Source organism: Macrotis lagotis, chromosome 1 (assembly GCF_037893015.1).
Source record: "Macrotis lagotis isolate mMagLag1 chromosome 1, bilby.v1.9.chrom.fasta, whole genome shotgun sequence".
Lineage (NCBI taxonomy): Eukaryota > Metazoa > Chordata > Mammalia > Peramelemorphia > Peramelidae > Macrotis > Macrotis lagotis.
In genome coordinates, this window is record NC_133658.1 from 341,836,973 (window position 1) to 341,944,921 (window position 107,949).

At 37.9% G+C, this 107,949-nt stretch overlaps 2 protein-coding genes across 5 annotated transcripts; one reads left to right on the forward strand and one right to left on the reverse strand.

The window, feature by feature from the left end:
- Positions 1 to 51,945: 51,945 nt before the first annotated feature.
- LOC141505698 (protein SET-like) lies at positions 51,946 to 52,944 on the reverse strand. Its single transcript, XM_074211770.1, has one exon. It carries the CDS (start codon positions 52,830 to 52,832, stop codon positions 52,011 to 52,013), a length of 822 nt encoding a protein of 273 aa, XP_074067871.1. The 5' UTR covers positions 52,833 to 52,944; the 3' UTR covers positions 51,946 to 52,010.
- Positions 52,945 to 53,750: 806 nt separating this feature from the next.
- Positions 53,751 to 100,890, forward strand: LOC141505701 (tyrosine-protein phosphatase non-receptor type substrate 1-like). Of its 4 annotated transcripts, none has more exons than XM_074211776.1 (6): positions 53,751 to 54,956; positions 55,121 to 55,264; positions 74,423 to 74,530; positions 78,317 to 78,586; positions 94,861 to 95,172; positions 100,501 to 100,890. In XM_074211776.1, the coding sequence occupies exons 3-6, from the start codon at positions 74,449 to 74,451 to the stop codon at positions 100,647 to 100,649; spliced, it is 813 nt and encodes a 270-aa protein (XP_074067877.1). In that variant the 5' UTR covers positions 53,751 to 54,956; positions 55,121 to 55,264; positions 74,423 to 74,448; the 3' UTR covers positions 100,650 to 100,890. The 4 variants fall into 4 exon arrangements, with proteins under 4 accessions (XP_074067877.1, XP_074067875.1, XP_074067878.1 ...); XM_074211777.1 differs by lacking the exon at positions 53,751 to 54,956 and adding an exon at positions 58,400 to 58,514 and having other exon boundaries at positions 54,978 to 55,264; XM_074211774.1 differs by lacking the exon at positions 55,121 to 55,264.
- Positions 100,891 to 107,949: the final 7,059 nt, after the last annotated feature.

Below are 107,949 nucleotides of genomic sequence, written 5' to 3' on the forward strand. Positions count from 1 at the left end.
TCAATTGATCTTTCTACCAGCAGGTCCTTTTATCTAGAATCTAGAGTTCACCTTTTATTCAGTTACCCAATGTTCCTAACATCTAGGTCTAACAGTTCCCTGCTCCATTCCCACCTCAAAACTCATTAAAAAAAATCTTCCCATTGTCACCAGGATCAAAAGCAATCTCTATAACCTGGTATTTCAGATCTTTGGGGGGGCGGGGTGTGGAATGAGTTGTATATGTAATATCTACTAAGTCCCACACACTTACAAAATATTATTTCATTTGATCCTTACAAATAGCATGAGTGATAGGTGCTGTTATTTTTCTTATTTGACAATTCAAAAAACTGAGGCAAATAGAGGTTAAGTGATCTGCCCAGGGCATACAGATAGTAAGTGGCTGAATCTAAAGTTGAACTTGGGTCTTGATTTTAAGCCTAGTGCTCTACTCACTGTGCCACCTAGCTTCCAGTAGCAAAATTCCAATTTATCTTTGAAGTCTTTCTTATTACTCCCTTTCATTCTTTTGAAAGACTCAACTTGAACTGGTAACTATTCCCTGAACTCAACATTATATTTTCCTCTTCCATTAATATAGCCTGTCCCTCTTACATGGAAAGAACTCTCCCCCATTAACTCAGTCTCACCTCTAACTCTTCATCCTACATTCCCTGAATCTAGTTATGATTGCTTTCTCCTTCCTCAAATGGGCTTGGAGTTCTTTGTTTCTAATAGCACAAGGATCACCCTCAGTGTGATTGTCATATCCATGTCTGCAGAACTTCTTGAATAGCCATCTATTCAAATTCAACAAGAGCCTCCACCCCTAATCCTGCTACTCCCATTTATACCAAATCAGATGCTACATTAAATCAAAATGAATAGAATTTAGTTATATAGTAATAGTCCACTCAAAAGCAAGGAAAAATTATATAAAAGGTATAATTTCCTACATATTCTCATGAAGCCAGTCAAAAAAAGATTGTGTTCTATTGGCAACATGATGTATCCTATGCTGCAAGTCATGTTTTAACACTAACATTTTATGTTTTAACTGCAGTGGGGAATGATAATTGTTTCTCCCTTATGCATAGGTGTACCCAGAGTGTGATTGGTTTCCCCCTTTATCCCTGAAGCTTCAAGCAAGGGCCCAAATCCTTTAATAACACCATCCAATTGTCTCAGTGGAAATCCAGGTAGATACAGATTCATTTGGAGAGAGAGTGGGTAAATTTCTCCATTTCCTTAGCCTTCAGGAATCAACAGTGAGGGCAGCAGATACAGTGACAAGACACTGAGGAATAACATACATCAAATACACTATCATGAAATTGAGTTACCACGAAATGATGGTCCATCTGCATTCCTAGTAGCCTCCTCTGCATAAAGTCAGGGATTGGTAGAACCTCAAACCGAAGCACAGACTTTAGAAACAAATCTGGGTTTTAAGATATAAATACAAATATCCTCAGTTAAGGGAGCTGATCTTCAGATAGATCATCATCTTTAGGAGTAAAAGGAGAAATATGGGGAGGGGAAAATAAAGAGTTGGAAATCACTGGAAAGAGGAATCTACTACAGGGGTGAGAAGAGCTGGAGTGCCAAAGGAATTTGTGCTGAGAGGAGTCATGGATGTGACCATAGAATAAGAGGTTGCATGAGAAAGTACACTGGCAAGGCCTTCTCCCTCCCATTTGGAAGCAAGAAGATCAATAAAGATGCTATGCCAATAGCCCTAGTGAGGTGAGATGTAGACATGATGTAGAGTTAAGGTCATGCAAATGGAGAAAAAGGGGACAAGTAGCAAGAAATATCTCAGAGAGAAATTTGAGAAGATTTGAAAAGTGATTGGATTGAGTGTTGGTAAATTGAGTGATTGGTAAATATGAAAGGAGAACTTGTCATTTAGAACTTGGGGGACTAAAAATTTAAGTTTTTAGTGACCTCAACAGAACAAAAAGGCAGTATTTGAAGTAATGGTCAGGTTTAGGAAGGAGAAATGATATGTTCTCCTTTGACATGTTTGAATGTGAGTTTCTAACTACACAATTACATGAAGCTGACCAACAATCAATTAATAACAAGGAATTGAGTTTAAGAGAAATATTAGAAGGGGTGTGCAACAAATGTTTAAAAATCAGAAGAGAAGAAAGGGACTGATTTGGATTAGTATGGGGCTCCAATGAATAGAAATGACTAAGATAATGAAAGAGGATAGATGACAGATAATGCTATCATTTTTTTGAGTAAGGGCTAAAGTTTACTAGGAAGCAAGGCAACATAATGGAAAGAACCCTGGACCTGAAGTCAAAAAGTCTCATTTTCTTGAGTTCAAATCTGGCCTCAGACACTTCCTAACAGTGTAATTTTGGGCAAAGTCACTTAACTCTTTTTGCCTCAGTTCCCCCTTCTCTAAAATGAGCTGTAGAAGGAAATGGCAAACCATTGCAGTATCTTTTCCAAGAAAACTCAAGTAGGACAAAATTGAAAATGATCACATCACTGGCATTAACACATGAAAGATTCTAAAACTATAGTTAGAGAACATTATAATATCAACATAGAGGGTCATGGTGAATGCCAATGCTATTCGAGTTATAACAATTCCTTGCCTTCTTTCCCTTGGAACACCTCTTCCCAAGATCATCTTCTCTGATCAGAATCAAATTTCACAGTTCTGGAATTATAGGAAAAAAGGTAGAATGAGAGGTTGCACTGCAATATTAGGAGTTTCACTGAGTGCCTTTGGATTCATAGGGTTTGACTCCAATCATTGCTCTGCTATTTATTAACTATTTTATTTTGAACCTGCCAATTTAACCATTCTGAGCTTCAGCTTTCTCCATTGAAGTAGTTGGATTCTTCTGACTTCTGAGGTCCCTTATATTATTAATATATTTTATCCTTCCAACTTCCAGAAAGAGGGAGAAGAATGGGGTTGATTCAGTCAATGTAATTTCAATTTATTCACTCTAGGCTACTATTGTTATTCATCTTTCATTTTCAAAGATCAGTGACTTTATGGTTCGATATCTTGATTTGCTTGTGAATTAGATTTTAAACAAGCCATAGTTGCACAGAATCATCAGTCTCATACTCTCTTCTAGAGTTATGGAAGTTTAGTGGCAAAAGAAAAGTCAGGATGATTGGCAATAGTTTGAGATTCAATGGATGACTTTGGTGTCTTCCATGTGTGAAGTTCTAAACATTCCCCAGCACCTGCTTCAGATATTTTCCTGGTTGTAAGAACAAATGTTTCTGATCCACCTATTCCAACAGGGGGAAGTCTTCACATGCTTCACAATGCTAGACATTCCCATAACTCAGTAATAGGTTTGAGACCTGTTGGTTACCCTCAACCTAGTTTAACCCATTTACTGAGATGAATTTACTGGGGTGTAACTGCTGCATATGCCATAAAATCCTTGAAGCCTCAGGTGAGGGGTACACGGGATGTTCAGGGAGTATCAACACATCTGGGGTTATTATTTGCTAAGCTCTTTTCCTGGCTGCTCATGAACCAAAGGTGTTCACCTTTCACCCAACTTTTATCTGTAGCTACTATAAGAAACAAGTACTATACCAAGAACTCAGAACCATCATTAGTGGATCAAAGGGAATCCTTTTATTAAAACATTCTTAACAATGGATGTCCATAATAGAAATGGCACATGTGGCATATGAAATCAGGGCCTTTTATCTCCTCTAGAAGCACAAGTACCTGCCCCTTGTCCCCAATTGGCTGGGTATTGCCAAGGTCAAAGGTCTATACAAAGGACCCAATTCTCTCTCCATATGGGTTCAATTCCTTATCAAAACTCCCCTTCCCCACAATCGTGTAAAGGGATAACACAGATGTGTGGATCTGATAGCTAGTGCCACTTCATTCACTAGTTCACCCAACCTACTCATTCTATGGTCCCTTGTTTTACTGTGCCAGTCCATCCCCTTCTTCTTTATAGGGAGAGAAATTCCCCTAGTTCTTAAGAAGATGCAAATTAGCTTGATTTTCATCTCTAAGTCAACATTACTCAGATTCTATCACTATAACTTCTTTCCTCATCTTCCCTAGCTGTTTCTCTGTAAGATATAAACTACTTTCCTCAGTTTACCACAACTAATGTAAAAATGAAATCTAATCATTTATCACAATCCCTCCTCTTATTTTCATACAAAATTTCATTTCTATAACTTTAATTTCTCAAATTTAGGTAACAATTTTATACTTTCTTTCTCATACATGTCTATTTCCTTGCTCTGTATTTTATCAAGTAAGCAAAGTTTTTCTGCTCTTATACTTCTGGTAATGGGTAAGTCATAAACATGAAGTCTATCTATAGGGAGGGAGGGGGACACACAGAATCAAGGGTAAGGTTACAAAGATTAAAAGGGGGAAGTCCCCAGTAATAACCCATACTATTAAACACCAGATTTAGTAAAATATAACATCAATTTATGACCCAATTTTCTTTCTTCTAGAGACTTTTGATGTCCTTCTGTATCTTCAGAGTCTGTTCCCAAAAGTCCTCTTCATTTCGGGAAACTTGTTGAGACCTTCTTTTCTGTTAAAGGAACTTCTTAAGATAACATTTTAATCAGATGACCATTCATCTTTTCATCACTGGACACTAAAATTCAGGAACTTTGTAGATCATGACAATTTACATTTTGACTTATCCACTATCAAGCTGATATACACAGAAAATTTAGTTACAAAAAGGAATTAACCTAGCTTTGCTTTATCCTATTCCTTTTAATCATCCATTTGGAGGATGCAACTTCATTCTAACATAATAAACTTATATAATGGTTTCACTAGGCAAGCCAGATTAACCTGAGTTTGTAACATATACATTTGTCAAACATCTTAACACAAAAAGAATATTCAAGAAATAACTTACAATCCTAACTTTTTGCTATTATTACAAATATCCTTAACTAAAATAAATTTTTCTCCCCTATTTCTAAATATACCATAGATCATCCTTCTCCTAATATACCCAGTTGACTCACAATGCCCAATCATACTTCAGAATTCCCCCCACATACACACACCAGCCAAAAGCATCCAAAATCAGGACATATTTTCCAGTTTCCTGTTCACTAAACCTTTCTGTCTGCAATTACCATGAAGGACGAAATCCACAATTTTGACTTCTTTAAAACATATGATCACTAACTTACATTAAACATAAGATACCTGTGTTAACATCTGATTCCCTTAGAACAAAATCAAACAATTAAAAAGGTTTCCTTAGCTTAAGGAAAACCTTATACCATATTTCCCCATGTATAAGATGTACCCTTTTTCAAAAAATTGGGGGTCTAAAAACTGGGAGTGTGTTTTTTGATTTTTTATACAGTGGCCTTAGGTTTTTTACTTGTATTTCTGGCTTTTTCATGTTTGTTGTCATTGCACTCATTGATTTGCATTTTTTACCAATATATTAGGTTGCGTTTTACCATGTTCTGCCCAGAAATGGCTCAGAAAAGATTTTTGTACAGTGCTAAATTCAAGTTAAAAGCAATCCAGCTTGCAAAAGTGAATGGACTAAGAAAACAATCTGAGACTGACTCCAGAAAGAAGAAATTTTTTTTCAAATTTTAAATTTTTTCAAATTAAGGTGTATCTTATACAAGGAGAAATATGGCAACTGGATATACCAACATCTTTTCCATATTTCTTTTCAAGTTTCTTTACAAAAATCATCCAAGATTTCAATCTCATAATATGATAATTTTTAAATCCCAATTAACTTTTATTTAGGCCATGGATGGCAGGCAATGTTACATTTACATCTAACAAAATTTTCAAATTGATATATTTTCTTATTTTATTTTATTTAGGTTTTTGCAAGGCAATGGGGCTAAGTGTCTTGCCCAAGGCCACACAGCTAGGTAATTATTAAGTGTCTGAGGTCGGATTTGAACTCAGGTCCTCCTGACTCCAGGGCTGGTGCTTTATCCACTGTGCCACCTAGCTGCCCCGCATTTTCTTATTTTAAAATAACAGATATTAAGTAGATTTACTTTTAGTCATATATACATATTCCTTTCCATAAACATATGATGAGAGACAAGGTTATTACAAACTTTCTTCTTTCACAAAAAACTTTCTGGAATTGTTGACAATGTATTACCAATATTAGTTTAACATTAAAACAAATTATCTCACAGATGAGAATTTAATAAGCCCACTACATAAATGCCTTTTACACAACTTTTCTCTTCTGTCAGTGCTTTTCTTTCCCAAAAGAAATCAGCAAATATTCCTAATAACATAGTTATTATTCAATATCTTACCTAGATTCCCAAGTTTCTTCATATCCAATAAATCCCCATTTCCACAGAGCTCCTGAGTATCATTTCCCTTGAACTCAAGGTGGGTCAGTTGGTTCCAGACAGGGAAACCTTTCAATCTCAGGGGTTTTTTTTTTCCTTACTAAATTGCTCTCCAATTTACATGTTTCCTTTTAAACACAAGAGAGAGATTTTTCCTTTCAAACAGTCTCCTATCTTCATCCAGGTGCTTCTATAAGATGCATGCAGTGGTCTTTCCTATAGAAATGCACAAATGAGTTCCAGATCAACTCAAGGAAACTAGACAGCTTTGAACTCCAGTCAACCAAGACTGATATGTGAATCATCCCCTAGGGTCAGATACAGCGTTTTTGATCAACACCACAATTTAAATCCCTAAGTATTTAGTTTATTTGAGAACCTATTCTTTATTACTAATTCTAGCTGTATTGTTTGTTAATATTGCATAATATTATAACATTATCAAAATTATGCATTTATGAAGTTGAAACCTTCTCAAGTTAACATTTTTCATATTACACAGAGGATCAGGCTCATATAGAGTCACCCAAACTAAGAAATAATTAAAAGTTCAATTGTTTTCATACCAAACACCTCACAGTCATATGACCTAAAAACGTACCGCTTTTCTTTCTCCTTACAGAATAATAAACCGATTTTTACCTTTCTTTGTGAAATTTATGAATTTCCCTAATCCCAAATCTCAAATATTAGGTATCCCTAATAGGATAAACTATAATACCATTTCCTTCTACATAATTGCCTTTCCTTATCAAAGTTCCTGCCCCATCCCCCCCAAACCCCTAGATGAGAAAATTGCCTTATCCACAAGAGAAACTTTCAGCTCAATCTCTGCTGTTTCACTTCACTCCTGATCTAAATAGTATCCTTAACTCCTCTTAAATATAATCCTCCCTTCTTCACAAGAAGAGTTTAAAAATCCCTCCTAGTTACCAAACAGTTTACCAACTTTCATTAGTATTATTCCCATTAGTTGATTACAGACTGATTAAAACAAAGTTTTTTCCCACTTTATCATATATTTCTAGTGCTCATTGTTTCCCAGACAATTCATTACTAGAAAATTAATTTTACTTTAATTCAGTTCAAGTTTGGATTTCTTAATCCCAGAAAGATTATATAGTTTAACTTTTTCTTGTATAATTTTTCTCACATACACATACCTTCCTCACATACCCAAGATTATCCCTCTTTCACCCAAATATACCTTTCTTGGGGCTCAGAGAAACCCCAAACTTTTCACATTTTCCATTCCCTTTTCTTCTCAAATTCCTTAAAATTCATTCTACAAATTTCTCATTTATATTTTTATTATAATATACTGCTTAGTTATATTTCAGAGTTCATTGACTGACTTTAGTACATATTGTTCTCTGACCAGATCCAATAATCTATAAAACCCATACCCTCTGTTAATCATAATTTTCCTTTGGCTAAAATGAAACAACAAAGTTAGTTTTATAAATGAAGTTGAATTCTCTAGGATCTTACCAAAACCCATTGGTGGATGGCATCCTTACAAACACCAACATTGACCCAACATTTTGGGGAATTTTTATACAGTTTGAACAAAGAATAATAAAAGTTTGGGAGGCCCACCAATGAGATTTCACATAGATGACATAGTTTTACAATACAATTCTCTCAAATCTTATATTTAATAAAAATCCCTGTTGATAAGAATTCCACTTATGCTAAAGAGTAAAAATTTATAAACAACAATAAGATTTTCTCCCCGCTCATCCAGGATGTCTCTTATTTTAAAGTTTGTTGATCAGGTACTAATATTGAGGTAACCAGATGTATTGACATATTAAAGGTTATGAGACTAATTTCTGATCAGTAATATATAGATCAAGAAATATTAATTCCATCTTAAAGAATATTATATTATATATTCCCCATTTTGATCTTATGACAAAGTCATTCATATATCATATAAAAACTTGAGAAAATAATGAGTATATTGGGAAATCATATATAAGTGGGATTTTAGATTTTCTGAGAACCATGGGCAAGTAAAATCTATAACAGGAATAAGTAATACAATCACAAATAATTTTTAAAATTACACAGATTCAAAAGTGGATGATCTTTATTAGATAGATAGATAGAGAGAGAGAGAGAGAGAGAGAGAGAGAGAGAGAGAGAGAGATGATAGATAGATGATAGATAGATAGATAGATAGATAGATAGATAGATAGATAGATAGATAGATAGATAGATAGATAGATAGATAAAAGCACACATCAGCAAGGAAAGATTCAAGTCCGTTTCTTCTGAAGTCACTTTATGAAGTTCTATGGTTTAGGCTGTAGCCTCAGAGATTTCTTCAATGCAGGTTGCTTGTAGAGATGTTCCTTGTTCTGTTGAAACTTCTTAATATTTTAAAAAGTTAATTACTATTATCATTTTACAGTTATACCAAACCACACATTAATCTAGCTGACTATTTTAAATTTAGATAAATGTAGGTCAAAATTACTTAAAATTTCTACACCAATTTTAATATTGATTGTCTGACATGATCATAACAATTTACCATAAAAATCAGAGACATACAGAAAGGGGGGGACAGAGCCAAGATGGCTACAAGAAAGGATCCTGTCTTAGGCGCTCTTTCATAAAACTCATAAGTTAAGGACTCTAATTAAATTTTCAAGAGACAGAACTCACAGAGGGACCCAATGAGGCAGTCCTCCTACTCAAGGTAACCTGGAAAAGAGCACAAAGGCTCTGCTCCCCGGGGTTGGAGGGGTGGCCCGCCAGAGCGCCAGAGCGAAAGAACTTCAGCCTCCCGGAGGCAGCCCCAGGGCCCTGGGAGCCACAGCTCACAGCAGCAGGGGAGTCTCCTGAGCTCCACCTCCAGGGAGCACCAGGCACAAATTGGGGGGGAACATAGGGGGACCTCTGCCAGAGTGAGCACGTGGAGCCCAGCCCTCAGGGCACACAGAGAGCAGAGTAGTCTCTGCAGCCCAGATCCAGGAACAGGAGCAGGTGGAGCCCATAAGTAGGAGCCCCCAGGGAAGCAGGAGCCCCCAGGGCATGAACCCATTGAACCTAGGGAGGGGAGTGAAGAGAGAGAGAGAGACTGCCATAGCTCTGTCCTCTGCCCCTGGAACAGGACTCTGGGGCTCTGAACACATTCAGATCCTGATTGTAGTCTAGGCCCCCCAATAGAACAGCAGGGCCCCCCACCTCAGCCCCATGGCAGAGGGGGGCGCATATGGTCATTCACAGACCAGAAGGGAGGACAGAGCCTCACACACTGAGACCCTTGTGGGAGTGTCCCAAAAGCTCAGGAAGCACCCCAAAAACAGGCTCAGGCTGGGAAAATGAGGAAGCAGAGAAATAAGAGGAACACCATTGAGAAATATTTTGCAAATGATCCCAAGAAGGATCAAAATACTTAGTCTGAATATGAAGAAGCACAAGCTCCTGCATCTAAAGACTCCAAGAAAAACAGAAATGAGCTCAGGCTATGACAGATCTCAGAAAAGACTTTGAAAATCAAATGAGGGAGTTAGAAGAAAAACTGGGAAAAGAAATGAGAGAGATGCAGGAAAAACATGAAAATAAAGTCAGCAGCCTAGTGAAGGAAATCCAAAAAAATGCTGAAGAAAATAGCATGCTAAAAACCAGCTTAGGGCAAATGGATAAAACAGTTCAAAGAGTTATTGAGGAGAAGAATTCTTTAAAAAGCAAAATTGGCCAGATGGAAAAAGAGATAAGAAAAACTCTCTGAGGAGAACAAATCCTTCAGACAAAGAATAGAGTTCAGGGAGATTGATGAATTTACCAGAAATCAGGAATCAATACTTCAAAACCAAAAAAAAATGAAAAATTAGAAGAAAATGTGAAATATCTCATTGAAAAAACAACTGATATGGAAAACAGACTTAGGAAAGATAATTTCAAAATTATTGGAATATCTGAAAGTCATGATCAGGAAAAGAGCCTTGACATCATTTTCAAAGAATTACTACAGGAAAATTGCCCTGATATTCTAGAAGCAGAGGGCAAAATAGAAATGGAAAGAATCCACCGATCCCCCCAAGAAAGAGATCCCAAAAAACCAACTCCTAGGAATATTATAGCCAAATTCCAGAACTCCCAATTCAAAGAGAAAATATTACAAACAGCCAGAAGGACACAGTTCAAATATTGTGGAGCTGCAGTCAGGATCTCACAGGACTTAGCAGCAACTACACTGGAATATAATATACCAGAAGGCAAAAGAGCTTAAAATGCAACCGAGAATCAACTACCCAACAAGGCTGAATGTCCTCTTCCAGGGAAAAAGATGGACTTTCAATGAACCTGGAGAATTTCAAATGTTCCTGCTGGAATGGCCAGAGCTGAACAGAAGGTTTGATCTTCAGATACAGGACTCGGGTGAAGCATAGAGATTGGAGGAGAAGGGGAAAATATGAGGGACTTGATGAACTGCATGTATTCCTGCATAGAAAAATGACACTGATAATACTCATATGAACCTTCTCAGTTAATAGAGCAGGTAGAGGGAGCTATTATAGTTGAAGCACAGGAGAAAGCTGAATTCGAAGATAAAATATGGCATAAAAATGGAGTCAATAGAAAAAAAGGGAAATGTAATGGGAGAAAGAAAAAGGAGAGGGGAATAGGCCAAGATATTTCATATATTAAGATTTTTCTTTATTACAATGAGCTATTGCAATGATATGGAAGGGGAGAGGCAAGGGGGAATGAGGGAACCTTTGTTCTCATCAAAGGTGGCTAAGAGAGGAAACAGCATATATACTCAATGGGGTATAGGCATCTGGAGTAAGAAGGGGAGGACAGAGGGAAGGGGGGGATGTGAGTGATGGAGGAGAGGATGGACCATGGGGGGGAGAGCGGTCAGATATAACACATTTTCTTTTTTCCTTCTTACAAGGGGCTGGGATTGGATGGCCTGTCTGGGACCATAGGGCCAGGTGGATTCTGGGCCTAAGGGGTGGTATGGGGGCTCAGGGCCTCTTGACCCCAGAGCCAGGGATCTGTGTGCTGCGCCACTCAGCTATCCTACAGCAGAGTCAGAGTGAAAGAAGAGAGAAATCATAGTACATGGTAGTGGAAAAATATGAAAGGAGGGAGTTGCGATCAGCAATGGCAACATTGGAAAAATATGGAAGTAACTTTTGCAATGGACTTATCATAAAGAATGTGATCCACCCATGACAGAGTTGTTGGTGTTGGAACAAAGACTCAAGCACATTTTTTATTATCATTATTATTATTTTGGGGGGGTGCGGGACAAATGGGGCTGGGTGGCATGTCTGGGACTGCATAGCAGGGTAATCGTTACGTGTCTGAGGCCAGATTTGGACCCAGGTGCTCCTGGCTCAAGGGCCAATGCTCTGTCCACCACCCAGTCACCCCTACTATTATTATTATTTTAGTTTATTTTGGGTCTTTTTTTCTTTTGGGGGGTTTTTGCAGGGCAGTGGGGTTCAGGTGGCTTGCATGTCACATGGCTGAGTGATTGTTGGGTGTATGGGGCTGGATGTGGGCTCGGGTGCTCATGGCTCCAGGGCTGGTGCTCCATCCCTTGCACCACCTGACCATACCTCCAATTATTACTATTATTTTTTTAATTTTAATTTTTTTTTCTCTCCCCTTTACTTTATCGCTCAAGCAAGTCTTTATTTATGGGGGGATGGGTATTTCATTTACTCTTAAACAAGAATATTTTATTAATGTAAAAAAATATCTGTACAAAATGAGAATAAATATTAAATTTAAAAAAAAAAGAAAAAGAAAGGACAACAGTCCCTTATGTATTTTAGATGTGTTTTCCAGGTGGAAGTCATAGGTAGCCAAGTACCACAAGCCAGAATCTTAATCTAACAGGTGCGAGATATTTTTTTCCCAAATGTCACATTTGTGGGAAACTGAGTCAGGAAGAAGTCCAGTCTCAGATCATCCTGAAAAACCACCTCTTCCAATCTCTTACCCCAAACAAATCTTTTTCACCTGTAAATTTCAAGAAATTCATCTTAGATTTCTTTTCTTCTTCTGATTTCTATGGACTATGACACACCAATCTTTTCCTTTGATATATGAATTTCAGACCTAAGAGGAAACCAATTTCAGTCCCATGACATTTTTATAGCAATTTTCTATAATTAGACAGATTTGTGTATAAGCTAAAGGATCAAAAATAATAGCATATTTTGATTATGCTGGCATGGTAGTAACAATGAATATTACAGAAAAAAATCACAAAAATGTTAATCATGTTGCACAGGTGATTTTACAACAAAAACATATAACACATAGAAACAAAAATTTACTTTAAAATTTTCCATTAATATGTTTCAACACATGCATATATAAAAACACAGATGTTCTGAATTAACAATGTAACAATCAATATACATTGGAGGAAATTGGAGAAAGAAGAAAGATGAATAGCTAAAAAAAATTTTAGATATAATAACCCAACTGACAACTATATATATAATTTGAGAACATTATTCATAATATGTTTTATTATTACAGAATATCTGCTACCATATTTTACTAAATCTTATATCACTATCACTTCACTCCCTGTTTTAGTCAAAGGGGCACATAATGCTACCTGCAGACCAAAAGAGAGAAAAAGGATCTTTTCACCTTTACATTTCCTCAGAGAATATGAGATGAAGCTCTTTTAAACATCCCTCATGTGACCATGGAGCATCTATCCCTTCCATCTCATGTGATATGCCTACAGATGTCATTATCTTATTCACCAAGTAGTCTCAGGAACTTAATCTCATACATGCTAATTTCAAAACATAAAAAGAACTTATCTATTTGCAAACTTTAAATGCTTTTAATAGTAACTCAACAACTAATTGTTTCACAAATAGTAAACTTAAAAATGTATATAGAAACATTTCTATGATGGCTTATAAACAAATGTTATCAAATTATTTGTGGTAAATTAAATTACAGATTTGAAAATTTATTATACTTATACAAAATATATATTAAAAATCTTTTATAAAGTCTTTCTCTGAGTCCTCTCTATTAAAAAAACAGCAATAAGCATTCTTGATGATAAAAATGACAATATATTAATTATGAACTTGTAAAGTGATGGACATCTCTCTCATTCAATCTTGAAATAAAAAAATTTGTGATTGGAATTTATGAAACCTAAATTAATATAAAAAATTATTTTAGGTATTATAGATTAATCCCACAAATTCTTCACAGGGAATAAATCCCAATTACCACAGGACTTCTAAATACCACCTTCCTTGAATTTGAGGGTGTATATAAACGGAAAGGTCTGTTGGTTTAAGACATGGAGAAATATACATAATTAAATTACTCTTACAAACAACCTTAAGTCAAATTCCTTCCAAACATTGGCTTTAAAAAACAAGATCACATAATTAATCCATTCATTGACAATTAAGATAATTAAAATTACTTAAATCAGGTGGCTTAAATTGTTAAATGCCCATCAGACTTCCTTACAGAAAAATTCTTTTTTTTTTTTAGGCTTTTTTTTTGCAAGGCAAATGGGATTAAGTGGCTTTCCCAAGGCCACATAGCTAGGTAATTATGAAGTGTCTGAGACTGGACTTGAATTCAGGTCCTCCTGACTCCAGGGCAGGTGCTTTATCCACTGCACCACCTAGCCACCCCCAGGAAAATTCTTGATAAAGATTTATGACTTGATGGTTCTAAAAATTCTTTTTCTTTGTGATTACAAGATTTTCTTTATACTCAGCACTCTCTTGAAATCTATCAGTCAAATGTCAAAACTATAGTTACAATAAGCAACAATAATACATAAGAAATTTAGTTTTCCTTCATTTTGATTGTTAATAGTACAATTTTAAACTCCCAATTATTGAGCAATATTTCTTAATATTAGAACATTTATGAATATCACAATATCATGATTCAAATTATGTATTTTCCAACTTAAAATACTCAAGTTAAACAATATATAAACTTAATAATGTGCAAAAAAATCAATCCATGTATGATTATCTCATTAAAAAGGTATCATATAACTTAAATGCATTTCTTAATTTATATAGTCCAGCTAACTTTTCCTTCTGAATTAAATTTTGGATTAAATCAACCCAAAATCTGAACTTCTAGGACCTTAACATATACATATAAGTTACGGATATTCCTCTCTTCTATTATTAATTTTTTAAAACAAAGCAAAAGCTTTTCTTTCTGCAGTTTCCAACTAAGAAACAGTATTAGAACAAGATTTTCAGCTTCCATTCTTTATTCTGAAATCAACACTTATCTATTTTATGAGAAATCACCAAACCAGTGCTGTTTAGAGATCAAAGATTATATGCTGGCATTCTGTGTTGTGAGATATTAGGGTCTCTGGCCTAACCTTTCCAAATCCCCAAAAAGGTCCAGTGACCCCTTCTTAGATCTCTGGGCCAGAGGAAACAAAAGAAGAGCTGCTGGGGGAGCAATACAGAAAGACCTTTCATCTAAATTATTATTATTATTAGTTTTTTGACATGCTAATAAAGACCAGTCAAAAATTAATTTTAGGGGCAATTTCAATTTCATTAAGTCCCCTGGATATGCATAATTTGCCAAAGCAACAGATTAAACTCTACTAGTCAATCAGACCAGAAAAAAAAATAGAAAGTAATAGAATCCCCTTCTCCCCACAAAACAACATGATTTTCAGGAAAATTTGTCCTATGGTGCCAAACTATGAATTTTTGGAAAGGAAAAAAGATCTACTTTTGAAAAGGAAGAATGGAGAGGAAGATTGGCCAATCAGAACACAAAGACATGCCAGCAGACCTGACCATTCCCTCTGCCTGTAATTTAAAACAAACACATTTAAAACACATAAAGAGCATTTTGAACCAGGGAACCCCACCCCCAAATTCCAGGGAAAACCATCCCTTGCTCTCCCACTAGAGGGTCCCCTAAACACTACACAAAGACAAGGGGGTTCCAGGCAACTCTTTTATGCTTATCTAAGGATAAGTCTTTAGCACCCTCCCCAGCAAGCAAGAACAAATACAATCAAAGGTGACAAATCTCCAACAAACCAGAGGTAAAAATCCAGAGAACATTTCATTTCCAAACAATTGAGCTGAGACTCATTACATTCCAAAAAAATTTTTTAAACTAAGTCTATCCATGCAGATTGCTGAGTTTCCCATTTGAAAGCAAAAAAATGTATTTACTGCTGGAGGAACAGGAATGGAAAAATAGCCATTGCATAGGTCAGCCACAGTGAATGTTGCAGCAAAGGGAGGATTGGACACCACCAGAGAGGGAGGCAAGATAGTAGCTGAGCATGGTTCTGTCCAGGAAGAGCAGAAAAAGGAGTGTTAAAAACTTGGAAAGACTGTGGGGAAGGACTTCTTAATTTCTGGTTTTTACTATTTTCTAAATCTCTGAGAAGAGATCTACACTATTGCACTAATTAGGCTTTTTCCTATTATGACAAACCCTGGTTGCCCGATCCTTGGACTGCCTCCTCACTACAGGGGGTCTTGCGGGCTGTCAGCTGATTGAACTACAGAGTCAGAATCTTATCCTGCTTTGCTCTTAATTCTCTCTTTTCTTGAAGATCTTTTTTCTTTTTGCTTTATCTAATTCTGAGTCAGTTTCTGAGACAATTCAGCAATGTATAGAGGATGTTTATCTTTCCAGCTCAGCTCACTTAATATTTCTAGGCAGAATAGGTTGCAGATTGTTAACAAAATAAGAGAGAAACCAAGTCTGTCCTCCTCCTTCCTTATCATACTTCAAATCTCAGTTTGTATTGAAGGCTCATCGATCAAAAAATTCTGAACAATAGATTTAATTTTTGAAAAGCCCACTGGTTGGGAAAATGCCAGGGGAATTGCATCATATAGTGCATCCCCTATTACTCAAGCTTCTACATAATGCCTTTCCTGATCTGTACATACTACTTGATCTGTGCTTTGGAGCTCTTTCAAAAGTATTTTTGATATCTGCCTTTTTAAACCAAGTCTTTGCTTCCCCTTTTCCTACTAGGGTCACAGTCAACTGACAAATATCTGAGATTCCAGGGTGATAAGATTGCAAAGGAACCTTAAATTGATCACTAAACCCAATAGGATCTTTACATGGATCAGGAAAATCTTTCTTTAGTACTTGTCCCATGGTTCAAAATTATAGTGTGGAAAAGTATAGAGATTTACATGGGCTCTGTCCTCCCTCCTTTGGTTGAAGAGCCTGGGGACATGGTGTGTTTATTACCTTGAAAGGATGGATGCCCACTAAGTCAGGCTTCAGATCTTTATCTGGAGAAGGGGAAATAATATTGGGAACAGGATCTTTTGGGGCAGGCAAAGAAGGAGTAGCAGAGACATAGAAAGAATCTGAGGAGGGAGCTATGGAATATATTGGAAAATAGGGAGAGAGGCTAAAAATGAGAAGGAAATGAGGTAGAAGGATAAGAAGAGTGGGTGGGCTGAAACTGAATAGAAGAATAAACAGGGCCATAAGAGGGAAAGGGGATAGGAGTACAGGAAAAAAACATTAGGGAACAAGAAGAAGAAGCAGAAGTTATTGTAGAAGAGTTTGGATCATAAGGGGAGAAGTTATAGGAGAGTTAGGAAAATATGGAACAGAAGGAGGAGCTGAAACAGGTTGTGAAGAGGAAGAAATTCCAAAGGAAGAGGTTACAGTGGAAGAAGAAATTGGAGGACAAGGGGAAGGTTTTGAATAGGGAACAGGCAAGGAAGAGGGAGAGAAATGAGAAGAAATAGGAGGCAGATAACAAACCTAGAGAATGAGGTAATGCTCACTGCCAGCTCTCCTGGCTCAGGAGGGAGATGGGGAGACCTTGGCAGGAGAAGACTCAGGTAAAAGGCTTTGTGCCTCTTCTGTCTGATTGGGGAGAAGTATTTTGAAAAAGTCATTTTCTCTCTAGATTGAAATGAAGTCTTCTCAGACTTTCTTTCTCTTTCTAACATTTTGTCTACCCAGATATAGAAGTATCACTATTCTTTTTTAGAAGTTTTACTAGTTTTTAATTTTGGCTTAAAATAATTAACTTTAGTACTGTCAAATGATCCCCACCTAAGCCTGCTCAGCTGAGGGTTGCCACTAGTTAATTTTTGACACTTTTGGCAAAATATGTGATCATTGGAACTGTAGTTTTTGGTCATATAAAAAGCAAGAGTTCTCTCTACTCTATCTCTGATTTTAGAATTGGGTTGTCCCATAATTTCAACAGTTGGTTAGCAATAAATATATATTTAAAACCACACACCAAAAAGACACTAAACAAGTAATATACAACATACACTCGACACAAGATGGCAGGCAAATATTCCTTTACATTTTTATTAAACAAAAAAAAAAACACCAGAGATCTAATTACTGAGCTGTCTTACCAACCAAGATATTTCCCTTAGATCTAGAAATAAATGAAGTTGAATTCTCTAGGATCTTACCAAAATCCATGGATGAATAGCATACTTACAAACACCAACATTGACCCAATATTTGGGGGAATTTTTATACAGTTTGAACAAAGAATAATAAAATTTTAGGTGGTCAATCAATGAGATTTCACATAGATGATATGGTTTTACAATATAATTCTTTCAAATCTTATAATATTTACTGAAAATTCCTATTGACAAGAATTCTATTTATGCTGGAGTAAATGTTTACAAACAATAGGATTTTCTCTCTATTTATCTAGGAAGTCTCTTATCTTAAAGTTTGTTGATCAAGATACTAACATTGAGATGACCAGATAGTATTGACACAAGGTATAGTCCTCAACATTGTAGGAAATAGGCCTTACATAGCAGATTGCATTTTATAACCCTTAGTTAAAGGTTAAGAGATTAACTTCTAATCAGTAATATATAGATCAAGGAATATTAATTCCATTTTAAAGAATATCATATTATATACTTCACAATTATATCAACTCATCTCTCTTAGTTTGTCACAATTAAAATAATCCCCTTTAAAAATGTAAACATCCACCAATAAATATTTCTTTTTAACCTCTTAGACTAACACCCCAGAAAGCAAACATTTTCAAAGGACTTTATCAAGTTTTATAGCAAGAATTTCACTCTTCTCGACCCATCCCCCCCCCCCCCCAAAAAAAAGGCATTTTAACTTTAAGGAGCTGATATAGAGAATTATGAAGCTTTAATGCTGTTAAATATTGTTAATTGGGTGGAGGTTACTCCTCTTGAGATGCAAATTGACTCCCATTGTTTCATTGTTTAATGTAAAATTTGTTTCCTGATTTCCTCAGTCTTTAACCCTCTACCTAATTCCTGTCAGAGGGGAAGGGAATTCCCCTTTAAAACCTGAGTTGGGCCTCTCTCTCTCTCTCTCTCTCTCTCTCTCTCTCTCTCAATGTTACTTGACTGTTCTCTTATCTTTGTCTCTCTCCTCTTCCTCCCTCTATCTCTGCCTCATTGTCTGTCTGCTAAGTCTTTATTATTCATTCTGTCTTAAGTGCTTCTGACCCTTTCAGAAGAGGTTTTTTTAACCTATTTACTTTGTTATATTCTATAATAAAAATCCTAAGTAGTTTTAATATCCCAGGGAGCTGCAAATTCCTTTGCCTTAATTCTTCTGCCTTCAATCTCTAAATCTTCAATAACGGACAACCAAAGGGACTCTGGGACCTACTCCATAGTATCCTAGTTTGATCTAAGCAAGATTCATATTTCTTAGCCATCTTCCCTGTGCAACAACATAAAGGCAAAACATTTCATCATCCTTCTCTTCTCCCTAGTTGCCACTGCTCTTCTTCTGTAGTCTTTCATTCTCTGTTTTTTTAATCTTCCCCAGTTACTAAATCTACACATTTCAAGGTGGCCATATTTCATTTCTCCAGTTATTCAAATTAGAAAAAAAATGAAGCATTCATATCTCAATTTTCTGCAAGTTTCTAAGTTCCAAGAGAGCAGGAATTATGCCATATCACAATAAGTATTTAGAAAATATTTGTTGAAAGAATTAATGGATGAATAATAATTCCCATTATAGCACATTCTTTTTTACAAAGGTTTTCCTGGCACAACATTCCTATGAAGTAGATAACCATAATAATCTCATTTAAAAGATGTGGAACCTGAGGCCAAAAGAAAAAACTTTATTAGCCTATGGTCCCACAGCTTAAATTGGAATCCAGATCATTTGGCTCAAAATCCAGTATTTTTTTTATCCAACTAGCTTCCTCTAATGTAGCATTACATTTACATCAGTTGGGGTCAATATGATCATTAGATCCTCTTTCATTTCCCCTTTTTAATCTCCTCCCTTCCCCGAGACAATAGCAAAGAGGAAAGGACACAGTGGGCACAGACCCCCTATCTGTCCCTGCAGACAATGCTCTGAGACTGTCTAAAAGGAATGGAGCAGATGTATTTTTCTCTTCATATTAAGGCATGAGTCAGGGCTTGTTCATAAACAATCAGACTCTGATCATGACAGTGTCTGTTATTGAGACAAAGGAAATGAATGTGTTCAAAGTTTTGTGGTTATTTACATTTGGGGATTATCTTTAACCATAGTTTGGGAAATGGTACAACTAAGAACTTCAAACTACCCATGTCCCTAGGTTCTACTTCAGGTTCATAAAAAAGTGCTTGGGGGGTGGGGGGAAGCCAAGATGGCAACAAGAAAGTATCAAGTATTAGGCGCTCTCTGATAAAACTTCTAAACTAAGGACTCTAACTAAACTTTCAAGAGACAGAACCCACAAAGGGACCCAGAGAGGCAGTTCTCCTACTCAAGGTAACCTGGAAAAGAGCAGAAAGGCTCTGCTCCCCAGGGTCGGAGGGGCGGCCCACAAGAGGGGTGGCCGACCAGAGCAAAAGAACTTCAGCCTCCCGGAGGCAGCCCCAGGACACTGGGAGCCGTGGCTCTCAGCAGCAGGGGAATCCCCTGAGCTACACCCCGGAGAGCACCGGGCACAAAGTGGGGGAACATAGGGGGACCTCTGCCAGAGCAAGCACATGGAGCCCAGCCCTCAGGGCACACAGTCAGCAGCATGGTCTTTCAGCAGCCCAGATCCGGAAACAGAAGCAGGCGGAGCTGGTAAGCAGGAGCCCCCCAGGGCATGAGCCCATTGAGCTGAGGGAGGGGAGTGAAGAGAGACTGCAGAGCTCTGTCCTCTGCCTCTGGAACAGGACTCTGGGGCTCTAACCACATTCAGATCCTGATCACAGTCTAGGCCCCCCAATAGAACAGCAGGGCCCCCCACCTCAGCCCCGTGGCAGAGGGGGACACATATGATCATTCACAGACCAGGAAGGAGGACAGAGCCTCACACACTGAGACCCTTGTGGGAGTGTCCCAAAAGCTTAGGAAGCACCCCAAAAACAGGCCCAGGCTGGGAAAATGAGGAAGCAGAGAAATAAGAGGAACACCATTGAGAAACATTTTGCAAATGAACCCAAGAAGGATCAAAATACTCAGTCTGAAGATGAGGAAGCACAAACTCCTGCATCTAAAGACTCCAAGAAAAACAGAAATGGGCTCAGGCTATGACAGAGCTCAAAAAAGACTTTGAAAATCAAATGAGGGAGTTAGAAGAAAAACTGGGAAAAGAAATGAAAGAGATGCAGGAAAAACATGAAAATGAAGTCAGCAGCCTAGTGAAGGAAATCTAAAAAAATGCTGAAGAAAATAGCATGCTAAAACCAGCTTAGGGCAAATGGATAAAACAGTTCAAAAAGTTATTGAGGAGAAGAATGCTTTAAAAAGCAAAATTGGCCAGATGGAAAAAGAGATAAGAAAACTCTCTGAGGAGAACAAATCCTTCAGACAAAGAATAGAATTCAAGAAGATTGATGAATTTACCAGAAATCAGGAATCAATACTTCAAAACCAAAAAAATGAAAAATTAGAAGAAAATGTGAAATATCTCATTGAAAAAACAACTGATATGGAAAACAGACTTAGGAAAGATAATTTCAAAATTATTGGAATACCTGAAAGTCATGATCAGGAAAAGAGCCTTGACATCATTTTCAAAGAATTGCTACAGGACAATTGCCCTGATATTCTAGAAGCAGAGGGCAAAATAGAAATGGAGAGAATCCACCGATCCCCCCGAGAAAGAGATCCCAAAAAACCAACCCCTAGGAATATTATAGCCAAGTTCCAGAACTCCCAAGCCAAAGAGAAAATATTACAAGCAGCCAGAAGGGCACAGTTCAAATATCGTGGAGCTGCAGTCAGGATCACACAGGACTTAGCAGTAACTACATTGGAAGCTCATAAGGCTTGGAATATAATATACCAGAAGGCAAAAGAGCTTAGAATGCAGCCAAGAATGAACTACCCAGCAAGGCTGAATGTCCTCTTCCAGGGAAAAAGATGGACTTTCAATGAACCAGGGGAATTTCAAATGTTCCTTTTGGAATGGCCAGAGCTGAACAGGTTTGATCTTCAGATACAGGACTCAGGTGAAGCATGGAGATTGGAGGAGAGGGGGGAAAATATGAGGGACTTAATGATGATGAACTGCATGTATTCCTGCATAGAAAAATGACACTGATAATACTCATATGAACCTTCTCAGTTAATAGAGCAGGTAGAAGGAGCTTTTATAGTTGAAACACAGAAGAAAGTTGAATTTGAAGATAAAATATGGCATAAAAATGGAGTCAATAGAAAAAAAAGGGAAATGTAACAGGAGAAAGAAAAAGGAGAGGGGGGAATAGGCCAAGATATTTCATATAATAAGATTTTTCTTTATTACAATGAGCTATTGCAATGATATGGAAGGGGAGAGGCAAGGGGGAATGAGGGAACCTTTGTTCTCATCAGAGGTGGCTAGGAGAGGAAACAGCATATATACTCAATGGGGTATAGACATCTGGAGTAAGAAGGAGGGGGGAGCAGGGAGAAGGGGTGGGGATGTGAATAAAGGAGGAGAGGATGGACCATGAGGGGAGAGTGGTCAGATATAACACATTTTCTTTTTTACTTCTTACAAGGGGCTGGGATTGGATGGCCTGTCCGGCACCATAGGGTCAGGTGGATGCTGGGCCTAAGGGGTGGTATGGGGGCTCAGGGCCTCTTGGCCCCAGGGTCAGGGATCTGTCTTCTGCACCACTCAGCTACCCTACAGCAGAGTCAGAGTGAAAGGAGAGAGGAAATATAGTACATGGTAGTGGAGAAATAAGAAAGGAGGGAGTTGCGATCAGCAATGGCAACATTGGAAAAATATGGAAGTAACTTTTGCGATGGACTTAACATAAAGAATGTGATCCACCCATGACAGAGTTGTTGGTGTTGGAACAAAGACTGAAGCATTTATTATTATTATTATTATTATTATTATTATTATTATTATTATTATTATTATTATTATTTGGGGGAGGGTGCAGGGCAAATGGGGCTGGGTGGCCTATCTGGGGCCACATAGCAGAGTGATCTTTGTGTGTCTGAGGCCGGATTTGGACCCGGGTGCTCTTGGCTCAAGGGCCAATGCTCTGTCTGCCACCCAGCCACCCCTACTATTATTACTATTTTATTTTATTTTGGGTCTTTTTTTTTTCTTCTTTTTGGTTTTTGCAGGGCAGTGGGGATCAGGTGGCTTGCATGTCACACGGCTGGGTGATTGTTGGGTCTACAGGGCTGGATGTGGGCTCAGGTGCTCATGGCTCCAGGGCTGGTGCTTCGTCCATTGCGCCACCTGACCATACCTACAATTATTACTATTTTTTTTAAATTTTAATTTTTTTTCTCTCCCCTTTACTTTATCGCTCAAGCAAGTCTATATTCATGGGGGAGGGGTATTTCATTTACTCTTAAACAAGAATATTTTATTAATGTAAAAAAAATTTGTACAAAATGAGAAAAAATAAAAATAAAAAGACTAAGTACTAAAAAAAATAATAAAGTAAAAAGTGCTTGAGGCTTGAGGGGAGAGGTAATGGCCTGTCAATCTTTTTGTTCTCAGAGCCCAGGAGATCTAATCTTATACTGATTGCCAATATCTTCTGGGTAAAGTTAGCCCATCCTGGGAGAAGGGTAAATTGACTCCAGCAAGTAGAAGGATGTCAACTCCATTGCCAGTCCAAGCATCTCCTCAAAAAATCCAATCTCCTTTATTCTGTCCTGAAAATAGGGGACCCAGAGGCACCTAACAGAAATAGAATCTTTATCTTCAGGAATAAAATCCCCAAGGTGCCCAAGCTGCCCACAGAAGGCAATAAACAAGAAGAAAACATCAGCTAAAGTAAGTGCAGATGGAGGATGGTGAAAGGATTGATGAATAGGGATATTCACAGATGTCCTTGAAACCTCCACTTTCCTCAAGTTCTTTACTTGAATCTAGCCCAGCTATATTCTTACTGCCTCTGTCACTTGTAGGAACCAATCCTCTTTGGAATATTCTTATCCCTGGGACTAGGACTGAAGAGTCACTAGTAGCAGTATTTCTCCCAAAGTGGGTCCTAAGTAATGCTGAGCTAGACTTTGGTCTTTGAGGGAAACAAAACCAAATGTTGCCAATGGGATTGGGGGGGGTCACCAGATAAGCATAGGAATTTGGGGGTCACTGGAAAGCAAAAGAATTTGCATACTCTCTGGCATGTTAAAACTGCTCAAGATTTCATTATGGCAAATTATTATAAATATACAGGTTAAAACTCCTAGAAAAGCAGTAACTACTTTAAGAATAGGCTAGGTGAAGTTTGAGTGAAAATGAGGTGGTGGGGCAGGCGGCCTGGAGGCTTGGCTTAGTCTGGCCACATGGCATGAGGTAGGCCCATGGTGCTCCATATGGCTTAAGAAAGAACCATGGAAAGAAAAGAAGGAAGAAAGCTGTGGTGCTTCCTCTTAAACACTCTTCTGTGGTAGGCTGAGCAATGAGTGACATTTGGGGAGTGGTCTTGCACCTTCAACCAGATATCTTCTAATGACAAGCCACATACAAGTCCTTACTGTCCCAAGGTACTCAACCCCCAAGAAAGTCAAATATTTACTATGTGCCAAAGACTAAGGATATTAAGAAAAGAGGAAAAAAATAAACCCTTACCCTCAAGAAACATGTATTAGTGGGGAAGGAAATATATAGATATAGAGAAATCATAGGGAGAGTAAAGGGAAGGTAACCTTAGACAGAAGTCTCAAGTGGTTTGGAAGATTGAGAAATGCATCCTTTAGAAGGTGGAATTTGAGCTCTATCTTGAAGAATGTCAAAGAGGTGGAAAGGAGGAGAGAGAATCTTCCAGGTCTGAGGGACAGCTAATATGAAGACAAAAGGACCAAAGATGTTACATAAGAAATATCAAGAACTTTCCTAAAGGAAATAGCCATTAGAATTCACTGAATGCATGTGACATGGGCAGATCCATGTTTTGGAAGAATCATTTTGATAGATGTATGTGGTAGGGGATAGACTGGAGCAGGACTGGAGACTTAAGGCAGGATGACCAGTCAGAAAGTTACAGTTACTTAGGTGGAAGTAATGAGAGCCCACACCAAGTAGAGGCTATGTGAGCAGAGAGGAGGAGACCTATCTGAGAGATGTTTTGAAAGCAAAAATAAGATTTTGCAACTTATTGCCAAATTGGTTGTGAGCTAAGAGCGAGAAAGAGAGGTTGAAGTTGAAGTTGAAGATTTGAACCTGAGAGACTAAAAGAAGGGTGTTGAATTTAACCTCAATAGGGAAGTTCAAAAGAGGGCAGGGATTGTCTTTGGCCCTCTTTTCTATCCCCAGGACTTAGCACAGGGCTGGTACAGTAAATACTTGATACATGCTTACTGACTCCCTTTGTTCACTAAGACTTAAGCCTCACCAGTGGCTAGATCTGCAGATAGAGGACTGACCACAGAGTTAAGAAATGTTTAACTCTTACCTTAGTCACTTTAGCTGTGTGACCCTGAGTAAGTCACTTGACATCTTTCAGCCCCAGGTTAATCCTTTGTAAAACGGGGAGAAGAATGGGTAGTATGGTAAATAGAAAGCTGAACCTAGAATCAGAAAAACCTGAGTTTAAATCTAGCCTCAGACACTTACTATGTGACTAAGGGCAAGTTATTTAATCTCCATCTGACTCAAGTTTCTCATCTGTGTAACCCATGATTCAAAACCCATTTAAGCTCTCTCCTCTTTTGTGGAGATTGATTATTTAATGTCTCATGCCAGTGTGAAGGGCAGAGTTGGTGAGAGTTTGAGAAAAGGGAGATCATGGTCTTTAGGTTCCTAAAAGGAGGAAATGGCTCCAGGAAAAAATTTACATGTAGAGAAACTAGCACTTCAGTCATGTTTGTGCCCCCAATTAGACCAACACTAGAGGATTTAGGGAATTTTCTCTTGGATGAAATCTGGGACTCTTGGTTGAGCTGTGATATCTTGTTGTCTGTGAGAGACCTTATTCTGTGTTTTATCTAAGTATAAATTCTCATAGTTATACTTTTTCTGATTTCAGTTTACTATCAGTTTGGATAGATACTGTTATTTGCTAATTGTTATGTGTATTCATATACAAAAAAATAGTTATGGCAGCTCTTTTCATAGTGACAAAAAATTGGAAACTGAGAAGATGCCCATCAATTTAAGAATGAATGTGATGGAACATTATTGTTCTTTAAGAAATCATGAGGGAAGAGGATTTCAGAATAGCCTGTGAAAACTTGCATGAACTAATGTTGAATGAAGTGACCAGAACCAGAAGAACATTATTCACACTAATGGCAACATTGAGTGATAAGCAACTGTGATGGGTCTGTTCATTTCAGCAGGACAATAATCAAAGACAATTCTAAAAGCTTTGTGCTAGAAAATATCCATATCCAGAAAAGGAACTGTGGAGTTTAAATATAGACCAAGGCTTACTATCTATCTTCAGTTTTTAAAATTTGTCATACATTGTATTTTTTCTCTCTGTTTTTTTTTCCTCATTTGAATTTGATGTTCCTGGAACAACATGATTAATATGGATCTATGTATGGCATGGTTATACATGTATAGCCTATATTTGATTGCTTTCTGTCAGGGGAGGGGGGAGAGAAGGGAGGGAGGAAGAAAATGTTAAACTCAAAATCCTGCAAAAATGATTGCTGAAAATGGAGTTGGAAAAATAAATTTAAATATTTTTAAAATAAAATAAAATAAAAATGCAGAAGAGGAAAAAATTGTCATGTGTGTAAACTGTGTGGTAAGCAAGTCAAATCTTGAATATATAGCTTAAAACACTCACTTCCTACTAAGAGACAATATGATCAGAAGTTTAGCTTGTAGCTAAAATTTATTTCTCCTTGGTTAACAATATTTAAAGTGGTTGGATAGATGCAGTTATAGTCAGCTACCACTTCTCTTTGGGGAAAGTGGAGTGATAAACCTCTGATCCCAAACTTTTTGCTTCCCTTCCTGATAGGAATCAAAGCCTTCCTTAGAGAAGGGTAAAGGAAAGAGATTATAGCATTGTCTATCCATATATCCCTGTGGGCCACATCTACAGACCCATGTGAACATACATGACCCACATGAGCAAAACATAGCACATACATCTCTTCCATCTGTAAAATGAACATCACAATATTCCCAAAATTGTTGTAAAGATAACATGAGATGTGTATAAAACTCCTGACAAACCTTAAAGCACTGTAGAAATGTTAGGTAATAATATTACAGTAGCCTTACTCCAAAGAGTTGTAAGAATAAAATGAGATGATATACAGCAAGTGTTGGTAAATCTTAAAGGTATATTGATACAGATACATAAACATATATGTGGTGGTGTATTATATATATATATATATATGTGTGTGTGTGTGTATGTGTATATATATATGTGTGTGTGTGTGTGTGCATATGTGTATATGGAGAAAGAATGAAAGGGGAGGGGGAAAGAGGGAGAGAAAGAGAGAGACAGAAAAGAAAAGAGAGAAAGAGGAGAGACAGAGAAAGGAAAAAGAGAGAGTCTGAAAGAGAGATAGGGAGAGAGAAAGGATAGAAAGAGAGAGATAGAGAAGAGAAAGAGAAAGAGAGTAGAGACAGAGATAAGAGAGACAGATAGACAGTGAGACAGAGACAGAAAGACAGAAAGAGGAGAGAAACAGAGAGAGGGGAGAGAGAGAGAGAGAGAGAGAGAGAGAGAGAGAAGACAGAGGAGAAAAGCAGAGAGACAGAACACATTGTCTGCCTTCTGCCCAGAAAGGCTGCCCAGGAGTAAACTTTCCAGGGAATCATTCCTGTCCTTCTTGTGAAAGCAGATAATTCTCATCCCAGACAAGTATCTACTCTCCAGCCAGATGATCACTATGCTATTTGGAATATTCTTGCTGAGGAAATGAATTGTCATCACATTTATGGGAGCAGAACATTTAGAAACAGTTGCCCCAGAGGGAACCAAAACAAGATGAAGAGATGCTACTCTTGTCATTTCCTTAGTAGATTTTTCCACTAGTCCCCAACACTTTGCTTGTCTGTGTTTCTTGTCTGCCCTCTGGCGTTGTCAGAAAATACTGCAGGGGAGGAAGGAAATCCACTTTCCTTAGATACCAAATCACTATCCTGGGCTTCCTGAGCCTGGAGACATATTGATGAATTAGTTATTAGAGAAAATTATATCAATAACATCCCCAGAGAGTGAATCCAGTCTTATTGTCAAGGAGGGAAAGGGGTTTAGAAACCCAAGTTAATACTAGGATAACATAAGGATTATAGTATTAACCAAGCCTTATCTGAGGATCAGTGCCTCCTCTGCAAAGATCATTTATCTGCTCTCAGAGTCCTGCTCTCATAAACATTCTCACTCGCCAGGGTGCCAATCCTAGTTATTCCAGAGTTAATTCACTTTGAGCTTCTCTCCATAGTCTCCTAAAAATTTTTCAGGGATTTTATAACCTGGGTTTGCTGCCCTGGCTCAGACCACATGGAGGATAGATTCTGTCTTTAATCCTGCCTGGGCCTTTACTCTTGGTCATTGTATCCTGATTGGGCTGTCCAGGAATCTGACACAGGGCTTCTTCTGAGGTATTAGGGAGTCTGGCAACAGGTCTCTAACATCTGGATCAAATTCATGATCTGGGCTTACATATGGATAAGTCCATACCCCTGGAGAAGCTCCATCCATCCCCAGAAAGAGCAAGCATGGCTTCAGATCTCATTAACTAGCTTCCTTCACTAGGATACCACCCACCCACCATTCTCCTCTTTAGTCACTTGTTCAAAAATTTGCACCAAAAGACCTGGGTTTCAGGACTGACCGATACTTATTACCTCTCTGGCTTTGGGAAGATTATTTTTTCTGTATCTTTTCATCTTCAAAATGAGAAGAATGAGCCAATTTCTATTTCTAGCACTCTGTATTTCAGGAAGAAGAGGAAGTGTTTTGTATAGTTCATCACCTCTTCGGACAACTCTTTACCTGGCTTGACCTCCCCAATTCTGACCCTGCATTAGAGATCAATCTCAAGAACTGAAAGGGTACTCTCAAGAACAGTTGTTCTGAACAGTTGTTCTGAAGTCCCAGGCTGAGTGTGGGAGACAGCTCTGGGTGTGTCACCAAGGTGAGGCCCAGGCTTCATAAGCCACAAAGGAGCTGAGAAATAAGCTCTGACAGGTCACATATGGCTTCACATAGATAAAGTGGGGTCCCATGATCTTTAATCAATCTGTGCTCTCTCCTTTAATTTTTGAATTCTTCTATTCACTGATTTAGTAGGATATGTAAGCATCTATATAATCTTCCTGTTCTTTACTATCTCCCAAAAAATTAATATATGGTTTAAGATCACTCTTTCAAACATCTATATCCATAGGAAAGGGAAGTTGTATCAATTAAGACAAGTTTTCTATCCTCATTACAACAGAATTAGGCTGGGAGCATGAAAGGGAGATCTTTAAACTTCTGTCACAATTACATAGAAGTTTCAGATCTAGACTTCCTGAATAACAGAAGCCTAGGGCCAGAAAAGAGAAGAAGTGGGTACTTCCATTTCCCAGTCCCCAAAGAACACAGGCTCTGATATTTTCTTGAATTCCTAGGAGTCTCCTACAATTTTCTGAGAGGCAGCTACCTCCCAGACAGAGAAGTTCTTCCCTGAAAGAAGAAAACAGGGTGGCCAGGTTGGCAATGATGGGAGAGGAAAAAATGCTTCTGAAAGTATTGATATGACCACCTTGATCACTCTATTAGTTTCCCCTAGAATATGAGAAAAAGCATGACTCATCCCAGGTCCTATAGCCCTCTGATCACCCTGACTTCTTCCTTCCAAAATGACCCAAGATTGATACAGGTACTGGTACCTGACTATTTGGGAAAGAGAGGTTGGTCATTGAGTCAGAAATATAAGCCCAGAATCTAAGAATTCTAGAATGTCAAGGAAGAAAGGGATCTTAAAACACACACACAAATGTATAACCTATATTGAATTGCATTCCATCTTAGGGAGGGAAGGAGGAATAGAATTTGGAACTCAAAACTTTTTTAAAAATGTTAAAATTATTTTAATGTGTAATGAGAGAAATATAAAATATCCAAAGCATGGTCACAAATTAATTTTAGAGCTAAATATTTTTTTAAATATGAAACAGATGTTAGAACTAAAAGGAACCTCAGAGTTTATTTAATTCTAGATGATGATTGTCCTTCATTCTCAAAGAAGCTCATAACAATATCACCATGATATAGTTGTTATGTTGTGTCCGACTGAAGCTGATCAGACCAATATGAGTTCAAAATACTCCACCACAGGTGAGGCACAATTAATCCATGTGAACTTCAGGGGTGGCCTTTGAGCTACTTCAGTTATGCCTTGTTCACAGAGTACAATACCATCTCTGATGTGACTATGCCATGCTGGGCAGTCCTGTGCCAGTGTCTCCCATGTGATACAATCAATTCCAAAGCCCTTAAGAAAGACTTTCAGGTGTCCCTCTATCGCTTCTTCTCATCCCCACCCCCACCCCGACCTGTGAGTTCTCCATAAAATAGTCTTTTTGGCAAGCATACATTTGGTATTTGAACAATATGGCTAGCCATAAGAGTTTTGCTCTCTGTAGTAATGTTTGAATGCCTGGCAGTTTAGTTCAAGAAAGGAACTCAGTGGCTAGTATTATCATACTATCATACTATCCTTCAAGGTAACCTTCCAAATCTTCCTAAGAAAATTTAAATGGAAGTAGTTTCCTAGCATAGTGTCCAGATTTCACAGGGATACAAACAATGATGTCAGCACAATGGCTCTGTAGACCATCACTTTGGTGGTCTTATCTCTCATACCTTCTTTCAGAGCCTCCCACATTCTGAGCTAGCTCTGACAATGCAAACAATGTTCTAGTTAAAAAAGGAAGTGACTTGCCCAAAGTCAACAGTAAATGAGTGGCAGAGCTGGGACTAGAATCCAGATGCTTTGATTATAGCTGTTATCTCATTTGATCCTCCCAACAATCCTGTGAGATAGAAGCTAGTCATCCTCATTTTACTAATGAGAAAAAACTGATATTCAATTAACTAGATGACTTAACCAAGGTCTCACTAGTTTTTGAGGCATAATTTTAACTCTCCTGATTCCCCAGATCTATGTTCTGCTACACTACCCAGATGTCTTTGTCTTGCCAATATCACCATAGTGACTACCACAAAATAAATATTTAATAATTGCTTTGTTGATAGAAGGAATGAATGATTGAATGAAATAATAGGGCAAAACCGAGATTCAGAAATTTTAAGGAGAAATCACTTCCAAATGGAGAATTTGAAAAGAATCTATGTAGTAAATGACAGCCAAATTCAGCCCATAGGTGGAGCTGAAATGCTGCAGGTGAAACTCTATGTAGCAAATGGAAGAGAGAAGGAAGAGAAGAATTTCAAAAGGCAAAGAAGAGATATACATGAAGGACAAACTGTACAGATTGTGAAAGTAGAATATGGCAGAATAAAATCAGGAAGTATCTAGTAATATAGAAAATATAAAATAGAATAATGTAAAATTATCCTGACAAAACAGAGCTGGATCATAAAGTGCTTTGAAAACTCAATTCAGAAAAATATACGGAAGAGATGAGACATATTTTAATCTAGAACCAAATGAGAAACACAATGGAGTTTTTATCAGAGCAGTATTATCAATATTCATATCATATCTCTATTCAGTAATATTTACTTCTCAACATCTGTGTGTCATCTTGGGTAATATATTTCATCTTTCTGGGCTCTGGCTTTCTCATCTGTAAAAGGAGCTTGGGATAAAATGATCTTCCAGGTCTTTTTGGTTTAAAATCCTATGATAGAGACAGCAACAAGATGTACACTGGGTACCCACTGGCAATTAGCACCATTCATTTCCTCCCTCAACTCCCTTCACTGTGCCTTGGGAAGGTTTATTAAATCCATCTGAACAGGCTGGTCTGATGTGGAACTGACTGCAGGACTCCTTGGTAAATTTGATTGGACCACTCCAGGTTAGTAGAGGAATGGCAAGCCCAGAGTATTTGCCAACCCCAGGAGAAATGGAGTCTTATGGAGAACAGGTTGGCAGAGACTTGGAAAGCTTACCCAGTTACACCGGCTTCCAGAGAAGATTTTCAACACTGATGAGAATAGCTTTTGTGATGATGCCTTGTGGACTATGAATAATGAAGAGAGCTAGCTCAATCTGGTGAGCCCTAGCAAAAGAAATTGAAATCACATGGGAATAAACAGAATGAGTTGCTCATTTTTTCCTATTATCTTGCTACCAGAACTGTAATAAGAATGTTTTCAGTGACAAAACAGAAGATGGACCTGCCTTTGGAATACTTTTATCCAATTACAAAAAAAAAACAGCCATTTTATTCACCTGTGCAATAGTTCAAAGAATATCATGTATAAAATAATAAAAGCAGAATAGTGATTTGTCCTGGTCTGTAGCTAGCTGAACTCCATCAAAAAGATCAGAAAAACTTTCAGATAATAACAACAATAACAAACACATATAGCATTCTAAGGTTTGTGTATTTCTTTATAGATATTATTTCATGGAATTCTGTTAACTATAAAGTAGATCCTAATAACCTAACATTATAAGCCTGATTTTTGACTTGCCCAAGGTCACACAGTAAGATCATTATTTAAGTGTCTGAGGTCAGATTTGTGCTCAGGACCTCACGCAAAGGTCGATGCTCTATCTACTCTGCCACCTAGCTGCCCCTGAATTGATATTCTTAACTGCCTTGTCCTACTCTCTGTCCACTAAGTCATTCAACTCTTTTTTTCCAGAAAACTTGTACATTTCATTTCTTCTATGGGGCAAGACTTGAGTATTATAATTATAATTACATCAAGGTTTTTGTTCTTTCTATTTACACTTTTGCCCAGGATTTATACTCAGGGTAGGGGATAGCCGCTAGATGGATAGGGTGCCAGGCCAGGAGATAGAAAAATCTAAGTTCAAATATAGTCTCAATCACTTACTAGCTCTGTGACTGGAGGCAAGTCACTTAACCTCATGTGCCTAGTTTCTTTATATGTTAAAAATGAGCTAGAGAAGGAAAAGACAAATCACCCTAATATCTTAGCCAAGAAAATCACAAATGGGGTCAAAAAGAGTCAAAACAAATTTGAATGACTGAACAACAACACAGGATTTACAATGTCTTTCTGGTTCTACTTATCTTACTCTGCATCCATTCATCTGAGTTTTTCACATTTATCATTTGTCTCATCCCAGTAATATTTCATCAGATTATTGTAGTACAGTTGATGAGTGCCCACATTTACTTCTTCCCCGGTCAACTATTCCACTCCCATTTCTACATCTAAAATCTTATGTCTCTTTCTTACCTGACTCAGATATGACTTGCCCACTGGGGAGGAGGGGAGCTAATTAAAGTATGTGGCAAATGTTAGCTCAAGGCAGAACCTACAACTGTCTCCACCTCTATCCAGGTATGGTGCTTGGTCTGTTCCAGAGTTTGAGAAGAGAAAAGACAAAAACCTATTAAACCCATGGCTCATGCCTGTATATAGAAGTTATATCATCTCATAGGCAGTCAAACCTAGGTGACTAGAGAGACACATTCACAATATTGAGGAATAAGAAATCTTGGGGATCAAATATTCTAATGCTCTCATTTTACAGCCAAGCAAACTCAAATACTGAGAGGGGGAAAGTGATCCCACTTTCAATAGACCTGGGACTTGAATCCAGAACCTCTGACTTCAAATCTCATTTTTTTTCCATCTTATCACATAACAACTTAAATATCACGAGGATGAAACAAATGATGAATATGAAAAATTCAGAGAAGCACAGTTATAGCCCATTGAATAGAGGAGCTGAGAGTAGAAAAGATTTTCTTCAGGGGTCAGAGCAGGCTTCTTAAAAGTGGGTAAAATTTATGCTGGCTCTTAAAGAATTGGAGAAGAATTTGTAAAGGAAAAGAAAACGAAAGGTCATTCTAGAATTCCCCTGTCCCTCTTAAGGGGAAGAAAGAACCATGGAGATTTTCTGATTCTGGTTGACATGTGTAGAAAGTGGAAACAGAGAAAAATAGCACCTGACTGTCTAAGAAAAGAGTCCTAAGTTACTCTCAGAACCAAAAATTTTGGTTTCACCACCAGTAACAACCTCACCTCTAATCCATACTGCACAAGTGACCAGTCATCTTCATAGTCATCTGGCCACATCACTATTATATGCATAACACTTCAATGACTATCATCTTCATAAGATAAAGCCAAATGGAGTCCAAAATTGAAACCCTCCACAGTCTAGTTCAACCTCTTTACCTAGTTTTATTTCCCATAATTTCCCCTCATATACCCTTGTACTCAGGCTGACCCTCATCCTTTTACTTTTTTGCCTCCAAGTTTTGCTCAAGTTCTCCTTTACACTAGAAATGTCCTCTAAGTCCCATATTTACTTATCAAGAACAAGAGGCCTCAGTGAAATTTCAAACTGTTAAAACTTAACATTGTCCTAAGACTTTGGGACCAAACTACATTTATCCTGGTCTAGATGTCACATGAAAATTATTATATTTCAATGCTGGAAAGGAACCCAGCACCGTGACTAAAAAATAACCTTCTCCTACAACGTACCAGAAATTTGTATAAAGATCTGCAATGGGTGGAACCCTTAGCACCCAAAGCAGCCCACTCTGCCTTTGAGTCACTCCAGGTGTTAAAAAGTTTCTCTGCCAATTGCCTAAATTTGTCTCTGTGGCTTCTGCCCATTGCTCCTAATTCTGCCCTCCATGGACCATCAGAATAACTATGTTAATGTCTGTTGCTCACACTGCTCCCCCAACACATCCCCTCAGATTGAAACCATCCCTTTAACCTCTAACTTCTCTGATCTTTTTTCAAAGCACCTGTCACCTTTTAATTTGTTTTACATACTTTAGTACCCTTTATAGTCTTCTCTACAGGACTGAAAATTTATTAATGAATGAATAATTCCTTTTTCTTGCTTATTTTTTCTTACATATAGTAGTAGATGCATAATAAATGTTTCATGGATTAGTGCCCATGAGAAATTAGGCTGTCATCCCTTCCCCAGATCATCCCTAGCTTGACATGACACTGAGAGAGATCCCAGCTATGGTGAGAACTCCCATAGTAGCAACTGCAGCTGTCAGTTCAGCCTCCCAGTCTTAATCCCTCAGACAGAGGTAGGCTTTGGACCCTGGGGCACACAGTATGACCTTTAAGGCATCTTCACCCAGACTTGGGTCCAGGACCTCAGCAGAGAAAGTCTAGAGAACCACCTGGAAAGGAATGGGTCATAGCTGGCAGTATAAGCAGAGGGGAGTGAGGCCCAGAGTGGAGGGTACTTCCAAAGTGTGAATTCAAGGGCTGGAAGGATCATCAGGATGAAGAGATGGGTCTAGTAGAGAAAGTTCAGAGTACTGCTTGGAGAGTAATAAGAATTCTTCTTGGCATGGAGTCTATCAGTGAATCACATATTCCAGAAAGTTCTACCATCCTGATAAAGATCTGAGTGTGGTCCAATAAGTTAATACTAGCTTTCCAAGGACCAGTCTAGCTGAGCATTGAAATGCTCATCATTAGACATTTTTGCTTTTCCTAGAGTGACTTGAGTAGAGAGCTCCTCCAGGCTCAAGGTATGAGATTCCCTTCCCTTCCATGACCACTTAGAACTCCCAAGCTCACTACTGAACTTTTCTAAAGCTCTAGAAACATTGGTTTGTAATCTTCAACTTCCTCCAACCTTGGTCTCCCCTTTCTTGAACTCATATGGTCTTCTCTGATTCAAGTTGTGAGGGCAAAGGAAAATATTTAAATCCTCCCAGATGTTTCTGGTGACCCTGAATCTCTCTTCCTTTCTCTCAGGACTTCACCACCATGACCCTGGGCCTTCTCACCTAGAACAACTTTCCACCAAGCTCCACTTTGGAAGGGCCCATGCTAAACATGCTTCATTCTCCTTCTAGACTTTGTCACTATGCCCTCTCCCTGATCTTTTTTATTATTTTTCTTTTAGAATGTACTTTTCTATTAGAATGTAAGCTTCAGGGGGCAGTTAGGTGGCACAGTGGATAAAGCACTGGTCCTGGAGTCAGGAGGACATGAGTTCAAATTCAGCCTTAGATATTTGATACTTAGTAGCTATGTTACCTTGGTCAAGTCACTTAACCCCATTGCCCCACAAAAACAAATTCTCAAAGTTGTTGTAAGGATTAGGCAAGATATTTGTAAACTACTAGGCACAGTACCTGATATATAGGAGGAGCTTAATAATGTTTTCTTCCTCTCCATGTCAAATTCCTGCCCACAAGATCCTCCCCTGTTCAAAGGTAGGTCCCAACCAGTGGGAGAGGGAACAGAAACATACCAATAAATACAAGGTTTTCTGTTCTCAGTTTTTTTCTCCTCATCATATCAAAGGGCTGGAGTATCACTTTGATTAACATTTCCTATTATTTTTAGTTAGATGCAAAGAGAGAGAGAGACCATTTCCCTCTAACTTGATGAAAAAAAGATTTTTTGTTAATTTGTCTTTTAAAGTGATTATCATTAAAAATAAGCCACATCTGTATTAACTGAGCTGTTTTTGAAAGAGAGAGCTCCATCACATATCCACATAATGGCACCTCCCTTTACTGCTAGGTTTTTCCCTGATATTTCCTCCAGGAAAGAATTGTGATCTATAATTCCCTTTCAGTTTCCTCAGTCTGTCCAGGTCATGTGTAATATACTATGATGATAACATCATTTCTCTTTTGGCCTCTGTCAACTTTTTAAATTTTTTGTTTAAGGCAATGGGGTTAAGTGACTTGCCCAAGGCCACACAGCTAGGCAACTGTTAAGTGTCTGAGGCTGTATTTGAACTCAGGTCCTCCTGCCTCCAGGGCCGGCGCTCTATCCACTGTGCCACTTAGCTGTGCTCCCCCTCCCCCCACTGGTGACTTTTCAAACAATCTCCACTGTATCACTTCCTCTGGTTTTTGGATTTTTGTATAAATTATTAGCAAAGAATAAGAAAATGCGGTGAGGAGAAAAGTGAATACTATTGTAGATTGTACTAGTAGAGTCAAAGCAAACAGAGAGAGAGTCCTACTGCTTAAGGAGCCAATGGAACAAAAGAAACCCACTTGGGCCTGGGTGATAGAAGAAGGGATGGTAGACTCCTTAAAAAGATGGGCTTAGATAAAGGAGATAGATTCTGTTGACTGGATAAAGACCACAGATCTGTGAGACATTTCCTAATCAGGTCAAGCTGAACATTGTTACTAGGCTGATAGGAGGATATGTTGCTGTGGTAACCTGAGAAAAGAAAAAAGGATGCCATGGAAAAGAGTTGAAAATAGCAAGTGGGAAGGGAGGCAAGGAGTCCCTCATTAGGGATCCTTGGCATTTCATCACACATATGATATTCCCTAACATCACCTCCCTTCCCTCCCTCCCTCCTTCTTTCTGTTTCTGTGTCTGTGTGTCTCTGTCTCTATGTTCTGTCTCTGTCTCTCCCTCCCCATCTCCCCCTTCCCCTCCTCCCACCTCCCTCCTCCCTGCTCCCTCTCCCTTCCTCACCTTCCTTCCTGATCCCTCCTTCCTCTCTCTCACCTTCTCCCTTAATTCTCCCTCTCCCTCTTCTTGGTTTAAGAACAGAAATGCATTCTCTGCACCTCCACCTCCCTGTTAGAGATAGTATCACTTACTTCACCAGTGTATTCCTAAGTGCAAAGGATATCCTCTCCCAAGTCACCTGTGAGGTGATGTACAACACATCACAGAACCCTTCCCCCAGGTATGGATACAGTCCTAGCCCTTCATCCTGGAGCTAATGAGAACAATTTAGGCTGACTATGTATACATAAGCCTCTGAGTTTTTTTTTTTAGCACCCACTGAAAATACCAATTTCCTTTCTTGTTGCTGTCCAGCTTGAGGTGGGTGTGGGAGGAGCAGAACCAACTCAGACATTGGTCCATCCTAGGGAAGGTCTATTTGTACTTTTTTTCATTGATAACATGCCCTTTTCCCCATTTTGATTCTATAAAATAGGGCTAGGCTGGGCTAGAGGATCCTAAAGCATCTCTTTTAACCCTTGCATTCTTTATTCTAAGATTGTATCTAGGTCTGATATTCTGTGTTCTAAGGACTCTATTGCTGTTGTTGATGACTGATACTAATAGGCTCTCTTAAAGATCTTTCCTAGCTACAAAAGCTATGCTCCTATAATTGATTGTGCCATACAGGAACTCAAATTTATTGAAACAATTACAAATCTTGGAAAACTGGAGAAACAATTGCATAATGGTGGCCCGGGGGCTACCTCCCACAAGAAACTTCTGCTCTGGATTTCACACAGAGCCCTGGATTCTTCTTCCAAAGAGAGGGAATCACACTGCTCTCAAGCTCTGACTTCTTATGTCTCCATTTTGAAGCAGAATCCTAAGGTAAATCGTAAAAATAAATGTTAAAGCAAGACTCAAGTCTACAGCTTTTCCAAAAGGAAGTAATCTCCTTAATTTGCAAAATAATTATCAGGTTCTATTTCAGGTTTATTTCCTCCACTACCAAGGAAATACTTGAAACATAAAATTATGCTCATAAGCATATATTTAAAAACACTTGATATTTGCAGAGAAACAGAGTAAAGATAGTGGAGTAAAGGCAAGGAATAGCCTGAATTCTTCCCCCAAACCTCTTCAAATATCTTTCAATAATGACTCAACAAATTATAATGGCAGAATCCCCAAAAAGATGGAGTAAAACAATTTTTTAGTCCAAGACAACTTAGAAGATCAAAAGGAAAGGTCTGTTGCATCTGGCTTGAGAGGGGAACAGTTCAGTAGAGGCTACACCAACACAAACTGGCCCCAGCAAGCTGCAAACTGGCCTTGGGAGTCCTGAATCAACAGTGGCAACAGTTGCTTTCTAGAGCTCTCAGTTAGTTAGAGGACCAAATAACTGGTCAGGAGATTGCAGGGGTCTCTGTTAGACTGAGGCAGAACTCTATTGTTGTGTCCATATTCAGATCTGTATCATAGTCCTGGGTGGCAGTTTCGGGGTGAGATGCACTAGTGCCCCGGAGCTTGAAGCTGCAGGGGAGCAGGGACCTCCTCACAGTTCCAGGGCAGAAAAAAAGTCCTTGCGATCACTCCCAGAGCAGAGCACAAGCCAGGAGAGTAGCAAATACACCTCACCTTACATCATATACCATACCTATAGGGCCCTAGAAACAACTAACAAAGTCCCTGAATTTGGGACAGTATGCCCTCCACCCTGAACAGAGTCCCACTTTAACAAGGAGATAAAATTAAATAATAGGGCGGGGAAATGAGAAAACAGAAAAAACTTTGACCATAGATAGTTATTGGTACCAAGGTTGTACTACCATAGGGACAGGGGGAGGGAAAGTACTTAGAGGATCTGAACATGAATAGATCATGAAGTGATTTTGCTTTACTTGATACTTTAGCTACAATTAGAGGGAGTGTATTAGAGGGGGATCATGCATCATGAAGTGATTTCACTTTACATAAAACTTTAGTTCATGAGGATTGTATTTCTATAGAGGGCAATTGGAAGGAGGGTGTGGCATGAATTGATTATAATCTGATAATATTTGTGTCTCTTGAGAGCATATTTCTAATTGGACACTTAAGGGGAGTGTTCTTGGACAGAGGCTATGAGAATGAAGTGACTATAAGGTAATGTTGCTTGTAAATCAATCAATCAACTCTTGAGAATTGTACTTCAATCAGGACAGATAAAAGTATGTTTTGACAGAGAGAGATGGGTACAAGACAGGGTTAAAACAGTCAAAACATAAAAAACGGATTATAAGGCTAGACATTAGAGGATAAATAACACCACATGAAGAGACACAGATATTTACTGTAGTAGAGGGAAAGAAGGAAGGGTGGGAGCATTGAGTAAATCTTAGAGTCAATGGATTTGGCCCAAAGAAGGAATAACTGACATTTCCAATTGAGTTTAAAAATTTATCCTGCTCTACAGGGAAATAGGAGGAAGGGGGGAAAAAGAGGGAAAAGGGACTGATTAATGGGAGGGGGAAAGTAAAAGCAAAGTTAAAGTTAAAAAGAAAAGTTAGGAATGGGAGGAGAGGAAAAGGGCTGAGTAAGAGGCAACAGTCAGAAGTAAAACATTGGTGAGAAGGGAAAGGGGAAAGGAAAAAGAAAAAAGCATAAATGAGTGAATATAGAGGGAGGCAAACACAGAGCTAGTAATCACAACTGTAAAGGTAAATGGGATGAAGTCTTCCACAAAATGGAAGCAGATAGCAAAGTAGATTAAAAACCAGACTCCTATAAAATGATGTTTATAAGAAATGCAATTGAAGCAGAGAGATACACACAGGGTAAAGTTAAAGGTTGGAGCAGAATATATTATGTTTCAGTGGAAGTTTAAAAAAAAGCAAGGGAAATAATCCTGATCTCAGACAAAACAAAAGCTAAAATAGAACTCATTAAAAGGGATAAGGAAGGAAACTACATCTTCTTAAAAGGCCATGAAGCAATATCATTATTAAACAAATATGCACCAATAAGTATTGCATCCAAATGCTTAGAGGAGAATATAAATGAATTAGAGGGAGACATAGACAGCAAAACTAAAATGATGAGGACCTCAACTTTCTTCTCTCAGAATTAAATCTAACCACAAAATAAATAGAAAAGTTAAAAAGATGAATAGATTAGAAAACTTAAGATATATTTGTCTGAAGAAAACTGAATGAAGATAGAATATTCCTTTTTCTCTGCAGTACATGGCCCCTACACAAAAACTGATCATGCACTAGGGCATAGAAACCTCACAATCAAATGCAGAAAGGCAAAAAATATTAAATGTATCCTTTTCAGATCCTGATGCAATAAAAATTATATATATGTAATATAGGGCCAAGGAAAAATAAAATAAAAATCAATTGGAAACTAAATAACCTAATTTGGATCAAATAACAAACCATAGAAATAGTCAACAATTTCATCCAAGACAATGAGACTGAATTCTAAAGAGACATGATACTAAAACTTGTGGGATGCAGCCAAAGCAGTTTTAGGGGAAATTTTATATTTCTAAATGCTTATAAATGAATACAGAATAAAATACAGAAAGAAGAAATCAATGAATTGGGCATGCAACTAAAAAAGCTAGAATAAAAATTAAAAATCCCCAATTAAACACCAAATTAGAAGTTCTGAAAAACAAAGGAGAAATTAATAAAAATTGAAAGTAATAAAAGTCTTGAACTGTTAAATAATGCTAAGAATTGGTTTTATGGAAAAAATGATAAAATAGATAAACCTTCAATTAATTTGATTTAAAAAAAGAAGAAAACCAAGCTGCCAGTATCAAAAATGAAAAGGATGAATTCACCACCAATGAGGAGGAAATCAAAATAATAATCCCGAACTATTTTGCCCAGCTGTATGCCAACAAATTTGTTAATCTAGGTGAAAGGAATGAACATATACAAAAATGTAACCCAGATTAACAGAAGAGAAAATAAAAAACTTAAATAACCCCATTTCAAGAAAAGAAATGGAAGAAATCATCAATAAACTACCTAAGAAAAAATTTCCAGAATCAGATAGACCTATAAGTGAATTTTACTAAACATTTAAGGAACAATTGGGGTGGCTAGGTGGTGCAGTGGATAAAGCACCAGCCCTGGAGTCAGGAGTACCTGGGTTCAAATCTGATCTCAGACACTTAATTAGCTAGCTGTGTGGCCTTGGGCAAGCCACTTAACCCCATTTGGCTTGCAAAAAAAAATAGGAGAAAGAATTTTGCCAAATTCTTTCTAGGACACCAATATGGTGCTGATACCTAAACCAAGGTTATCAAGAAGAGCCAAAATAGACAAACTATAGAACAATCTCCCTAATGAATATTGATGCAAATATTTTAAATAAAATTTTATCAAAGAGGCATTATATCAAGGTATTATTAGGATAATATATCATTATCAGATAGAATTTATACTGGGCAGCAGTGATGGTTCAATATTAGGAAGACAATCAACATATTATTGATTATTATCAATAACAAAAATAACAGAAATCATATGATTATCTCAATAGATGCTGAAAAGTCTTTAACAAAATACAGCACCCATTCCTAATTAAAAACACTATAGGAATAAGTAGTTTTCTTTAAAATTATAAACCATATATCTATCCAGTCATTCACAAGCATTATGGGTAGTCAGGATAAACTACCGGCATTTCCAATAACATCAGACATGAAACAAGGAAGCTCATTATCACCACTACTATTCAATATTGTGTTAGAAATGCTAGTTTTGGCAATTAGAGAAGAAAGAAATTGAAGGAATTAAAACAGGCAATCAGGAAACAAAACTTTTATTCTTTGCAAATGAAGGACAGTATACTTAGAGAACCCTAGAAAACCAACTAAAAAACTACTTGAAGCAATTAACTTTAGTAAAGGAACAGGATATAAAACAAACCCACATAAATCATCAGCATTTTGACATATAACCAAATTAACCTATGAGCAAGCAATAAAAAGAAAAATTTCATTTAAAGTAACTGTACAAAACATAAAATACTTGGGAATCTACCTCCCAAGACTAACCCAGAAGCTATATGTACACAGTTACAAAATACTTATCACATAAATAAAGTCAGATCTAAACAAATGGGAAAATGTCAATTGCTCATGATTAGGATGAGCCAATATAATCAAAATGACAAATCTCTCCAAATTTAATTACTTATTCAGTGCCATATCAAACTACCAAAAAAACTATTTTACAAAGCTAGGAAAAAATAGTAACAAAATTCATCTGGAGCAGCAAAAGGTCAAGAATATCAAGGGAATTGATGAAAAATGCAAAGGAAAGCTGTACCAGATCTAAAACTACAATATAAAATGGAAATCAACAAAACTGTCTGGTACTGACTAAGGAATAAGAGTAATGGATCAGTGGATTAGATTAGGCCCCCCCCCCCAAAAAAGTAGCAAATAACCACTGTAATCTACTGTTTGATAAATCCAAAGACACTAGTTTCTGGGATAAGTACTCACTATTAAAAACTGCTGAGAAAACTGGAAAACAGCATGGCAAAAACTAGGCATAGGGGGCAGCTAGGTGGTGAAATGGATAGAGTATTGGCCCTAGAGTCAAGAGGTCCTGAGTTCAAATCCAGCCTCAGACACTTACTAATTACCTGGCTGTGTACAGACCTTGGGCAAGTCACTTAACCCCACTGCCTTGCAGAAAAAAAAACAAAGCATAGGCCAACATCTTATACCCTATTCCAAAAGCAGGTCAAAACTGTGATACCATAAACTAATTGAGAGAATAAGAAATACTCCTATCAGTTGGATCTATGGAGAAGGGAGAGGTTTATGACCAAATAAGAAATAGAAAATATTATCAATTGCAAAATGGATGATTTTGACTATATTAAATTCAAAAGGGTTTGTACAAATAAAAACCATTGTAGTCAAGATTTGAAAGAATGCAGAGGGGCAGCTAGGTGGTGCAGTGAATAGAGCATAGGCCCTGGAGTCAGGAGGTCCTGAGTTCAAATCCAGCCTCAGACACTTACTAATTACCTAGCCCTGTAATCTTGGGCAAGTCACTTAACCCCATTGCCTTGCAATAAAAAGCTAAAAAAAAAAAAAAAAAAGAATGCAGAAGCTAGGGAACAATTTTTACAGGTAGTGTGTTTCTGATAAAGGACTCATTTCTAAAATATATAAACAACTGAATCAAATTTCCTCAACTGACAAATGGTCAAAGTATATGAAAAGGCAGTTTTAAGATGAAGAAACAAAAGCTATTTGCAGTCTTATGAAAAAATGCTCAAAATCATTATTGGCAAGAGAATTTCAAATTAAAATAACTCTGAGGTCCCATCTCATACCGATTTGATTTGCCAATAGGACAGAAAAAGAAAATGGCAAATGTTGGAGTGGAGCTGGGGAAAATGAGACATCAATGCACTGTTGGTGTAGAGCTGTGAACTGATCCAGCCATTCTGGAGAGCAATTTGAAATTGTGCCTTAAGGGCAATAAAATGTGCATACCCTTTGATCCAAAAACATCACTACTAGGTCTAAATACCAAAGAGATAGCAAAACAAAAAAAAAAAAACAGAAAAAGACTCATATGTTCTAAAATATTCATAGCAGCTCTTTTTGTGGTGGCAAAGAATTGGAAATTGAGGGGATGGTCATCAATCAGGGAATGACTGAACAAGCTATAGCATAGGAATGTTATAGAGCATTATTGTTCTGTAAGAAATCATGAGTGGCCAGACTTCAGAGAGGTATGAAAAGACCTGCATGAGCTGGAGCTGAGTGAAGAGAGCTGAAAAAACTATGGATTCTGAATGAAGAGCAAAGCATGCTATGCTCACTTTTTTAAACTTATTTCATGCTTTTTTCCTTTCTTTCTTTCTTATAGTTTTTTCCCTTTAGTTCTAATTCTTCTATCCCAACATGACTAATACGGAATTGTACATGTACAATTTTTTGATTGTACCATTATGGGAAGGGGAGATGGAAGGGAAGATGATGGAAATATGTAGAACTCATAAACTTACAAATGGATAAATGTTGAAAACTATTTCTGCATGTAATTGGAAAAATTAAATAAAATTTCAAGAAAAAAAGAATAAAAAGAAAATTAAGAGAGGTAGAAGAAAAATTGGGAAAAGAAATGAGAGTGATACAAGAAAATTATGAAAAATGAGTCAACAGCTTCAAAAAAAAGACAAAAAACACTGAAGAAAAGAACTTAAAAACTAAACTAAGTCAAATGTAAAAAAGGTTTTTAAAAAAAGTCAATGAGATAAAGAATGCCTTAAAAAAGCAGAATTAGCCTAATGGAAAAAGCACAAAAACTCACTAAAGAAAATAATTCCTTAAAAATTAGAATTGAGCAAATGGAAACTAATGACTTTATGAGAAATCAAGAAACAATAAAACAATAAAACAAACCAAAAGAATGAAAAAAATAGGAAAAACATTGGACTACTTGAAAGAAATGATCAAAAAAGAACCTAGATTATTATCTTTCAAGAAATTATCAAGGAAAATTGCCCTGATATTCTAAAACCAGAGAGCAAAATAGAAATTGAAAGAATCTACCGATTACTTCCTGAAAGCGATCCCAAAGTAAAAACTCTCAAGAATATTATAGCCATATTCGAGAGCTCCCAGGTTAAGGAGAAAATATTGCAAGTAGCCAGAGAGAAACAACTGAACTGGAGCTACAGTCAGAATAACACAAGATTTAGCAGCTTCTACATTAAAAGATCAGAGGGTTTGGAATATGATATTCCAGAAGGCAAAAGACCTTGTATTACAACCAATTATCACCTACCCTACAAAAATGAGCATACTCTTTCCATGGAAGAGATGGTTATTCAATGAAATAGGAAATTCTCAAACTTCCTAATGAAAAGATTAGAGCTGAACATAAAATTTGAACTTCAAAAATGAGATTCAAGTGAAGTTTAAACAGGCAAACAGGAAATAGAAATCATAAAGGACCTAATGATGTTGAACTGTTTATATTCATACAAGAGAAGATAACAGTGAAGACTCATATAAACTTTCTCAGTATCAGGGCAGTTATGCATATGCATAAATAAAGGGCACAGGTGAGTTCAATATGAAGGGATGATAATCTAAAAAATAAAAATAAAGGGTGAAAGAGGAATATACTGAGATAAAGGAAAAGAGATAAAATGGGAAAGCAGGGGGAGTAAATTAAACTTACTCTTATCAAAATTGACTCAAAGAGGGAATAACATACACAACTGGCTACAGAAATCTATCTCACTCTACAGGAAAGTAGGAGGGAGAAGGGATAAGAGAAGGGAGGGTGGGGGTAATAGAAGGGCAAGTTGGGGGAGGGGTAGTCAGAAGTAAAACACTTTGGAAAGGGAACAAGGTAAAAAATGAGAAAAGAATAAATAGGGAAAAATAGGATAGAAGGAAATATAGTTGTTAATACTGTGGGGAAGAAATATGGAGAGCTAAATCAAACTTGTAAAAATATGAGCCAATTGATAAATGATCAAATGATATGAAGTTTTCACTTGGAAGTAATCAAAACTATTCCATAGCCATATAAAAAAATGCTCTAATTTACTATGGATTAGAGAAGTGTAAATTGAAACAACACAGGTACTTCTCATACCCATTAGATTTGTTAATAAGACAGAAAAGGGGAGCTGGGGAAAATGAGACATTAATGCATTGTTGGCAAAGTTGTGAACTAATTCAACCATTCTATTGAGTATCCCCAAAGGTCTATAAAACCATGAATGCCTTTTGACTAGCAATATCACTATTAGGTATACAACCCAAAAGAGATAAAAAGGAATAAGATCCATATGTCCAAAAATATTTATAGCAGCTCTTTTCTGGTGGCAATAGTTGAACAAATCATGACATATGATTACAATGGAATACTATTCTCCTAGAAGAAATGAGTAGGATGCTCTCAGAAAAACTTGAAAAGACTTACATGAGCTGGTACAAAATGAAATGTGCCATGTACATATATAATGTAACAACATTATAATAAAATGATCAGCTGTGAATGACTTAACTATTCTTAGGAATATAATGATCCAAGACAATTTTGAAGGACTTCTGATGCAAAATGCTATTCATCCCCAGAGAAAGAACTGATAATGCCTGAATACTGATTGAAACATATTTTTTACCCCTTTTTATTTTTTCTTGAGGGATTTTGGGGAGGTCATATTTTCCTTCACAACAAGAAATGGAAATGTTTACATGACTACACATGTATAATCTATGTTGAATTACTTGCCTTCTCAAGAAGGGGGGAGGGTGAGGAGGAAGGAAAAGAAAGAATTTTGAACTCATAATTTTGAAGACGATTGTTAAAAACTGTTTTTGCAAAAATAAAATAGTAAAAAAAAATATTTGTAGTATCAAATTCATGTGAAAACTAACTTTGTAAATTATTAAACATTATGTAAATATAAATTCAGTACAAAATTATAAAAGTAAATAGAAAAGAAATTTGCAACAGGACAGAAAGGAAGATGGCAGGATGAATGCATAATATTTATTAAGAAATGCCTAACACCAGCAATACTAGAGACAGAACTAAAAAAATGAAATTTAAAAATATTTAAGGCAAAGAAATTATGTTTAGCATCTGGATTATATTTTCATGAGTGGTAAATATAACTATGGGATTGATCTTTTATATTAGCCTTAGATTCATACTTTCTGAGTCACTTAAAAAGTCCAGATCTTCTGGCTGGTGATGCATTGCTTTTTAGTTGCCTTCCAATTTGGGATAAATATGTTGGTGATTATCTCCTCCAAGAAGTGACATGGTTGTAGGAATCAACTGAAAAACACCAGGAAATTCTCAAACTCATGAGGGAGCCACCAAAGCTGCAAATACCCATCCCTCAGGATCACTGTTCAGTGACCTGCGCTTAAGGAAAGAAATAATTCAAAAGAAGAAATTAGGAACTTGAGATTCTGTCCCAGCCTTACCCAGGTAAGCACAAACTCTGGCTTCCATGTACTTGTGATAACCATTACAAAAGGTCTCCTTTCCACTTCCACATTCCAGTCTAGAAGTTCAAGAAACTGCTGATGCTGGACATGTCCCCCAAAAAGGAAAAGATTTTCCATATCTTGGCTGACTCTTGTGGGTTATGTCCTTTTATCTTATGATTGAGGAAATATCTCTCAGTTTCTCCTCAAACTCAAACATTTCCCTAAACCTCTATCATCAATGTAAACAGCCACTTTAAGGATTAAAGACTGACAGTGCAATTGAAGGGGAGAAGGATGCAAAGGGAAGGGAATTAACAAATATTTTTCCTGCTAGTTGACTTTTAACTTACAGTTTAATTCATTTTAATATTTAAATATTTAACTATGTAGATTTTAACCATAAATTAGCTATTAATAATAAACCTAGATGATATTGGAAATGAAAAAAAAAAAGGCCTAGAGTGTATGTACCACAGAGGGTGATGTCAAAAATTATAGAGGTCAAGAAGGGTGATTGAGAAAAAAAAACAACAGATTAAAACAATTAAGAGGTCACTGGTCAATTTGGAGAATACCATTTCAGTTAATGAGATCAGACTTCAGAAGACTGAAGAGAGAATGTGAGAAAAGGAAGTGGAAAAACTTATCGTAGAGGATTTTCTCAAGAGACTTAGAAAAGGAAAGAGAATGATGGCTATCAGAAGTGGATGGATTTAGTGAGGTTTTAAGAATAGGCAAGATATAAGTATTTTTGCAAGCAAGAAATATGTCCATGAATTAAAATGATAGGAGCAGCCTTCAATGAAGAAGGCTGTAAGGAATGACTGTCCACAGGGATTGAGATTCAGGTTTTCTTTAAACTGAACAGGTAGAAGGAATAATACAAAGTTTAAAGATGTAAAAGTATTTCATGGTAAAAAGCTGATGTTCCAAGTGACTTAGTGGGCTAATCAATATTTGAACTAGACTGAAGGCAGCTCTTGGTAGTTTCTAGGACAGGAGGGACTAGGCTTTATAGACTGAAGAGCAAGCGAAGGAACTAGGCTGAGTACATGTTGTCTCAATGAAAAAGTAAAGGTAAGTCTGTCTTACATACCCCTACCCCTTCACTCTCTATGTGTTCTCACTTTGATAACTCTTCCTATCTAGGTGGTTCTGGACTCTCACAAGTTACATGGTACTTCATAGTGAGTCTTTTGGGGATGAAGGTTCTGTTCCTGCTCAGTCTTTCAATAATCTTCCTTCTCAGGAAGCATCAGAGTGAAAGGTAAACTGGGGTTTCTTCCCTGGAATTCACAGGTTCAAGACTTGAAAAGACAGGTCCCAAGGCTCAATCATTTAAGTATGTCTCTCAAATGCCAGACTACTCCCCACTCCAACTTCCTAATTTCCATCCTGAGTTTCTAGGTTGGGTTGAAAAGTCATGGTGCCAATCAATGCCTTTCAGTAAGTCAGAACTACTGACCCTGCCTCAAGGGACCCCCAGAGAGCTGATATAGGCAGCAAAGTGGATGTTCCATCACTCCCCTGGGAAACGTCTATCAGGAAGTGCTCCTTTGTCAGGATCTAATCATGCAGTTTGTTGGTGAAACCTCTGGAGTTTTACACATAGTCTTACCCAACCGGAACGTAATGTCTTTGAAGGCAGTCTTTTTTTTTGCAACTTGCCTTTATTTATATTCACAATGGCTAACTAAGCAAAGAGCTTAAAAATTCATTTGCCTATCTGATAGAATAAGCAAAGTTTAAGGAGAATTCCACGCTCCTCATTTGGGTAATCTTCTGTACAGAGTCTGAATCCCAAGGAAAACTTGTAAACTGAACTTTTATGGAAGGACTGGAAATGGAAAGCTGGAAAAGGGCCACAATCAGAGTGGTGGTGGTATATCAGGGTGGAGGACCTTTCACTTCATTTCTCTTTGCTTCCTCCCACAGCTGAAGTACCCAGCTACCTGTCCCCTCAGAGCTTGTCAGTCTTGAAACACAGGTCTAACTCAGAATCTGCACTCAGGGTCTGCACTGAGTCTCAAATTTCTCAACCTGTATTTCTGGGTGTTTCCCCTTTCTCTTCTTTGATGTCCAGTGGCTACTAACCCTTTTTCTCTTCAGAGCACCCCCTCCTCCCCTTCTTCGGAGCCCAAGCCCCTGACCTAGAAAGTGGAAATGGTCCCAGAACTCAGATATTCAGAGATACCACAACTGGTTCCCCTCCTTCCAGAAGCAGAAAGTAGGCAGTCCTAACCATTTGACAAAGATCATCTTAAGGAAACCCAAAGGAAAAAAAAAAATACCTACCTGGGTCTGTAGAAGCTTCAGCCCTGGAAATATCCCCTATTAAAAACCAATAAGATTTGTCTTAGATCTGGTTCCTGTTTGGATAATTCCCCACTATCCAAGAGTTTTTTGAGGAGGTTGGGAAATGCAGAGGGGAATTGATAGATTAATGGAATTAGGGGGATGGCTCTTTTTTTTTTCCTCTTGGAAAAGTTATAATAGCTAGGGTGGGAAGGCTATCAGAACCTGAGCTTAGGGATAAGGATAACAAATGAGGTTCTGCTATTTAGGCAAATTCCTACAAAGTAGTATTAATCCCTTCCCCACTCTCAATCTCTCACTACCCACCTCTACACACAGACATACACACATCAACACATTCACATTGCTGGAGGGCTTCATTAACCCTATGACCATTCATAGATTATCAAACATTTACCAAACTTTCATGGTGAGAACACTGTCCTAGATGTACAGCCCCTGGCCACACAACTCTTAAAAGTTTAATAGGAGAGTAGGGGATCTAGATGGTGCAGTGGATAAAGGACCAGGCCTAGAAATTGGTATTCAAACTCTCAGGACCCTTTGGGACTCTGGGTGAGTCACTTTACCCTATCTGCCTCAGTTTCCACATCTGTAAAATGAACTGGAGAAGGGAAAATGGCAAACCATTACAGTATCTTCACCAAGAATACCTGAATGATTAAACTAAAAGGACAAAAATAGATAACCAGTCATCCCTCTCATACCTATAGTACAGAGCCACAGTGATCACTGCCATCTCATTTCTCTGCTAGTTTCTGATCTCTTAAAGTCTCACAGGGTACCGTTCTCTTAGACTGAAAAATCTCTAAGAGACACTACTTGCTTCTGGTCTCTACTGAAATCTTTCATTATCTCTTCTTTAAGGAAAAGTGGGTGCTGCCGGTCTTTTTTTGTTTAAAAGTTCACAGGCTTCTTCAGAAAGCTCTTTTAGGGAAAAAAAACAAGAGATCCTTGCCTGGGAACCAATTATTTCAGGTTTTCCTGTCTTGTTCCCACCACAATCTTGGTTACTGAGGCCTCTCATTTCCCCAGCAGGAAATTCTCAGCCTCAGATCCAAACTTTGTAGAACCAAAAAACCTTCCTGAAGGGGATAATATTCAAAAGTAAGTTTTTAGTTTTGGAAGGGACTTTAGAAGCCATCTTGGCCAACTCATCCCCAAACAAACTCCCTTATAACATTCCTACTTTGAAGACCTCTAAAGGGGAGTAAATTTACCATAATCTCCCAAGGCAGCTCCCATCATTTGAATAGCTCTAATTAAGATATTTTCTTCTATCAAGCCTAAATCTCATTGAAATCTAATTCTTCTTTTACTTGACAGCCCTCAAATATTTGAAGATACCTGCCTCTCCCCTGCAGGATAGTTGTTCTTAAAAATGGCACGACATATGATTCTTCAACACCTTATTTGCTCGCATCAAAACATCCATCATCTTCTCAAGGTCCTTATTAAAAGGTAGTGGTGCCCAAAATACTCCCTGTGTGGTATGATTCAAGTGTGACTCTACTGCCTTGTTTTGGACATTATGCTTCTTTTTTGCAGCCTAAGACAATAATAGCCTTGTTGGCTGCCGAGTGTTAATTTTGACTCCTATTAACATCGAAACCCTTTAAATAAGCTTTTTCACTGTCTAGCCACAAATCCTTCATCTTGAAGTAGCCGTTGGGCAGATTTTTTCAGACCAAAGAACAGAATTTTATAGTTCCATAGTTGTATTTGTTTTAGGTTTCTTAATCAAGATGCGTACTTACCAAACATCTCAAACCCACCCTGGTGACCTTCCGTGGATTTTTAAAGGTTATTTAATTTTATTCCATTAAGAGGGCAGACAGGCAAGGTTGGTAAATACTAACTTTCCATAATCACACAGAGACTAATCTCTGAGCCCAGTATATAAGAAAGAGAGAGGAGGAGTGAGAAACAACAATCCTTACATACAGGGGAGGCTCGTGCCCATCAACTCCTTGCTGTGAGCAGAGAAGTTTCCCCTCACCCCAGCCCGCCTGTGTGATTCTGGAAAGGTCCCAGACTCTAGAAACAATGTTCAATTTCAGCCTGTCTGTGTACCCTTGGGCAAGTCGGCAACCATCACCGAGCCTCCGTTTCCCCCATATGCACTGTGGAATTAAACTAGAAAGGTCCCTTCTGCATTTAAATCTATGAACATTCTGTGGAATCCCCGTATTGGGGTGAGGTGTAGGGAAATGACAATTCCTCACTGTATTCCCTGGCCCCAAAAAAAAAAAACCCACAAACGAGAAGTCGTGAACTACGAGATGAGGAAAGAAAGAACCCTCCAAGAGAATAAGGTGTTGGAGCCCAAAATGAAAATAAAAAGACTGAAACTTTCAGGGGCCGAAGAAATTTTTGAAGCTAAAAGGAGTTTTTGGAAGCCATCCACGTTCCGGGAGTCAGTTTTCTCCAGTTTTCTCCCCTCCTTCTTCTCCCTCATGGTCACCTTCCCCGTTATCTTCCTCTTCTTCACTCTCTTCTTCCTCCCCGTCCCCCTCCTCCAGGGTGTCTAACTCTTCCACATCCCCATCGCCTTCTTGGCTGTCGAGATCGGACAGCAGGTAGTACTGCAGGGGGTTCAGCCAGATGTCGTCTTTGATGACCTCCCCTAGCTCGTCGGCCGCAGCATCCGTGTGGTCGGAGAACCAAGTGAAGAAGCTGTCGGACTCTTCTCGAAACCTCTTGCGGGCCCCTTTGTTGGTCTGGGGCTGGCTGGGGGGCTTGGTCAAGTCCTTCCCAGGCTTCCAATCGATCTCACACGACTTGGAGGTCAGGTCCCCGCTTTCGTCCAGGTAATACTCTTTGGAGATGACTTTATTGTCAAAGAAAGGGTTCTCATCAAAATAAAACTCTATTCTGTAACCCGATTTCGCGTCTTGGAATTCCGTCACTTGGATCCTGGCCAGATGCCGCAGGGCCTCCTCGTCCTCCTCCCCAAACAGCAGGGAGAGCTGCGGGTGGCTGAAAAGGGCGGTCACCCAGAAGCCCGGGATCTTGGCGATCCACTCGGCCCTCTTCTGGAGGAAGGGGCGGCGCAGCGCGCTGTAGCTGCGCTCCACTCTCAGGATCTCCGCGCTGGCCTGCTCGTTCAGCCGGTCGATCTCGTTCTGCACTTCGTCGATCTGCTCGATTGCTTCCCCTTGTTCTTTGCAGATCTCCAGGGCTTCGGCCTGGCCGCTGGCGGGATCCTTCTTGCTGACTTTGGCCGCCGGCGCGGACATGGTGCTCTCCTCTCCGCGCGCTCCCGGGCTCCTAAGCGACCGCGCGGCGGGGGCGGCTGCTTTTTCACCTCACCCGCCACGCCCCGCCCTCGCGGAGGGGTCCCCGGCTCGGCCTTCGCCCTCTCCGCGGCTGCGCAGGCGCGGGTGCCCCCCCCCCCCCCCGCCCCGGCCCGGATCGGCGCCTCCGCCTCTCGGCCCCGGGCCCGGGCCCCGCTTCGGAAACGCGATCTCCGGCCCGAGAGGGAGGCGGAGGAGGAGCCCGCGGCGGCCCCGGCCGGGGTCCGGGCACCGGCTCACGCTGTCCCTGCTCCCTCCCTCGTGGGCGCCGCCTCTGCCTCCTCCCCTTCCTGCCCCTCCTCTTCCTTTCTCCTCACCTTCCTCCTCATTCCTTTTCTCCTTTTCTCCCCCCTCCAGCCTCCTCCTTAGTCCCCTGCTTTCTCCTTCCCGGCCTCTGCCCCTCCTCTTTATTTTCTCTCCTTCCCTCCCCTTCCCCTGCTCATTTCCTTTTTCTTCCTCTCTTCCCCCTCTTCATTCTTTCTTTCCTTCCCTCCCCTTCCCCTTCTCATTTCCTTTTTCTTCCTCTCACCATTCTTTCTCTCCTTCCCTCCTTTCCTCCTTTCCCCTTCTCATTTCCTTTTTCTTCCTCTTTTCATTCTTTCCTTCCCTCCCCTTCCCCTTCTCATTTCCTTTTTCTTCCTCTCACCATTCTTTCTCTCCTTCCCTCCCCTTCTCATTTCCTTTTTCTTCCTCTCTTCCTCTCTTCATTCTTTCTCTCCTTCCCTCCCCTTCCTCTTTCCTTTTTCTTCCTCTCTTCCCCTCTTCATTCTTTCTCTCCTTCCTTCCCCTTCTCATTTCCTTTTTCTTCCTCTCTTCATTCTTTCTCTCCTTCCCTCTCCTTCTTCCTCTCTTCCCCTCTTCATTCTTTCTCGCCTTCCCTCCCCTTTCCCCTTCTCATTTCCTTTCTCTTCCTCTCTTCCCCTCTTCATTCTTTCTCTCCTTCCTTCCCCTTCCCCTTCTCATTTCCTTTTTCTTCCTCTCTTCCCCTCTTCATTCTTTCTCGCCTTCCCTCCCCTTTCCCCTTCTCATTTCCTTTCTCTTCCTCTCTTCCCCTCTTCATTCTTTCTCTCCTTCCTTCCCCTTCCCCTTCTCATTTCCTTTTTCTTCCTCTCTTCATTCTTTCTCTCCTTCCTTCCCCCCCTTCCCCTTCCCCTTCTCATTTCCTTTTTCTCCCTCTCTTCCCCCTCTTCATTCTTTCTCTCCTTTCCTCCCCTTCCCCTTCTCATTTCCTTTTTCTTCCTCTCTTCATTCTTTCTCTCCTTCCTTCCCCTTCCCCTTCCCCTTCTCATTTCCTTTTTCTTCCTCTCTTCCCCTCCTCTTCATTCTTTCTCTCCTTCCCTCCCTTCTCTCCTTTCTCCCCTTCTTCCAGCTTTTCCCCATCTTCTCCCTCCTCCTTTGTCATTCTCATATCCTTTTCCTCCTTCGCCCTTGTCCTCTTCCTTTTTGACTCTTTCTTTGAGCATATGAACCTGAGTGATTGCAAAGCTGGTAGTTCCTTCAATAGAAACAGGGATGTTTGAAATGATTCATGCCTAGCTTGAAAGGAAATCAGTTCAATTTAGATTGTAAAATAGATTTGGAGATGGAAAGCATGTTGCCTATGGAGGGAATTAATGATAAAGAACTGGAGATGAAGGATCAGAAACTGGGACTGGATATGTACATTTTGGACACTCAGACCCATCAAAACTGAAAAGATTTCAGGAGGAAAGGAGAGACACAAAGACTCAGAGAAAGGGAAAGAGGGAGGAGAGAAGGAAGGAAGAATAGAGAACCCAAGAAGGAACCCTGGGAATCAACTGTAGTTAGGTAGCAGGGGATGTATTATGACCTAGCAAAAGTCACTAAGGCAGGTCACAAAGGTGAGAAGAGAATCAGGAGAGAGCTATGTTCAGGAGGAAAGAGTGGTCACTGGTATAAAAAACTGCAGAGAGGAAGGACCAAGTCTGAGAAAAGGCTATTGGATGAAGCACTCAACAAATTATTAGTAACCCTGGAGACAGCAGTACCAATTGTGGTGAGGTCAGAAGCCAGATCACAATGTATCACTGAGAAAGAGGTTGGATGGTAAGGAAATAGAATAGAAGCTCCTAAGTATGTGTATGTGGGGGGGTTGACCATGAACTTCTTTTGTCTTTTAATATTCTGATAATTATATTTCAATATAATTGGTTTCCTTTATATTCCTATACATTGTATTTTTATGCATTTAATAACATTATTTTGAGAAGGGGCCCCAGAGGCTTCACCAGAATGCCAAAGCGGGCCGTGACACAAAAAAAGGATTAAGAATTCTTGGCTAAACTCTAGACGGCAGATGATTCTAGGAACTGGTAAAACAGAAGTGAGATATGGGCCAACAGCTTGAAGAGATGGTGAGTCAAGTAGTGGTTTTTAAAGACTGCATGAAATTTAGCTTCTTTTTAAGTAGTGATGAAAAAGAGGAGTAAATAGGGAAATACGAGAGATGATAGATAGAAAGGCAATGGGCAGTAGACTAAGTTCCTGAAGGAGTAAGGAGGAAATAGGTTCAAGGTTTAGTTGTAAGACCGACAAGGAAAAGGTTCAGTTTCCTCAAATGAGAGCAAAAAAAGTTAGAGAAAGGATCAGAATGAATAAATAGGGGCCAGAGAGTAAACAATGGGCTAGGGTGGGAAATAATCTGAGGAGGTATAAATTACCATATTTACTTCATCTTGAAGCATGATAAATTCTGGGAAAGATAAAGTCCAGAAAAATATCTAGGAGGGAAATGAAAATTACCCTGAGTGTCATCTTTAAATGGAGGAGGATTAGGGAGGAGCAACTAGAAATCTACCTCCTCTCTCCAACAGGAGAGAGGGGTGAGGAATGTTGAGGAGTTAACTGATTTTACCTTTTTGTTTTTAATTTTTTATTTATTTAAGGCAATGGGATTAAGTGACTTGCCCAAGGTCACACAGGTAGGTATTAAGTGTCTGAGATCACATTCAAACTCAGGTCCTCCTTGACTCTAAAACCAGAGATCTATCCACTGTGCCACCTAGCTACCCCTAGCTAATTTCATCTTACAAAATGTTGAGTTTCTGGAGATTGAGTTTGTTTGAATCCAGGAAAGTAACTGCTTAAGAAATGAGGGAAATGGTGAGACAATTAAAATTAATTAGATGGAGAATACCATCTGTATCCAGAGCAAGAATTGTGGAGTTTGAACAAAGACCAAAGACTATTACCTTCATTTTATTATGTAATTTTGCTATCTCTTAAAATTAATTAGCGGAAGATTTAAAAAGAGCTCTCCATTGTCCATTTTCCACTCTCTTCAATCAAGGTAATAAGGGTAGGAGAGAAAGGAATGATAAGAAAAACTCCCTAAGTACTCAATCTTTAAGGGAGGAACTGAAAAGATCTCTCCATCTTTTACCCTCTCCATTCAGAGGGAAGGGCTACTAGAATAAGGATTAAAAGGGTACTCTGTGCAAACAGCCTCCTCTGTAGGCAGAGAAAAATGTGAGAACATCTGTTGAGAAATAAAAGAGTCAATGGGGGTTTGAGGCAAAAAAGATTTGAACAGCTAAGGAAACTAAGTTGATTAAGGAAAAATAAAATAACAGTTATCCTATTGAATGAGGACACATTTGAGAAAACAGAACATGAATTTGTAGTGGAGCTAGTTATCATGGTTGGAGACTAGAGAGGTATAAATGGTAATAGGACCAAGAGGCAAAGGAAATGTGGGATCAAAACAGTAAAGATGGGAAAGATGCCTCTACAGGAAGGAGGAAGGGTGGTTGGTGGTTACAAAGAGGACAAAGAATAATGTAGGAGGCAGAGGAAGAGACAGACAATTTCATAATCAGAAAGGGGGATGTCAATCTAATCATTTATGGGTGATAGTGAAACATTAACTTATCCACAACAGTGTGGGTAGCCAAGTAGAGTGAAGCTCCAAGCCATGACAGTTTAAGAAGTTGTTTTATTTTCAGTTTTAAAGTCTGGAGTGTTTAGGAGTCAGGGAGGGTATAATGACTAGAAAGCTGTCTTACCTCGGGGCCCTCTAGATCACAGGAACAGGGCTCTGGATAGATGGGTATAGTTGAATGATTTGAACCTTAGGAGAAGTTATTGAGTAATGATGACAAGAGGATCTGGAAGTAGTGGGGAGGGCAACAAGTATGTCAATTATTACTACCTGTGGTTTAATCAAAGTATGTGAAAAAAGCAATAGCTGGCATTAGAAGTAGATGATCAGTGTCTTCAGAAACAACTGAAAAGAACCAGGTTTCCATAAGTATGTGATGATGAAAATATGAAAAGAAATCTATGGTTAAGGAAAATCTGTTAATATATCAATGGTAGTTCTAGAGGTTTGTGATGGAAAGGAAGGGCCAAGGAGGAAAGTGATTGTACAGCAGAGAATTTGAAAGCTTGGGACATGATATTGAAAGTCACTAAATGTCACAAAAATTTAATTTAATAGAGAAGAAACAATTGGTTATTAAAGTGAGGCATATCTCTGAATCAGCAGTTAGAACATCAACTAGTTAAATTCAAAAGTAAACTTATGACAAATTACAAGACATGAGAAGGAACACTGGTTAATTAAAACAGCTTCAGCCTGAATTCTAAAAAAGCTATTGAATTTGAAAGATAGGAAATGAATGTAGGAAAGACTTTGACTGATCATCTCTTTTTCTATAAAGCAATAGCTACAATGTGGAAGCTATACAAGCCCAGAAATAGCCAGCAAACACATTATCTCCCTGTAAAATAGACATGACAGGCAAAGGTAACATTGGTTTAAGCTATAAGCTCATTTTCAAAACATTAATAGGATGTCAAAAGATAAAGAGTGATATTTTCTTTAAAAAATATATATTGGAGGGGTGGCGTAGTGGCGTAGTGGATAAAGCACAGGCCCAGGAGTCAGTAGTACCTGGGTTCAAATCTGGTCTCAGACACTTAATAATTACCTAGCTGTGTGGCCTTGGGCAAGCCACTTAACCCCATTTGCCTTGCAAAAACCTAAAAAAAATAGATAGATAGATAGATAGATAGATAGATAGATAGATAGATAGATAGATAGATAGATAGATATTGGAAAGCAGTAGAAACAGTCTTTAGAAAACTTGGCATGCTACACATCTAAACCAGGCAACTCCAAAAACAATGCTAAAGAAAATTGGATAGACAGATTTTCCAGTGATCTATAGTTCTCTAAATTAATCATCTATGATAGTAGAGAACCACATTTTGACTCAATACTTCAGTGCCTAATTATATGAAGGAAGAGAAATGGCACTTCAGAAAATGGTATCAGAAAGAGCAACTTCTGAATCAAATAGAAGCAGAGAAAGTCCCCAGTGGGGACAATGCCATTTTCAAAACAACTTTGGGACTGATTTTGAAAATAAAAAGGCTAAGATGCCAAATAATTGGGAGAAATTACTTTGAATTATTAGCATAAACAGGGAGCTGAGAGGATATCATCAAGTTCCAACCCTTATGCCATTTTTCTTGTCTCTTCAAAGGCAAAAGATTGGTCTTAGATTCAAGGCCTGTCTCTTCTCCATACTCACTGTGTGAACATGAGCAGACATCTAATAATCTATAATTGCTGATCTAATAGTAGAGGGAGTCACCTCAGTAAGTTTTCTATGTTTATTATAGGTCTTGACTTTAAAAAAATCCATTTTCTAACTCTTAAATCTTTTATTCTCTGTTCCAAGTTTCCTTCCATCTCTTAACATTCTAAGATTCAGATGTGTGTGTTAGAAAGACAATTTTGGTTGTATGCACAATGAGGGCCTAGGCTAAGAGTGTTTCAGAGTCAGTGAAAGGAGATTGCAACTAAAATCTCTCTCATGTTTTATCTGAGTTGCTGATCCCATAGGTCACAAACACCATAACTAACTCCTCACAAACACGATAACTTACACATCCATATATCAACCCCAGCTCACCTAGCCTTCCTTTGCTTACCCTAATTTCCTTCATCTGGTACACCCTCTTCAGTCCTCTCCAAATCTACTCATCTTTCAGGGTTTAAACCCACATCCTCCAGGAAGCCTTCTTTGACTACTACAATTAAGACATATTTTTGCTTCTCTGAATTCTATCTATACCACTCCTTTTGACATATGAGTTGTTCCAAAAATCTCTAATGTCAACCAATTAGGAGAAATCACTTTGCATTATTAGCAAAAACAGGGAACTGAGAGGAATCAGCAACTACCAACCCCCATACCATTTTCTTATCTTTCTAAAGGCAGTGAGGTATAAAAGCTTTGTCTAGGATTCAAGAAGACCTGTTTTTCAAGTCCTGCTTTTAAGTTTTAGTAGCTTAAAACTGCATTAAAGACTTTTGGTATACCCTATATAATTACATTCTTCATCCTTCCTTTGAGTCTTTTCTCTGTACTAAAACTATTTAGCTTCATAATGAGATAAATCCTGTCTTTTACATAGGGTTCACTCTGCTCCATTTAGGTACTTAATAAACATTTATTGAAATACACTAATAATTGGGGTGGCTACATGGTGCACACCGGCCCTAGAGTCAGGAGTACCTGGGTTCAAATCTGGTCTCAGACACTTAATAATTACCTAGCTGTGTGGCCTTTGGCAAGCCACTTAACCCCATTTGCCTTGCAAAAACCTTAAAAAAAAAAAAGAAATACACTAATAATGACTTCCATCATGCCAACATTGTTTCCATTTATGTCCATCTCCTCTGTCCATATTCACCTGGCAGGAGAAGATAGCAGACTCTGAGGTCCTTTCTCGAACTAAACTGTCTAGCATTCCAACATTACTACAGAGAGTGCAACCATGATGAGCTGGACACATTGCTAGAATGTCAGACCTATGCTTGCCAAAAAAACTATTTTATGTAGAACTCACATAGAACAAGTGCTCACAAGGGGGTCAGAAGAAGCAATGCCAAGACACCCTGAAGGTCTCATTGAAGAAGTACAGAAGGATTGTATAGCATGGGAGACACTGGCACAGGACCGCCTCATCAGTGAGGGAGGCAGAATGGAAGCAGTTCAAAAAAAACATGGCATCCATAAGTTTAGAGTACCTACCCCAGGTGTTTACATGGACTATTAGTGCCCAACTTGTGATAGAGCATTCTGAGCTCTTATTGGTCTGATCAGCCATAGTCAGACACACTGTAATTTGTCTCAAACATAGTGATGTCATTTTGGTCTTCTTTGTAACAAAGGTCAAGAACCAACCATATTTCTTATGGCCAGAGCTATATTAGTGACAAGAATCATGGGATCATAATTTTCAAGCTGGAAGAGTAATTTGAAGCTATTTTAAGTCCACTTTATGAATGAGGACACTGAGACCCATAGAGATTGAGTTGCTCAAGGTCAGAAAGTGTTAAAAGTTGAATTTGAAACCAAGTATCTCTGATTCCAAATCTTCTTTCCCCTGTACCATACTAATGATAACAAGAGTTGAGATGAATTAGCTTGATGGGTTCTCAGATGCTCCACAACCCCAATATGGAAGCCATTCTCACAAACAGATTATTCTCATGAGAAACCAAGAATGCAAGCATAACCAGTGGGCCAGACATCTGCCTTGGATCAGAAATCAGGTGTGGGGTTAGATATGTGTATGGACATGATACCTCTGCCAGATTGTAATAATAGCCATGCTTCTTTTTTCTCTAGACTATTCCCTTTTCTCTTGCCTCAAAGATCTAACCTAGTTAGGACTCAGAAGGTCACACCACTCTGAATACCCCCCCCCCCAAGCAGGTTGAATCGATCCAGGGATGAAGAATGAGACTCTTCTGTAGACCTCTATCCCCTCCTATCCATAGAGTATGGTCTATTTCAGAATACACACATACACACACACACACACACACACACACACACACACACACGGTACAGCAGCTTATGTCTCAGCATAGAAGGGATCTCCAAAACAAAGAGAAACAACAGTAGCACTATCTCAAAGCAGTGGGCAGCTAGAAGACCTTATGACTCATGTTCACAAGATTTAAAGCTGAAAGAATCCTGGAGTTCATCTACTCCAACCTCTTCCACTTATAGAAAAGGAAATTGAAGAGGCCTATAGCAAGGAAATAACCTTCCCAAAGCCCCACAAGTAGTAAATAGCAAGGCTGGGATTTGAATCAAATGCTTCAACTTCAAATTCAGAGCTCTTTGTTACATACTATGCTACACCTGAAGCCATTCCAGGCCACCAAAAGGTAGTCAGTACAAAGAGATAAGAGGAGAAGGGAGATCACTGAGGGATCCAGGTAGGCTTCCTAGAGGAGATGAGATTTGAACTACATCCTAAAGGATGGAGAGGCAGAAATGTGGAGAGAAGGCATTCCAGTATATTCTTGCTTTTTTTAAGAGGGGAAAGGACCATAGAGGCTTCCTAATGGACATAAGAGACAGACAATGCTTGTATTTTTTTTTTAGGTTTGTTTTATTTTGCAGGGCAAATGGGGTTAAGTGGCTTTCCCAAGACCACACAGCTAGGTAATTACTAAGTATCTGAGGTCGGATTTGAACTCAGGTACTCCTGACTCCAGGGCCAGTGCTCTATCCACTGCGCCACCTAGCCACCCCAATGCTTGTACTTCTAAAGGAAAAAAAGACATCCCAAAAGGTGTCCCAACTGCCAGTCTTTACCTCATTGATCTTACCACCTATCTTCAATCAGAGGCAGTGAGGTATCATAATGGATAGAGGGCTGAGCCCAGAATCTGAAAGATCTGATTTCAATCAGGTCAGAAAGACTTGAGTTCAAATCCATCCTCAGACACTAGCTATGTGACTTTGGCAGATCACTTAGCCTTTGCCCCACTTTCTTCAACTGTTACATGAATAAAATAGGATCTACCTTGTAGGATTGTTATGAAGCTCAAGTGAGTTATTGTAAACATGTTTAGTGGTGTTTTTCACATAGTAGATAACTAAAAGAGGCTTATTTCTTTCATCTGACTATCCTATCTAAATTATTTTCCTAATCCAGGCCTAAGCTGCCATTCACTATTTGCCTCAAAAACCTTTAGTACCTCTCTAGTGCCTGTAAGATCAAGTATAAACCTTGCAACCTAGTATTTAAGATCCTTCACAATCTAGTCCCAAAATATCTTTCTCTCCTTTTGAACCAGTTCCTCATTGTGTATATGCTAATTGCTAAACAAAAGTCTGTTCATCATCTTTTATATTTATCTACTCAGCCAAGCCCTCCCAAATTACCCTCCAAACAATTCTAAAATAATGCCTCAAGTTGAATTCTGGAGGGACAAAACCAACAAAAAACGATTGATTGAAACAATTTTCCCATCCAATATAATTATGGAGGTTGGCAAGAAAGGTCTTTCTCAGGAGGTGGTGGTGGTGGACCCCAGGAGCACAGCACAGGCAAAGACTGTCCAGTTAGCACAGGTCATGCCTTGGAAGCAGCCGCCACAGCTTTAGGAGCTCTCGGCCCACAGGTGGTATGGGTGTGGATGAGACTGAATAACTTGATTGAAGGATTTTGTAGGGGACACCTGCTGGTGTTGGGATCAGGATCCTATAGCATGGCCATATACCATTCCAAGTCACAATCCAGAGTCAAAAAGAGAACTATCACTTGAGGCTGTAAAGGTACAAGGAAGACCTGATCATAGTCCCAGTGCCAACAGAATGCTAGTGCTGGTGTCTCCAAAGGAATAGGGTCCCTTCCTGTGTAAAGACAAGAGTACAGAATGGTAGAGCAGTGACCACACCTCTCCTTAGATCATTCCATCATGGAAGCACAGAAAATCTACAGACCCCCAGAGCTAGCCAAGCTTTAACATGAAGTTAAAAGTTGAAAAATAGGCTGGGGAAATGAGCCAACTACAAAGAACTTGTTACTATGGGGACAGGAAAGATCAAGAAGCTATAAGCAGAGCCTCAAAAAAAGTGAATTATCTACAAACTCAACAAGAATTTTTCAAAGAGGGGCAGCTAGGTGGTGTAGTGGATAAAGCACCGGCCTTGGAGTCAGGAGTACCTGGGTTCAAATCCAGTCTCAGACACTTAATAATTACCTAGCTGTGTGGCCTTGGGCAAGCCACTTAACCCAATTTGCCTTGCAAAAACATAAAAAAAAAAAAAGAATTTCTCAAAGAACTCAAAAAGTTTAAAAAATCAAATATGAGAGGTAGAAGAAAAATTGGAGAAAGGAGTGAGAGTGATACAAGAAAATTATGAAAAGAGAGTCAAACAGTTTGGTAAAAGAGGCACAAAAATACTGAAGAAAATAACATGTTAAAAAGCAGAATGAGTCAAAAAAAAAGATACAAAAACTCACTAAAGAAAATAATTCCTTAAAAATTAGAATTGTGTAAGTGAGAACTTTTGAGACCATGAAACACCAAATCAGAAGAATGAAAAACATGGAAAAGTGTAAAATTATCTCATTGGGAAAAAATTCATTTGGAAAACAGAATGAGGGGAGATCAGTTGAGAATTATTGGACTACCTGAAAGCCATGATCAAAAAAAAAAGGTTAAATATCATATTGCAGGAAATAATCAATATTATATCATAGAATTCATATCATAGAACCAGAAGGTAAAATAGAATTGAGAGAATCCATCATCACCTCCAAAAGAGATACCAAAATAAAAATTCCTAGGAATATTGGAGCCAAATGCCAGAGCTGCTGGATCAAGGAGAAAATATTGCAAGCAGCCAGAAGGAATTAATTCAAATATCTTACTGCCACAGTCAGGATCATACAAAATTTAGCAGTTTCCATATTAAAGGATCAGAGGACTTAGAATATGATATTCCAGAAGGCAAAGGAGCTAGAATTACAACCTATTTAGCAAAACTGAGTATAATCCTTCAAGAGGAAATGGACATTCAATGAAACAGAGGACTTTCCTGATAAAGCATTATCCTGATAAGCATTTTCTGGTTAACAAAAGACCAGTTATGAATAGAAAATTTGATTTTCAAACACAAGACTCAAGAGATATATAAAAAAGTAAACATAAAAGAGAAACCATAAGGGAATCAATAAACTTAAACTGTTTATATTCCTATAAAGAAAATGATCATTGTAACTCGTATGAATTTTTTCATTATTAGGGCAGATCAATGGAGTGGAGTACACATAAACACAGGACAAGGGTGTGAGATGACTTTGATGGGAAAGAGATGAAAAAGTGGGGAAAAAGAGGAAAAGAGAATTGACAGAGGGAATAATATTTTCTCATTTGGATATAGATTTCTACCAACCTATGGGGGAGAAAGGAAGTAAAAGGACAGGGGAACTGATAGAAGAGAAGGTAGATTAAGGAAAGTAGTGGTCGGAAGCAAAACAAGATTTTTGAGGAGGAAGAGAGTAAAAAGAGGAGGATAAACAAATGGAATGTAGGGAAATGCAAAGTAATCATAACTGAATTTGAGTAGAACAAACTCATCCATTAAACAGAAGTGAATAACAGAATGGATTAAAAACCAGATTCCAACAATATATTTACAAGAAATACACTTGAAACAGCAATAGGCACAGAGTAAAAATAAGAGACTATAGCAGAATCTGGTGTGCTTCAGATGAGGTTTAAAAAAAAAGTAGGAATAGCAATCATATCAAAGAAAGCAAAAGCAAAAATAGGACTTAATGAAGATATAGGCATTTTGCTAAAAGGTGGGGGTAGACAATGAAGTAATATCAACACTAAACATTTATACACCAAATGGCACGGCATCTAAATTCTTTTTTTGAGGGAAGGTGTTTGTAAGGCGATGGAGTTAAGTGACTTGACCCAGGGTCACATTGCTAAGTAATTACTGTCTAAGGCTGAATTTGAACTCAGGTCCTCCTGATGCCAGGGTCACTACTCTATCCACTGCACCACCTAACTGCCCCAATAGCATCCAAATTCTTAAAGGAAAAGTTAAAATGAACTACAGAAGGCAATATACAGCAAAACTACATTAGTAGAAGATCTCAACTTTCCACTCTAAGAATCAAATCTAGGCATAAAATAAATTAAAATGAAGTAAAAGAGGTGAAGAGAATCTTAGGAAAGTTAGCTATGATAGCATTCTAGAGAAAATTTGGATGGAATAAAGGAGTATACCTTGTCAGCTGTACATTGGCACCTGTGCAAAAACTGACCCTTTTTTAAGGGTCTAAACATATTACCATTGCAGGGCTGATAGGTGACACAGTGGATGGAGCACCAGCCCTGGAGTCAGGAGGATCCAAGTTCAAATCAAGTCTCAGATACTTAATAATTGCCTAGCTGTGTGACCTTGTTCAAGTCACTTAACTCCATTGCCTTAAATACATTTTTAAAAAAAATTAATATTATCATTGCACAAAAGCAGAAATATTAAAATGCATCCTTTTCAAACATGATATAATAAAAATTACATTTAATAAAAAAAAGCTATGGAAACATAGATTAAAAGCTAATTAGAAACTAAATCATCTAATTCTAAAGAATGAAGGTCGAAGAACAATCATTGAAAGAATAATTTCATTAAATAGAATGACATTAGACCATTGAGACAACTTTCCAAAATTGGCACATGCAGCCAAAGCAGTACTTAAGGGGAAATTTATATTTCTAAATACATTATTTAAAAATGCATTTATCAATAAAAGAAAGGGCAGATTAATGAATTGTGCATGCAACTAGGAAAAAACAAATTAAAAATCCTTAATTAAACATCAAGCTGGAAATTCTGAGAATCAAAAGGAGATAAAATTGAAAGTAAGAAAATTATTGAACTTATAAACAAAACTCAGCTGGTTTTATGAAAATAAACAAAATAGATAAAACATTAATAAATTAATTAGAAAAGATTAAATTACTAATATCAAAAGTGAAAAATAAATATGAAATTAAAGCAATTATTAGGAATTATTTTGTCTAATTATACATATCAGTAAAACTGAAATCCAAGTGAAATGGATGAATATTTACAAAAATATAAACTGTCCAGATTAACAGAAGAGGAAATAGAATACTAAAATAACTCTAACTTAGAAAAAGAAATTAAACAAGCCATTAATGAGTTTCCTAAGAAAAATCTCTCTGGGACCCGATGGATTCACAAGTGAATTCTGCCAAATATTTAAGGAACAATTAATCCCAATACTATATCAACTATTTTAGAATAAAAAGGGAGCCCTGCCAAATTCCTCTTATTGATTCAAATATGATTTTAATACCTAAACCAGGGAAAGCAAATAAGGAGAAAGAAAACTTTAGATCAATTAGTGAATATTGATGCAAAAAAAAATTTTAGGAATCAATTATGTGGCATTGTTTTATTGAACAAAGGATTTATTCCATGTGCATTTTGTGGGTAGGTTTCTTCCAATTGTAACACCATGACATCAACAGAAAGAAAGAAGGAGGGAGGGTGGGAGGGTGGGAGGGAAGGAAGGAAGAGAGGAGTGGAGGGGAGGAAGGAAGGAAGGAAGGAAGGAAGGAAGGAAGGAAGGAAGGAAGGAAGGAAGGAAGGAAGGAAAGAGAAAGAAAGAAAAAGAAAGAAAGAAAGAAAGAAAGAAAGAAAGAAAGAGAAGGAAAGAGAAAGAAAGAAAGAAAGAAAGAAAGAAAGAAAGAAAGAAAGAAAGAAAGAAAGAAAGAGGAGGGAAGAAAGAAAGAAAGAAAGGAAGGAAGGAAGGAAGGAAGGAAGGAAGGAAGGAAGGAAGGAAGGAAGGAAAGAAAGAAAGAAAAAAAGAAAGGAAGGAAGGAAGGAAGGAAGGAAGGAAGGAAAGGAGGGAGGGAGGGAAGGAAGGAAGAGAGAAGGGGAATAAGGGAGGAAGGAAGGAAGAGAGGAGGGAAGGAAGAAAGAAAAAGGAAGGAAGAAAGAAAAAAGAAAGAAAGAAAGAAAGAAAGAAAGAAAGAAAGAAAGAAAGAAAAGGGAGGGAAGAAGGGAAGGAAGAAAAGGAAGGAAGGAAGAGAGAAAGGGAGGAGGGAAGAAGGAAAGAAGGAAGGAAGGGAAGAAGGGAAGAAAGAAAAAAGGAAGGAAGAAAAAAGAAAACAAAGAAAGAGAAAGAAAGAAGAAAGAAAGAAAGAAAGAAAGAAAGAAAAGAAAGAAAGAAAGAAAGAAAGAAAGAAGGGAAGAAGGGAAGAAAGAAAAGGAAGGATGAAAAAGGAAGGAAGAGAGAAAGAAAGGGAGGAGGGAAGAAGGAAAGAATGAAGGAAGGAAGGGAAGAGAGAAGAAAGAAAAAAGGAAGGAAGAAAGAGAAAGAAAGAAAGAAAGAAAGAAAGAAAGAAAGAAAGAAAGAAAGAAAAGGGAGGGAAGAAGGGAAGAAAGAAAAGGGAGGGAAGAAGGGAAGAAAGAAAAGGAAGGAAGGAAGAGAGAAAGGGAGGAGGGAAGAAGGAAAGAAGGAAGGAAGGGAAGAGGGAAGAAAGAAAAAAGGAAGGAAGAAAAAAAAGAAAGAAAGAAAGAAAGAAAGAAAGAAAGAAAGAAAGAAAGAAAGAAAAAGAAAGAAAGGAGGGAAGAAGGGAAGAGAGAAGAAAGAAAAAAGGAAGAAAGAAAGAAAGAAAGAAAGAAAGAAAGAAAGAAAGAAAGAAAGAAAGAAAGAGAAAGAAAGAAAAGGGAGGGAAGAAGGGAAGAAAGAAAAGAAAGGAAGGAAGGATGAAAAAGGAAGGAAGGAAGAGAAAGAGGGAGGAGGGAAGAAGGAAAGAAGGAAGGAAGGAAGGGAAGAAGGGAAGAGGGAAGAAAGAAAAAAGGAAGAAAAAAGAAAGAAAGAAAAAGAAAGAAAGAGAGGGAGGAAAGGAGGGAGAGAGGAAGAAAGAAAGGGAGGGAGGGAGGATGAAAAAAGAAAAGATGAAATAGAATTTTATCTTGGCAATATAGCAATATATGTTGGGAAAAGATTGTGGTGTAGTAATATTTAGCTCTTTTTGGTTTTTTTGTTTGTTTTTTAAAAGAAAGATTTTATTTATTTTGAGTTTTACAGTTTTCCCCCATTCTTGCTTCCCTCCCCCCATCCCCCACAGAAGGTATTCTGTTAGTGTTTACATTGGTTCCATGTTATACATTGATCTCAGTTAAATGTGATGACAGAGAAATCATATTTTTAAGGAATAAATACAAAGTATGAGATAGTAAAATTACATTATAATATAATGCTTTTTTTTTCTAATTTGAAGGTAATAGTCTTTGTTCAAAGTCCATATTTCTTTCTCTGGATACACATGGTATTCTCCATTGCAGATAGCTCAAAATTGTCCCTAGTTGTTGCACTGAAGGGATGAGCAAGTCCATCAGGGTTGATCATCACCCCCATGTTGCTGTTAGAGTGTACAATGTTTTTCTGGTTCTGCTCATCTCACTCAGAATCAGTTCATGCAGATCTCTTCAGGCTTCCCTGAATTCCCATCTCTCCTGGTTTCTAATAGAACAATAGTGTTCCATGGCATACATATACCACAGTGTGTTAAGCCATTCCCCAATTGAAGGACAATCAATTAATTTACAATTTTTTGCTACCACAAACAGGGCTGCTATAAATATTTTTGTACAAGTGATGTTTTTACCCTTTTTTATAATCTATTCAGGGTATAGACCCAGTAGTGGTATTGCTGGGTCAAAGGGTATACACATTTTTGTTGCCCTTTGGGCATAATCACAAATTGCTCTCCAGAAAAATTGGATGAGTTCACAACTCCACCAACAAGGTATTAGTGTCCCAGATTTCCCGCATCCCTTCCAACATTGATCATTGTCCTTTCTGGTCATATTGGCCAGTCTGAGAGGTGTGAGGTGGTATCTCAGAGATGCTTTAATTTGCCTTTCTCTAATAAGTAATGATTTGGAGCAATTTTTCATATGACTATGGATTGCTTTGATTTCCTCAGCTGTAAATTGATGCAAAAATTTTTAAAAAATACAAATAATATATCCCAAAGATTATACATTATGAACATTATCCAGGGCTGGCTCAATATTAGGAAAACTATCAGCATAATAGTCCATGTGAATAACAAAACCAACAAAAATCATATGACCATCTCAATAAATGGAGAAAAAGCTTTTGACAAAATACAACACTCATTCCTATGAAAAACACTAGAAAACAGGAATAAATGGAGCTTTCCTTAAAATGATAAGTAGTATCTAATACTGTTAGCAAGCATTTTCTCTAATGGGGATAATAAGCCAGAAACCTTTACAATAAGATCAGGGGTAAAACAAGGATGTCCATTATCACCCCATTATTGAATATTATCCTAGAAATGCTTGTTATAACAACAAAATAGAAATTAGAATAATGAAACAAAATGATCACTCTTTACAGACAATATGATGGAATACTTAGTGAATCCTGGAGAATCAGCTGAAAACTAGCTGAAACAACAACTTTAGCAAGGTTGTAGGGTATAAGAGAAAGCTACATAAATCAGCATTACCAACAAAATCAGCTGGAAGAGATATAAAGAAAAATTCCATTTAAGATAACTGCAAACAATATAAAATACTTGGGAGCCTACTTATCAAAAAAATCCAGAACTCATATAAACACCCGTACAAAAATGTTTTCACAATAAAGTCAGATCTAAACAATTGGAGAAATATTATTTATGAGTAGGCTGAGCCAATATAATAAAAATGACAGTTCTACTAAATTAATTTACTTATTCAGTACCATACCAATCATATATCAGTACAGAAATAGATACTCTTTTCCAGCCCAGTCACAGCCCTACCTAGAGCTCAGGGAGATGCCAGGGCTTCAAGTATAGGATTTCAGACTGTTAAGATCAGTTGCATAAGACCATGTTCCCTAGTAATAAGGAAAACTAAGTTTTTCCCAAACAACTAGAAAGCGAAGTCTTCTCAGTTCCTTGTCTTAGTACTCAGGCAGAGGTATGGAATACCTAGAGGCCAGCCTGAGGAATTAGGCTGCAATGAACCTCTCTTGGGTTTTTGAACTGGCTTTCTGCCCCCTCCTGTGGGTGGTCCTTAGGATCTCACTTGAGTACAGAGTTCATAGAATCATAGGATATATGTGTTGGAAGGGACCTTAGAACTCAAAATATTCCTTAGAGATTATCTAGTTCACCTGTCATTTTGGAGGAAGGGATTAGACTAATGAATGACAGAGCTGGGAGTATAGCAAGCATCACAGGAACATAATCCCCAGGCTTTTGACTCTAGGCCCAAAGCTCTAGCTGCTATTCCCTCCTGAGCCATGAGGCAAATTGAAGCAAACAGCTAGTAAGTATCTGAGTTCATATTTGAACTCAGGTCTGAGCCAAAGGGGAAGTGGGGGGGTAGGGGAAAGGGGCAGCTAGCTGGCACAGTAGATAGAGCTCTGGTCTAGGAGTAGGGGAGTTCTGGCCTCAGACACTTGACTATTACTAGCTGTGTGACCTTGGACAAGTAACTTAATCCTGACTGCAAAGGCCATCTCCAGTTGTCCTGATCCATATCTGGCCACTAGACCCTGATGGCTCTGGAAGAGAAAGTGAGGCTGGTGACTTAGCACAGCCCCCCCTCACTCAAATCTAATTCATGTTCTTGTGACATAACCTACATTATGTTATGGTCTTCTTCAAAAAATGAAGGACAAAACATTACTGAGCCCTGATAGAGGACTGCACAGACAGAAGGAAGGCCAGGCTACAAGCTGATGATGGGCATCTCTGCTTGATTCTGCTCCCCTCTTGAGCCCATCCCCACCTTGACTGGGACTCAGAGTCTAGTTAAATATTCTTGTGACTATTAAAGCCTCCCCTTGAGTTGTTAACCCATATGGAACAAGAAAATGTTTCCTTGAGATGCCCATTGAGCAATTATTCTGTAGTCCATTGGATCCAGGTGCTGTTGTAGAGGCCCTTTTCTTGCTTTGAGCATTGAAAACCTTATAGTCCACTTCTAACCCTCTTTTATGATCCAAGAATGCCCCTTCTCTATCTCCCCAACCCTATTCTATCTGCCACTTTCCTGTTTTCCCTTTACTTTTCCCTTACTTTTTCTAAGTAATGATGGGGAAAAAATGCATCTAAGGTATTTGAAAGGGCTTCTATTAGCCTAAAAGGTATCCTCCTCCATCCTGTAGTTGTGGGTACAGAGCATCCTAAATTCTTAGTTAATACTTAGTTAATTAAAGAATTAATTAATGTATTCATAAGCATACAATCTTCTTTGTCTTTTTTTTTTTGGCAGACCTGAAGTGATAAATGACAGTCTAGAACTCAAGAAAGGATTAAGGCTAGATCTGTAGCTTTGGGAATCATTTGCATAGAGATATGCATGGATTTGGGGGGAGCTGATAAGATCACATCAGAGAGGCTGTATAGAGAGAAAAGAGAAGAGGACTTAGGCCAGCACCCCAAGGGATGATTTTTGTGGTCTAGTCGTTCAATTAGTTCCAAATCCCAGTGAATATACACATCATATTCCAACCTATATCTCTCCATTTTGACCATGAGGACTTGATGAAAGCAACATTATCAATATGGCAGGTCATGTGGCCAGTCTCCCCTGTACAAGTCTCCCTGTTAACTCCCTGAAAGTCTAATTGAAGTTCAAATTCATTATCTTCTTTGGAAACTCTTCCAACTTAGTTCCAGACATTAAAAGTCATTCATATTGTAGTAAATGCAAAATATTTTACTTAGATAAGACCATAGGATGCTCATAACTTTTAGTTCAGGAAGAAAATCAAGGGGTCATCTAATCCAATCCCCTTGTTTTATAGAAGAACTGATTAGAAACCAAAAACTTAGAGCCAAAATGCAGCCATGACCTCCCCAGATTCCAGATTTTTCCTAATCCAACTCAAGCATTCTGATGACAGGGGTGCTAAGAGTCTGGTGTCTTCTAGTCAAACCTTAAAACAGTTCTCAATCTGGAGAAAGAGGGTAGGATTAACTGGCAAATGCCAATTACCAGTTCTCCTTCTCAACTTGGTCATGGATTTTTTGTACCAATTTCCATAGAGGGCTTTTATCTACTGTGTTCCCTTATAGGGATATTGAGCACTGCACAGAAGCGCACCTAGATAGGATGGGAAGACAGTGGCTCCAGATGTAACAGGAAAGATTCCTATTCTACTCCATTGTCACAGGAAGGGGATATGTACACCTTGTTTGCAGCTGTCTCTGTCTCTGTGTCTGTCTCTGTCTCTGTCTTCCTCCCTCCCTCCCTCCCCCCCCTCTCTCCCTCTCCCATATCTCTCCCCTCCCCATCTCTCTCTGTCTCTGTCTCTCTCCCCCCCCATATCTGTCACTCCTCTCTCTCTCTCTCTCTCTCTCTCTCTCTCTCTCTCTCTCTCTCTCTCTCTCTCTCTCCAATTCTCTCCATCTTTATATCTATTCTTCTCAGCATGTTTCAGGACTTTGGTTTTATATTTATCCAATCAGAGTCCATTCTGGATTAGCATCAACTTTGTGATTCCTCTTACTATCATTTACATAGGTAGCCTAAGTCTATTGATTTCTCCAGATGATTCTGCCAACCCTATTAAAAAGGAAATGAGGTCAGTCAGATCTGACATTTCTGGGAGGAAGCTAGTTTTGCGCCTTTGGATCACCACCTCTTTTCCCTGGTGCTCACTGTCAGTCACTTTATTACCACATTATTAGAAAATGCCAAGTCATCCCCCACATCAGAGCCACTCTCATTATCCTGACTGATGTCTTCCCACTGGATTTCCATGTCTCTGAAAGACAGTGAGGCTGAGGCTCAGCTCTACCCTCCTTAAATCTAATTCATTTGCAAATCAAGACATTACCCTATGATATCACTGATCCTCCTAGAAAATGGAGGACCAACAAAAGCAAGATTCTAGAGTTTTGTCAATAATCCAAATCCTTTGTTGACCTGTCAATTACAGACTTTACTGTCTTCCCTTTTGTGAAGATTGGGGTATTTTTCACCTCTTCCCAGTCCCACTGGGCCTCTGACATTCTCCACAATCTTTTTGGTTTGAATGATCTTGGAGACCAGAACAGATGATTCTTAGAGATTGTGCAGTTCATGAGGATAAAGACCTTATTATCTCTGTGAGCCCCTTCCAGAGTGGGAGAGCCTCCTATCAAGACTGAAATATTCTTTGTCCTTTGTGCTCCATGCACATCTCTAAGCCAAGGACTCTAGAGAGCCTCTTGACTTAGAATTCTGGGATTGTTAAACTCTTCTAGAAATGAAGCAGGCAGGCACTATCTAGCCTAGAGGCTGTTAACTATTTTGTGACATGAATTTATGTGGCAGTTTGGTAAAGCCTATGGAGCCCTCAGAATTATGCTTTTAAACACATAAACTGCATTACAGGGAGGGCAGCTAGGAGGCACAGTGGATAGAGCACCAACCCTGGAGTCAGGAGGACCTGAATTCAAATTCAACCTGACACTTAATAATTACTTAGCTGTGTGAACTTGGGCAGGACACTTAACCCCATGACCTTGCAAAAAATAATGCATTTTAAAGGAAAGCCTAGCTGCATCAGATTTCAAATTGTATTATAAAGTAGCAATCATCAAAGCAATCTGGTACTTGCTAAAAAATAGAGCAGTGGACCATTGGAATAGAACAGGTACACGATACATTGTAGTAAATAACCATAGTAATTTAGTGTTTGATAAATCCAAAAATCCAAGCTCTTGGGGGGAAAAACTCATTATTTGATTTTAAAAAACTGGAAAATAGTATAACAGAAACCAGATATAAAACAAGATAAGGACATAAGGCGTGCATGATTTAGATATAAAGGGTGATTATTCCTAGCATGGGAAGACTTCTTCCAGCAAAATGGGTGGAGGAGAACAATTTATTCCAACAGTCCCAGCTGAAGCAGGTTCTCTGGAACACTTAGAGCTTGGTCAGACATCAAAAACACCAAGGTCTACTGAATCTCCAGCCATCACCAGTCATCTTGGCTTTTGTTTTGCCACCAGGAAAACTCTCTCAGGAAGAGAGAGTGAGGTTGATAATGTTGAGCATCTCTGTCTCACTAAAAACCATTTCATGAGCAAGTCAAGACAGCATAGCATGATGCCATTGTTCCTCTTCAAAAATGAAAGATAAACAGCAAGTATCTACCATGTGCAGGGCAAGATGATACATAAAATGTCTTCAATAAAGGAGTTTTTATTCTACAGGGGAATGGAGATAAAACATTTACAGGTTATCAGTGTCAGCTGATAAAAGCTCAAGAGAGTCTAATGTTAAATTTTTAATGTGAGCATTTACTCCACAAAAATTGAAAAATGCTACAAAGTAGGGCTTGATTTATTCTAACAATCACTTCTAAAGGCAAATATTTAGAATCATAGAGCTGGAAAGGACCTTAGAACATGCATTGTGGAATACTAAGCAGAAGAGACCTCAGAGGTCATAGTCAATCCCTCCTTTTTTTATAGAAGAAACTGTAACCAATAGAAAGATGTGACTTACCCAAGTTCACAGTTAGTTGGCTGCCCTTCTGGAAAGAAGAGGAAGATGACCTTCTAAGTTATCCCCATCTCTGTCTCAACCTTTCTGAAATTAGGAAACAAAGTATTAATTTTTAGCTCGCTCTTCAACATAGCCTACTTCCCTATTTTGTTTCAACAGAAAATCCACCCTTGGAGTTCAAGGAAATGCCGGGGCCACCAAATATGTGCCATCTGAGATTCGGGGTTTGGATTCTGTTGATCACACTTAGTGGTTCAGCTTGCATGGGTGAGTCCTGAGATGGCTTGGATAAGGCAAAGGATAGTAGCCAGTTTGAAACTCAGAGGAATAAAGGAAGAATGGGAAACTGGCAGACTGGGACCTTTATTCTTTCCAGTTATATGAGGGGCTCCCTAGAGACTAATACTCTAGGCTCCTTGGATATAGGGAATGGGCATATTCTAGAGACTCTAAGTAAGAAAGGGGTTTATAAAGGGAAGTGTGGGAAACTGAACTAAAATCACCTTACTAATGTGACCAGCTCTAAATCCAAGGGTAGGTTGCCTGGGATTAGGGGTTTAAGGCAGGATACCTTTCCTTCAGTACCTTTTTATAGCTAGACCTTGATTCTTCCATGGAGAAAGAAAACAAAACAAATTCAATTTCCTTGCTTTGCTTTATTTTATAAGAGGGTATTTTGGGGGGTTTTGGTGGGGAATTGTGTAACCTCAACCACCAGAACCAGAAGTCAGGTAACACAACTGTGGTTTGGTCCCTAGTCAAGAGAGATTTGTGGGAAACATCATTAGCAAAGAAGAAACCTTGATAGTAAAGTAAAAGAAACAACACACTGGGGTATGTAAAAAAAGAAGGTGGAGGCTGTTAAATGGATTCTAAAAACAGGGAGAGATTATCTCCATTCTAGCCCTGATATCAGCTAATCAGTCTCCTCAATGCTGAAAGGAGGTGAGCATAGGCTTCTAAGTAATAGAATTAGGAAGATAGGTATGTACTTCAAGCCCTCCTTCACCCCCTCCACCAAAGCACTCCCAAGCCTCAATATTCAGACTTTTGGGATATGAAGAAACAATGTACCACCAATTTATCAAAAATCATTAGTTAAAATAGGAATTACTAAGTGGTGACTTCAGCTTCCTAAGGTGACTAATCCAGTAGCAGCCTCATGATGACCCAGACTCTTCACTATAAGCTGAAGGCGCTCTCAGGGTCTCTGTCTCCCTCCTTGATGGCAGTCTATTTCCCTGTCCCGACCTCCTGATTTGACCATTCTGAAAGCTTTCCTAGGATGAAGTATATGATAGTAGCCCTAGATACAAAAGTTCCTAGCCATTACCCTGCCATCTATTCAGTATCATAGTCTCTGCCTCCATCCTACTTCTCTAATTCCAATTTAGTAGATACAGATGACTGGAGCAGACTCCAGTACCCTGCCTCTGACTGCTCACCTCCAGAATTTCTTTTCAAAACACCAAGCTCAATGAGGTAGAAGATGGAGAGCAGAGGGAAAACAGGAACCCAGGGAACCCATGACCTATGTTTCAAATACAAAGAAAAAGGCCAAGGAAAGGTCTAGAATACACAATGCCAGTCAGTCTCTCCCCTAGATGGGCTGGCTGCCAAAAACCATCCTTTAGAGTTTAAAAAAGGAATTCCTAGCAGGAAAATATAGTAAAATTTAGCCCCTCTTAATCAATTAATCAATCAACATTTATTAAATCAACATTATTAAATATCTACTATATCTCAGGGACTGTGCTAGATGCTGAATATAATAAAAGGTCAAACATAGTCCCTGTCTTCAAAGAGCATAGTCTAATGGTAGAAACAACATATATATATGGAAAAGCTAAATATAGAATAAATATAGAATAAATAATTAACAGAGAAAAGGTAGTAGAATTGGGAAGCTGGGAAAGCCTTCTTATAAAAGATGGACTTTTAGTTGGGATTTAAAAGAAACCTGGGAAGTCAATAGGCAGAGCTGAGGAGGGAGAATGTTCCAAGCATGGGGGATAGCTAAAGAAAATTGAATTGAAGCAATGGAGTCAGTAAGGGAGTTATGTCACTAAATCAAAGCGTATGTGGTAAGGAGAAGGTATAAAAATACTAGAAATGTAAGAGGGGTCTAAATTATAAAGGGCTTTGAATTCCAAAAAGCAGATTTTGTATTTGATTCTGAAGGCAATTGAGAGCCACTGGAATTTATTGAGGGGGGATATGAAATAATTGAACCTGCATTTTAGGAAAATCCCCTTGGTGGTTCTGTGAGGAAAGACTTGAGGCAGGTTGACCCCACAACAATTTATTGTAATAATCTAGGTATGGGGTGTGAGAGTCTTGGGAATGGTGTCAAAGAAGAGAAGGGGGTTTATTCAAGAGATACTGCAAAGATGGAACTGACAAATCTTGGCAACAGCTTGGATATGAGTGATATGAGTCTGAAGAACTAGGAGTATGCTGTTTCCCATTACAATAATAGGGAAGGTGTTTGGGGTGGGGTGAGGAGGGAAGGAGGTGAGAAGTTTAAAGGAAAGAATGATTTCCATTCTGGATATCTTGGGTTTAAGTTTTCTACTGGACATCCACTTTGGGAAGTCTGAAAGGCATTTGAAGATAGAGATTGGGGCAGGAAAGATGGATTTGCGAATCAATAGCATAGAGAGGGTGATTAAATCCATGGGAGCTGATGACATCACCAAGTGAAATAGTATAGAGGGAGAAGAGAAAAGGGCTCAGTTTAGAATTCTGAAGTAGACAGCAAGATCTGAATGAGGATACAGCAAAGAAGGTAGAGAAGGAACAGCCAGATAAGTAGAAGGAAAACCAGTAGATAGCAATGTCCTGAAAACCCAGAGAGAATATCAAAGAGGAGTGATTAATAGTGTCAAAAAATACAGAGAGGTCAAGGTGAATGAAAATTGAGAAAACTTACTTCTAAGAGAGCATTTGTCACTTTGGAGAGAGCAATTTTAGGTGGAATGATAAAGACAGGAGCCAGATTGTAAGGGGTTAAGAAAAGAGTGAGAGGAAAATGGAGAAACCTATTTTAGACAGCCTTTCCAAGAAGTTTAGCAACAAATGGCAGGTGAGAACAAAGACAATAGTTAGCAGGAATGGAAGAATCAAGGGAGGGTTTTTCCATTAAAAGGAAGACATGAATATATTTTTACGCAGTAGGAAGTGAACCAGTAAGGAGGGAGAGATGAAAAATAAGGGAAAGAGTGCTTTCAAGCTTACCAAATGTTTTGCCCATCACACCTCTGAAAGTTTTGTATTGTAACAATCAAAATAAGGTAAACTGAGGCACAAATTCATTCCTTAATAAAGTATGAGTTTTCCAATAAATAGGATCTCAGCTTCCTCAGCAAAGCTAAGACCTTGAATGGGGTGTATAAAATTCTTTAATAGTTTTGAGGAGGACAAACCAACAGAACTTTGTAGGTGGGAAACAAGTTATGTTTGGATAAAGAGTTCAACATTATGAATGGATCAATATGATTGGTTACAGAGCTGAGTTATAAGGAACAATATGATTTGTTGGAAATTGGGAACGATGAGCTAGTAACAACCCCTTCCTTCCCTTCCGGGACTAAGAAATGTTCATTATTTGAGTATACCTGCATTTTCCTACTATTGTTTAGATAACAAATTAGACATCCTTAAAGGACAAATTGGTGGTGGTGTAAATATACTAGACCAGATTCCCTGGTTCCCATTTGCATCCCTCAAGGACATCAAATTTCTTTGAGTTAAGAATAGAACAATGACTAGCAGGAGAACTGGATTTCTAAATTTGACTCATTACAGGTCAGTTGAATTTCTGAACTAAATTCAGAGACAAAGAATCACAGCTAAGGTAGTAACAGAACAAAATCAATTAATCAAATAGGATCCCAGTGTCATCTTGGTGAGATCTCATGTCTCTATCTGGAATGTATTAGAATCCATGCTAGAACCTAGTTCTCCTGAACCCTGTCCTTTCACTGCACACCTGCCAGATTGTTCCTCTCTTCCCTCATTTTATCCTCCCCTATTAACTGTTCTCCTTTCCAGATAAAAAAGCCCAGAAAAACCTTGAGGTGGAGCAACCTTGGGGGCCGCTGCAGGTGATGCAAGGAAGTTCAGCAATATTGCCCTGTGTACTGACTAATGATGTGTTTGTTGGACCTACCAAGTGGTTCAAGGGAAAAGGACTGGACCAGCAGCTCATATACAGTGATGAATACCACACCTCTGCCAGAGTACAGAGAGTGAGCCATTCATGGAGGAACATGACCATCCTCATCAGCAACATCACCACCCAGGATGAAGGGGTCTACTATTGTATGAAGTACCACCAAAATAATAGAAGCTATATAGATTATAAATCAGGGTTAGGCACTAAATTATCTGTGGGTGAGTACAAAGCAGGGAAAGCATCATGGGGTGCTGAAAAGAGCATTGGATTGGATTCAAAGGTTTTGGAGTCTCATCCTAGCTCAGCTACTAACTACTTAAGTAAAGCAGCTCTCTGAGTCTCAGTTTCATCATCTGTCAAATAAATTGAGGGTGGGAAGTTAACCTAGATGAACTCTAAGGTCCCTTCCAGGACCTATCTTCCACTATGAGTTATGAGTTCTCCTAAAGCCTGGTTCCTAAGGATTCTTCTCTCCAACCCCTTCTCAAATGCTCCATTCCTGGTCCAAATGTGAAGCATTTAAGATACACAGATTCATTCTTTCTCTCCCTGAGGTTTAAAGGCTTAACCCATTTGGGTCCAGAGGGAAAGGCTATAGAATCATTGCATTGGAGGGAACACCCTTACCCAACACTAGAAATCTTCAAAAGAAAGGTTTAGTGATCACTCTTTGATGATACCATAAAGATTTTCCTTCATATATATAGATTAGACAGGATTACTCACATTGAAAGAGGAGCATCTAGGCCTGAAGTTGGAAGACTCATCTTCGTGATGAGTTCAAACCTGACCTCAGACACTTAATAGCTGTGTGACCCAGGCCAAATTTCTTACTTCTGTTTGCCTTAGTTCCTTCAACTGTAAAATGAGCTGGAGAAGGAAATGGCAAACCACTTCAGTATCTTTGCCAGGAAAACCCCAAATAGGATCACAGAAAGTTGAACACAACTGAAACAACTCAATAACAATATCCTAAAAGTATATCTTCAGGGAGTATTCAATCTAATTGAAGAGAAAATATTTATGCACATGAAGTAATTACAACCCTTGGCTAAATAATATGAATATCTATGATAAGGATAAATGAATTATAGAGGCAGAACTATAGAAAAGAATTCAGGGCAGCTTGGTGGTGCAATGGATAGAGTACTGGCCCTAGAGTAAGGAGGACCCAAGTTCAAATCTGGACTCAGACACTTCATATTTACTAGCTTTGTGACTTGGACAAGTCACTTAACCCCATTGCCTCATAAAAATATTTCTTAAAAAAGAAAAGAGTTCACTAGAAGAGAACTAGGATGGTTAAGGAAGGCTTCCTAGAGGGGGTAAGATTTAAAGTCAACCTTAGAAGGTGGGAAACATTTGGACCAGTAGAAGCAGGTGCAGCATTCTAAATAGTGCCATAATATGGTCTAAAAATCAAGAGGTAAGAAGAATTTAAGATGGGATAATGAAGATATTGTACTGTGTGCAGTATAGTATACAAGAGTAGAAGTAATAAAAAATAAGACTTGAAAGGTAGATTATGTGCACAATAAGAAAGATCTAGAACTAAAAGCCATTTAGACTATCCTGTAGACAATGGTGAGCCATGGATGTTTCTCAGGAGAGGGAGAATAAGATCAGGACGACACATTAGGAAGATGTTTCCAGCAGGATGGTTCAGAGGCAGAGAGCCTTGAGATGGGAAGAGCAATTCATTGGATCATAGACTTAAAGCTGTAAGGATCCATAAAGGCTCTCTAGTAAAATCTCCTCGTTTTATAGTTGAGACAGTAGCAGAGCTAGAACCCAAACCCAAGTCCTGTGAAGGTTTTGAAGTACAATTATAGGAGCTCTGGACTTGGAACCAGTAATTGTTAAAAATCAGCTCTGTCATTAACTAGTTGAGTAACCTTGGGCAAATAACCAACCTGCTGAGCCTCAACACCCTTATCTGTAAAATGAGAGGATTAACCAAGATGGTCTTGAATTCCCTCCTGTTGAAATTCCATAGGAACTCAGGGATTGGGTTTATCACATGTCTTAGATGGGGACAATGGAGTACTGCAAGGATTTTGCATGAACTTGTCTCTGCTTCCTGACTCCTCAACCTCTTTTGATGGATTCTTTTGTCCCTTGGCTCAGTCTCAGCTCTCCAGTGTCCAGAAAATAGAAGGGTTTCCATTTTCTTCTTTATGACCTTCTTCCTGGGGCTGAAAGCATTGTTGCTACTCAGCATCTTGACCATCCTCATCATAAGGAAGAGAAGAATATAAAGGTGAGAAGGTAATTTTGTCCCATAATGATAAGGTCCAGCCAGCCTCAAGGAAGAAAACCAAACTCACAATCACAATTACAGTGAGAAATAGCCAGTCTTTAGACCTCAGCAATGTCTAGGGACTTTGTCTAAAAACTTTGACAATGCCCTCTGAAAATGTCTGTTGATTCTCAAAAGATATTTTTTTAAATAGAGGGATAGTGAAAGGAGCAGAAGAATGATGATTCCAAAAGTCCTGACATCATCTCCCAAAATCTTTATCCCATGCAATACAACATGAAGTCTTAAGATCAGTATAGCCCCGTCCCCCATACTAGGAAATCTTTTATGTCCTGATAATCTCCCCCACCATAGTCTCCAGGATTTGCAGATTACACAAAACAACTTCCCAAAAGATTGAATGATAAATGGAAGGTGAGGTCAGGACAAAATAATCCCTGAAGTTCAGAACTCTGGAATTTCAAGTCCAGAAGGAATCTTTAGAACCTAGCATGTCAGACCTGGGAAGGACCTTAGACCATAAGATATAGAATTCCAGAACTAGATGAGACTTCAAATATAGAACATAGAATGATAATCCTTAGTTCATGTCTTAAATTATACAGAGGGCCATAAAGGATAAGTGACTTATCAGGAAAAACAGCAAGTTAGTGGCAAAGCTGGGATAGGAATCTTTCTCTTCATTGAAAAAACAAGGAAGGGATAGCAGGGCAGGACATTTTTCAAATACTCGGAAGTTTAAAAAAAAAGAAGTATTTGGGATTTTGAAAGGCTATACAAAATTATACAATTGGATAAAAGTGGGAGGGGACATGGCCTTCATCTCTCCTTCTAATTTCCAAATACAGCCTCAGGAGCTACTCCCATCTCCTAATTCTTCAGTTTGGGTCTTTTTTTGCCACTAGTCTATGTCCACAGTCTTTGTGCCCCCTACCCTAGAATTCATGTACCTCCTCTCCCTAGAGGTTGTCTCCTCCAGAAAGTCTACCCTCTCCTTCACCCTTCTCTTTTGTCCCTGGAATTCAATGCAGATGGGAAGGAAAAGACATAGAGAAGGGAAGAAGAGGAGATTAAGCAGAACAAGGGCTTTAAAGACTAACTCCTGGGAAGGAATCAAGGGGTTCCAGGGAGCTGATGCTCCAAGCTTTCATGCCTTTCCTTTCCCCAGTAGAAGAGGAAAGAACCAGGGAGTCCCAGAATCTACAATGATACCTTTTGAAGACTACAAGAAGAGCTCATGGCTTCCAGAGGTCACAGTTAATGAACTTTCCCCATCAAACCTATAAAAAGATATTCATTTCAAGTTTCCTCCTGGAGTTACCTATCAAGTTTGTAATTTGTAATTTAAAACTTCATATTTGCATGTTTTACTTTTACATCTCCTTCATTTCTAAATATATTCCTCCTTGTCCCCTTCAGCAAAGAGCCATTCCCTTGTAAGATTATTTTTTTAAAAAAGGTATATGCGTTGAGGGTTGGACCAAATCTGATGAAATGCATCTTGTCAACTTTTATTCTGGAGCAAGCTTAGTCATTATAAGTAAATAATGTTCAGTTTAAGGTTTTCCTTTTTTATTTACATTATTGTAGTCATTAAATATATTTTTTCTTCCTGGTTCTGCTTATTTCACTTTGATTCAGTTTGTTCCCATGTTTTTCTGAATTCTTCATAGTCAGAATTTCTTGTGGAGCCAAAATATTCCACTAGATTCACATACAATAATTTCTTTAATCATCTTTCAAACCACTAACTTTTATTTTGCTTCCATGTCTTTGCAACCCCCCCACACACACACACACACAAACGTGTCCACACATACATATATCCCTATATATAGTTACATATATGTGTATCTGCTTCTATGGGTATGTATGTATGTAGTATGTGTTTATAGGTCTTGAGATCCCCAAGTCAAGGGATAGTCATTTTCTTAGCATAAATCTAAATTAATTTTTGGCCCCCTGCATAGATCTAAGCAACTAGGTGACTCGTGATAAGATGAAGGACAGCTACAAAATGGAGTTGACTTAGTGTATAAATAAAGAGACCCAATTTCAAATTTTTGTCATGAACAATAACTCTAACTTATGCTGCCACAATATTCTCCTTCATTTTATTGTTTTTGTAACAGCATTTCAGATATAAATCATTATTTCACAATTTAAGTTTATTTAGAAATACAATAATATATATTTAAAACATGAAACAAAACATTTTACCAGTCATATGACATCAATTCAGTCAAATACATTTACATAATATCTCTCATAAAAAAACATTTATTTTATCATCATTTTTGGCATTTTATACTAATCACATCTAAAACTTAGTCTGAAGGACTTCCAGGACAGAGCCAAGATGATTGTACAAAGCTAGGAAGCTCTCAGAATTTTTCCTGAAACAACTTTGAATGAAGCTTCTAAATAGACCCTAAAATGATAGATTAAACAAACAGTGAAACAACTTTTTAGCAAGGAACCTTGGAGGAACTTCAGAAAAAAAGTCTGATACAGGTGGATCAAAGGGAAGTATAACCCGGTATAGGTAGGAGAGCTAGAAGACAAAGAGAGACTCTTAGCCACAGAGCAGCTCTGGAAAGCCAGCAGAAAGGGTCCCGACACCAGCTGAGAGAGCAAAGTTCAAGCCCCAAAACACTGGTGCACTTAAGTGGGAACATTGGAAATGCCAGACCAGAAAGCCAGGAATAAGGCCCCTATCAAAAAAAAAAATTTGGAACTGAACACCCCATGCTTCAGAAGCAAAACTCAATTATCAAAATGAACCAAAAACAAATGCTAACTACAGAAAGTTACTATTCTGATGGGGATGATAAAAATGCTATCTGGGAAGAGGACCTAAACAGTAACAAAATGCCTACATGTGAAACCTCAAAAGAAGGTTTATGAATTAGTCTTAAATTCAAAAAGACATCTTGGAAGAGCTCAAAAAAGTTTTTAAAAACCAAAAAAGAGGAAGAAGAAGAAATAGAAGAAATAAAAATTGAGAAAAGATATGAGAATCATGCAGGACAATTAGGAAAAAACTGTTCAACTGGAAAAAGAAAAACTCATTTAATAAGTAAAATTAACCACCTGGAAAAACAAATACGAAAGTAACTGAAGAAAATAAAACCCTAAAAACTAGAATTGGACAAATGGAAGCAAATAAAACTTTATTAGATACCAAGACTCCATCAAACAAAACCAAAAAGCTGAAAAAGATAGAAGTAAATATAAAATATAAAGTACCTCTTAGGGAAAATAATCGACATGAAAAATAAATCCAGGAGAGAGAATTTATAACTTATTGGTCTACCTGAAAGACACAGTCAGAAAATGAACCTGAACGATATCTTACAGGAAGTTATCATGGAAAACTTCCCCTAATATCCTAGAACAAGAAAAAAAAATAGTCCTTGAAAGAATCCATCAATCATCCCCAGAAATAGATCCCAAAATAAAAACTCCAAATACTCCAAGAATTCTTAGGTAAAAGATAAAATATTGCAGGCAGCTAAAAAGAAGCAATTTAAATACCAGGGAACAAGTTCCCAAATGAATCTATTAAGAAATAGATCATTTAAAAATTCAATTTCAGAGTTAAACAATCTTTAAGTGAACTTCTAAGGAGAAAGATTCTAAGATCAAATTAATTCACAAGTTAATTCTATCAAATATTCAAAGAATATTAATTTCAATAGTATATAAATTTTTTTCATAAATTTCTTCTGAGACAGATATGATTTTGATACATAAAACAAGAAGAATTGAAACAAAAAGGAAACAACAGAATATGTCTAATGAATATAAATGAAATTTTAAAATATTAGCAAAGAAACTATATTAATATATCACAAGATGATATGCTGATGAAAATGGAAATTCAGGAATGTAGCATCAACAAAAATTATTCATTGCATTGAACTGGAAAAAAAGCTTTTGACAAAATGCTACACTAATTTCTATTAAAAAAAATAAAAAGCAAACAAACCATTAGATAGGCAAAAAATAAATGAACTTCTTAAACTGCTAGCGTGTGTATGTTAGTGTGTATATATATATATATATATATATATATATATATATATATATATATACATCACCCATATGTAAATCACATACATATAATCATATGGGTATATATTAAATTATTTCCAATACTTCCACACACACAAACATAAAAACAAGAGTCAGTCAACAAACTGCCATCATTGCAGTTACTTCTGCTTTCACTATTCAAGGCCCTCATGGGGGCTTATTGTCAATTAAGGCTTTTAGAGAGATAACCTATCCCCTCTTAACAGACCTCCTCCTCATTGTTAAAGAAGCACCAGCAAGGGCCATTAGGTGGCGCAGTGTATAGAGCATGGGCCCTGGAGTCAGGAGTACCTGAGTTCAAATCTGACCTCAGACACTTAAAAATTACCTAGCTGTGTGGCCTTGGGCAAGTCACTTAACCCCATTTCCTTGCCAAAAAAAAAACTAAAGAAAAAAAAAGAAGCACCAGCAATACATTGTACTTATACCAGTGTGGTAAAGCTTACACAATTTCCTTACTCCAGATTAGGATGAAATTACCTATTATGCTGCATACAAGTTAACAATCAAAGGCATATGGTACCATGCCCAGTTTGCCAGTTCTTCTCATTCTCAATACATGTTATGTTTCCCTAGATCTGACCTACATATTCAACAAATATTTTTTAAGTTCTTACTTTGAGTAAGACAATGTCTCAGTGCTTAGTGCAAAACTTAAAGAGAGGAATCATCAAGTAGCTTATCTTCTATTAAAGAAATAATATTAGGGGCAGTTAGGTGGCACAGTGGACAGAGCACCGGACTTGGAGTCAGGAGGACCTGAGTTCAAATCCGACCTCAGACACTTAATAATTACCTACCTGTGTGACCTTGGGCAAGCCACTTAACCCCATTGCCTTGCCAAAAAAAAACCTAAAGAAAAGAATATTAGGATATACAAACATATATATATATATATATATATATATGTACATATACATGATTTCAGTTGCATGTATTTATATATGCATTCACATGCTACATGTAATAAAAAGTCACATGTATTTATATATGTATTTATATAGCATTTTTAAGGTTCACAAGACATTTTACTCATTTGATTCTTCCACACAATCTTGTAAAGAAGGAATTATTATAAATTTCATTTTATAGATAAAGAAACTGCGACTGAGAATGTCTCTCCCAGGACAAAACCAAAATAGCAGACTATAGGCAGCTACCCAGTTGAACTGACCCAATATTCTCCTCCAAATCACCTAAAAATAATACCTCACATCAAATTTTGGAGTGGCAGAACCAATAAAAGGTAAAGGTGAGACATTTATCTAACCCAAGAAATCTTAAGGAAGCTGCAGCAATAGCAGCTACAACAGCAGCATCTATTGGTCCAGAGACATAAAGGAATTGGACAAATGGTCAAAAAGAAATTACAGAAAACCCTTTGTTGGTGCTGGTTACAGCTGGCTCTGACTGGCAATTCTACTGCTCATATGCAGTTAGGGGTAGAAAATGCTAATTGGACCCAAACCCAACAAAAATTCCTAGAAGAGTTAAAGAAATTAGAATGGCAGAAGAAAAATTGGGAAAAGAAATGAGAGTGAACCAAGAAAATAAGAGAATTAACAAGAAAAGAGAATTAACAGCTTAGTTTTTTAAAAATGGCACAAAAACATTGAAGAAAGTAAGATTTGGGGGTTTTGTTTTAAACAAGGCAATAGGGTTAAGTGACTTGTGCCACATCACACAGCTAGGTAATTGTTAAATATCTGAGGTCGGATTTGAACTCAGGTCCTCCTGACTCCAGGGCTGGTGCTCTGTTCACTGTGCCACCTAGCTGCCTCAGGAAAGTAACATTTTAAAAAACAGAATTGGCCAAATAGTAAAAGAGGCACAAAAATTTACTAAAAAGAGAACTCCATAAAAAAGTAGAATTGACCAAATGGAAAAAGAGGTACAAAAATCTCACTAAAAAAAATAATTTCTTTAAAATTAGAATTAGGCAAATGGAAGTTAATGATTCGTGAAACAACAAGAAACAATTTTTTAAGTTAAGAAAATGAAAAAAATCGAAGCATGAAATATGTAATTGAAAAAACAACTGATTTGGAAAATAAATTGAGAAAAGATAATTTAAGAATTATTGGACTACCTGAAAGCCATGATCAAAAGAAAGAAACTAAACATATTTCAACAAATTATCAAGGAAAATTGCCCCAGTATCCTAGAAACAGTGATAAAATGAACATTGAAAAAATCTGCCAATCACCTCTGGAAAGAGATTTCAAAATGAAAATTCTCAGAAATATTAGAACCAAATTCCAGAGTTCCTAGGTCAAAAACAAAATACTACAAGCAGTCAGAAACAATGTGAATATTATGGAGCCACAGTCAGGACCACACAAGATTTAGCAGCTTCCACATTCCACTTTCAAGCATTCCTATTGAAAGACTAGAGTTAGATAGAAAATTTGACATTCAAACACAAGACTAAGAAAAGAATAAAAATTATACTTGAAAATAATCATAAAGGATGTAATAAAATTAAACTGCCTACATTCCTATGTAACTCCTAAGAACTTTATCATTATTGGGGCAGTAAAAAAGGAGTTTTCAAAAGTAAAGGGCATGGATATGAGTTGATTATGTTGGAATGATCTCAAGAGAGAGAGAGAGAGAGAGAGAGAGAGAGAGAGAGAGAGAGAGAGAGAGAGAGAGAGAGAGAGAGAGGCAGGGAGAAGAAGGAATGGAGATGTAAAATGAGAAATTTTTCTCACATAAAATAATCATGCAAGAAAGAACTTTTACAATAGAGAGGGAAATTGGGAGAGTGGTAGGTAATCCCTGAACCTCACACTCATTGGAATTGGTTCCAAAAGGGAAGACTATATATATACATATTCAGTTGTATATAAAAAATACCTTACCCAGTAAAGAAATAGCAGGGGGGGAGAATAAGAGAAAGAGAAGAGAATGATTTAAATAAGAGGTTGGATTACCAGAGGCAATGGTTAGAAATAAAATGGACTTTTGAGGAGAAACAGAATTAGAGAGAGAGAGAGGAAGGAGGAGGAGGAGGAGGAGGAAGAAGAAGAAGAAGAAGAATGGAATGGAATGGAATGGAATGGAGGGAAATATGCACTTAGTAATTGTGGATGTGAATGAGATAATCTCACCCATAAAACAGAAGCAGATGGCAGAATGAATTAGAAATCAAAATCCAATAGTATATTGCTTACAAGAATAATATTGAAAAAGGAAGACACACAGAGATAAATAAAGGACTGGAGCAGAAACAGCATGCTTCAGCTGAAGTAAGACTGATCTCACGATCTCAAAGTAAAAGCAAAAATAGAATTAATTTAAAAAAAAGATATTCAGGGACAATATATTTTGCTAAAAAGTACCACAGACAATGAAGTAATATCAAAATTTTTACAGCATTTCTCTGATAAAGGCCTCCTTTCTTAAATATATAGTGAATATAGAACTGAGTCAAATTTATGAAAATAAGAACCATTCCCCAATTGAGAAACGGTCAAAGGATATAAACAGATAGTTTTCAGAAGAAGAAATGGAAGTTATCTATAATCATATTTTTAAAATGCTCTAACTCACGAATGATTGCAAATTAAACCAATTCTTTGAAATACTTTACAATTATAAGAAGTAACAAATGCTGGAAGGAATGAAGGAAAATAGGTACACAAATGAACTACTGATGTAGTAATAAACTGGTCCAATTTGGAGAACAATTTGGAACTATGCTTAAAGGGCTAAAATACTCTGCATACCCTCTGACCCAGCAATACCACTCCTAGATCTATATCCCAAAGAGATTAAAGAAAAAGGAAAGAGACTTTTTTGTACCAAAATATTTAAAGCAATTCTTTTTATGGTGGCAATAATTGGAAATCAAGAGGAAGATCATGAGTTGGGGAATGACTTAAGTTGTGACCTATGATTGTGATAGGGCATTATTGTGCTATAATGTCAAGGAGTAGTTTCAGGAAAAACATGGCAAGAATTATAAGAACTAATGCAAAATGAAGTAAGAAGAACCAGAAGATCATTATACTCAGTAACAGAAATCTTTTAATAATGATCAACTCTGATCAATACAATGATTCCAGACAATTCCAAAGGATTCATGATTAAAAAATGTTAGCTACCTCCAGAAAGAGAACTAATGAACTCTGAGTGCATATTGAAGTATAATTTTTCACTTTATTTTTGTTGCTTTTTGATATTTATTTTACATAATTTCATATGGATAATTGATACCATATTCTTTGATTTCTTAGTGAGTTATGAAGGGTGTAAGGCAGAGGAGAGAATTTTGGAACTCAAAATTTATAAAGAACATTAAAAATCAACAAATGATAAATTAAAATGATAAAATTGAGAGAATATTTTCCCCATCCTAAAAAGCCCTCATTTGATCCTTCTATCCCCACTATTGCCAACCTCACAAAGGTACAGTGTGTAAAGCATTCAGTAAACTTTATAATACTCTTTCACTTATTTTCTATCTCTTTCTCTTTACTGACTCATTTCTTAATTGCCTATAAACATACCCATTTTTCCTTCTTGAAAAATCCTCAGTCGATCTATGAAAACAATTGTCCCTAAATCTCTTTTGCCCTTTGTGACAAAACCCAGAAATACCATCAACAGCAGATGCTTCCATCTTCTCTTCTCTCACTCTTACTAAACTCTTACAATCTTCCAATCCTATCATTCCACCAAAACTGCTCTCCCCAAAATTACCAGTGATCTCTTAGTTATCAAATCCAATGGCCTTTTCTCTAACCTTATTCTTTGTGACCACTCTGCAACCTTTGACACCATTGATCACCCTCTCTTTCTTGATATTCTCTTCTCTTTAGGTTTTCCAGACATCATTCTCTCCTGGTTCTCCTGCAGGTAATTGATCAAAAAATAACAAATCCCCAAAACTGAAATAGCTTTAGAAATAATTTTATTAGGTCATTTGTCAAAGGAGGAAGCTGGGGAAAAGTATGGCTCTCTCCTCCAATTTTTGTGAGATAACTTAGAGAATTCAGACAGCAGCCTAAGGATGTTTACCTAATTGATTGCATGTAGGCAGTAGGGAATTTCCAGAGAAGGGCCATTTGAGATGAATAATAGCAAGTAAGTACAAACACTCAGATTTGGGGAACCTAAATCACAAGCTTTGGGTGGCCACACAACATGGCTTGAGTGGCATCTAAACATTCCCTGTAGCTGTTCAGTTTCCCCCTAGAGCAACCCTGAAGTCAGTCAGTCCTCTATTGTAAACTTTGGATTAGACAATTTTCTAGTCAAATAAGGTTAAGTTCAAACAATACTGATAGATAATAAAATATTTTCCCACACTCTTCCTGCAAATCTGACTGTTCCTTCTTTGCAGAATCCTCATCCAAATGACATACTTTAACCATACGTGTTCCCCAGGATTCTAAATTGAGTTCTCTGCTCTTCTCCCTCTATGCTACCTCATTTGTTGATCTCATCAGCTCCCACTGATTTAATTACTATCTCTATGCTGACAATTCTCAAATCTATCTATCCTGCTCTATCCTGTTGACCTAGAAATCTCACATCTTCAGAATGTAAAAAGGCAGGTTCTGCCTTTCAGAAATTTCAAACTAAATAACTCTCTAGTAAAAATCATAAACAAAACATATCCAAAACAGGATTCATTATCTCTTCCCCTAAATCCACACCCTCAATTTTCCTACTGCTATTGGAGGATCACTATATTATCAGTCCCTTAGGTTCCCAACCTGCATGTCTCCTCATTATCTCAGCTCCATATCCTATCACCTTTAGGACCTCTCTCAAATACATTCCCTTCTCTCTTTTGACAGTTCTACCACTTTTGGTGCAGCCTTCATCACCTGAATGTTGAATTATTATAACAGGTGGGTCTGCTTTACCTCAAGTCTCTCCCTACTCCAATCCATTCTCCATTTAGCCACTAAAATGATTTCCCTAAAAAACAGATCCAACCACATCACCTCCCCTATTCACTAAACTCCACAATCTCCAGGATCAGATATAAATCCTTTGCTTAGCATTTAAAAGCCCTTCATAACCTATTCTGCTTCTAACTTTCCAGTCTTCTTATACCATACTTCTTATACTTTTTGTCTCTTTCTGTACTCCCAGTTCTTAGGACAGTGACTGGAACATAGAGGCACTTAATAAATGGTGATTGATTCATTAAGTAACTGGCCCAAGCTCACGCTGCTAATGGATCTTCTGGATTTTAAGTACAATACTACCTAGATACTTAGGGTAATGAAGAAATACAGAGAATAGCTATTTGTCCATTTTTGGTAGAACTTGGCAAGGAATTTATAGTGAAACAGGACTATAAAGGTACAAGAAAGCCAGACTGGAGTGTTGAATAACAGTCCAAAGAGTATACATTTTGTTCTGACTCCACCTCTCTCTCATTGATCATTTGATGATCTCATCAGCTCCTATTGGTTGATGTTTCATCTCTAAGCAGATGGATCCCAGATCTACATATTCAGTACTGGGTTCTCTCCAATGCCTCCTTGGGATTATCAGGTACTATTTGCCTAATTCTTCTTTATCCTTCCTCCCCTATGATCTTACCTCTTTATCAATTTCCCACCACTGGGTTAGAGAGTGGGGATGAGGGAAGGGGAAGATTAGAGGCCTTTCCTTTCTTGCCTTCCTCTTTAACTCCTCCTCAGCTCCAGAGCTATCCTAGAATTCATTCTTGAATGATAAATGGTAGGAAAATCAACCAACCTTATGAACTCCCTCCTCCCTAGTTTTTCCATTTACTTGGTCTTGATTGCTCACATAGTTTGGATTATTTCTTCTCTGAGATGGAGGATTGCCAGGTCTTCCCATCTTCCCTGGCACTGCCTCCTTCTAAAATCTTCCAGTCTTCTCTCTATAGTTCCCCTAGAATTGTCCTCTGATCCCAGAAAAGGGATCTTGGCATCCCCATTGCTTCACTCTTAGGACTTCTGGGCCTCATGATCTATCCTATAGTTTGCTTTTTATTTTGTCATCCTCACCTAGAGGGTAAACTCCTTGAGAACAAGGACTATCTCACTTTTTCTATTTGCATACTGTCTATTTGGAAGTGCTTAACACATTTCCTGGATTTGGCACCATAGCAAATAATAAATGCTTTTTCATTCATTTTATCCATTCATCTCTTGGAAGGATTACACGAGAATTTTCCATTTAGTTCATTCAATATAGGAATGGTCTGCATGAATGCATTATGAACGATTTTAGCAAATAGTTAATTAACTAGCTTGATGTGAACATTTATAATTTAAAATGTGGTAAGGAAGGGAAGTTGGACCAGATTAGGGAGGGTCTTATATGCCCATCTTAAAGAGATTAGTATTTTATCCCCCAGCTTAAATAGATTAGTATTTTATCCTCTAGTTAATAGGGAACCACTGAAGTTTTGATGTTTTTTTTAAGATGTAGTAATATTGCCTTATTTAGCAGAAAGGACTATTTTTATCAGCCATAGTAGCTGAAACACAACTACCAGTGTTAAACTGAAATTCTATCCAGTTCCTCTTTCTGAGTCATAGTAGGGACATTCTGGGCTTGTCCTCTTCATCTCAGACTAGAGAAAGATTAAGTCAGTTTCAACCTCTACCAGACTGTCTTGGCATCCTTTCTAGGGAAAGATAAGGTACCCAATGCTATGGAAATTCCTCCATCTCCAACCTCTTCCACCCTGTCTTTTCTATTGATGACTCTGTTCCTGAGCATTTCTGGTGAGTGAAGAATCTGTCAGCCTTGTTATGTGTCAACTGGGATGGGGATAGGAGGGTTTGGGGAGGGGAATTCTGTAGGTCTTGAGCATGTTTGGATGAACATCTCAGGATAAAGTGACCAAGGGCAATCATAAAAAGTCAGTTTTCCTGGACTAGAAACCACTTGAATTAGTGCTATGATGAGGTCCCCCATCTGTCTGTCTTTCTTAGACTTTCTGCAGAAATATTGGAATATTCAATGCAAACTGAAGCTAGATCTAGGACCCTAGTCCAAGTCTCTTTACAGGCCATATTATCAATTTACATAGGGAAAAAAGGGCTGGGTTCTAGTCCAACTTTGTCACTAACTCACTGTTTGACAGATGAATCACCTCCCTCCTCTGACTGTTTCCTCATCTGCAAAAAGGAGTGGGGTAGGGAGTATGAACTAGATAATAACAACAATAATAAAATAATCAAACATTTCTATTGTGTTTTACGATGTGCCTTCTCACAAAAGCAGTAGTACACTTATTCTATTTCCGTTTTACATTCTCAAGGAAGATTAAATTATTTGCCTTCAAACATATAACTATCATGTAATAACACTGTGCCTTGAACTAGGTGCTTTGATTTCAGCTCTCTCTAAGGTCCTTACCAGTTCTATTAAATTCAATAAACAATTATGTAGTGCCTGCTTTAAGCAAGGACCAGGTGCTAGGTACTCAAAAATAAAAAACATGGTTTTAGCTTTGAAGAGACTTATACCCTTCTGAATCTCTCGGTCTTGGGTCTCCACTCCAAATATCTCCTCTTTTCAAACTAATTCTTTATGTCTCCTCACTTCTCAGTTTTTGATCTCTCTCTTTTCTTTTCTAGCATTCTCTATTTGTCTCCTCACTACTCCTTGGATTCCTGGATCCCATATCTCTTAGCTGGACCTTGGTAACCATAGGATAAGCCCATTTTAGTTTTTAAGACCCATCACTGTTATTTCTCTGTCCCTCAACTTTAGTCAACCAATCTTCAGTGAATGCTATGTGGGAGTAAAAGTCTAACCACAATAAAAGGAAGGAATACTATTAGACATACCCAGACACCAGATTCCAGGAACCCAAAGTCTAAGAAAATGTTAACTCATTCAGCGCAAGTGGTGGGACTAGAATCCTATCAGTCTCTTTCTAAGCCAATTAGTGGCAAAGTCATTCCAACTCAGTCTTTTCCCCTGAAGCCCCTCAAATCATTGATGCACCTCAGGGTTCTAAGTTTCCATGTCAGTTCTGGTCAGGGTCCTGAGAAGCATAAATAAAGGCAAGAACTTCACTGAGATCTTTCCAAATCCCCTTCAAATAATTAAAAAAACTCCTCAAAATGAATTCTGGAGCAGCAGAACCCACAAAAGATGGGTCTTTCCTTATCAAAGATACTGAAGTGGTTTTGCTATTCCCTTTTCCAGCTCATTTTACAGATGAGGAAACTGAGGCAAACAAGATTAACAGAACTTGTTCAGAGTCATTCAACTAGTAAATATCTGAGGCTGAGATTTGAATTCTAGTCTTCCTGAATCCAGACCTGATGTTCTATCCACTGCATCACTTAGCTGACCCCATTAAATACCTGCTAGGTATCTAGTGCCATACTAGGTATTGGGGTTATAAAGCGAAATAAAAAGGCACAGTTCTGCTCACAAGTATCTCACACTCTTATTGGAGACAAAATATAAGAGAAAGTTCTTCAGCAAGGTCAAATTTTTATAGAAAAGACAAAATGAGGGTGGAAGCATTGTGGAGGGATGGAAGAGCCCAAGGGTCCCATAATGAAGTTAAATGATGGTGCCTGAGGACTGCAGAGTAAGGAGAAACTACAAAGGATAAGACCTAGAGGGGCTTAGGAGACAGACAATGCACATCGCAAGACTTAATAGTTCTCAATAGTATTAGAAGGAAAAGAGTTATTGACTCCAATTTCATCCATGACCTGTGAGCAGTCAAATCTCCCAGGTGAAGGGGAAAAAATACCCTCAGTAATGTCATCTTCCTGGGGTGATGAAAATACCTTCATTGATGTCTGGGGTCCTGAATGAGGAGATTTACCTGAATGGAGTGGAGGGATTGGGAGGGAAAGGAAAGTAGAAACCAAGTTCTTTCCCTTTTCTGGACTTTGAACCTTAGTTTCCTCATCTGTAATGAAGGATTGGTGAAATGATCTCTAATATACCTTCCTCCTCTGTCATTTTATGTTGTGAATTCCCTTCCAGCTCAGACATATTGTTTTATCATCCCTTCCACGTCTGCTATTCGATGATCCTAGGAATCCACATCTCTTCTTCCTTCTTAAAATGATTCTATCTTTGCAGTTAACCCTTCCCCTACCTTGGTGGCAGGACAAATGATGACTTTCACCTGCACTTCTTTGGGATTCTACAATCAACAAGTCATCACTATTACATGGTTCAAAGATGGGAAGAAGGCAGATCCCCTACAGAGATCATTTAGCAGCAGCCAGAACAACAACTTCTACAATATCACCAGCATGGTGCAGGTGCCATTCACTGGTTCCCATGTCCAGTCTCAAGTGATCTGTGAGGTACAACCCAAATTATCCACGTCAAGGTTCCAGACCTTGAAGCCTCGGAGGGATGAGAAGTACAATTCTCTATCAAGTAGAGGTGAGCCTATCTTGTCCAGCCCCAGAGAGAGTACAAGGCATCATCTCAGGTTCTCATTCCTCTTTCTTCTATGATAGACCTAAATAAGACTAAAATCTGACCCCACCTTGCCATGATCATGCCAGACCTTCAGTCAAGTCAACAAGTATTTATTAAGTACCTTCTATATACTGAGCACTGTTCTAAGCCCTTGGGGATACAAAAAAAGAAGCAAAAATGTAGGTTTTTATACTCAAGAAGTTCAAAATCTGATTAGTGAGACTACTGCAAATAACTTTACATGGTGAGGTGAGGTAGAAGTGAGGCAGCTATGCCTCTCCTCACTGCACATTTATGATTCTATATATATTTTATGTATATGTATATACATATAATATATAATATAATATATAGTTTGAAGAAAATAACAGAAATCACTAGCCTTAAGAAGACAAGCAAAGACTTCTTGCAGAAGGTGGGATTTTAACTGAAAGAAAGAAGATAGGGAAGTTAGGAGATAGAAATGAAAAAACAGATCATTTCAGACATAGGGGACAGTCAATGAAAATACAAAGAAAAGGGAGATAGAATGTCACATTCAAGGAAGAACAAAGAGGTTAGTGTTACTGGATCATACATGGAAAGGAGAATGTTTTAATATAAGTAAAGATATTTTAATACAAGAAAGTAGATGGTTTATAAAAGATTTTAAAAGCTAAACAGAGGGTTTCATCTTTGATCCTAGAGATAATGGGGAGTCACTAGAGTTTTTGATGAGGTGGATGACATGGTCAGACCTGCACTTTTAGAAGAACACTGGAAAGTGAGTTAGAAATGAATTGGAGTGAGAAGAAATGTAAGGCAGGCAGACCAAACAACAAGCTATTGCAATAGTTCAAGTGTGAGGTGATAAGGGACTGCATTAGGGTGGTAGTAATTTCAGAGGAGAGAAATAGGGCTTATAAGAGAAATTTTGCAAAAACAAATTTGACAGGATTTCCCAACTTATTGGACATAGTAAGTGAGAGAGAGTAAGAAGGAGAGGAGACTATGTTGATGATATGGGCAACTATGTGGTGTAGTGGATAGAGCACCAACCCTGTTCAAATCCAGCCTCAGACACTTAACACTAATTGTGTGACCTTGGACAAGTCACCTAACCCTGACTGCCTCACATCCAGGGTCATCTCCAGTCATCTTGCCACTGGACTAGATGGCTCTGGAAGGGAAAGTGAGACTGATGACTTAATACAATACTCCCTCACTCAAATCCAATCACTTGCTTGTTATGGTGTCACTTCCCTAATGTCATGGTCTTCTTCAAGAATGAAGGACAAGGGGAGGCTAGGTGGTGCAGTTGATAGAGCACCGGCCTTGGAGTCAGAAGTATCTGAGTTCAAATCTGACCTCAGACACTTGATAATTACCTAGACTGTGGCCTTGGGCAAGCCACTTAACCCCATTGCCTTGAAAAATCTAAAAAAAAAAAAAGAATGAAGGGCAAACATCATCACTTAGAAAGTAATGCCTCTACCTAGGATGTACCTACCTAGGTAGTACCTCTATGAAGGGATAAGGAAGTTAGAAAGAAAAGAGGATTTGGGAAGAAAGATAGTAAGTTCAGTTTAGGATATGTTGATGCCCATGGAATATCCACTTGGAATTGTGAGACAGTTGAAGATGTGAGTCTGAAGTTCAGAAGACTGGTAAGGATTGTATAACTAGATCTAAGAATCATATACATAGAGATGATAGTTGAATCCAAGGGAGTTGAGACCACCAAACAAACAATATAGAAGGAGAAGAGAAAAGGGCACAGAAAAGAGCCTTGAGGAACCCAAGAAATAGCCATCACAACCTGGATCAAGAATCAACAAAAAGGTCTTTGTTGGGAGATTGAATAGTAGAAGACAGACAAGTAAAAGGAGAGCCAAGAGAGCATGAAAATCCAGAGACAGAGAGTCAAAGAGAAGAGAGTGATTAACAGTATTAAAGGCTGCTGAAAAGTCAAGAAGGATGAGAACTGAGTCAGAGAAAAAAAAGGACATTATATGTGGCATTTAGATTATAGGTAACCTTGGAGAGAGCAGTTTCATTTGTCTAATGAGGTTGGAAGCTAAATTGTGAAGAGTCAAGAAGAGAGTGAAAAGAGAGGAACTGGAAACCCTGATTCTCAATGGCCTTCTCAAGGAGTTTAGACATAGTATATGATGATAGCCAGAAAAGATGGATTGAGCAAAGAAGAGGATTGAGGAGATAAGGGTGTTTGTTCCAACAAGGAACTAGCCTATAAATCTATAATGGTGAAAAATTGAAGATGGAAAAAGAAAACCAGGGTGATAGAGGTCAATTTGTTGAAAAAGACAGGTTAGAACAGGATCATTTGTTCATGTAGAGGGGTTTGCCTCCACAAGGGGACTTCTTCATGTGAGACAAGAACATAAGGCTAGTGGCAAGGCTGTGAGTTATGGAGGGGGGGAAAGTGAGATAAAAGCACAGGAAGAATGGCAGGGATGTTAGTTATGGGGGCGGGGGAAGAGAACTCGGTAAATAGCCTCAATTTCTTCTATGAAATAGCCTCAGCTCAGATGAAAGAGAAAGGGGAAGGGAGATTTGAAGAGAGATGACATGGCTCAATAGAGCCCCTATGGAGAATGACAGTTAGAATTGTCTTGCCATAGTGAGGTCCAAGTTGAAATTCTTAACATAAAATGGCAGTAACAAACCTTCTCCCAGACCATTTCAATTCCAGCTCTACAAGTGTGTGACCTTGAGTAAGTCACATTCCTACTGTGAGTCTCAGTTCCCCCTTCTGTAAAATAGGATGCAAAACATTCAACTCTGTGTCTCACAAGATAGAGGTGAGGATCAAATGAGCCAATGTTTGAAAAGTGCTTTAAAGTTCAAAGTGATATTAAAATGGAAATCATGAGTATTCAGGAAGGGATTGGTTCACAGTTTAAAAAAAACTGAACAGTGCTTTCTAGTGACTGTTTAGAAAACCTATAGGTTCTAGTCTGACTTCCAAAGTATATTAGTCACCACTGACAGTTTATTACCTCTCTTGTGATTCTGAGCCCAATATGATTTTCACAATCCTATGTAGTGTCTCATTGGAGTTGGAAGGGACCTTAAAAATTAGCTGGTCAGGGGTCAGCTAGGTGGCACAGTGGATTGAGCATTGGTCCTAGAGTCAGGAAGACCTTTGTTCAAATCCATCCTCAGACATTTAAGAATTACCCAGCTATGTGACCTTGAACAAGTCACTTAACCCCATTGCCTTGCAAAAAAAATTATTGGGGCAGCTAGGCGGCACAGTGGATAGAACCGGCCCTGGAGTCAGGAGTACCTGGGTTCAAATCTGGCCTCAGACACTTAATAATTACCTAGCTGTATGGCCTTGGGCAAGCCACTTAACCCCATTGCCCTGCAAAAACTAAAAAACAAAAATTATCTGGTCCACCCCCAACATTTGACAGATAGTCCAGAACCAATCAATGTTGACCATAATCAACTATGCAGAAATCCTCTAGGGATGGACTTTCTCCTGGGACCCAACACAGCATCTCTCCACCTTTCCTAGCCCTGTTTAATGGCCTAGATCCTCAGGGAGAGAAGGACTCCTTTGGAAGACTCCAGTGAAAGTTCCTTAAACTCTATGAGTCTCAATTTTTTCATTCTAAAAATGAAGATAATATTTGCAATACTTAGCTACCTTTCAGAATTGCCACAAGGAAAGTTCTTTATTAACCACAAAATGCTAAAGAATTATGAGTTAACAGCAATATTAATCAAATTTGTTGAGAGGGCCCACAGGCTAATCTTTCCAGTGCTCCTAAAGTAATATTCCATGGAAAAGCACAGGGGTGAGCCAAAGCCAATTTGTACATAATTGTTGAATTTTTAGCATGAGTTTTTAATATGTCAGAAATCAGTAAATATGACAAAAATGAGGCCTTGATTTATTGTTTTGTTGATTTTCTAGTCTTAAGTGATGAAGAATGTTAGTACAGATTAAGTTCCAAAGTATATATTATGTATATATCCAAAAAGCTAATTGTTAAACATTGACCAGCACACCATTGGCCAGTGCCATAGTTACAAAAAGGAGGCTTCTGGTTTGGAAGGTATAGTGGGAAAAAGTATGGGTTTTAAAATCAAAACTACTGTTTAAATTCTGTTTATTACTTATTCTCTGTGTAATCTTGCACATCTCATTTTCCAGTTTTGGTTAATTTGTAACATAGGTGTTGGTTTACATGATTTCTATGGCCTTTTCTTGTTCCAAATCCTATGAAATCAAGTGAGATATAAAAAAAAAAAAATGAGTCCCATGATAAAGTTCTAAGAACTGTATGTGGGTTCATTCATTCATTGTTGTCCATCATAATCAAAGAGAATAAAAATGACATCACAGTATCAGTATCAATGTAAAGTATGTCTGACTGTGTCTGATCAAACCAACACAAACTCAAAAGAAAAGGCTTTACCACAAATAGCACATGTGAACATTCGGAGTGGAGATGCTCTAAAATTCACTCATCTTGTGTTTCTTTTGACCTCCCGCAATCCTGCTTTGCTCATAGAGCACATCTCCTTCTTTGATGCCAGTATGCCATTCTGGGAAGTCTTGTGCCAGTGTATGTGGGTAAAACTATGCTGGGGGACATTAAAAACCTCATAGGAACTGCCAGATAAAGGGGAAAATGTCAAAGAGAGAATAAACATTGAAATTTTTTTTAAGTGGCTTGAATGCTGACTCTGACTTCTCAAATCTAAATTTAGAATGTTGCGGATCTAAGAGGGACAAGAGATCAACCACCTCATTTTACAGATTTGGAAACCGAGGCACCAAGATGTTAACAGACTTACACAGAGTCTCATAAAGATGGAGAACCTGGAAAAGGATCCGAACCTCAGATCTTTTTAACTTAAGAGTGTGTAACCCTGGGCAAGTTATTCCTCCCACTCTGAGTTTCAGTTTCCCCATCTGTAAATTGAGGACAATAACCTTATGCTGCCTACTTCACAGGATTGCTTTAAAGAAAGCACAATATAAGCTTCATTGTACTGTAAAAATGTGAACAATGTACTGTAAGTTTCAGAGAAACAAATTTTAGCTCAATAAGAGGAAAAAACTCCTAACAAAAAGAGCAATCCTAGAAGAGAATCAGCTGTCTGGTAGGAATTAAGCCTGGAAGCCTTTAAGCAGAGGCTGAGAGATCCCTTGTCAGGATGTTGTAGATTTGCCCTGTTTTTATATGGATGGAGTGAATTGATTGATGACTGTTGAGGTGAGGTGACAATTCTGTGAGGTGATAGTTCTGTGATTCTGGAATCTCTCACTAGGTCCACTGACCACAGCTGCCCCAACACCTTTCCCAACTAAGAAAACTCAACTATGCAACCTCATCTTGACCGGAGTCTTTCTGGGGTGGAAGATTCTGCTTTTGGTGATCCTTTCTGTCCACTATATCTTCAGGAGGAGATCGATGTGATTGGTGAGAAAGGACAGGAGCTTTTGAAAAGTGTGTTCTTTGTGATCGAACAGGACAAGGAAGGACTTTGAACACACACATTTACATACATACACACCCACATACACCCACATGCACACACACACACACACACACACACACACCTCACTTCTACCACTACAAGTAATGAGGGCCTGGGCACGTCCCACCAAGAGGCCTCATCCAAGCAAAATAAAATAAGCAAATGAACTTCTGCAGGTAATTTTTGACTGTTATGTATTACCAAGTCAAGCTATCATTTCCCTCCACTTCCTTCCCCATTGCTATTCAATTTTCAATTCAGCTAGGAGGAGCAAACAATTTCTAGTTTCCCAATCAGAATTACATTCTTCTCCTTAGAATAAATATTATCTTATACCTTAGGATTTCTTTCAAGTCCCAGCTAAAATCATACCTTTTACAGGAAGCCTTTCCCAATCCCCCAATTCGAGTGACTTCCCTCTGTGGATTATTTTCTATTCATCCTGTATATAGTTTGTAGAGTTGTATCTCCCTCAATAGACTTTGGTCTCCTGGTGGACAAGAACTATCTTTTGCCGTTCTTTGTAACTTCATTGTTTAGCATAGTGCCTAACTGATTATGTGACTAACTTCAGGCATAAAATTTCTGTATTGGAACTAGTCATTTATCAGATATCTATTAACTGAGAGAGGAAAAAAGCAGTCCCCTCTCTGAAGTTCACCTTCTAATATAGAGATTGTATGTATGCATATAAATATATACATACATACAAAATATACAGGTTGGTTTGAAAGGAGCTTTGAACATAGGCACAGAATGCTACAGCTATAAAAGACATTCAGTCAGAGACGGCAGAACATAAAACAGGGTGTTAAAGCTGTCCTTCCTCTTTTTAAAGTATATCTGTAGGGGCAACTAGGTGGTGCAATGAATAGAGTCAGGAGGACCTGAGGTCAAATCGGCCTCAAACATTTAATAATTACCTAGTTGTATGACCTTGGGCAAATCACTTAACCCCATGCCTTGCAAAAAAAAATTTTTTTTAAACAAGTATATCTGTAGGGACAGCTTAGGTAGTACAATGGGTAGAGAACTAGTCCAGAAGTCAGGAGGACCTGAGTTCAAAAGCGACCTCAGATATTTATTAGCTATGTGACCCTGGGCAAGTCACTTTACCCTGACTGCCTCCAAGTAAAAAAAAAACAAAACATATCTGTACTGGAAAGGTTATGATCCATGGAGTTCAGTCTAGCCAGAGGCCATGGAGAGGTTTGTCTGATTATATCTATTACATGGACTATATAAGTATGTAAAAAACATAGAGGTGTGCCTTGTTATACAAAAATAAGTTTTCCAGGACAGTTTTATGAAAACAGACATTTGACAATTTGGTCATTTGAAAATGGGCTAGGAGGAGTTTGGCCCTCAAAGAAATACTATTATGAATTATTTTATAAAATTTAAAAATATTTTTTCAAAGAAAAATAAAAAAATACATTCCTGGTCATATACAAAAATACTGGCAATGCTACATCCTTCCTCCATGAATACTGAAATTAAAATTAAAATGTTAAATGTACATAAAGACAAAAGAAAGATGACATAGAAAGACATAAGAATATATATATATATGTATACACACACACACACACACACACACACACACACACATAGATGGAAGAGGAATGTGAATACTCCAGTCTCATGAAATTCTACTCTCAAACCTGGAGTGGCCACATTTATAATATGTAAGAATGTAGGGCAAAAAAGTTCTTTAAGACATTAAGTAACCATATTTACATATTTAAAACTAGAAAACAAGTTGATGAGTTGACCAAACCAGTGGAATAGTTCTCAGGGTCCAGAGTGCCTCAGCTTTCCTAACCTTGGCCATCAGACAATATAAGTGGCTGGTCCATCATAGGCAAGGGGTATGAAAGGAAGTTTGAGAGTACAAGGAAACAACAAAACACAAGGTAAAGGAGAATGTTGGGGAGACTGGCTCTGGATTGGCTGAGCACCAAGACTTCCCCTTGTCTCCCTTTATCTCCATGGAGAAAACACTATAGTTTTGGGGGGAAAAAGATATAGTAGGTAGGGAGTGGAGAATCTGAAGGTCTGAGAAAGCAGGAAGCTGGCTAGCTGAGTGATTTTTAGCAGCACCACATCACTGGTGCAAAGCTTTCTGTGAGACATGAATCAAACAATCCTCTGCTCTAGCTGCCCACATTCTGGAGGCTCCTGGTCAGCAGCATCCTCTGATTCCCATGGGGTTTGTAACCCTACCTGCTCCACAGCCTACCCATCCTCTTGGAGAATCCTTCTGCAACCCAGTCCTTTTGCTTAGGTAATGCAAGCAGATCTGGTTGGGGTCAACCACAAGAGTCACCATCCAAAGACAACCCAAACTGCTCCAAGGTTCTATAATATAGAAAGTCTATAATCACCACCAGTGAATTTATTCTTCTTTAATCCCCTCATTGGGATCATGCCACACTTTTCTCCCAATAAACTCCACTGGTTTCTTATTCCTTCCAGGATCAAAGATAAAATCTTCTGTTTGGTCTATAAAACCCTTTATAACTTGGATCTTTCCTAGGTCCTTCTTCTTACTCCTTATTTCCCTCCACATACTCTTTGACACATGAATACTGGTCTTTCTCTCTGTTTCTCTGTGTCTTTATGTCTTCTCTTCTCTTTCTCTTGGACTTCCTCAATGCCTTTAAGTCTTAGCTAAAGTCCTACCTTCTTCAAATTGTTTCCAATCCCATTTAATCCTAATGCCTTTTCCCTAAGAAATTATCACCAATTTATTATAGACAGAGAGAAAGAGACAGAGACAGAGACAGATGTACAAATATAAAAATATGTCAGAAGTATATATTACTGTATACATATATATAGATACATGTGTATATATAGATACATGTATATATAGATATATGTGTATATATAGATACATGTATATATAGATATATAATATACAGATATATATCTATATAGAGACAGATATAGATCTATAGAGAGAGAGCTATATCTAGAAGATAGATGTTAGAACTTTAGATACAGAGATAGATAGATACATAGAGACAATGATATATACACAGAGATACAGAGATGGAGAGATGGGAGCAATTGATAGATACATACATACATACATACATGTTGTCTATCCCATTAGACCATGAGCTCCTGGTTTGCTTTTATTCTTATTCTCCAATGCTTAGCACAATGTCTGGTACACAGTTAGAGTCTAATAAATGCTTGTTGAAGGAATGAATGCAGGTCAAGCAATGATCCTAGCAATTTTAAAGCCTGGTTAAGAATTAACTCAAATTTTGAAAGTCAAATTACCCCAGTTTTGTCTCATAACTAAGCTTATTTTTAAAGTAGATTAGTTTCTTCAAACTTTTGCTCTCTGTGATCAACAATGATCTCTTTTTAGTTCAAAGCAATAATGTTTTTCCCCTTCCTCATTTTCATTGGGATTAGCAAATTGAGTTATTGATGTCAGCATGTTCTGGGTAATTCCCCCTTTTCTATTTTTCTTCAACTACTGCTGATGGACCTCTGTAGGTTTTTTCCCCCTTACCTCTTCATGAAAGTCACAAGGAAATATGTTTCTTTTCTAAATCTATGATGTAAATAAAAGTCTGTATTTGTTTAAAAAAAGTTTGATGACTTGATACTATCACCCTGTTCCCATAATGGAAGCAAAATGCAAATCATCTGCTTTTCTGCTGGCTCAGCTCAGTCCTCACCCAATTCTTCTCTCCTATTTCAGGCAATAATTTTTTTAAAGCCAATCTGTGATTTCCTTACTGTAGAGAAAACACTCTATACATGCATGTCAGTACCTGCTTCGAAACATATAGTCTTAGAGAGTTCCCTTGGAGAACTTTGAGATTGAGTGATTTGCCAAAGTTCTCACAGCAATACATGCCAGAGGCAGGATTTTAATACAGGTGTGTGTATGATAAAAATACACTAACCAAAATCTTCAGGGACTGGTCTGAGCAAAAGAAAATTTTTATTTAATTTTCTCGAGAAAAAGGCACACTCTAAGTCTCACAAAGGTAGTAAAGATCAAGGAGCTGCCCTGAATTGACAGTCAAACTAGATTATGTGGCCTAACATGATCCCTTCTTCCTCCCTATCCTCTCTCTATTGACTCATTGGGTAGTCTCCAGAGTTACATTCTACTCATGAAAATCTACTCCAGCAACAAAGAAAAGAATGAAAGATTTTCATAAAATATTACCTCATCATCCATATGATAAGAATAGCCTTCAGGATTATAACTATCTTATTGAAGTAATGTCTAAGTCTAGTAAAAGTAGGTTTATCATAAAGTTATAAACTTGTCTTGGAACTGCCTACTATCCTCCCAGTTAGTAAAAATACCCTTATAGAGAAAACAGGTGATTTTATAAGTCTCATTTGGAATGCAAGGTCTTTCTTCTAAGAATAATGGTTTGTTTTTCTTAATATTTCTTAACTCTGAGAGGACTTCACTAGGAATATTAACCCTAAGAAGATTTTATTGGGAATATTTCACTCAATACTTCCTCTTATTTCTTAATATGTGTGTGTGTTTGCATCTGAAATCCTCTTACACTATCCTTGATATCCCCTCAAGTTCTATTCTCTCATCCTTTCCACTTGAGACCCATCTTCTTGGAACTCCCTGACCGAACAACCCATACACACATATAAGTGACGGAGGAAGATGAACTCATCCAGCCTTTCCCTTTTCCCCTGGAGACATTCAATATCTTTCTGTATCTGTAGAGTTTTCAAATCAGATTACTTGTTGAGATCCTCTCTTATTGGTAAAGGAACTTCTTAACACAACATCTTATCAGACTTAGACTCATGTTTTCATCATTAGACCATGAAATTCTAGGGCTATTACAATTCACATTTTGACTTACTCACTGTCACATTAATATACATACTCCATTTTAGCAAAAATAAAACTTCCATAACTGTTCACTTCATGAGTAAATGTGTTAAAAATTATCAAGTTAACTTGAGCTTGTAACATTTACATTAGATGATCACCTTAGTACAAAGGGTGTCCAGCAAGTGAAATACAGACAGCCTTAATCTCTTGCTCTTCATTAAAACAATAACTCAAGCATCTTTAAACTAAAATAAATTCTTCTTTTTTCCCAAATTTTTCTAACTAAACTATGATTCTCCTGATATACTCAACTGACTTTCATTCCCTTCCTAAAGTGGAAATTGAAACTGCTACTGCACAGAAGGTATCTTGAGATTAAAGAAAGCTTTTTTATTCTTCTTACCTAAATATCCTTTTTCTTAGCATGAAATAAAATAAAATCAAGAGATCATAATTCTTCTCAAAACAGGAACTAACAGAAGTTTAAAACCACATGCTGGCCTATCTAGCTATTAATCTCCAATTGACCTAAAATTTCTATATCAGACTGACTTTTAGTGATTTACTATAAAGATCCAGAACATCAAAGGAAAATTTCTTTATAGATATAATTTTGAGTGTCAGTTTCCAGGAAGAGGTCATGTGGATAGTTAAATATCTTAAGCCAAATTTTAGATTTATCTGGTGAGACATTATTGGGGAAGTCAAATCAAAAGGATCCAACCTCAGGTTGCACAAAAAAGTCACCCCTTCAGCATTTTATCCCAATACACCTGTCACCTGTGTAGTCTCCAAATCTTCAGGCTTCCAGACTTCAATAGAGAGCATTGACTCAACAGCACTTCCTTTGCTGTTTGTACCTGATATTAGACACAAAAAAAGCCAATTAAGAGTCCCATGATCCAAAATAGTACTTCCATCTAATTAGGTCTCCAAGTGAATTCACTTCTCAAGGACTAAATGCTAATTATAATCTGGAGGGGAGGAGGTCACAAACAATCAGCCCCATTTCATATATCTACTCTGAATGTGCCTGTCATCAGAATACATTAAATAGGGTTACTTTCTGGGGCAGCTAGGTGGCTCAGTGGATAGAGCATTGGCCCTGGAGTCAGGAGGACCTGAGTTCAAAACTGGCTTCAGACATTTAGTAATTACCTAGCTGTGTAACCTTTGGCAAGTCACTTAACCCCATTGTCTTGCAAAAAAACAAATAAATAGGGTTACTTTCTAAACTTATTCAAAAAAGCAGTCATGTTCCCCCAGTATCTGGGCTATTCCTTGACATACAAAAATATTCCTTATAGTTGTGTTACTTAATTTAACAGACAGACTGTCCTTCTGGTGGCACTAACTTCTAATTTCTGGACCCACATGCCTTTGTCTGAAATTATATTTGTTTTATTTCTGGATAAAGATGGTATGTTAGAGGCCTCTTGGCTAGAAACCCTTCATTCTAGCCTGCTGTATTACACAGTAAATAAACATCTCCCTTGGCTAGGAGATTATTCTCAGAATTCTCATATAACAATTAGCCAGGGATTGTCACAGAAAAAAAATCACAAATTATTATCATTATTGTCTTTCCCATGTTGTTCAGGTGCTTTTACTTCACAACAAGCAACCACAACTTCGATATATATGTATTATGTATATTATATATATAGTATAAATATTTATCTATACATATAACCACAAAATTCCAAATTGGCAAGTTCTTATGCAAACAATCTCTATAATAAACCTGTTTAATTATTAGCCATGTTTGAAATACATATCATTACTTTCAGAATTCTTTCAATCCATTAGAATATCTTAAAGGACTCTAAATTTTTCAACATGTATTATTAATTACAAATGTAACAAAACAATAATAAGTGTAACACATTAAGTACTAGACTTCACAAAACAATCTGAATCTCCAGATCTAAAGGACAGTCTAATACATTATTTAAAAATTTCAGGGAACCCAGGGGAGTCATGACCTTTGACAATTTCCCTCATGAGCCCTACAAAACAATCAATCATTAATTCCAGGTTTTGACATTATTACAGTAAAAATAGCATATATTTCCAAAAGTAGATCACATGATTGATAATACTCTTCAATACCTTACTCATTAATAACTCATCTAATTAGGGTTACATAATTTTTAATTTCCTAATCATTTTCCAAAGCCCCTCACATATATTCAACATTATTGGAAAGAGTACCTTGCAGTTAAGATATGCCTTCCAATCACTTATATACTATCCTTCTGAATCTGCATTTACCATGAGGGAAGAAATCTTCAATTTTACTTCTTTAAAATTTAAACATTAAATTTTTAACCTACATGAAACAAAGTTTCCATGCTGACATCTCATTTATAACTGATTATCTGTTACAAACA

Excerpts from the sequence above, each read along its gene's own strand:
- LOC141505698 (XM_074211770.1), bottom strand. The coding sequence starts at position 52,832 with ATGTCCGCGCCGGCGGCCAAAGTCAGCAAGAAGGATCCCGCCAGCGGC.
- LOC141505701 (XM_074211776.1), top strand. The coding sequence starts at position 74,449 with ATGCCGGGGCCACCAAATATGTGCCATCTGAGATTCGGGGTTTGGATT. Across the intron at positions 74,531-78,316 it reads TAGTGGTTCAGCTTGCATGG|ATAAAAAAGCCCAGAAAAAC; the intron begins GTGAGTCCTGAG and ends TCTCCTTTCCAG. Across the intron at positions 95,173-100,500 it reads CAATTCTCTATCAAGTAGAG|GTCCACTGACCACAGCTGCC; the intron begins GTGAGCCTATCT and ends ATCTCTCACTAG.